This window comes from Toxotes jaculatrix, chromosome 21 (genome assembly GCF_017976425.1).
Source record: "Toxotes jaculatrix isolate fToxJac2 chromosome 21, fToxJac2.pri, whole genome shotgun sequence".
Lineage (NCBI taxonomy): Eukaryota > Metazoa > Chordata > Actinopteri > Toxotidae > Toxotes > Toxotes jaculatrix.
The window spans coordinates 15166266-15271134 of NC_054414.1; the positions used below are offsets into that span (position 1 = coordinate 15166266).

General features: G+C 42.0%; 9 protein-coding genes and 1 non-coding gene across 16 annotated transcripts; 6 read left to right on the forward strand and 4 right to left on the reverse strand.

Annotated features, from left to right (window-relative positions):
* Nucleotides 1–352: 352 nt before the first annotated feature.
* On the forward strand, nt 353–11663 carry fbxo11b (F-box protein 11b). Of its 5 annotated transcripts, none has more exons than XM_041066961.1 (22): nt 353–668; nt 1881–2044; nt 2335–2416; nt 2636–2780; nt 2886–3015; nt 4532–4615; nt 4775–4907; nt 5060–5166; nt 5839–5950; nt 6815–6921; nt 7036–7173; nt 7268–7485; nt 7717–7897; nt 7987–8109; nt 8303–8388; nt 8503–8579; nt 8671–8814; nt 8993–9103; nt 9197–9304; nt 9413–9521; nt 9834–9932; nt 10170–11663. In XM_041066961.1, the coding sequence occupies exons 1-22, from the start codon at nt 581–583 to the stop codon at nt 10297–10299; spliced, it is 2676 nt and encodes an 891-aa protein (XP_040922895.1). In that variant the 5' UTR covers nt 353–580; the 3' UTR covers nt 10300–11663. The 5 variants fall into 5 exon arrangements, with proteins under 5 accessions (XP_040922895.1, XP_040922896.1, XP_040922897.1 ...); XM_041066962.1 differs by having other exon boundaries at nt 2639–2780; XM_041066963.1 differs by having other exon boundaries at nt 2335–2395.
* On the reverse strand, nt 11650–19895 carry msh2 (mutS homolog 2 (E. coli)). Its single transcript, XM_041066959.1, has 16 exons — nt 19679–19895; nt 19239–19387; nt 18634–18918; nt 18399–18545; nt 18108–18257; nt 17640–17773; nt 17111–17310; nt 16751–16860; nt 16510–16633; nt 15252–15402; nt 15048–15145; nt 14456–14701; nt 14158–14362; nt 13824–14071; nt 13521–13699; nt 11650–12863 (listed from the first exon to the last, which is right to left on the reverse strand). Exons 1-16 carry the CDS (start codon nt 19884–19886, stop codon nt 12687–12689), a joined length of 2811 nt encoding a protein of 936 aa, XP_040922893.1. The 5' UTR covers nt 19887–19895; the 3' UTR covers nt 11650–12686.
* On the forward strand, nt 17240–26643 carry LOC121201226 (GTP cyclohydrolase 1-like). 2 transcript variants are annotated; one of them, XM_041066967.1, is made up of 7 exons: nt 17240–17316; nt 23547–23857; nt 24417–24526; nt 24800–24855; nt 25415–25446; nt 25601–25685; nt 25919–26643. In XM_041066967.1, exons 2-7 carry the CDS (start codon nt 23566–23568, stop codon nt 26046–26048), a joined length of 705 nt encoding a protein of 234 aa, XP_040922901.1. In that variant the 5' UTR covers nt 17240–17316; nt 23547–23565; the 3' UTR covers nt 26049–26643. The 2 variants fall into 2 exon arrangements, with proteins under 2 accessions (XP_040922901.1, XP_040922900.1); XM_041066966.1 differs by lacking the exon at nt 17240–17316 and having other exon boundaries at nt 23466–23857.
* Nucleotides 26644–27757: 1114 nt separating this feature from the next.
* On the reverse strand, nt 27758–30232 carry cript (cysteine-rich PDZ-binding protein). Its single transcript, XM_041067379.1, has 5 exons — nt 30081–30232; nt 29829–29894; nt 29415–29469; nt 29196–29299; nt 27758–28230 (listed from the first exon to the last, which is right to left on the reverse strand). The coding sequence occupies exons 1-5, from the start codon at nt 30094–30096 to the stop codon at nt 28166–28168; spliced, it is 306 nt and encodes a 101-aa protein (XP_040923313.1). The 5' UTR covers nt 30097–30232; the 3' UTR covers nt 27758–28165.
* Nucleotides 30233–30500: 268 nt separating this feature from the next.
* On the forward strand, nt 30501–33155 carry pigf (phosphatidylinositol glycan anchor biosynthesis, class F). The gene is made up of 5 exons (XM_041067405.1): nt 30501–31007; nt 31424–31515; nt 31703–31819; nt 31918–32026; nt 32810–33155. The coding sequence occupies exons 1-5, from the start codon at nt 30780–30782 to the stop codon at nt 32921–32923; spliced, it is 660 nt and encodes a 219-aa protein (XP_040923339.1). The 5' UTR covers nt 30501–30779; the 3' UTR covers nt 32924–33155.
* Nucleotides 33156–39255: 6100 nt separating this feature from the next.
* LOC121201162 (cytochrome c oxidase subunit 7A-related protein, mitochondrial) lies at nt 39256–42969 on the reverse strand. The gene is made up of 3 exons (XM_041066843.1): nt 42820–42969; nt 40286–40420; nt 39256–39629 (listed from the first exon to the last, which is right to left on the reverse strand). Exons 1-3 carry the CDS (start codon nt 42889–42891, stop codon nt 39489–39491), a joined length of 348 nt encoding a protein of 115 aa, XP_040922777.1. The 5' UTR covers nt 42892–42969; the 3' UTR covers nt 39256–39488.
* Nucleotides 42970–44306: 1337 nt separating this feature from the next.
* kcng3 (potassium voltage-gated channel, subfamily G, member 3) lies at nt 44307–49033 on the reverse strand. The gene is made up of 2 exons (XM_041066842.1): nt 48192–49033; nt 44307–46549 (listed from the first exon to the last, which is right to left on the reverse strand). Exons 1-2 carry the CDS (start codon nt 48815–48817, stop codon nt 45904–45906), a joined length of 1272 nt encoding a protein of 423 aa, XP_040922776.1. The 5' UTR covers nt 48818–49033; the 3' UTR covers nt 44307–45903.
* Nucleotides 49034–49546: 513 nt separating this feature from the next.
* On the forward strand, nt 49547–70388 carry mta3 (metastasis associated 1 family, member 3). Its single transcript, XM_041066844.1, is given in 21 exon segments — nt 49547–49801; nt 51786–51853; nt 53006–53099; nt 53931–54013; nt 54015–54092; nt 56208–56332; nt 56509–56572; nt 56887–57004; nt 57452–57554; nt 58051–58150; nt 58250–58438; nt 59561–59635; nt 60044–60102; nt 60285–60403; nt 61043–61200; nt 62268–62490; nt 64366–64458; nt 64624–64785; nt 65468–65499; nt 65589–65707; nt 70217–70388. Coding segments are annotated over 21 exon segments (2262 nt in total). The 5' UTR covers nt 49547–49773.
* Nucleotides 70389–73909: 3521 nt separating this feature from the next.
* Nucleotides 73910–74004, forward strand: trnai-uau. Its single transcript has 2 exons — nt 73910–73947; nt 73969–74004. It is a non-coding gene; the product is annotated as a tRNA-Ile (tRNA).
* Nucleotides 74005–78531: 4527 nt separating this feature from the next.
* On the forward strand, nt 78532–96562 carry ppm1bb (protein phosphatase, Mg2+/Mn2+ dependent, 1Bb). 2 transcript variants are annotated; one of them, XM_041067122.1, is made up of 6 exons: nt 78532–78907; nt 85433–86275; nt 88477–88594; nt 89180–89291; nt 89724–89781; nt 95188–96562. In XM_041067122.1, the coding sequence occupies exons 2-6, from the start codon at nt 85445–85447 to the stop codon at nt 95215–95217; spliced, it is 1149 nt and encodes a 382-aa protein (XP_040923056.1). In that variant the 5' UTR covers nt 78532–78907; nt 85433–85444; the 3' UTR covers nt 95218–96562. The 2 variants fall into 2 exon arrangements, with proteins under 2 accessions (XP_040923056.1, XP_040923055.1); XM_041067121.1 differs by lacking the exon at nt 95188–96562 and adding an exon at nt 91058–95172.
* Nucleotides 96563–104869: the final 8307 nt, after the last annotated feature.

The window sequence follows — 104869 nt, forward strand, 5'->3', positions numbered from 1 at the left end:
GCTGGAAATGCTTTAACATTTAACTTCAAAGTCTATTCCTAGTCAGTGTGGCGCACTGTCACAAATAACAGCAACATGAAGCCGTAGTCCTTATCCATTCATGCACCTGACACTGACCCCTGTAGCTGCAAAATGCACATTATTTTGATGAGTCCATTGGTCCGTCCGCGCATTGATCAAATCGCCGCTTGACCGATTCCGAACCCCAACAGAAAGGTTTGTGAAGTCGTCTGATACGAAGCTCCTGATTGGTTGTTACGGGTAGAGCTTATAGAACGGCAGATGTGATTGGTCGAACGGACATTCTGCTCTTTTTTTTCTCGCGATTGTTTCCCGTGTGGGTTAATGGCTCCTCCTGCTACAGACTGAGACGGAGCTGGCACCGAGCGGCGATACGGGGGGAGCTGTAACACCACGGAGAAAAAAAGCGATTACACCCCAAATACCAGCGGGTTTTTGATCGCAGTTGTTTGGGTGGATCTGGGAAAAAGGCCGTCCGGGTGGTAGTTTGGGTCGAGGGCTAAATTTGGAAGCGGGCGGTCGAGGATAGCAGTCTATTTTTCAACAACCAACTCCCCAGATGAACTCCGTCAGAGCCACCAACAGGAGACCCAGGCGAGTGTCGAGGCCGCGCCCGGTGCAGCCCGAACGGAACAACGGGGATAGAGGTAAGCTAGGCCACGGTCAGCTAATGATTTAAGACGAAGCCGTGTCAGGGGGTAACGGTCCTCGCGTAACCATCGCGTATACCGTGCTGGGTTGTTCTCTGCGCTCAAAGGCGGCGGGTTCAGCAGGAAAAACCGAGGCTTCTTACTCTGTGGCTTAGGCCAGGCCGCGCTTTGTTTGGCTTGAGTGATTGGGGCTAGCTAACGCCGCTAGCTAGCTTACCAGGTTAGGTGGAGGTTGGGGGTTGTCTTTGCCTAACGTAATGCGTATGTAGCTATACGGTTAACATTAATAGTTCAAATTCAGGTAACCTCATCTGTAGGCAAAGGGATTGACTTCACACGCTCTAACCACGGTCTCTAGGGTCTGTTCGGCCCTTGCATTCCCAGCTGTCACCAACGATTCTGAGGGTGTAAATCTGCGGTGTCTTTGGACTGCCATTTTTGGGGTGTAACGTTAACAAAAACATTAGCAGCGAATGGGGGCAATACTAGCTAGCTGCCCCAGCTTCAAGAGGCCACACGGATCAGCTGTGATAGATGATACCGTGTGATTTTGGATGATTCCTCTGTGTGCTTGGGGTTGTAGTTTAAAGCTAGCGCAACCAGCCGATTGAACCCATATCCCCTTCCTTGTTCTCGGTGCCTGCTAGCCGTAGCTCGATTTGTTTACACCGCGGATTTGCCAGCTACGCAGTTCAGTTTTTAGCCATTAGCCGCACGTCTGATCGACTTCATCTGCGGCCCCTAATTTGACAGCACCACAAAAGATGGGTCTGATTCTGCCCCTATAGGACCCAAAGACAAATGCACACTGCCCAATATCAGTGGTATGACTACACATGAAACACTAGTAATGTGGCTGCAGGGGGTGCATCTGCCATTATCAGTCAGTAACCTTTGTCTGCCTTACCAACTATTACCCTGTCTGTTAGCCTGCGCAGTGTGCCTATAGCATGTGAGCTGAATGCACTCCATTGTATCAATAATGGTAAGGAGAATATAAGTGTCAGTGGTTTAGTTGTTAAAATAAATTATTGGACAATGTGTAAAGGTTTAATTGAGTAAAAGAAATGTGATTGGCCTTTTTAGAGAAATACCCTAGATTTTTATCTTTTAATTGCATGGCCTTGCTCCATATTGCAGCTCTGTGCATTGAAGTGCTGCTTTCGAAAGTGGTGGATGTATGGGAAATGTGTTTGCCTTTCTGTTCAGATGAGGAGGCTCCTGCAGCCGCTGCAGCAGAGATGGCTATTGAGGAATCTGGTCCAGGAGCTCAGAACAGTCCCTATCAGCTTCGACGCAAGACCCTGCTTCCCAAGAGAACCGCTGCTGCCTCTGCCACCGCCTCTGCCTGCCCCAGCAAGAGCCCTATGGAGGTAAGACTGAAACATTTAGTGTATTTTTTTTTTTCATTTAGTTCACTGCAGTTTTTCCCTAATTTCGTTGCACATGGCTGTGTACTGACAATAAAGTCTATTCTAGTCTATTCTGTTTTATTTGCATGTCTACAGAGTTCTGTGTTGTGTGTATGAGAGTGAATTGCTGATTGATTGTGTCCTTGTCTGAAGGAACAATGATTTTGTGACAGGGCAGTAAATTTCCCAGTTGATTACTCAGTGCTTGAATCTTGGCATAAAGTAATTGTCCTACTTGCCCTCTTTTACAGGGAGCTTCCACTTCATCGACAGAGGCCTTTGGCCATCGAGCCAAGCGGGCACGAGTGTCCGGTAAGAGCCACGACCTGCCAGGTGTGTGTTAAATCTCTGCAGCTGGGCAAGGAGAGTGTTAGCTTTTTCCCCTTTTACATAAGCCTTTATTGACTTTTTTTCTGTGTTCTGGTAAATCTTGTTATTTTGAAGTCCATTAAATAACATGACTCCATAGTTAAATGTGCTTGGAGCAAAAGATATTTCCTAAAGCTTACGGTGGGAGTGTGTGTGTTTGTGTGTGTATTTGTGTGTTTTTAGCAGCCCCAGCAGAGCAATACCTGCAGCAGAAGCTTCCAGATGAGGTCGTTTTGAAGATCTTCTCCTACTTACTGGAACAGGACCTTTGTCAGGCAGCTTGTGTCTGTAAGAGGTTCAGCCAGCTAGCCAACGACCCCATCCTATGGTCAGTGCTGCTGAAGAGATGGAAATTGCTCTGTTCCTGTTGTGAATCGCAGTCATTAAGAGACAGACAACTGAAAATCTATGTATGTGGTATTTAACATTGTAGGAAGCGTCTATACATGGAGGTGTTTGAGTACACACGTCCCATGATGCACCCTGAGCCAGGCAGGTTCTACCAAGTCAGCCCTGAGGAGCATGAACACCCAAACCCATGGAAGGAGAGCTTCCAACAGCTGGTGAGTTGTTCTCCATAGTTTTTGATGTGTTTGCTTTTTATGAAGAAAGTGCTTTCAGAGGCTCTTATATATCTTTGCATAGACCCAGTTTATTTTATTCCCTGCTTATGTTATTTCTCTATATATTAAAAATAAACCATGTGCAGTTCGGCAAAGTCACATATGGCCTTTCAATAAAATCTATGCCACTCACGAGAGTAATGATGTCTGACCTGGGGAAAGGAGTGCCTGTGAAGTTAAAACACTTTGCAAACGCACATCAGAAACATTAGAAAACAGATGAATGTGTGTGTGTGTTTATTTGTGAAATATCTCTATATGTACAACAAAAAATGGCCATCAGAGGACTTGATATCAAGGATGAGCGCTTAGGAAAATGTGCTTGATTAAACAGTAGTAAGCAGTGAAATGTAAAGAAAGTGTAACAGTTTACTCATACAAGCTTTTATATATATATATATATATAATTTTTTTCCCCCAAGTTCATAAAATCCATTTTGAAAAATACTTTTTACTTTTCAACTCAAATAGAATTGATTCAAAGGTGCTTTTACTTGCATGCCTGTGTTTAATCCTTTGTCATTGTTTTCTCAGAACACCAACATGCCACTCAGAATTTCTCAAAAGCAGATCTGTAGCCATTCTCTTTTGTCTGGGGAAAATTTTAGTCAAACATTTATGACAAGTAGCTGTCAAAACTCTTCATCTTCGGCTTCTATTTTTTGATACGTACACAGTATTCGTCAGACATTCAGTCTCGCAGTGAATGCTTTTAGTTCATCCACAGATTGATCAGTTTATTATCTGTTTGTGTGCTCACATTGTTGTTCTAAGGCTATGTCAGCAGTAGTATGTGTAAAATTCATTACACTGAAGTTCATCTCATTATCTAATTATATCAATTTAGGGCTTTTGTGAGACTAAACATCCTCCCCAGGCTAATGGCAGACAACCATGTTAAGTGTGAGAATAAAATATTGATGGCTGTCACACAAATTGTATTTTTTTTCTTTATAATCATTTGAGTCTGAAGTATCTTTAGTTGTCCTGTTCTTTCTTTGCTGCTACTAGTGAAAATTAAAGAATGCAGTGTGTTGTTATGTGTTACAAGTCACGCAGTTATCTTTGTGAAGTCTGTGCATACGTTGTTGGTTGGGTTGTGGGCAGCCTCACAAGAAGTTGAAAGATAAACCTGAGGGGGTCAAGAGATGGTTAACGGTACAGGAACCAGAAAAAAATTCTGCGACACACAATTATTTTCTTTTTTTTCCAGACACTTTCCTGTGAATTATTTGACAATTTAACCTCTTTAGGCAAGCAAAAATGAAATACAGGGGGAAAAAATCCCTCTGTTCACAATCTTTAATGACACTTTCATGAGAAGCACATTCACTTTGTTCGGTGTTTTCGATTCAAAAACATCACTTGTGCACCTAAAGATATTATATTTTTGAATCAAATTTACTTGCTATCGTAGATGCTGTGTATATTGAACTTAGTGTTTTCTGTGTTGCAGTACAAAGGTGCCCATGTAAAACCAGGCTTTGCTGAGCATTTCTACAGTAACCCTGGCAGATACAAAGGCAGAGAGAACATGCTGGTAAGTCAGGAACTCGTAGTTAAAGAGAGATCCCTCGGTACTGATATTTTTGCTAAGCACAGCTAATGTTAACATCTGCATATGTTTCTAAACCATCTTCAGATAAATTGTAGGTGTGTGTATATTCTGCCTGAAAGAGTTTGTGCCCTTCACCTACAGTACTATGACACCATTGAGGATGCACTCGGTGGGGTCCAAGAAGCCCACTTTGATGGTCTAATCTTTGTTCACTCTGGCATCTACACGGACGAGTGGATTTATATAGAGTCCCCCATCACCATGATTGGTGCAGGTAAGCATGTTGCCTTCACTGAAAGCTACATAAGGTATTACTTTGATGCTCGTGCCTTGTGTAATCAGTCTCTCATATGCAGCTCATACATATAAACAGCTGTGTTTATGTCCAAATGTATGTGGGTGTTAATGTTAATGCTTTCCTCTCAGCTCCTGGTAAAGTAGCCGACAAGGTGGTGATAGAGAATACTAGAGACTCTACGTTCGTCTTCATGGAGGGCTCCGAGGATGCCTATGTGGGATACATGACCATCAAGGTAAACGCATACCTCACCTTTCCCTCGTTTTTAACCGGACCAGACTTCTGTCACAGGGCTTCACTGTTTACTGTGTAGTTACCGCAGTGAAAGTCCAGCATAGTCTCTTATTTATTATTTACATATAGTTTGGGATAAAATTATTATTTACAAAATGGAAGCTCCTGGGTTTTTGTTTTGGCTTGAACAGAACAGTAAGCAAGAATCAGAAATGAGTTGACCAACAAACACAGGCCTTGTAACAATGCTCATGGGCCCCTGATAACAAAACCGAATTGTGTGGTCGGCAAGAAAATGTTTTTGGGGCTTGGAAAAGGGGCACTTTTATCAACATATAAGAGTGCTGGTTTTGCTCAATTGCATTTGATTGAAAGCTTTTTCATTTGTTGGTTATATATCAGCTGTTATTCACCTGATTTTTAGAATGCAAACTAATAGGGTATAACTTAACTGTGTGTGGTGTTTGAGAGCTCGTTTTTTTTTTCTAATTTAATTTTTAACCCAGCTGCTATCACAGTTTTCCGATTATATCCTGGAATCAGCTTTGCGTATCAGTGGCACAAATGTCTCCAGTAGGAAGAGTCCAGTGTGGATGTGGTGGGTGGACAGAAGCTTGACGTGTTGTCAGTAAACTCAGCCTCTTCCTGACCTCTGCTGCTCCTCTCTCCTCAGTTTAATCCTGATGATAAGTCGGCGCAGCACCATAACGCCCACCACTGTCTGGAGATCACAGTCAACTGCAGCCCAAACATCGACCACTGCATCATCCGCTCCACATGCACAGGTAACACCCACCATACACACACTGATCATTTGTGACTGGGGGACGCGACAATAACATGAACAGTGGTCCAGCCTAAAAAATGACTATGAATATGATTTAGCCCGTTCATGGCAAATTCATCATTAACTTAAAAAGCAGCTTCACATTATATTGTACAGGTGTTTAATCATTGTCAAAGGGTGTAGAGCCATTGTTTTCTTTTAGTTAAAAAGCACGCAGTGTCCCCAAATTTGGTGTATTACTGAATGATCAGTGTGTTCCTTATGAGCCTGCGTCCTAGGATGAAAGACTAAAAAGACTAAATTAGTCATTTGGGTCTTGACTGGAAACCAAGAAGCCCCGGAGCACCATTTTCTTTTTGGCAACTACTGTTATTATGAATGTTTGTTCTCTCTGAAGAAAAATTTTGGAAATGTCAAAAACCAGTGCCAGTATTGCACAGTGTAACTCTCCCTCTCATGGACTGATGATTTGTTTTTAATCACCATGTCACTTAATCAAGTGCTCTGTCTCGATTAAACCGTTAAAGTGTCACATCACACTTGGAAATAATAATTTGTATGTCATGCGAGCACTGTTTAGTGTATGAAGTCTTCCTCTACCTAAAAGAAAATATCATAACCATTTGAAATTTGTGTATAAGGTATTTGCACTGTGTTGGAAGTCATGTCTACAGCAGAGAATTAATCATGATCATCTTTGCGAATGTAAGATTTTGCTTGCTTCTGTCTGTTCATGTCATTGTGAGGTGAATACCTTTTGGATTTTCTTTTTCCACTATTGATCATTTGACAGATTATTTGATCCTGGAAGTTACCCGTGGCCCTACTGTAGTGTGACCTTTCTGTTTTACCTTGTGTGTAGTGGGTTCAGCTGTGTGTGTGAGTGGCCAGGGAGCGTGTCCGACCATCAAACACTGCAACATCAGTGACTGTGAGAACGTAGGCCTGTACATTACAGACCATGCACAGGTAAACCCCCCACCCCCCCACCCCAACAGTAACAGCCATGGTTTGCCGTGAATGAACACACAGAAATGTTGGTACAGGCTCTGCTTCTGACTCAAAGATTTGTTTTTGTTCCAGGGGATTTATGAAGACAATGAAATCAGCAACAATGCGCTAGCAGGAATTTGGGTGAAAAACCACGGTAATCCCATCATTAGACGTAACCACATCCACCATGGACGAGATGTCGGAGTGTTCACTTTTGATCACGGCATGGTAAATGCTCGTCAGCTATATCATATCATATACATTTTACTTGAAGAAACATCACAGACCATCCCTCTCATTTGCCTTCTTTTCTGTGTCTCAGGGCTACTTCGAGAACTGTAACATCCATAGGAACCGTATCGCAGGCTTTGAGGTGAAAGCCTACGCTAACCCCACAGTGGTGCGTTGCGAGATCCATCATGGCCAAACGGGAGGCATCTACGTCCACGAGAAGGGCCGGGGACAGTTTATAGAGAACAAAATCTATGCTAATAACTTTGCCGGTGTGTGGATCACATCCAACAGCGACCCGACGATACGGTGAGAACACACACTTCACACGGGGATGGCATTTCTGGCATTGGTTGGATGCAAAAGCAGAATATGTAAAGGTCAACAAGGCTGATATTGAGAACATGTAAAACAGACCTGAACAACAAAAACTATGAAATCTGATTGCTCCATTGTTAGCATCTTTTCACAAACTTGATTCTGTCTCCATCTGCGTGTTTACTCCCAAGATTGTGACTGTTTATTTCCTTTCATATCCAGGGGAAATGCTATATTCAACGGTAACCAAGGAGGGGTGTACATATTTGGAGATGGACGGGGTTTGATAGAGAGTAACGATATCTATGGTAACGCCCTGGCGGGAATCCAGATCCGAACCAACAGCTGCCCCATTGTACGGCACAACAAGATCCACGACGGACAGCACGGGGGCATCTATGTGGTAAATACACTCACCAGTGAGAAATGTCTGTATGCTATTTGATTTTAAAAAATGGCTGAGAATTAAAAAAGGCACCTTATTTATTTCAGCATGAGAAAGGCCAAGGGGTGATCGAGGAGAATGAGGTTTACAGCAACACGCTTGCCGGAGTCTGGGTGACCACAGGCAGCACTCCTGTCCTCCGCAAGAACCGCATCCACAGTGGCAAACAGGTAAAACATACTCAGACACTGAACACTTCAGACTTATTGAAAACACAGTCACTAATGCGAGCTACAGTAGTTTGGAAGCTCATTGTCTCAGAGTCCCTGTGAGCAGCTGGAGTATAATTAGCACTTGAGCTACACCATTTATGTAAATGTAAACACGACCACACATTTTTCTTTCAATGTTTTTTTTTTTTAGGTTGGTGTATATTTCTATGACAACGGGCACGGTGTGTTGGAAGACAATGACATCTACAATCACATGTACTCCGGTGTACAAATAAGGTAACGGTTGCATCCTTTCAGCAGTGTATCCACTGAAAATGCAACGGGATGGGACACCACGGAAAAGCTTTAGCACATTACTGATTGAAACCATTTTTTGCTGAATCTTGGCAGGACGGGGAGCAACCCAAAGATCAGGCGCAACAAGATTTGGGGAGGCCAGAACGGAGGAATTTTAGTCTACAACTCAGGTCTGAGTTTTACTCTCCCACATCCTCGCTCTCATATGTCGTGTGTGTGTGTGTGCACTTGTGTGTCTAATCCTGCTGTTTAATGTAACAGGTCTGGGCTTTATCGAGGACAATGAGATCTTTGACAACGCCATGGCCGGGGTTTGGATCAAGACGGACAGCAACCCCACGCTGAGAAGAAATAAGATTCATGACGGCAGAGATGGAGGCATCTGCATTTTCAACGGAGGCAGAGGTACTGCAGTTTGATCGATATATGTTTGAAACCTAAAAGTACATCAGCATACCATTTAACTTTAGCATTCAGATTGATAAACCGGAATTGTGGCGTCTTAGCTTATCTTGGTGTTTGTTCCTTGTGATATTGCTTCTGTATATTCATGGTTTTATTCCTGAAATCTTTTCCTCTGCAGGTCTGCTGGAAGAGAACGACATCTTCAGGAACGCTCAGGCCGGTGTGCTGATCAGCACCAACAGCCATCCAATTCTCCGCAAGAACCGCATTTTCGACGGCTTTGCTGCTGGTTAGCTTTTTTTTTTAAACATGAACGTCGTATTAAACAACAACTTATGTCTCCTTTTTATGCTAATGACAGACTTTGCTTTTTCTTCCCCAGGTATAGAAATCACTAACCACGCCACAGCCACGCTGGAGGGAAACCAGATCTTCAACAATCGCTTTGGAGGTCTGTTTCTGGCCTCTGGAGTCAACGTCACCATGAAAGGTAAGTGGCTGCTTTTTGCGTTTAAAGTTCAGCCCAGTCTGATCATAAGATGTGCCGTCTGCTCTCTAACCGTCCTCATCGGCTCATTTTCTTATCCTCTTCTGTCAGATAATAAGATTCAGAATAACCAAGATGCCATTGAGAAGGCGGTGAGCCGAGGACAGTGTCTCTACAAGATCTCCAGCTACACCAGTTACCCGATGCATGACTTCTACAGGTGACCTGCGTCAGATAAAGGGTCCAGAATAAAAGTGGTTAAGGGCAGCAACTAATCTGCAACTAGTTTTAGAGATTTTCGTTATTTTTAAGTAAAAATGCCAAACCTAGTTTTTTTTCCTTATGTTTTGTCGACCAATGTATTAATCAAGAAAATAATCAGATTAATCAATAATGAAAGTAATTGTTGCATCCCTGCATTTAAGCAACTGTTAAGAAATATTTAAATGTCTGCTAGATTAGGAATAGTCTTCCATTTAACCATTTCTTTTTTTTTCCTCATTGTGTTATTGAACCTATTTTGTTTCTGCAGATGTCACACCTGTAATACAACAGATAGGAACGCCATCTGTGTTAACTGCATCAAAAAATGCCACCAAGGCCACGATGTAGAGTTTATACGGCACGATCGGTGAGAATCTTTTTGTTCCTTCCTTCCTTCCTGACATTTTTATTTTTCTGACAACTAGTTATTTTGCCGTTTCTGTTGGGGAACAAAAACAAAACAGTGAAAATTCTGTTTTTCTGGTCTGAAAAAGAAACCACTCTGTAGTTTCACTATTTTATATATTTTAAAGGTAGCTTGACATTTTCTTTCACTTCTTTGAAGGGACTCTCGTTCTTAATCATTGGTATCTGTTCCCCTCAGGTTTTTTTGTGACTGCGGAGCAGGAACGTTGTCCAACCCGTGCACGCTGGCCGGAGAGCCCACACACGACACAGACACTCTGTATGACTCAGCGCCGCCCATCGAGTCCAACACGCTGCAACATAACTGAAGGCATCCGGTCGAGTTACACTCTCTCACATAAGCATACAAACACATTACACTGCACACAACCATACACACGCACACGCATACACACACTTAAACACACACAGTCACATACACACATCCACTTGCAGCCATAAGGACCCAGAGAGACTCTATGATTGCGGCGCTCTCAGATGGGATCGAGGTGAAAGAGGCTGCAGAGGAAGCAGCTTCCTGCCCGCTGCAGTCAGACTCGCTGCAGCGGAGGCAGACTCCACTAGAGGGAGCAGTGGAGTTGATGGTAGACTGACAGAATGGCCACAAGAGATTCCTCACTTGAGTATTTCTTATTGCAGTCAGTAGACAGAGAGAAGACGGGAGGAGAAGGGCTATGCAGAAGGGCTGTCGATGGCGGCCTGCGCCACTTTGGCAGCACATGAAGATCCCCCTCCCCTGGTGTTAAATCCATGGCTCCCAGCCCACTTCTTCTTCTTCTTCTTCACAAGAACTGCTGTCAAAGAGACTTCCTGCTTCCTCGCAGCTGTCATCCCCATTGGCTGCTCAGACAGTTGTAACTAGGCAACGGATGGGAGGATGTTAAACTGTTGTGTGTGGATAAAGAGCAAGATTGTGTGTGTGATGGAGCACTTGGGCTTTTTTTTTTTTTTTTTTTTTTTTAAATATGTTTTGATCAATGGATTTTATTTCAATGCTTTCTCATGTAGTTTTGTATTTTCAAGCAAAAAGCTGACTGTATTTGAATGTCTTTTATTTTATTATATATTATTATAATTATTATTATTTTTCTTTGGTTAGCGTCCCTCCTCCCACCCCGGCAAACTGCAGAAACTCAAAAGTTCCAGTGGTGAAGTTCTTTCTGTGAAAGAGAATCTCGTTTAAACACTAAAAACCCTCTCCAGTATATTAGCTTAAATGGCAGGTGGAGGGGCTCCACAGTTGTATAAAGGTGTGTATGCGTGTGTAAATGTGTGTTGTGTACAGTGAAAGTTAGGTGTGTGTGTGTGTGTGTGTGTCTATGTTTATAAGTTGATGCAGTCAGTGTTTTGTGGAGAGGGTTTCAAGAGGAGGCACCAGAGCCCCTTTGAACTGGAACCGATGAGTCAATCTGCAGCCCCCCCCCCCCCCCCCGCCCCACCCCATGTCCCTGCCCCCTCGCCCTCCCCCCCCCCTTCCTCTCCCCCGTGTATCGTGGTGACTGTGGCTCCTCATGCAGCCTGAATCGTATGCATGTACCATAACATCTAGACTTAATATATTGTGAAGTATTCAATAACCATTATGTAGATGCTAGTTGGAATTCAAAAAGGGGTATACTTTCTTAGAAAGACAAAAAAAGAAAACAGGAAACTGGCCATTTCTAAGAAAATAAAACTTTATTAGATCAGAGGTGTCCGTCTTGTAAATTAACTCGAGTATGATGAAATCCACATCCTGCCCAATTACCAATAAACACCCAGTCTTACTGAAGAAAATGATGTTTAAGTATCCTAAGAGATAACGTTTACCACGTTAACAACTGCCCCAAAAGAGTGTCTGTCAGTACAGTCTGTCAGGTGTTACAGGTCCTCATGAGTTAGAAATGTGCTAAGAATCATTAAAATGTACAGACTTAAATATCAGAATCATCTTTCATTGGGAAAACTGCAAAAAAAAAAAAAGACCTCAGCATTATGCATCTGTAATTGTTGTTATAATTGACCTTTGTCAGCCTGGTGAGATGTTACTAAATTGTCTGACTTCAATGTTTGGAGGTGAACCTGTTGAGCATGACTGATAATGTCCAACCTGTGCTGTCATACACTGACAGAGGCAACCTATTGTCCATCTTAACAGAAGGACTCCATCACCAGAAGCCAGTTTGAAGTCTTCAAAAACTGTTAAAGGATTAACCGAAGTATTAGTTAACTTCTACTCACCAGTAGCTGACGGCACATTCAGAGTCCTGCTGTTTTCAGTGGGCCTCTAACAATTGTTATGGATTGACTGCTGGGTCTTTAAAATGCAATTGATATTTTTACTGTTTTGGGGGTTTTCAAACACAGAAAATGTAAAGCTGAATTTTGGGAACTTGTGCCTAAAATGCTGCGGTTGACATCTGCAACATCTTCGACCCGAATTCATACTGCAGCTATGGTAAAAAAAAAACAAAAAAAATATGGTCTTGGATTTTGCACACAGCGTTTCCAAAGAAATCTGAGGTTCTTAAAACAGCCAGGACGCAGCTATTGATGCGCAACATGGTGTCAAGCAGGTAAATAACTGGGCCTGAGAAACATCTAGGAATAATTCTTTATTGAAAAACTATACAATGTAAGCGCTCTAGTGTGTCTGTCTACATGTATGTGTATATGAAATGAATCTCTGTTGAGAACATATACGTGCATCTAAAAATCAAGCGGTTTTTACAGGAACACAGCGGCCAAGGATCTCCTTTACATACGAGTTATTCTTGGCGACCAGCTCCTGCTTCATCCTCCTGAGCTCTGCCTTCACCTCCTCCTCACTCATGGTGGCAGCAGGAAGTGTCTTCACCTTCTCCAGGAAGTCCTGGATCAGGTTTTCCCCCACCTGAAGAGAGAGAGAGAGAAAGAGGCGGGACATCAGCGCCCAGCGGCTGCAGTTGTTGAGTAAAACCTTGTGTCACAGTGAGTATTTTTCACACCTGAATCCATTTTAATGTTTTTAATGATTATATGTTTACTTACAACCCCTGATTTAAGATTTCAAATCCACGCTGATGCTCAGTTGGCTGTGGGTCACACCTTAAACCCTGTTCTTTTAGCCTATATTTACATTTCAGCAAAACAGCACTAAAAGTATGCGGAATTAGCAATTAGCAGCTCCTGTCTGCAGATGTACAGACAACTATCACTGGATTACTTTGATAGTGGAGAAAACTTAAAAGGAACAGATTTATGGACTTTTATTCACAATGGGCACTGGAGACAATAATGTCCTTCAGAAGTGAAAGCCACACTGAATCTAAAAATATATTTGTGAATGTACAGATTCGACAGAGCACTCAGGAACAGTAATAATTTTGATGAAAACTGTGGCGATCGGGTGCTGATGGATTTTAAGTGCACTTTAGTGTCATTGCCTCACGTCTCTCCCTCCATGACCCCGTGGGGAGCCATGCCTCAGGTTTAAAAACTTCTGTTTACAAATATACTAATACACTCATATCTGCTTACAACAGGATATTGTGTAAGAGGAGAGTCCTACTTGTTTGTCTGTCCGTCGTCTCTTGGCCTCAGGCTCTTCCTCCTCCTGCTCCGACTTTTCCCCTGCAGGTTCCTGGAACTCCTCCAGCTCCTCCGCCTTCTCCTTCGCCATGGCCACCACCGATGGCGGGAAACAAGCCAGCTCAGCGACGTGGATACCAAAACTCTGGTCACATACACCTGAGCACACAGTTAGGGCCACGTCAGTTTGGTGGGGACTTTCTGGAAATAATAACTACTAATGCACTGCTTCTATATACAACATGATGTAATAACACTGGCATGTTGATGTGTGCTGTCTGACCTGGTTTGACTCTGTACAGCATGGTGAGCGTGTTGTGGGAGGTCAGGGCCGTCACGTGCAGGTTGTGGACAGAGGGCTGATGTGCTGCGAGCGCCGTCAGCTCGTGGAAGTGCGTGGCGAACAGACAGAAGCAGCCGATTTTGGAGGCGATGTGTTCACTGATGGCCCAGGCCAAACCGAAGCCATCGTATGTGGACGTGCCTCTGCCGAGCTCGTCGATGATGATGAGCGAGTTCTCCGTGGCCGAGCTGGAGCGAAAGCACAGACGATGAGACCAGGCTCATACCACTTGTGTTTACTGAAGCTGTATAAACTTGTGCGTGCGTGCACCTACCGCAAAATGGCAGCAGTCTCCAACATCTCGGACATAAAGGTGGACACGCCTTTCACCTGGCTGTCCCCTGCTCCCACCCTGGCCAGGACACTGTCAATCATGCTAAGCTCTGCCTTCTCGCATGGCACAAAGCAGCCGATCTGAGCCATCAGGGCGATCACACCCACTTGTCGGATAAATGTCGACTTGCCTCCCATATTTGGTCCTGGAAACAAGAAGAGAGGAGAATCAGTGATGATGTCAGAGTCAAGTATCGCTGATATGATGTGGATGTTTCACTCAGCAGACCTGTTCTCACCTGTTATAATATAGAAGCTCTTCTCTCCCTGGACGAAGGTGATGTCGTTGGGTATGAAGGCGGTGTCTGCGTCTGTCTCCATGCAGGGGTGTCTGGCCTGCACCAGCTCCATACGCCTGCAGCCGTCAGCCAAGAGGCGGGGCCGAACGTACGGCACAGGAGCCGAGACGGATGCCACGGCGAAACTCGCCACCGCGTCCAGCTGCGCTATCACATCGCTCAGCGTCTGGAGCGGGTCCACGTAACCTGGTGGTTCGAAGGGGTTGACACTTCAAACGAATGCTCAGAGAGAGAGGAGACAGCGGTGTGTGCAGCCTTCAAAGCAACTGATGTTTGATTTAAAAAAAAAAAAAAAAAAAAAAAGGCATCTGACCACAATCTCACCAGCACTTCAACTCTTGCTTAAAAGTTCAAAGCAGAAGAATTTGTTGAAACTGTGAATGAAATCAATTACTAAAAGGTCACATAAGAAAAATTCCATGTAATTAAGAGATTATAATTTCCATGTAGGTCTGATAGTCATATCTTCTGTCTGTCAAATCAATGCCACGCTGACGAGAAAGAGTGAGCAGCATGTGATGAGATTCCTCACCTGAGGCAATGTTGATGATCTCTTTGACGATGGCGTTCTGGGCCTCCTCATACTCCTCCCTGCTCTTGGTGTACTCCTCATTCAGAGAGCTCAGCTTACTGTAGACATGTGAAAGTGCACATGCAAGAGTGCGGACCATCAGCTGACAGAAAGAGCGGGGTTATCCAGGCTGACATTAGGTATGTGTGACGCAGTGAGACGGACCTGTTTGTGAAACGCACTCCGTTCTTCTGAACGTCCAGCGTGGTGAATTTCTTGTTGTTTCTCAGACTCTTCTCGTCCTTGCAGGTGACTCTCAGGTAAAAACCCAACATGGCGTTTGACTCCAGCTTCACCGTCTTACCAGCATCCAGACCTGAAACACAAAATTACTACAATGAGCTCAAAGTGAACTCCAAACGGCATCCAAGTAGGAAAAACAATTATTTGTCAACTCCAAATATCCATCCATTTTCTGCCCGTTATCTGCTTTCACATCACTGCCGGTCACATAAGATAACCTAGATGTTTCTTTCCCCAACCACATCCTCCAGCCCTTTTTGCAGCACCCCAAGGCGATCCCAGAGCAGAGGGGATAAATATTCCCTGCAGTGAATCGTCACCTGCTTCTAAAAATGAACTATCCCTGTTTTCCTTTAAATCAAATATTAAATATTAGTATGAAAAGAGGAAGAATTTCTGGTTTTGTTGCAGCGATGAAGCATACACACACACAGCTGCCGTACAGTAGCTTAAATGCACCTTCTAAAAAACTGTACCTGCATGTCACGGCTAAGCTGACCATGTGGAAACCACAAACTGTAACTCACCAGTTTCAATTCCTCGTGTTTTCTCAGTTTTTCTTGTCAAGATCGTTGCTCTCTCGCAAAGCAACCAACGACATGTAAACACAATTACTTCAGCTATGAACAATTGAAGGTATATTTAGTCTCTTATTTAGAGACACCAAACTTTCTTTCATTTTTATCTAAAATGAATAAAAGAAAGAAAACACAAAGAATTAGAAAAGAAATGTTTTTAAATTGTTTTGTTTTTGAATCTACACTGATTTTAAATTTAGGTTAAAAAACAACTATGAAGGTCAAAAGACAAAACTGTAAAAGGCTTTTACATTGAGGTGTGTTAACAATAATATAAAATACAGAAAGATGGAAAGTTAGACTAAAAGTTTTGAACATTAATGTATCAGCTGATACATTAATGTTCAGGGTTTTAAAGGATAGGATGACTCTGCTTGGAGAAACATCTTGGGATCTTTATCACATGGTGACTGCATGGTGTAATCAACTTGCTTTGCCGTTTTTGTCCTTTGATGAGGTTTTTTTTTTTTAAGAAAAACCCTCATCAGAGGATATGTGCGTGCAGTCACTCCATTAAAATCCAGAATGGAGCTGATATATATCTGTTAGATTAACAGATACATCTTGGTGTCTTACTGTCTGTTGTATATGTGTCTAATCACCCAGTTCTCTGGCTGAACTGTTCAGCACTGCCTGCATGCTCTTTTCCAGCGCGTCCATCTTCTCTCTCAGCTCACTCAACACCGGATCAAACGATGCCTTCACCAGGAATTCGTGGTGATCAATCTGAAAAACAAAAAAAAAATGCGTTAACAATACACAGAATTGATAATGTGCAAACACATAGCAAAGAACAACACTGTTACATCTTCCACATGTACATATAAATGTTAAAGTTGAGACCTGGTTCATGTCCAGAGTGGTTTCAATCATCTCCTGATACTTGACAAAGTCAGTCTGCAGGTCTCTGAGAGGGGAGAGGAACACTGCCTCCAACAGAACCTGGTAACTACCTGCAATACACACACACACACACACACACACACACACAAGTAGAGTAAACCAAGTAATCTATGTAAACAGTCAGAAAGATGTGACTCCAGAGTGTGTGTGCAGTGTAAATCAGGAATAACAGCATCTGTAGCATAAGTGTTCAATTGAGTGTCGAGACAGGCAAAGTGCTTCTCGTCTTTATGCTAAGCTAAGGTGAGCAGGTGATGCACACGCTGATTCAATTGCTGCATGTTTGTGTGTGTGTACTACCAGAGTATCTCTCCAACGCCGTGATGAGGGCGGGGACCTGGCTCACGGCCTGGTAGACGCGGTAGCAGTCCTGCAGGGTCGCACTGTGACGGTGGAACTTCTTGGCCAGGCGGTGAAGATCAGGAAACCGCCGCAGCAAATCCTCCTGACAGGTCTGCCTGAGCTCAGAGTCGCACACGAAGCTCTCCACCAGGTCCAGCCTGCATGTGAGTACACACAACACACACACGCATAAATATGTCAAGAGTATCCTCAACATTTGTCCTCATGTCCACAGGAGCAGCAATTTATCCAATAAACATTGAGGTAGTCTGGACCAAAGCGTTTTCACCTGTTTCTATGATTCAATCAAACAAAACCATAAGTTACAGCTGAAACAATTAGTCAATTAATCATTTAGTCAGTTGACAGAAACAAATAATTATCAATTCATTGTTGGAGTCATTCTGAAATGTAAGTTTAAATAGGTGATATAAATGAAAAAAATCTACTTTATTTTAGCTACTAAACTATCTCATCATTTCATTACCTCTCCTCTATTTTGGTTTTGTCCATGAGTGGCTGTTTGATCCACTGGTTGACCAGTCGCTGACCCTGCGGCGTACGGCACTTGTTCAACAGACCAGCCAACGAATGAGCTCCGGTGGTGTCGTCAGGTGAACCCTGGAGCATATGATTCAAATAGCGAATCACATTTTCGATCATTAGACATCCAGTGACGCCCAAACCTGTGTCAAATGTTTTGCTATTGTATTACAGTCAGCAGCAGCAAAAGCTTTGGCTGTAACGTTGCAGAAGTTAGCCTGTTTCAGGCTAACCAAAACTCTTCCATACTTCAAATGTCTCTTTTTTTTAATATTTTGACCACAACACACTGAATTCTTTCACCTCCTTCGTCTTCGGGCAAAAATCTAAAGGCCCGAACCAACTACCTGCATAGCTAGACACCACTACGAGTCAGAAAGAGAATGGTTTCGACCTGGTCACTGTCACTGACCTGGAAGAGGTTCAGAGCCCTCACAGCAGCGTTGTCCAGCCTCATGTACTGACCCAGGTCCAGAGTGGTCAGACTGAAGGAGTTGAAGTTGGACTCGTCAGAGAGCAGTTCTAGGAAACGCACCACTGCTGCCAAGCATGACATAGCCACCTGTGAATGAAACCACACAGAGCTGTGAGTTTGTTTGATCTCAGACTTTTTCAAAATGATAAAGGTTTTACTTATTTTGTTACACTGACGGTCAGTTTATAAGATAAGATCCCTTCACTATTGTTGCTGTGTTCTGTTGACCTGTTTGTCCAGCTCAGGCAGCGTGTTGCTGGCCACAGTCTCTCCTCTCTTGGCTCTCAGCAGCCTGTTGAGATCCTGGACCATGTCCTTGCTACTGAACTCTGCTCTCTTCCTGTCAGAGACCAGCATGCCGCCACGCTCCACCACCTGCACAGACACACAATTTCAATAACTGTAGTATTTGTGCAGCACTTTTCTTAACACTGTTACAAACAATGAACTGAATTTAGAATACCTCTCGAAGTTTATTGCTGTCAGTGTTGCCTTCACCCTGAGCTAAGAGACACTCTTTGGGGCTGAGTTGGACAAGCAGGGACTCCAGGTTGGAGAAGATCTCGTTGTCTGGAAACTCGCACACTCCCATCGTCCTCTGGGCGGCGTCCACATAGCCAACCCCGACCACGCGCTGTCCGTCAGCACCTGTAGCAAAGCGCACGGCTACGACTCCTGCACAGCCCTCAGCTCCGGTTCCACCGCCGAACAGGATCTCCTCAAACTGAGTCAAGTTTCCTGGAGAGGCCTGAGTGTGGAGGGAATGGCCAAGATGAATGAAAAGGAAAATTACTTTATTGATTTATTACCTCTTTACCTTGAAGATCCCGTTTAAATTTTTTTGTGCTCAATTTCATGTTACATCTTGTACGTCTGGCTTTAGGACTATGTTGGACTTGGAATAGGTTCTCCCTTAAATTAGTATGTTTTTATATATAACAATATGATGACTTGTGCATACATCTGACATTCTGTACATACTTGAACCATATGACCCAGCCCTACGTAATATTAGGATAGACAGTATGGACTAGGGTCTTTCAGCAAACAGAAATAACAGTACAACACCTTGTACTCGATCTTCCAGTCATGCTCCTTGCTGCTCTTGCTGTGGTTCCTGTACACCTCTACTCTGTACTGCCTCACCAGCAGCAAGTCTTTCACAAAGGCCTCAAAGTTCAGCTTGCTCAGGACCACACTCTCCAGCTTGCGACTCCCTGTTGACCAACACACACATAAATATTAGTTAACAACTTCAGGGCTCCACGTTTATATTTATTTTTAGGGGCTCTGGTGCACAGGCGAAAATTAAGGGTCGTGGTTGTTTCTTTAAAGGGATGTCATCCATGCATCTCTCTTTTTTTCCTCTTCAGAACGTAACGCTGTACTTGCAGTCAGCTTAGCATAGGTAAATGCATCAACCACACGCAGCTTAGTAACCGCAAACGCCACCGGGTTGCAAGCTTCAGCTAGCTACGTGATTAGCCAGGCTACAAATGCTCGCATACCTGAGCCCAAATATTTTATGACCCCATTCGTCTTGAAAACTTCCTTCGCCGCGAATACGGCGTCTTTCCCGTGAACGGTGTAGTAGTCGTTACGGTCGAATATTCTGAAAGTGGTGTCCGGCTTCTCCGGCATGGAGAAGATGAAGTTTAGAAAGCCGTGCTCGGCTGCGCTATCCATGGACAAGTTCTGCTTCGGCTGCACCGCCATGCTGGAATCTCCCGCCACCGCCGTGGACAAACAGGAAATTACGTCGTGTCGTCGTAACGTGTTGCCTTAGAAACGGGACCGAACCCGGAGATAAATATGTGCCAGTTCTTTCTGTTTCAGTTTCTGTGTTTTTTTTCCTCCTCGCTTTTAAACAATATTTTTCTTAAGCTTTAGATCACATAATATATAAGCAAACGCTCACAGTGTGTTTACAGCCACAGCAATGCAACAAATAAACATCTGGAGAGAAAGAAGGGAAAATAAATAATGATTGTTATTTATTTATTTATTTTTTACTGGAGCGTGAAGTACCCTACTGGTCTGGAGTGTAAATTAATAGCCTATAATAAACTATTATCAAGTAGGCTAATTTATAACTTTCACTCAGAATCAGAGTCTGTTTTGATTAGCCAAGTATACAAGCATACCTTGAATTTGTATTAGTGTTTGCCCCATAAATGAAAAATGGAAGGATAAGAATAAAAATCGAAGTAAAAACAGGTAACAGACAGAGAGGCTTAGGTAAAGTCTTGGTGTGAAGTAGCTCTGACAAAATTAAATGTCGAGCTAAAGTCAACAAACAGGAGCCTGACGCTGGAGGATGAAGAGCAGGGCTAGGTTGACTGCACCATCCACAGACCTGTTAGTCTGGTATGCAAACTGCTTTCTGCAGACAAGGACCAAAGGTGTGAAGAGGAGTGGATTTGGACTTGGGGGGAAGAGCAGTCTTAGTCTGTCAAACCTGCAGAAGAACTTGTTCAGGTCGTCTATCTATGTCAGACGGTGTCTTTTTGTAGTTGATGAATTCTTGCAGATTTTTCCAAACTGAAGATGGTGTGCTCTGTTGATTTAAGGGTAAAGGTGATGGACGGCACGGTGGTGCAGTGGTTAGCACTGTCGCTCACAGCAAGAGGGTTCGAACCCTGGTCTGGGCTCTTCTGTGCGGTGTTTGCATGTTTTCCCTGTGTCTGCGTGGCTACTATAAAATTGCCCCTAAGTGAGTGTGTGTGAGTGGTTGTCTGTCTTTGTGTGTCAGCCCTGCGATTGGTGACCAGTCCAGAGTGTACCCCGCCTCTTGCCCATAGTCAGCTAGGATAGGCTCCCCGTGACCCTGACGGATCAGTATAGAAGATGAAAGAATGAATGAATGAATGATGGGTAATTACATGCCTGCATGTGAGAATATGTGACAAATCTGCTCCCTTTGTTCCAGGATTTGTGCAGTCATGAATGATTCCAAGAAAGCTGTAAGACTAATGTCGTCAGCTCCAGCACATTAAAATTGTATCTGTTGTACTAGAAACAGAGATCACACTTTCTTTGTCCATTATCTAAGAAAGTGTGTATGAGAGAGAGGGAGAGGGAGAGCATGTGACAGGGCTTAATTGTTAGTGAGAAATGGGTTATATCAGAGGATGTGTTGGTAAAATTATATCACCAGAATTTTGGCATATTAAATATTGGGTGTTTTTTCTGAGCCATCTCAGGTGATCTTAAGAAAGGAAGAGTTTGTGCTACTTGGGCTCAACACGACTGGCTGTACTTTCTATTGTACTTCCCTGTTTTAATCTGCAAAAACCTGTTAAATATTTCCTCAACCAAACCTGAGATATGTCACAGTATTCTGGCAGACCTCAAGCATGGCAAGAATTGCAGAATGATAAAAGTGATCTCACTGACTCAGTTCTAAGGTGAACAAATTTTCCCAAACAGGAATGGAGTCTGGTTTACTTCTATTAAACTGCATATTACTTTTAAAAAAAAAATTTGGTTCACCAAACCTGACAACTGAAACACAGTCCAAAGGAACAGTTATCAGAGAATATACTGCTCAGTATGACATTGTATCTGTAAGCCTTAAAGCTGAATAACTTACTGTCTTCACATTAATTTGTGAACTGTAAATTACCACAGTGGTCACACACCACATACAGGAGGACAGGATCTCTGAGAGGTTAAGGAGCTTAGGGGGTCATGAGCTGAGCAGCACAATTGTTTTTGTGCGCTCACAGACATCATGAGTTGGGAAACTAATTTAACTTAATTCTCCCAACATTTGCCCTTTTGAGTTTTACAGCAAGGACTTTAAATCTCAGCTATCTGGAAATATAGATTAAGTCTATTCAGTTGCCAAAATCACAGACAATCATGGTCCCCAGAGGATGAAGCTCGATGACTTTGATGAGCCACTGACTTTTCATCTGCTGCCACCAGCAAGATGACTCCTGTAGCTCACAGTAAAATATTCTGACAAGCAAATTTCTGATTTTAATTTGTGGATTCACCTTTGGAGGGGACAAATCCCAGATAGAACGACACGGAGAAACCGTTGCTGAGCAGCTGAGGGGATCTGCAGCATAATCTGTCTGCTTACAACACGACATCACTGCCTCTGCATTTCTCTAAAGCTATCAGCTAGTTGCAGCGCGCCATCCTGGCATTCATCCCCAGGTGGTTTCATACTAATTTACACCATGATTCACGTTATTTGAGACACTCTCACTCACTCACTTTAACTGAGGTTTCAAAAGCTGGAGACTCCCCCACCTGTAAACCTCAGTCCAGTGGATAATTGACTTTGAAAGCAGATTTGAAATACTGAAACCCAAAGGATTGTCCAAGCAGTTACGAGTTAAAGAGCCTCTAATATCTTTAAACAGTTGTCAGGTGCCCATATGGTGTGAACACTGAATCTTGGTGTAATCACTCCTCCTGTTCACACTGACCATTAGGAGATATCTTCTTTATGCACTTTCAATGTAGAAGGAGAAGTGGTACAAAATCAACAGTCTTTCTTCTGCGTCAAAATGTATTCAAACCTTTATCTAAAGCTAATATTAGGATTTAGCAGTTTCAGTTAGACAAATCAAATGGGTAACTTCAAAAGTTAGTCTTTTTATCATGAAATTCCCCTTTTGTGCTTCCCCTCATAGTGTTTCTGTGTGACAAATTGTCCAATTGATTAGTTTAATTTGGAGGACTGCAGCCTCCTAATATTTCCAATGAACTTTGGAAAACATTTGACTGGGGTTTTGTAAGAGACATCTGATGACCAGTATGAACAAGAGGAATGATTACAGCAGGCAAAACCTGTTCATATGGACACCTGAGTACTGTTTAGAAAAAATGTGCACATACTATTGAATGTTTTTTTTTTTCTGTTTTAACTTTAGTACTATTTTCATGAGGATATATATACGACTACGACTGGATTTACATGGAATTTCAATTTAAAAGAGACATAACAGGCCTGACCGAATAAAGAACACGTCTGAGCCCCACGTGAAGTCATGAGCCTGCTGAGCTGTCAGAGAGCTTAGTTTCTAGTAAAGTAACATAATCAGAACTAATGAATGGGGCACGGATGATAATACGGTGTGCCTAAGTGTCAAGTGATGAGAGATGCAGAACAAATTGGTTGCATGCCCTGCTTGGTTTGGGAGGGGGCTGCTCTGTGATGACATTTAACTCTGCTGACGATACTCGCTGTTTTGACGTAGGTGGCACTCTGACAAATGGGAAACGGATGCGCACTCGGCAGCAGGTTTAGGCTTTATAAACCCAGTGAGCACCGGGGAGTGGAGTAGCCGCAGAGAACTGCAGGGTGACAGAACGCTCAGGACATCTCTCACTTTTATCTCCTTCCTTCTCTTCTTCCAGAATCGAAAAGCGCTCCGACATGAACGGCCACTGCAACGGAAAGGTCAACGACACCGTGGAGGAGTTCCACTGCAACAACGGCTTCAGCGACCTCATCATAGACACCAAGACGTCCGCCGTGCACCGCAAGCACGAGACGTCCCGCAAAGATTCCGAGGACAAGTCCCACTTACCTGCGCTCGAGGCCGCCTACACCAGCATCCTGCGGGAGCTCGGGGAGGACACGGACCGACAGGGGCTGCTGCGCACGCCGCTGCGCGCCGCCAAAGCCATGCAGTTCCTCACCAAGGGCTACCACGAGACCATCGACGGTGAGTCAACAGGTTCCTGACTGTAAGGTTCACACTGGAAGATGCTCTTGTGTAATTATAATGTGATATGGTCCCATTCTGTGTGGATTAAAGGGCGGGAAACACACTGTTGAGTGACAAGAAAAAGGCTGTTGTTTGGCTTGGTGATGTTGCATTGAATTGAATTTAACTGTAAGGTGTGTGTCCTTGTGCTCCTCCACACGGGTAGTGCTGTATAAATAATAAGTCAACATCCAAACAACTCAAGAAGTAGGCTGATTTCCACAACAACTGAAACAACTGCTGGATAAATTCACGAGTTGGCAGATATCAATGTTTGGTGTTTTTCTTTGGTTTTTTTTGTTTTTACTGTTTTCACTGTTTACTGTATTTCAAGACGTCTCCTTGGACTTCATGAAGATGCTGTAGCCAGCATTACAGTTAAATGTCACAAGATTTTAGGACACTATTCACATATCACGGGGAAAATTCTCATTGATTTAACAAACTTTACATTTGCAGACTTTTCTTCGTTTATTAATTCTTCGTTGAAAATTCTGATGTGTGTTTGTGCCCCCAGACATCCTAAATAATGCCATATTTGATGAAGACCATGATGAGATGGTGATTGTGAAAGACATAGACATGTTTTCACTGTGTGAGCATCACCTGGTGCCCTTTTTTGGCAAGGTAAGTCTGTGTGTGTGTGTGTGGAGTGTTTCTGGTTTAAAAGCAAACGTTAAATTGACCTTAAAAACAAATTACTGACCTGATGATGATGATGGTGGTGGTGATGATGACTTGCGATGTGTGTGTGTGTGTGTGTGTGTGTGTGTGTGTGTGTGTGTGTGTGTGTGTGTGTGTGTATGTGTAAGCCTTGTAAGTTCACCATTGAACTCCTAAAATTTACTCTCTTTTACTTATGTGACTTCTGCTCTCGTTGGCATGGTCATTTCTTTCCAGGTTCACATCGGGTATATCCCCAACAAAAAAGTGGTGGGACTGAGCAAGCTGGCAAGGTAACACAGCAGACACACACACAGCACACACACACACACATACCCTCCTGCTGTCACTGTGGCTGTATGTTTCTGGTGTTAGTGCTGGGTGGCTGCGTTCTTCTGTTATCTCAGTGCATTGACCTGGAGGCTTAGAGTCTAAGCCCACTGGCCATATTTAGTCCCCTCATCAAGCACACTCACAGACACAAGTCTAAACTTTCTCTGCTCTCGAGCCATGAGAAAATCCCTTCGGACCTGTGGGAATCACCAGTTATTATCACAGCCTGTCTGTCCCCTTCTCTCCCTTCCCTAAAATATCGCACCGCCTCTGAATATACAAACCCAGAACAACAGTAACAGAGTCACTGGGTTTTATTGCTGTGGTCGAATCTTGCTTGACAGATTCAGAGAATCCAGTAGGGTGAATCATTCACAGATGAAGGGTCTATACAGTTTGATGGCCAGATTAGAGGCCAGGGGTCAGGGACTGATGCCAGTCTGTGTTTATCAAAGGCTTAATAATTATTACGCCTTGTAATCAGTCCTCTCCGCTTTGCTTGTGCTTTGGTTTCTGCAGGATTGTGGAGATCTTCAGCCGGAGGCTTCAGGGTAAACAACCAAAGATACTGTGCAGGATTGATAGTCTTTGCACATGATAACAGAACTTTTCTCCCATTTTAATAATTCAATTCCCATTCAAATAATTTGAATGTAATCTGATATTATCTAGTTTACAAATGGGCACTTGTTTTGTTTTGTTCAGTTCAAGAGCGCCTGACCAAGCAGATTGCCATGGGAATATCTGAGGCTCTACAGCCAAAAGGTGTAGCTGTGGTCATTGAAGCAGCGTAAGTACACAAACACACACACACACAGAAGAAGAATTAACACAGTCAATTAACAATTAACACAATCTTCCTTTTACAAATCAAACAATAAGACCTGTAGACCTGTAAAAGGATGTAGTGTTCCCCTTTAAACAAATGTTCAAAGACTTTCCTCGAAGCATGTTAAGGCTACACACAGTGCATGTCAGATGCTACAGCTGCACATCCATGTGTGCATGCTTGTGTCTTTGCAGGCACATGTGTATGGTTATGCGTGGCGTCCAGAAGATGAACAGCCGCACAGTGACGAGCACCATGTTGGGAGTTTACCTAGAGGACCCCAAAACCCGAGAGGAGTTCCTGACCCTTTCACAGCACATTTAACAAATTCCGTACACCCTTCACTCCCGAGCCTTTGTATTACAGTAGCACATGGAAAGCTCTGGAGTAACAGTGGATCTGCATCTGACTTTACTTTAAGAAAATGACAAACCAAAAGCAGGAAACGTAAAGCTGCTTTTTGATGCAGGATCCAGAGCCAACTCTGGAGCTCACCTCAATACACTGAAGCCTGAAAGATTTCTGTCCTGCTGCTGAAGTCCATCAGTTAAAATCACTGTGAACAAAATAGGAAATAGAAGACTCACATTCTTGGTGCCTTTGGTAGATATTTTACAGTCTTAAATTGCAATATTGTTTTTATAATGTATGAAATCTGAGTGCAATGTTGTAATGTGATAATACTTAAGATTTACTTTTTTCTTCCCTGATGGGAATTTCATTGGTGCTTTTGCAAAGAGATACCCTTATAATAATTTAACAAACTATGTGTCAATTCTGAATACATTTATAGTCTTTGTAACAAATGACATTTTTAAGCTATAAATCAAATTATTATATCATCTGTAGTCCAAAGAGTAGAATAAATGATGTACTAAGTAGATATTAGCTTTTGTCAGTGATCACTGTATTAGGTAAATAAAATATAAACATTATAAAAGTTGTCAACATTCACGTATTTCATTCTACAGATTCATTCTGTAGTATTCTGTCTTTGAGCTAAATGTTAACATGCTGATGTTTAGCAGGTTTAATATTTGCCAAAGTCACCGCCTTAGGTTGGTGACCTTGGCAAAGAACAGCAGAGGCTTGATGGAAATGTCTTTAGATTTGCTGGTTTTTAGTCATAAACCAAAGTATTGGGCTACGTTTGATGGCAAAGTGATTATCAGAGTTATTATAATTAATCCTGAACAGACCATGATTTGTGCAAAATGGTTAAATACCCAGATTTCTTAGATTTCTCTGATTTCAGATGCCACATGGCAACAAAAGGCTATACTATGACTATTATTATATACTGTAATAAATACAGTATTCTATTACTGTAGTGTGGAATTGGGATGTATCTATTAAGTTGATCCTCAACATTATTTTGTATCAGTCTCAGGCATCATTTATATGATTTGCACATTATTGGCTCTGGGTTCACTGTGTAAAAGGTAAAACCTGAGCCATTTTACTGACATCCTTGAACGCACAACACAGAATAACACAAAAGGGCAGTGATATAACAAGCAAACAAGAGGTTCCAGAATTATATAACCAGTTATAGCTGTAGTCAGTTGTAACCAAAGGTTTTTTTTATTTTTAAATCACTGCAGGTTACTCTGCTAAACTGGCTTAAACATCAGACTTGTTTACATTTACCACATGCAAACATTACCTGCATAAGATGAAGCCTGACGTTGTTTTGTGCTGTGCAACAACAGCATAAATCAATGATGAGACATAAAAACAAGTGTGTGCACATGTGGTTTGAAGGCCTGAGGGCGATCTAGGCCTTTAAATATCAAAGGAGGAGTCTGTCGTCAGACAGACTACGAACTATAACCTCTATCTCTGACAGCAGTAGGGGGGTAGGGAGGGGGTCATACCTGACAGTGCTGCATGCACTAAATATGATTATGTCAGAGTAAACCAATTATTACAGGCATACAGAACAAATATGGGTACATTGTGCGTAAGAGTCTAAACATATAACCATTATGGCATCAGGCACAGGTACAAAATAACCCAGTCAAAAGACGTCCACATGTTGGATGCTTTAATTCACTCAAAAAAAAAAAATCAGCACTTGATATATTACATACACACATCAATAAAAAAAAAAAAAAAGTATTGAAGTCTAAGTATTGAATTTAAAATGTACAAAAAAAAAAAAAAAAAAATCAAGAAGCCTGTACTTGGAGACAACAGTGCTGCCCTGTATACGGCCACTGTTTTAGTTCCAGTAGCATTATATAATATTTTATAATAAGAGGACAAAGTGATCTACAAACATTTCTCTTTCACTGAGGTGGGAACAGTAGCAGTAAAGAGTTATAGCTGTCTGTGACAGGGAATTGTGGATAAATACTGAAAACATGACAAACGTACACCTCAGTCTCATCCTCACGTCTGTTATTCACTTGCAGAACTGTTTTCTGATCAGCACACTATCACACAGATGTCTGTTTGTAGTTCTTGGTGTCCAAAACTTTCTTTCCACACATTGCACATATTCCTGTAGAGACAAAAAGGAAGGAATTAGAGAGTAAAGCAGTGAAAAAAATATTACTAGAGAGAAAAGAGCAAAAAGAGCAAATCAGTCTTTTTCCCTTAAATCAAAACGATGGGTTAAGACACTATAAATCTCCATAAAGCTGAGAGAAACTGTGGAATTGGTAATAATTACCTTCGTCACTACAAGTGACCTCTTCCACATACAAGTAGTTATGTGATCAGTTGTTAGTATATACATATTGATTACAGCGGCTTTAAATAAATAAATGTTATATTCGGCTCAACAGAAAGAAACTTGACTTGCACAACAGAAGGTTTCTGTAGTGTGCTGATAGAGTTTCAATCACTATGGAAATGAATGGAAACAAAAGGATTCCCGAAACACTGAACAAAACAACATGGTTAGATGGGATGTAATTCCTCCCTTTGCACCGTATGACCTGGACATGGTCCTTGAACGTCTGTTCTGAATTATATCACTTTGTCTTTAATGTGACTTTTCTGTTCAGTTCCCCTTCAGTGAAGTCCACATCCTAATCCAAAACACTATGTTAGGTTGTGATTTGAAGTCATTCTCATGTTTGTTGAACTCTAATGTGGCTATCATGCACTGCATTTGGACCTGCTCTTCACTTGTCCATACTGTTTGTGTGCCGACTACAGGTTTATGAGCTTTGGCCTGATTTTTTGCAGCTTAGACCATGCGCTTCAAGGTTCATCAAGATATATCTTTTGAGATGTGCTGTTATTTGGATTTCATCATCCAATCTAAATAGTATAGAGCGCTGGCACCAGCAAACAGTACAGTCAAACAATGTCATGAGGTTCAGCTAATATACAAGTAACTGAACCTCTTAGTTCTGTCCATAGCATTATAACTGCATGACTGCTGTTCACTGTTGTTCACTGATGTTAAAGAGTTCACCCAAATATAAAAAGCATATTTTAGTACGAGTGAGTTTATACCTTTCTTGTATGCACAGCCCTGGCAGTAGTGTGATCCAGACTGATGAACTGAGCTCTTGCAGATCCTGCAGATAGCAAAGCCTGTCTTGCTGTAAGGATCAAACCTGAGAGAGGGATGCATTACATTATAAAAACTGGGACTACAGTGGTGATATTTGTCATCAGACACAAAATGATTAGTCACAATACAATAACAAGTAAGTCTTCATCGAGCCTCACCTGGCTTTCTTAGATGTCAGGATCTTGTTTTCATTTAGCTTGCGCCCACCACTCTCTGAGTGAAGGAAGCACAAAGAAACCCACTGAACATTTTCCCTATCAATAGGCCAATTAATTGAAAAAAATAATCAACAGATTAATCCATAAATAAAATAAGAATTAGTTGCAGTCGTATACAAAATACTCAGAAATTAGCTCCATTTCAACCATGTACAACAGTAAAAAGGGACTTACACGTTAATGTATGAGTAATATTGACTTAACGGCCTACTATACCGTAATACAACAGTCAGAGGGGCCATTTTTCTGCAACAAGTACACTGCCCTGATTACTCTTACAAACTTTTACTTAAGTAACGATTTTTTTCCTGTATGGTAATAGTACTTTAACCTAGGTAAAGAACCTAAATTCACCTGTTGTATTCCGCGCTCCATCCTTCCAGGTGTCAGGGGTGATGACCTTACCAAGCTTCTTCTCGCCTAAGACAAAGAGTAACACAAAATATACAGAGAAAAATAAACATTAAAAAAAATCAAATCTGTGTTTATAAACCAATGTAAAGACAGTTAGCAGTCACGTCATGTTAGCTTTAGAAGAATCCCCAGCCCTCGCTAACGGCTAAAAGTCAGTCAAGTCAGAAAGCATCTGAATGGTGTGATACGTACACTTTTCACAAACCATCTTCACTTTTATTTCGTTATAACCGAGGCTTTTCGACGATTGGCTAAAACAAAACAAAAACAGTCAGCTAATCGTTAGCTTCCTCGACGGATGTTTGTAAACTTCCGGTCATTTATTCCTCAAGCTCGGATCCGCAGCAGATTGATTGGTCAAAACCACGACAATCTCAGATTTCATTGGCTTACTGTTCTGTCCGTCATAGAAGGCACCAAGAAAGTTGCCTACAAAATAATACTTCCTGTTTTCTGCAGACAAGTTTTTTTTTTCTGTTTCAAAATAGAAGTGCCCTCGAAGGTGGTAGGCGCTCTTGCAAGGGTCTCAAGGGCAAAATATGTAAATCGTGGTGTAAAGCTAACTAAAACGAACTTAAAAGAATTTGTTTATTGGTTAATCGAGAAAATAATCAGCAGATTAATTGATCATGGGAAATATTTGAGACAATTAAAAATACTCGAGTATTTCAGCTTAACTTGTCAGTTTATTTTGCCTTTGGTGAGGTATAAACGTTGGACTTTTGTTGTGAAGTCAAAGCGGAAGTCACTGTCGCTCCATGTTTACGGAAGATAAGACGAATCATCCATGCTCTCAAGCTGTTCCACATATCCCCCGCTAAACTAACATTTTAATAGGTTTTTATTTAGAATTTCGTTCTAGTTTAATTGTAGACAGGTAAAGTAACCGTCATGTGGGACCATGAAATCAGAGCCATGGCGTCCACTCACGCCATTATCGCCGCTTCGGTGTTCATGGCGACCGTCCTACCTGCGGTGTTCGTGCAGGGCTTCTCGGTGTACGGCACTCACCTGCTGTGGCTCTACTCGGTGTCCGGTACGGTGACCGCGGTCAGCGTCGCCGTCTTCTGGCTCCTCGGTATCACACCGCCCACCAAGAAGCACACTCTGGGATACAAGGTGACTGCTGGATCCTTTAACCTATAGCCAGATACACAGGGCTGCAGCTAACATTATTTTCATTGTCGACTATTTTCCCCATTAATCATTTGATCTATTAAACATTAGATAACTGTGAAAGATCTTGGAGTTTAGGGTTTTGCCCTAAACTCCAAGTGAAATGTTAAGTAAATACTTAACATTTCACATTTAAAATAAACAATTTAGCCACTGAGCTTGAATGAACCTGCACAGATACCCAGCAACATTCATCCAAACAATACAGTTTCTCCAGGAGGTAAACTTTTTGAACCCAAGAAACATTCATAACTCTTTAACTTTTGTTTTGTGAACTTTCCTCACTCCTCTCTCTCTCTCTCTCTCTCTCTCTCTCTCTCTCTCTCTCTCTCTCTCTCTCTCTCTCTCTCTCTCTGCAGCTGTCTAGGTTGTTTCGTTCCTGTCTGTACTTCTTCCTGTCGTGCCTGTTCTTTCACACTGTGGTGGTTCTTTATGGAGCTCCACTGATTGAGTGAGTATATCATGATGCTCTTATTCTATAGCCTACGTGTATGTGTGCAGTGGTGAGAGACAGAGAGAGGTACATCAGAGAAAAATTGTTGCTGTTTTGTATTTGTCTCTGTATTGGCACAGGTTTTGCCTCCACAAATGTCCTTCTATGTTTAAAACATTGAGCCTCTTATTTCTGTGTTTTCCAGATCTGCGTTAGAGACATTCTCCCTGGCTGTGCTGCTGACCTCTCTAACCACCCTGAGGTGTCTCTGTGTCCTTGGGCCCAACATCCAGGCCTGGATACGAGTGTTCAGTCGGCATGGGTACCCTTCAGATTTGATTTTCTTTTCTCCCTGCTCCCTGTCCTTCTGTATCTAAATTGAATCTAACCAACCTCGCTTTGCTCTGTTTCCATCTCCAGAGCTATGTCTGTGTGGGACACCTGTCTACAGATTACAGTCACCTGTACAGTGGTAGGAGCCTGGGTGGGAGCCTTCCCTATACCTCTGGACTGGGACAGGCCATGGCAGGTCAGCACGCACTGGAAATTCCCTCATACACAAACTGTACACTGTGGGATCTTTGCCTTCATATTGGGCATCATGCAAAAACTGTGTTCTTATCCTAAACCTCTTTTTTTCTGTGAGACTCGCTTGTTTCAGTGTCATGAGTAAAACCTGTTCACGGGGAGGTGCATGACATAAACTTCAAACCACTTATTTATAAATAACATTATCTTTATAAAGCGACTAAAGCGTGTCGCTAATATTGAGTTTCAGTAACTTGTGGACATCCTTTCACAGTAATAGGAGTATTTTTCTGTCAATTTTTTTTTACAAGTCATCTTGTTTGCCTGCCTCAGGCATACAGCACAGTTCTTCCACAGTTTTCTCTGTTAACAAGAAACAAGTTGTTTCCATTCATCACTGAACAGTATTAAGTACGACCTCTGTAAGGATGAAATCATAATTCAACACAGTAACCATTAAATCCTTCTCTTTATTTAATTAATCCAATATCTTTAAATGACAAAAAGGAAAAGATTAAAATTATAATTGCAAAGGGAGTTCTCTGCAAAATGACTGGACGAAAATGCAAATTAGAGGTAGGTTTTGATAATTGGAGCATAACTCTAAATGACAGTGAAGCTGTATTTTTCTTAGTCGTTCCTCTTTAAATTCAGTGAACATTACACAAGTGGAGACGTGTGCTTATGGGAAAGATAGTGCAGCTCCCCTTGATCTATGAGCTCAATGTTGCAGTGTTTGATTGCTACTGAACGATCAGACTCTCTTGTCTTCTTCTTCTTGTAGGTTTGGCCTGTTTCCTGCAGCCTGGGCGCCATGATTGGCTTCCTGACTGGGCTTGTTGCTGCTCCTGCGTGGATCCACTATCATCGCAAACAGCTCACGTATAAGTGCAAATGATAAACGAGACACATGTTTGTATGCCTGTGTGTGCTTGAATGTGACCATGAGGGTATTTCTTGTGTTCCTGCGGAATTCATTTAACTTTTAACTTATTATTTATTGGGAACATTCACTCTGTTTGCAGCTGGAAGGAAAGGTGATTTTGTAAGAACGCAAGACTTATGATTATTTTGTACGCAAGAAGGCTGAATTTGTTCCTGAAGATTTTTCACATGAATAAATACTACTTCTGCAACTGTGTGCACTTTTTAAAAAAATTGTGGAAAGGGCTAGGAGTTTATAGCTGAGATATCCTCGGTTATCCGTGATTTGTTTTTGATTGATTAAATCTAGAAATGCTTAAACCTGTAGGTGGTGCTGTTGGATCACCACTTATATATTTGTGTGTGTGTGTGTGTGTATTTTAAATGTGAAGGCAACAGAGTTTAGATGAAGAGGAGAAACTGAGCCTTGCACTCATTTGAAAAGTAATACAAAGTAATCAGTATTATGGTTGGTTGGCCATTTACTGAAGTAATCATGAGGGAAAGTTAGAAAGTGTAAACTTACTGCAAAGTGTAGTTCCACTCTGGCACACACACACACACACACACACACACACACACACACACAGACGGCGTTCTGCACCTGAAGCTGACTATTGATGAATACTGTTCCTTTTTAAACAACCATTAATCTTGCTCCAACTCTATTTCAACACCCTCCTCCCTCTCCCGCTCACATTCTCATTCCACCTTTTCACGTCCTCAGGCAACCATATTGATTCACTTTCATTTTAGGGACATTAATTTTCCTCCTTTCATGCCGCCCACATCTCTTGTTCTCCCTTGCAGCCCAGTAACCACAATGAGACTTACATTTTCTGCATCGCAGTGTCAAGTTGCAAAGTAAATGAGGGATGTTGTTTGCAGACAGTCTGGGCACTTGTAAGACAACACAGCTACATACGACACTACGTGAAATTTGCTGTTTAATATTATCGGGACTGGTGAATAGGTTCAGCTCACAGCCAGGGGCTGAGCTATCCTTTTGCCCTGTGATTGAACTCTTACATAAGGTTGTTGCCAGGGAAAGTCAGAGAAAGAATAGCCTGAAGGAAAAAGAGAAAAGAGGGAAAAACGCATTATCAAAAAAACGATACAGGAAGAGAGAATTTCAAAGCCTATTAAGTAGCCTACATACACTTACAACACCAATCAGCACACCCTTTTCATGTCTCAATCTCTCCCTTCATCTCTCTGATGAAATTCAATCTGACCTCACGCTGTTACCTCCATTACCTTTACTCTCCTCGCCTTTTTTCTATTTTCCACCTTGGCTCTGATATGTCATTAAATGTGGAGAGCAGAGGAAGTGGTGAGCAAGGCTCCTTCGAGAGCAAAGGGTGTGATCGAGCTGATTTCGACCTGAGCTGAATTTCACCCTGATTTTACCTCCGGCCTCTGTGTGGTGTGAGTGTATATTTTTAGGATGGCTATGATGATTCATGCATGTCACACCTGGTGCTTTTCAGGTGTCTCTTTAGATCCCTTGAGTTTTTTATTATTTTCTGTGTAATCGTTGTACTTTGTGCACAGAAATTTAGAAAGAGCTGCTTTGTTCGTGTGCTCAGTCGCGCTTATGGTCGTTTCATCTGCGAGACGCACACACACAAAAGCAACTGCTTCTCGAAATGCTCTGCTCATTCAATCTCAGAGAACTTTATTTATTCATTATTTGTTCTCAGGCTGTGCTGTTGTGGCAGGGCATTGTGAGCAGAGGTAATTTGTCACTCCCTGCCCCTCGTCTCCCCCCAGCTTTTCCTGCAAGGAGGTTGTTGCAGCATTGTGTTAGCCACTTACAGAACCGTTATGTTTCTGCATTGTTCCTATGAGGAGGGACAAACAGGCAGAGTAGTACGCTCTGAATTAAGAGGCACTGCTCTCTGTGGTCGATAGTGTCACCCATTATCTGTGCAGTGTGAAAAGATTGTTCATGCTGTGGAGAAAAGAGAATTAACACCCAAACTCTGCAACTCTATACAGCCTCTCTCAGGTCGTCTTGGTTTTACAGCCTGCAAATTTAATATAAGGTTCAGTCTCACGGCTCTTATTAACTCTGTTTCCAGCTGCAGCAGGCAGTTGAACACTACCAGCTCAGCACACGTAGCAGATTGAGAAAGCTAGATAGTGAAAAAATCAAACACAGCTAGCTGAAGATCCAGGTGCTTTTCTCAGGAGCTGGTGGAAACCAAACCACAGTGAAAAGCAGTGTGAATTATGGAGTTAGATTTATCTAGTAGCCAGAAACCTACACCAGACGAATACTAATCTTGCTCTGTGTCTGCTTGATGTGAAAATAGTTTGCAAATATGTTAGTCTGGAAAATTTTCAAAGCCAGGGTAATGGTGGTGGCCGACATCCATGGTCCCCAGAGAGTGGATCGTAATGATTGGACTGGACTTTTCATCCAAAGTTTTCACTTGATTGGACTAAATTTTGTGCAGACATTCATTGCTCTGAGATTACCTATCCAAATGTGCCCTAATTTCCGTAGAGGAAATTTCCATTCCTTTTTAAATTTTTAGTTTCATCAACCAACCCTAATGTTTAAAGCCATTATGTGTATAACCATATTTTTTCTGTCTTTTCCAGCTTATGGACGTTACATGGATGAGAGACCAGCCCTCTTCTCAAACTCTCATCTTCTTCCATGTGGCCATAAATCAGTTAGTGCAGCATTAAAAGTAAAGGAGAAAGTAAATATTTGCATCTTATTGTACAACTAGTGAAAGTTGTAAGCCTGGGGTAAAAGGGATTTGTCTTTTTTTATTTTAAATGTTTAGTTTGGCTCAGAAAATCTGACCTTTAATGCAGTAATAATTAGAAATATGCCATAATAATCACATCAAATTATTTTTTTACAATGATCGATTTTAAGGGGGGGATTATAGTGGAAACATAGTAAGTGCCTCATGATACAAGATGAAAAGGAAGGGAATCCTTCCTCTAAAAACGGGGATTCAGTTTTCAATTTTCTTCCTCATAAGTCACACCCATCCTCCATATATAATCACCTTCTTCTCACACCCTCATCCCCCCCCCCCTCACACCCCACTTGCATCCTGTGTTTTGTCTCTCCTTTTGCCCCACTTTCCTGTTTTCACGCTCCCCCAGGTGTTTGCTTCATTAACAGTTGGAGTGGTGTGTTACTGAGCGGTAAACATGTTATTGCGGAGTTCTCATGTCTCTCCTGTCGCATAGAAGAGCGACAACAAAAGGATCCATTGTTACTGAGGGATGCTCAAGTGGGCTGTCATGACGCAAGAGGGACGGGGGAGACAGAGGAGCGGAATTAAGGGGATGCTGAAGGATTTGTCGATGAGAAACAGGTACAGGATTTATCGTCAAAACAAGATATTCAGTGCCTCTCTTGACAGTTTAATGTGTGCACATAATGATTATGTTTTTCTAAGAAAAACCTCAGTGGGAGGCCAGTGACTGAATAAGTGAGAAAAGAAGTTTAAAAGAGACAGACTGAGCAGGGGATCCCTTGCTGAAACAAATTAACAGTTCAAAGACAGGTTTTTAAACTCCCATTTTGGATTTAAATTCTAGGAAATCACTGTAGCTTTGCAGAGGATGGTTTCTTAGATATGAGAAACCATCAAGAGATTCTTAATCAGTGTGCATAACATTCACACATTTCTTGTCCATGTGCAGTCCAAAGTTTTTGACTTCCAAAGGACTGACAACACCAGTCAAAGCTCCCCTTGAAGGCCCTGAAAAGCTTTTGCCTCAACCAGCTTCTTGCTACATAAACACACAATTATGTGGTTATTTCACATGAGATGCAATGCTCCGATGCTCAGATTTTCCATAAAGTTTTTCATTTGTTCAAATTTGGCTTAATTTGGAAATTTAACTTCAGATAACTTCTCAAACTTGTTTCAATTTGATTAAATTAGAAAGAGTACGTTTGGAGCCCATCAGGTACAGATGAATCAATTTTTTGGTCTGTACTGAGGCAGTCTGGACTCCAAACATTGTACTTTTTCCTGTGTAATGAGAAAGTAAAAAAAAAAAAAAAAAAAAAAAAAAAAAAAAAATATATATATATATATATATATATATATATATATATATATTTATATTTATATTTATATTTATATTTATGTGTGTGTGTGTGTGTGTATTTTCAGACAAAATAAGGAGAGAAAGATGCAACAAAGGCTCCCAGCCAGACTCTAACATCGCTCTTTTGTTCAAGACTCTGCCATTCATAGACATGCGTGACCTGTGACACGAGGACCACAGGTAAACACCCCAGTAGCTGAGCCGTGTTTCCATGGTAATCAGCGACACTGGCTGACAACACATTAAAGAGGAAAAATGTTCAATTTGTGGTTTGTGAATGTCTGACAAATGTAAACGGAGCCTCACAGCTTGAAGGTACAGTACAGCTTTATTGACCAAGTCTTTATAGTTTAAAGAGTATTCATTCACCCACATTACTGCTATGCCACACAGTCAGGAACTCAACACCTTTGTGTGACCAGTAAACATAAACATCTATCTACTATTTATTGGTCACAATCAGTAATTGTATGTTATAAAAAGACCACCTTAGAGCTTTTTCCAGCAGAAACGGTAATCACCAACAACCACAAGCTCACAGCTGGAACACACCTGCATGTAATTACTGTATTTGTACCTTTAGGCTGTCCTGCACCATTGCTTTGCAGAATGGGATGTTTCCTCATATTATGCACCGTGTCTTCATTTATTAACAGTGCTCATTATTTCCCACGTAAGGTCAAATTATTCATTTTTAAATCAGTGCTATCATCAATTATCCATCACAAGGTTTCCCTCAGGGTGTGAAGTACTGATGCCGTGACAAAGGGGAATCCAGAGCTGAGTCATTCTGACAAATGAAGGTGCCATATTTTAATATATAAAACTCTTTTATGGCTATCCATTCATTAAAAAAAAACTTTAAGTGTTCTATTTTCAAGGGTTGTTGAAGGACTTTACAAAGGCTTTACAGCCTTTAGAAAGAAAGAAAATGTATGAGGTATAAAATGCATAAAACTAAAGCCTTCTTACATCTTCAATCCGCAGCGCAGTTAGAAAATATATGGACGGTGGCTTATTTTTACTCTGTTGGCTTTGTGCAAACTGGATTCAAAATGAAACAATTGATTATGAGGTTAATGTTCTGACTCAGCTTTAATTTGAGGGTGTGAGGATGTAGCTCAACGCAATGCTGTATCTAAGCAAAGCCTCACAGAGGCTAACAACCGTAGTCCTCAACTTGTAGTCCTCAACCCCAACTGATGCTAATTTATCAAGATTTTGCACAGCTACCTCTGAAGCCATTGAAGTTGTAAATTGCCTGCAGTCAAATGACCAGATGCTTCGTAGCTTCTCTGGTGATATACTGCCATATCTGTACTGCAGCCATCTTCACTTCTCACATCCATGTGTGATGGAGTGAACGGCTGATGAAATGATGAAAAACACACCTCTGTCCTGACAAGTTGGTACATGTGTGGACCAACAGATATAGAACAGAACAGGCATGGTTCCTAACAACCTTAGGAGCTATAGCCATAAGTCTGAACCTTGTTCTGTGCCACCAGCTGTTGCGGTGACATGAGGATTCTAAAAATGCTTTGCTCAGATAGAACCAGGAGACTTTAAGCTTTCAGCCAAAGTACAATTTGTCATGGCTGTGTGAAGGTGGAGTCTGGTACAGACCAAAACACAACTAAAGAAGCACTACCAAGGCCAAAGCTTCCCAGGGATGGGATGCTGTGAAAGGTTAAGAAAAAGATCTGAGTGCTTTTTCCACTACTCTGCGTACCAAACGCACCAAAGCAGTCTGAGATGATTGTCAGTGTGTCAGCAGCTTGATGTGGCAGTGCCAACATTTCTGTCTGAAACAACCGCCCTCCCTACGAGCTCGGCGAAGAGCATCTGACATCACACCAGGGCCCACACATATAAATACTGTATGAGACAGTACTTAAGCCAAGTGAGCAGCAGCTATGTTCCAGACGGGGTGTCTCCATCATGCTCGTACTTTAACGCACACACATGCTTATCGCTGCACTACTGCAAGCCTGTTCAAAGCCAACTATCTTTACATGTCTGCTTCTGTTTTGGCATCTGTAAGAGCTGAGGGAGATGATGCAGCCCCTTACCCTACAGAGAGTTTCATACATGATGCCTGTGCATCTGTTGGTTGACTGGCAATAATGACACCTCTACTACAGTGAGTGCTACTTCAGACAGTATAAAGACAAACATGAAAGGGAAAAGACTGGACTCAGAGCATCTTTTATGTTTGTTTCCCCTTAAAATTTATTAACTTAGACAGCTTTTTTTTTTTACAAAGAAGACAGATATTGATATTGTTATCGTTATCATTGGTGTGTTCTAAAAGTGATAAATTCTCATCTAAGAGTCCCAAGAGGTGGCATGACAAGGGCAGATGGAGACCGTGAATGCTGGGTCGATGGATTACAGTAGAGACATGTCGGAGGTGTCACAGAAAGATCCTGGGTTTGTGTTGATCACTAATTTTTCCTGGGCTGGGCTGCCATGTAAAGAGCCACCAAACAGTAGAGAGCGCCTCCTAAGGTGAGAGCCATGGTGGTGCGGTACAGCAGCCTATCAGGAACTCCACGCTTCAAATGAACGGGGACACTGTCTGGCATCTGGGGGAAGACAAAGGAAAGCAGGGGACGGTTGAGGAAGGGAAAAAAAAAAAAGATATATAATTAAGTTATTAATAGCACAGTATTTTCAGATGGGCTTTTCCTGCAATTCTTTAACCATGTCTGTTTTTTCTCAATATTGTAATAAGAAATCCAATGTTTTTTCAACACTGACATTTTCAGAATGAAAATTGTCCCTGAAAAGTTTGATTTGAAAAAAAAAAAAAAATTAAATCTTAAATGAAAGTTTAATTTAAAAAAAAAGGAATAAGTTTTCTCTAATGTGCAATTCTGGAAGGTCAGAATTTCTACACTCATAAAACTTAAAATATTCTGGCACTTATAAATTTGAAGCAGTCAATACAGTGATTTCCATGTTTGAGTGATTGCTCTGCCCAACTTCTGAGTCTCTTATTATTTCCCTCGCTGCCTGTTGTGTGATGAATATTGAGGGAGGGCGAAATGGAGTGAAAATGAATACCAGTCATTGCCCAGCTCTGATGAATCTTCTCTGCTTTGATTGATAAAGCTGAACCCTGAACCCTCACTCTGAAGACTTTTTGAAATTTACAAAAGCTGACTCACTGTGAGAATTGAATAAGTATCAGGCGAGGGAAAAAATACCGACACATTTTTCAGCCTGTGTTCTTAATTACCTGGAATATCCTCTGTAACTCATGAACCCTGTTTGTTCCCATGTACTCCACCGTGGCCCCGGCCTCTGACACCACCTTGGTGGGTGTGGCAAAGACCATGGTTGGGGCCTCTGCTGGCACACCTGGCCTCAGCCCCTGGACAAAAATAACCAACTGGTCACAATAATGCACAATTCTCTTCAAAGTTACTTATTTATTAAAACATACTTAATAAATAAGTAACTAAATAGACAAATGGATCAAATAAAATGTTGAACAAGAATGTTTTGACAATAACAATCAAAACAAAAGATTCTGCAATATCAGCATAGTTATTCGTAATTATCTGCTGTACATTAAGTACAACAAAAGCCCATTTACTTTTTATAGGAAGTCTACTGAGAACAAGGCTGCTGTATATTTACAAGTGGTTATATGAGCACTTGGTTCATCTCTTGCAAATTATGCCTCCACTTGTGAGACTGTGTAAGTGCCTGTTTAGATTATTAAAGAGCAGCTCAAGTAGCAGTTCAACTCTGCAAACTGCAGTGTATTAACATCTAGGCCTATTTTTGTCTTACGTTGTTACATGTTATAAGTTTTTTAGTTATCTACCTGCAAGAATCTAGGGAAATTATCAGCAAATTTCATAATTCTGTTCTACTATTTAGACAGTAAATCCTGTAAGTGAATAAACCAGCGGTGCACCGTGGTGTTAATGAAGCACAAGTGTGCCTCCTTAATATCTTCACACTTGGAGGAAGCTTCTCACCCACCTTCTTTTGAAAATTACTGGGAGACCCATTACCTTGTTAGAGTGTGTGGAGGCAGACAGTGTGGGAGCGGGGAGAATCTGACATGAAAACGCAGAGGCACTAAAAGCAGATTATTTTTACTTGCCATTTAAAAGAAGGCTTAACTAAAAGTGTTCACAGCAGGAACTCATCTTTGTGCAATATACCAGAAAAACAGAAAAGATTGCTCCCTGTGTTTTTTGTAGTTTCTCCTGTATGACTTGTTATTACAGAGTGATGCGCTGCATTGTACAAGATGCTGAGGAATAATATGCAAATTGCAAAGTGGAAGGAACAAAAATGCTGCCTTCAGGTGTCTGGTGGGGATCCCCTAACCTTTACCCAAACACATTAAATCAGATTAGACAAACAGAAAACTCTACATTGCCTGAAGGTGTCAGTGTTGTTGTCTGATTGTATTTTTTGTTTTAATCTTTCAACAGACTAACAGCCGTTCTCCATTGATCTTCCAAGTTGTGCTGGTAGAGGTGACCATGTAAGGACAGATGGAGCTGGGGTCACATGACCAGCTTTCAAGGCAATAATTTACAGGTATGGTGGAAACACAGGCCTATGTGTTCAATATGTTTTGTTTCTTGACATTTTTAGAATGAATCTAAGAATACGCATCCAAATATGAACTGGTGAAGTCTAATTTCTCTGATGGACTTTAATGTTCTCCTCTGTAATTGTGAAATTGTGTGATGACTAGGTGTGATCCTAAACAGCCCTGAGCGGAAAGTAAACAAAGTACCATAATGTACCAACAGCAATGTAAACAACATAGACTAACAGACACACTGTGAAGCGGCTAACTGATGAATCCAAATGGAAAATACTGCTGTGTTTTTGCCAATACCCGAGAGCTGTAAAAGGACTGAAGTATATCACAGCATCTCTGCCACCTGCTGCTGTTTCATTATCAGCTGACAGAGATTAAACATTATACCTGACAACCCATATGTCACCTGCACTACATTTAGCTGGGTTTCCCCACCTTTACCAGTAACAAGCATCATGCTAATGGAGAAAAACCTTAATCTGAAAAGAAGCTAGTAACTGAAGCTGTTAAATAAATGTAGTGGAGTAAAAAAAAAATACAGTTTTCCTCTTTGGCCCATAGTGGACAAAAGCAACTTAAGAGTTGAATAAGTGACTGTCAACCTGAGACACAGAGGAGCTTGAAAGCAGTCTCACCCACTATCATATAATAACAAGGAGGCTGCGATATAAAGGACAGAGGAGCCATAATAAAGGTCACATCTGGCAGAAGCTCTGAGAGGCCAGTGAATTACAAAATTGGCTGTAAAGTCACATGAAGACCAGATCCACAGATTGGAAATAACCTTTCAGGATAAAGGTTAAATAAAGGTTCTGTGATAAGGCTGTGACGGGAAAAGAGAATTAAATTTTACATAGAAAGAAAGAGAGAGCGAAAGGCTCTCTTCATGATTTTTCAGAAAGTATTCCAACGTTACAACTCTAAATGGATTAAATAGATGAATTCATTAAAATGAAGTTAGATGAAAACAGCTCAAAGTATCGTGTTAAATAACCGTTATTTTTCAACATATGTGTGAATTAAGACACTAAATGTCTTAAATGACACTGCTTTTTAAAAGACCTTTAAATATCTTTAAGTGAATCTTAAAGCTCCGGTAGGTACAGGAAAGAAAACTGTGGCTCGTTATCCAACTCGGTGATATGAAGGTCATTCTTTTGCGGTTACCGGCTCGGTTTCTCTCGGGTCTCCGGTCTCACCTGAGGGCTGTAGGCGGCCGCAGGAGGGGATCCCGTCAGTTTTTGGGTAAAACCGCTGAACTTGTAGTACATTTTACGGCTGAAGGACGTGGAACGATGTGATCCACAGCAAAACCACCCGGTGAAGGGTCTTCCTGCTGCGACCGTCGACGGACAGTGACGTAGTAGTCAGCTGACCCGCCCCTGCCAGTTTAAAATTCCATCGGCGGGCAGAAGGAGGCGTGTGCGGAAATGTTCAGTGGTGGAGGAAAAATTCAAACCAAACGATTTAACTTCACTGTGAGTAAAAGTCCTGCATTTAAAGTCCTACTTGAGTAAAAGCACAGAAGTATCAGCCAAATGTACTTGACGTATCAAAAGTATCTTCATTCTTGAACATTAGCCCCTGTAACTGACATTATCCTATAGCACATTGTTTTTTAGATGCATCAGTGTGTAAGTAGTGTTATAGTGCTGCCAGTTTTACAATCTGTAAGGTGACAAAACTGGGCGGTTGTAAATGACATTTTGTGCTTGGCGTAATTTTTTTTTTATAGCTTTTTTTTCTTTATTTTACTTTCTAGCAAAGCTCCCTGATGTAAAGACAAGATTAAGAAAAGAAAATCTGTTCTGTTTCCTCTAAGTAACAATCCCATTTCATCCAGTATTTTTTATCCTTGTCTTTCTGCAGACAGAGGGTGTAAATCATCTTTTCCATGGAGCGTAGATAGTTGACAGTGCCTATAAAAAGGTCCATAGTGGGAGGGTTTCTCTGAAGCCAGCATTTAGTAACAGCTTCTATAAAAAATCTTCAGGCGGTAGATATCACATTTAAACAAACCTTCAAGAATAACTCAAAGATACAAAGAGAAAGGTGAAAGCCAAGGATCCACTTTATGTTTATGTTTTTCTTCACCCTTTCTTTGCCACCCATGTCTGTATTTTCATACATCTTCAGATGTATATTGTACTGAAAGAGCTAACTTGATCCATTATTTAGAAACACAGCCTATCAGGGCTCAGACAGATGTGTGACATACTTTAAAACTTTGAACCCTGTGTGGCAGCAGTTTGTGATTCTGAGTCGATGTGCCCTTGTAGCAGTGCTTTGTGAACTAGACTGTGGCATAATGCTCGCCCCAGTGTGAATCCGATGAGTGCACTGAGTGCCCTTGCCATCGGGCTCAGGTGGTCCTCGTGCTGAATGTTACGTTCCATTGCCTACAGGAATCCTAGAGGTGTGAATTGTATGACATCACATCAAGACTTGTGAATGATCATCTGCCCAAAATGCCTTGTGCGTTTATCACATCTACTGTGCAGTTAATTAGTTTGGTTAATGAAGAGGGTTAGTTTAGGTCAGGATTGAATGATGTGAAAGCCCAATCAATATTACAGCACCGTGAAAACAGCTGATGGAGTCTGGTACTACTTCTACCATTTTAATTTTACAGTTTTATCTGTAATAAGCGATTACACATTCACAGACATTTTACACAGTCGTTTTATTATAAAACTTCGTACATTAATCACATTAATTACAAGTCCATAGTCTACGGATGAAGAAGTTTTGATTGATGGTTTCAATCAGGCCTGGCCAAAATTCACTGGGCTATAAGCTACAGCACATGAGTTGAAAATTATGTCTTGCGTCTTGCAAACCTGATAATAAAATATTGATCATATTTCATTTTTGTGACTGTAATACTACTTAAAAGCACATTCATAACACAACAAGGATATTGAGAGATGTACAATACATTCTAAAGTCAAACAAGGTTGCAAAGTTTTTGATTAAATAACAAATGCAGACTGTAAATTTAAGAACAGACAGATAATGAATAGACCCGGACTCATTAATTGTTTAATTTCCTCTGCAACAGAAGAGTAGGATTTCGTGGGTGTGTGTGTGTGTGTGTGCATGTGTAAAAAGAGGATGGTTGATGGCAACAGGAGGAAGAGGAGAGGAGATGCAGAGAAAGACTGTTGTGTGGGAGAGGTGTTGACTTGTTTGTTTGGATCATGTGTCTCTTCAACAAATCATATCATCTTGGCAAACCATGGACAGTGCAAACATGTCTGAATCACGAATGTCAGAATCATCATCTGTGACAGCCTCTACTGTTCATTTTTTTCACTCTTGCTTTTTCTTTTTTCTTTCTTTTTGATGTGCTATTCCCAATAATCGCAGGACTAAAATGCTGCACGCCAGCCAAGAGGGGTGCATGGATGTGGGCTATTTGTGTGCACACAAATCAACCACCATTATGATTGACATGCTGGAGGATGAGGTTGCCTTGGAGACACAGAAATACAAAATGCCTTACATTCACTCACAATGGAGAAGCGCTACACACTCCAGCTATTCATGCTTTGTGCTCAGGCTTGCTCCACATTCTGTCATTTCTGTCATTTTTGTCTCATAATCTTTTATCCTCCATTTCACATCCATCTGCCCTGTCATATCTGTCACCCCTGTATTTGTCTGCCACCTTGTACTCCTTGCTGACCTGTCTCCATATTTCATTATCCCTGGCTCAGGCCACTATACACACTAAGCCCTCTGCAGACCCCTTCTCCAACCCCACTTTGCACTCTCTTGTTCACTCCTTTGCGATATTTCCCAGGTTCAACAGAATGCATCTAGGTCACACATCAATCTTGTGTAACTTGTACCATCTGGGTGCAAAGCTTAGACAAAGTGAAAGGCTGATGGCCAGACAAACAAACACATACACAGCACTCTAAAGCAGCCTTCTCTGCCAATGACGTAACCATGGGAATACAGTGTAAACAGCAGCCACTGTCAGAACTGGATTGACTGTGCCTGTGTGTGTTTAATAAATAATTATTTGTGTATTTCCTATTCTTCTGTTCAAATGGTGTTGTTAAGGAGACAGGTGCAGAGCATGCTGGTTGTAGACGATGAGTAGAGATCATCAACCCAACAAGCAGGAACTAGCCAAATAAAATCAGGTGTGGCTCAGGCAGGAAACAGGGCAGGGCACAGAGTTGATGATTATTTCACAAGGGGATCAGCAGGTTCACTGGTTTGTTGAGTTTCTTTCTGATGTAGGCAGGGCCATAGATTATTGGTATAAATGTTTATTGCAGTATCTCTGCTGACAAGCTGCGTGCATATCTGGCAGAGCGGAGTTTGAGTTCGTGGTAGCACTGTACAAAACTGTGGTAGATGAATGTGATGGGCAGTGCCAGGAGCACAATGCCACTCACTACACACATTCCCCCAAGCACCCGTCCTCCAACTGTCACAGGGTACACATCCCCGTACCCCACTGTCGTCATGGAGATGATGACCCACCAGGCGGCGGCTGGGATGCTGGCGTAATCGTGGTTCTGCGTGCCCAAGTCCAAGCCATGCTCCAGTAGCTGGGCCAGAGCGCTGTATATTGCCATAGCGACACAGACAAACACCAACAGCATGACCATCTCTCGGTAGCAGCGCCTGAGCGTCAGCCCCAGTGTCTGCAGGCCCAGGAAGTGTCTGGCCAGCTTCATGAGCCAGAACACTCGCATCATCCTCAGCACCCGCAGTATCACTCCAGCAACCCCGAGCCCGGCACCCGGCATCCCTGCCCGGGCCATCGCCATGGTGACATAGTAGGGGGTGATGGCAATCACATCGATGATGTTCAGCGGCCGGCGAAGGAAGTCCCACTTGTCTCTGGCTACCAGAAAGCGCACTATGCACTCTGCTGTAAACCAGCCAATACACACTGCCTCCACTATCCTACAGAGGAGAGAGCAGAGGAGGAAAATGACTGGGACAGACAGTAAACAGGAAATGGCAGCTACAGAGAGATATAGATGACATGAGATACTCTTTGACAATCAGTAAATATGAGCAAGAAGGAAGCAAAACAGGGGTGGTACAAATCATAGGAAATAGGGAAATAATGTGATGCACTTCTGGGATGACGACGTAAACAAAGACAAGAGGACAAATACACAGTAAGGACGGAGGACAAGAAAATTGCCGGGAAACTGTACAGAGGGAGGGATTGAATACCTTCAAAGACAGAGTGTGATACAAGCAAGCACATGATTACCCCATTGATTAGCACAGCAAAGGCAATCAAAGTGAATTAGAGTGAGGTGGTGCTCGTATTTGACATAGAAGCAGTCAGGCCAAGCAAACACCACAGAGCCCAAGGATAACTACATCAGCACAATTACACCAAACCAAATTATAGAGCAACTGAGAGACCTGCATCATCTACTGGCATGAAACGAAATTGGAATCCTTTTGACCCCGAGTATAAACTACACTTTTAGTTGATTACCTAACCACTGTAACCGATCCAAAACTCAAAACTATGTCCAGCCAGAGTGAACATAACCTAGCCTTATATAGAGAGAGGCTGCCTCAGGCTCCCCAGAGACCACATGCTGTGGCAAAAATAATGTGGAAACAGAAGTGCACTTTTTCACCTCGAGCCCAGGAAATGGAAGTGAAAATAAAGGAAAAAGAACTGTCCAAAATCTGAATTAGATAGAATGTGATTCCTGTAAGTGGCTTAATTCATTTTTGTTTGCTTATCCTAATATATAATCCCTCAGTACACCCTCGAATTTCAATTCATTACCCACTGGAATATTATGAGTCTGGCATCTGTCTGATAATGTTTGTCCTTCCTGTGTACTGTGCAATGTAAACTAACCAAGCCAATAAAAATATTCAAAGTAATTGTGAAAGGGAGGGGGAAAGGAAAGGGGTGGATGGGGGGACTCTGGAGGTAGACAGAGGAAAGAAGGGCTTTCTGGCTTCCTGTGTAATAATTAACGCTACACTTTCTGTAGATAATATGGATTGGTTATTGATTGGCTTCCTTGGGAACTTGTCTGACATGTGATGATCCCAATGTTTAATGTGCTGCCTGAAACTTGTCATTATGCTGTATTGACTTAAGGGGCGTCAATTCACTAAACACAAGGGCCAAGGACGAATTTCCCGCATTAACCTAATTTTCAATAACGATTTAAATATACAGCTTCAAATTAACTGCTCTTTTTTTTTGACGAACTTATTGTTTTTTTTTTTTTTTTTTTTAAAGTGGCTGGGATGTGAAAAAGGGTATAAATGAATGGTGCGCAATGAGTTTGGCCGCTGCCTTAATGCATGCAGGCGCTGGCATGAGATTCTCAAGGGGTTATCAGTGTGTTTATTTATTTATAGAGTGTTTATCGTGGCAGGAACGCATCTTTGACATGATTTATCCTGCTGAGCTCATGTGAGCTCACTTTTACGCACCTTACTTTAGAGCACAGTCTCACTTATATTCGCACACATTGCGCCTGATCATCAAGCAGCATCCTCATGAAAGGGCCACTTCTATGCCTCTAAACTTAACTGACCCTTGACTATCGCCTACCTGTGCTCCTCCACAGTATTTCTCTTGGCTGTATCCCAGTCCGGCAGGGTGCTAGCACACAGCATTATCATAGAAACGATCACAAAGATCACGGACACTGAAGCCAAAAGCTGCGCCGCAAGCGAAGAGTTGGGCTCTTCGAATGTCTTGCGCATCTTCTCAAGCCATCTAGCGCGGCCAGTGAGAGCAACCCGTTGCACCGACTCGCCCGGGCTCTGGGAGTCATCCCCCGAAACTCTGATGTCCCCCTCGGACAGAGTGTCCAGTCCGATCTCGGACATCCTGTCATCCAGGCGTTTCTGGCAGCAGGAGTCCAAGTGCGCGCTCTCCAGCCCCCAGTAGAGCATCTCTGTGTAGAAGGAGAGCTCACACACCCCGGGTACAAAGCGGAGTTTACCGGAGCGCACGTACAGCATGATGAACACGAAAGCCTGAGCGTGGCGGTCGAAGAAAAACTCATTCCGGTCCCGGTCGTAGTCGTCACACAGTTCAAGGACCTCTTTCTCGGTTGCGCAGGCATGCAGACGACTGACGCGCCGGAGAGGGAAATCCCTGATCACCTCACGGGTGAAGGCGTACCGGGTTCCCCCTACGTTGAGCACGCAGATACTCTTCCCAAACTTCATCTCGTCAGTCTGTAACCTAACTAAAACTCCTCTTGACGGCCCATTCCCCCTTCCATAACAGGAGTTTGGACTCTTGGGGAGGGGCAGGGGGGGTCTCACAGTCTCCCCTGTCCCCCGGGGCGTGGTTCGTTCTGGAGTGGAGGTGGCCCTGTGCTGAGCTCCGTGGCTGATGGAAACTATTCCCTCTGTCCCCTCACACTCTCCTCTCCTTCTCCCTCTGCAGCCTGTGGAGGAGACTCTCCACCCCAGTCAGGGCGAGCCAATCCCATCAGTGATGTCACATGCGCGCGTACGCACGCACGGACGCACGCACGGCAAGAGAAAGACTCGTGCGAGGAAACTGTGGAGCGTACCTTTCTCTACGAAGGGTGCCGTTTCCTTTTATAGAAAATAATACTCCTGTGTGTAGTTCTTATTATATTCATATGATAATAAAATAATTTTATGATTATGAGAAGTTGTAATGAGCAGTGAATGTCTTCTTCCAGTGTTTTTTTTTTTTTTTACTATTCCTAAATTAATAAGTTGCCTGGTTATATGCAGGAATTGTATTTAAAAGTGTAATCTGATGTTAGAATGGTCACTTGCAAAATGTGTAATACACTTATGGTTGCATTTGGATAACAAATTGGTTTGCGCGCGTGTGTGTGTCTGCGCGTGCGCGCCCCCCCGTCCCAACGTCAGCAGTCAGTGGTTTTTCTGGGTGATCCGACTTCTTTTAGCTGCCGTGAGTTCACTGTATTGTAAAAGGTACTGTGAATCGTATCAGGACAGGGGAGGGGGGGTTGAATTGCCAAAATTCTCCCAACCGGGTGCACATCCGGAGTCTCGACGATCATAATTTATCGCACCTTTTACCTTTTAAGAAACAGAGTTTTATTTTTAATTTTTTTTATTATTAATTTATTCTATTTCTCTTAGTTTATGGTTTACGTTAACACTCCGGGAGGGTAGAAATGGCGGCCAACATGTACCGGGTCGGAGGTATGTATGTCAATGTGGATCTTTTTATCAAACAGAAACCCTTCCAGATTTGAATCCCCCCGTGGCTTATGTGGCGTTATTTCAGCTCGTTTGCATTTAATAGTGAGGTACGGCTGTGTTACAGTAACAGAGAAGCGTTAAATTGGAGCCGGAAGGTGAGAATTTCTAAATATTTGGGATCCAAAATGGGTCAGGCCTCGCGTCTGTCGTGGCCACAGCAGCTAGCCGCCAGCTTGCTAAATGGCTAGCTCACAATGTAAACATTTTTTCAGTGGTCGGCAGCTTTGTTGCGATCTGGTTTTCTGTTATTTAGACCGGGAATAGTGGAAACGGACACGCGGTGGGACTTCTCGACCAGGCATGTGTTTAAAAGGTTGTTAAAATGCTACCCCGGACACTCTGAGGCTGCCTTTGTATTTGCCTCTTCTGGCATGCAGCCATTAGTACGAGTCCTTATTTAGCTAACGTTAGCATCAGCAATGGCTTCACTGATTACCATTATTGCGGCTCAAGCGCTCGTCTTACACTTTTTTAGAAATGCATCTAACAGTCTTGGGAACAACAGACGCCCGATATTGCTGTACTGTCCGTCTGCATTTAGCACAAGTGCAGTTAATTAGCAAATTGGCTTCAGTGGCTAGCTAGCTCGTTAGCAGTCTACTGGAATTCAGCATCAAATTATTGTCTCGATTCATGGCGTCGTTTCATCGGGAGGTTTAAACCTTACACCTAGTATTCACACATACTGGAGCTTTAGATTTGCGTTAATACTGTGAATAAACTTAAATGGCATTGATACTTGACATGGCACACAAACAATAAGCATCTTTGCCCAGGTGATATTATTGGCAACACTTTTATCACTGGCCCATCAGTTTTGTTTCAGTACATCTGTTTTGCTATCCATATGCTCACCTCTAGTGCAGTGCTCCTGCTGCCTTCAAGTGCTCTCTGTAAACTCCAGCTCCTTAAACTTCTTGGTGGATTGAAGATTGTTTTTTCTCAGAAATAATAACAAATCTATGATGAAACATAATTAAAAAAAAAAGTTGCCTCTTAAGACATATTGCTAGTCATATATAGGGCTGCAACTCATGGTTTCTTTGAGCGTTTAGTCAGATCGTTAAACCACAACTCCTCAGAGCCAAAAGTGATATGTTTAAATGTTTTGGTTTGACCAAATGTTGAAATACCCCAAAATATTTAGTTTACGATGAAATATGCTAAGAAATCAGGAAATCCTTTCATTTGAAAGGCTGGAATCAGTGACATGTTTGTTGTTTTGCTATGTCTGCTTTAAAAATGACTGAAATAATTTATTGATTATTAATTGAGTCACTCAATTAAATGAAGATTTGTTTCAACTCAAGTTCTTCTTACCTTCTACGCTGGCATGTGCAAGGCAAATGAAAGAGAAGAATATACCTGTCAGGGCTGTAATTAGTCACGCTTTGACAGCTCTGATATATTTACCGCGTCACTGGATTGTTTATGTGTCTGGAACACAGTCATTACAACATTTCAGGCAACATTTGAAGGCAGCAGTAGCCATGGACTGAAGTTTTCCAGAGTTACCCTGTATTCTGCCCTGGTCCTCACACTAGGTGAAGTCATGTTTACACAGATTTTGTTGAAGAGCAGTGGAAAATCAACTGTTATGACTTTGCTGTGTCTCTGTCCTTAATTTATTTAACTTGTAAAAAACATGGCATTACGGCAACTGTCTCACAGGCTGTGGAAACGCTGCAGCACATATTTTTGCCTCTGCTTTGACCTGTTTAACTTGGAATATGGTCTTTTTTTCAGATGTAACAACAGCTGATAGGCATGATATCCTACACATTTACACAGATATAGATGTTTCTGCTTTGGCGTTTACATATATTATTTTCACGTGGGCCTACAGAATTATTCAGCATTACAGTTATCTGATACAGTGAAGTAATCATTGTGTTTCTTTTTTTTCTTCTTTTTGTTCTTGCAGATTATGTATTCTTTGAGAACTCCTCCAGTAACCCTTACCTGATCCGCCGGATAGAAGAACTCAACAAGGTGCAGAAATGTTTGTGTGTCATTTTTTGTGTGTTTATGCTTCTTTATGCCTGAGGGTGAATAACAAGGATTCCTCTCTGTTCCTGTGTCCACCCCCTCTCCTTGCAGTGGTGCTTGTGTTTGTGTGTGTGTGTGTGCATTTTGGGACCGAAAGTGTTTGTAATATGATTAAAAGAGACAGGAGTTTCCCAGTCTCCTAAATGCTGTTTGTATTGCAGGACACACCTGTAGGAGTGTGTTGTGTGTAGGCGAGGGAGATTATTGTTATGAGCTCAGATAGCCTTTGACTAATGATGCAAAATGTTTTATTGCCAGACTGAGTATCTGCTGATACTGGCTTTGAAAAGCAACTTGGTCAGATAAATTCCTCTGCCGATGTTTGTTGCCTGTTTTTAACTTTTTTTTAAATAGAAGTTAAACTTGTTGGTAAAGAACAAACCAAAACTGACATACATTGTTTAAATATCACACAGCCATCTTCAAAGGGCGTGTCCTGAGATGCATTTGCATTTGTTACTCAGAAAAATGCATTCCATAAGCAGGTTGTGTGGGTGGGGAAAATGTCAGCTCAAGTCAGCATTGGCCTGAAAAAAAACATATTGAAGTTGTGTGTTATAATGTAAAGATGGGAGACATTGTAATTATCAAAAGGTATAAAGGTGGTGGATGAAAGAACAGGAACTTCCTGCTGCATCAGTGCAACAGATACTGCCTGTGTGAAGCTGATAATGTTCACTTGTATGTATTGCATTGTAATTGTTTACATTGTTCCTGCCCCCCCCCCGCCCCCACCCACATATTCTCAAGATGAACACCGTCATAAAATCTATCTGCTCTTGATACGGGCTTCCTAAAGCAGAAGAAGTTGGAAGCAGTGTTCTCAAACGTCGTACCCCCACATCCATTCGCTCTCCATCAGTCACAGCATTTAATACCGACTGAGTATTTAAGCCTGTCGGCCTAATTATACTGCGAGACAACCAATCAATCATCTGATCATAAGTGCTTTTGCTGCCCTGGTCAGCCTGTCATAGCAGCAGTGCTTGATGGGCACACAAAGGAGCCAGATCTCTTGGGAAATTAGAGGTTTGTGCAGGGAGGTGTTGCCACCTCTTTCAGTCAGCCTGGATCTCTCTTCTCTCTCTGTTTCAGACGGCCAGTGGGAATGTGGAGGCCAAGGTGGTTTGTTTCTACAGAAGGAGAGACATCTCCCACAGCCTCATCCAGCTCGCAGACAAACATGCAAGTGAGTCATCACACATTCAGACTCTGTTTAGGTTCTACATGTGAAAGTTACAGCCCCATTCAGGCAGTCCAGTGTAAACTCCAACTTAAAGCCTAAATGATAAAGTGAGAGTTACTTATAAGTCAAATAACAGAAAATGAATTTTCAACTATTTCCTTTGTAGTCATTTTTCAAGAAAAAATTAACTGTAGGTTTGATATTTGATATTGTTCCACTCTTAATTGGCAATTGTAGTTTTATTCTTGAAGTGTTGTTTGGACAAAACAAACTATCCCATATCACCATCTTTGGTGTTTTAATAAAAAAAAGAAATTGTAATGGACCACACAATGAATTGAGTACTTGAACTGAGACAAAATAATCTGCAGATGAATCGATTATGAAACAAAATGAAATGCAATATTTACAATTGTATGAAAAAAACGCATATTTGTATATTTGAGAAGGGAGACTCAGTAGATTAACTGATTAATGGACATTTCAGCACACTCTCAAACTGAATGCTCTTCAGCCCTGGTTGTATTTTTCAGTCATCCATAAAGAGAGCAAATGCCATTATGGGCGGTCTGCTTCATATCAGTGAGGCAGACATTTCCAGCAGTGTTTCCATTTAGCATATTCTTTGCACAATGTAAGATTTACTATCAATAGGATTTTTTTTTTTTTAACCCCTTCGTGCCGACCACAGCTCCAGAGTGCAACCCATTTAGTCACAGCATTTTTGGAGATGGTGCAATGATTCATACATAGGCGCTCTGGTGTGACTTGAAAATATGCTGCTGTTCATATTTATATATCACAGTAATTTTTGAATTTATCACTGGGAGGGAGGGGAATTGGAGTGCGAGTGTGGCTGTATGAAGATGGAAGGAGAGGAAGGGGCTCTTATTACAACACCACCTGTTCTGTGTGGAAAGCCTTCTACCTGTTTCCAGTGATGCTTCACTTGGCCGTTTGGTGACAATAAAACAAATTATTGGTGACTTTCTGAAAGTAAAGAGAAAAAAAAAACTCCCCTGTACCAAACCAATCTCACAATCTTCATGAGTAGAACGTTTGAGGTGAGGAGTCAGCAACAGGAGACACAGTGAAGAATGGTTCTTGTGACTAAGACTCAGCACTGACAGGAAAGACAGGAATAAATTGTGCGGTATAAATATGGTTCTGTGTAAAACCTGTTTTGCTGATTTGACTAGACTCTGTAAACATAAAGCGACCTTGGGCACAAAAATGTAAACCATACAGTATGCAGGGACATATGCATTGATCGCTGTGCGGTGCCAATTCAACAAACTATTTGGAATCAGTCGTCTACCAGCTGGTCAGCAGAAGAGACAGAAACAACAATAAAATTTAACACCACAATTTATGGCTCAGATTAGTTCAGGGGAAAAACACGAGGACAGCCAGTGATTTTTGATTTACAGAAACAAAACAATGTGCAGAGTTTATAGGAGTCAAGACTGAAATGTCTGCACGCTTTAACAAACTACAGACCTTGGTTGAGATGAGAAAATATAAGAGTGTTGCTGTGAATATTTATTTCTAAATTAGGGCAAAAAATTCAGGAGCGAGTGCCGCTCCTCTTGGTGGAGTTACTCTGGAGCTATGTCAGCAAAATTTGCATGTGTTTTGTCTCATGCTGATTAATTATTGCAGCCCAAGATTAAAAAAAAAAAACAAAAAAACAGCTGTGGGCCAAAAATTAGCTCCACAGGAGAGTGAACAGGTTAGTTCACCCAAATCTCAAAAAACACATTTAGCCAAATAACCTCAACAGTATCAAACCATGCAGATAGTTTTTTTTTCTGCAACAGAGATCACTGCTGCCTACCTAACACATTAGAGGTGAATAGAAATATATTTGTGTAACTCAAAGAATCCAAAAAGTAGATTTGAAAAATTTGGGCAGAGCCTGTGACTTCTTCCTCGTTTACCTTTCCCACGACAGCGATATGTGAATGGATACAGCCTGAAATATGTCAGTATCTTGCTGCAGATACTCATGAATTAGTCACCATTCGCTAACCTCAGTGGCAAATAAGAGATAGACTTCCTGTAGTTGGCTTCTAGTGGTTTGCCAGTGGAAAGCTTTCAATATGAAGTAGCAGCAGCAAGAAAAAAAAAAAAAGCAAAGCAGTTTGCATTAGTTTTGTCTTTGCACAGCAATTACAGCTCTGATGTATCAAGGGAGAGCAGACCACACTGGTACCTGTTGGATTAAAGGAAAAACAGCAATAGAAGTGGGACCCCCTTCACTCAATGTTGGAATTAGGAGCTTTGTGTCTGAAAACTCCCACTTCATGCTACAATAGGCCGTGGGTGCAGAAGTTAGAGCGTACTGTAAGCAAGGTTTGAAGTTCTCTCTCAGTCTCTCTTTTTACTTCCGTTTCTTCTGTGTGCACAAACGCGACTGTCCAAGCGCCTGCAAAGTTGTCCCTATCTGCACAACTCATCGTGTCTTGCCTTTCTCTTTGACGGCGCATTTGGAACGGCCATAAAAACTTTTGTCTTCATACGTCTTTAGGATTTTTGTGACTGGAATACGAAGCTGTGCCAGTGCCAGTATCTACCCAATGAAAACAACTGCAATACAAATAGACAAATTGGCAATAGCAGGCAATCATTATTTATCTAGGTATATGGCTGCACTGTGTAACAGTGATTTAAAATGTTTATCTTCTGCCTGCATAATGTGCTGACTCCGCTGCAGTAAACCATCTAATCCAGTGTTTATGTATGAGCACTATGTTCTGAAAATTACATTTCTAGTAATAGTCCTGAGCATAATAGGTTGGCTGTCTTTTAATAGATGGCAGCGGTATCTTGTGATTGCCATGTCCTCGGGAGACTTTTTAAAAGCCTATTGTTTTATATAGGAAGGAAGCACAGTTAGGAAGTATCAGTGAAGGACCTTGTATGAAATCTGAGAAATAAATGGATGAATTTCTTCTGTTGGTCAGTAATTAATCTGTCACGAGTAAGCCCTCATCACTTCTCTGTCATTTTTCTTCACGGTGCCCTCTGTGACACGACTATTTAATAACAGCAGTTTCTCTTTTAATATGTTATTTGAAGTGATTTTCTTCTGCGTGTGCGTTTGCAGAGGAGTTGGAAGAGGAGAAGGAGAACCCGACAGAGACAGAGCTCACAGAAAAACAGAAACACCAGCTTCGCCACAGAGAGCTCTTCCTCTCCCGGCAGTATGAGAGTCTACCTGCGACACACATCAGGTACTGCGCACAGAATCACTCAACGCACATACACACTGGATCGTACAGCTCATCATCTAGAGGCAGTGCTCATGGGCAGTCACTCATCCAGCCACGAACACGTCTTATCAAACAGTGCTCACTTCCTGTGTCTGTGCTTGACATGATGCATGTCCCCCACTCTCTTTCGCTTTTAGGGGGAAGTGCAGTGTCGCATTATTGAATGAGACTGAAGCCGTTCTTTCATACCTTGACAAAGAGGTGAGCCAGAGAAAAGAGAACTTGAAATGTCATTTCCTGCTGATGTTTGTTTGTTTACTGCAGACTGCATGGCAGGTGGCAGGCCTAGTCAAACTTTGTACGCTTTTTTTTCAAATGTCAGATGTCTAAAACTGAGGCAACGGTCCGGTGCTGCAACTAACTGTTACTTTCAGTGTTGGTTGATCACACAATTATTTTCTTGATTTATCGGTTGATGAGTTGGGGGAAAAAAAGCAAGTGTAAAAACACTGCACCTTTAAATGTAGGTGCTAATTCTTTTCTCTTTTTGGTAATGGACGCGTTGTTTCCTCCAGGATACCTTCTTCTACTCGCTGGTGTATGACCCGACACAGAAGACCCTGCTGGCCGACAAAGGAGAGATCAGAGTGGGACCGCGCTTTCAGGCAGACGTACCTGAAATGCTACAAGAGGGTCAGTCTTAGTCAGAACTGCACATGAGCTGACTCGCTCAGTATTAGGTTTTGTTATATGCATCTGTGTCAAAGCTTGTTTTTCATCTTTAGCCTCATTATCCACATCTTTAGTGCGTGTTTCATCTCAAAGGGTAATGGCAGGGAGAGGTAGCTGGTGTTTTGGGTTTAAGAATGTGTATGCTTTGTTCTGATCATGGATTAAATACCATTTTGTGACAGATTAAGCTTGGATCTGGTAAAAGAACATCCTCATCAGCTACTTCATATTCAAAACAACATATTCGGTCTGGTACAATCATGAAATGTGTGATTTTTTTCAGCAGTGAGTGGGCAAATTCCAGGCATTTTCATGGGGTTTATACTCATGAACTGAACTTGTAGCAAATAACCAGGGATTATAAACCGATTTTCACTGATTTCACTGTCTGTGGCCTCTGTCCTGCAGGTGAGGCAGACGACAGGGACCAGTCGAAGCTAGAAGAGAAGCTGTGGGATCCAGAGTGTCCACTCACTAACAAACAGATAGACCAATTCCTAGTGGTGGCACGGTAAATCACCATTCACCTCTGACGACCAGAAACAGAAAGTGTCAGACAGTAGCACGTTAGATTTCCTCCAGTGTGCAGCTGCAACTACTTAAATTCTCACCGCTGAGATGGAACAATTCTCGATATTGACACTTTATGACTTTTCCTGCTGTGAAGGATATTGCATTCAACTCCATTATTTTGCTCTGTTTGTGTATGATAATGCAAAGTATGGCTGCAAAAATAATTGCACACTCTTGTTGTTTGAGGAATGGCTCATACTGTAAGTTGGGCTCAATAGTTTCACTTTTATTTATCAGACAGTATGTACATGCATCAGTGTTTATTTCACTTAAAATAGACGAAAATAGCAATAGAAATTAATAATACAGAGATTGTGTTTAAATGTTGTAGTTAAAAGAAAACAATGAGCCCCAGTGACTCAGGTGTATAATTATAGAGTAATGTTCTGGTACACAAAAATTACTGAGATTTTTTCGTATGCATCATTGTTCAGGGCGGTGGGTACTTTTGCTCGGGCGTTGGACTGCAGCAGCTCAGTCAGACAGCCAAGCTTACACATGAGTGCGGCCGCAGCCTCTCGAGATATCACACTGGTGAGCTGGACACACACACAAAGGCACTCTCAACCTGCAGCACCCTATCGGGTCTTAAATGACAGATTATAACTCCCTTCCCGTGTCCCTCGGTTGCAGTTCCATGCGATGGACACACTGCATCGTCATAATTACGACCTGTCCAGTGCGCTGAGTGTACTGGTCCCAGCGGGTGGCCCAGTGCTCTGCAGGGATGAGATGGAGGAGTGGAGCGCCTCAGAAGCCGCCATGTTCGAAGAGGCACTAGAGAAATACGGAAAAGACTTCAACGACATCCGACAAGACTTTGTAAGTGTGTTTTTATAACTGTGCTCACATTCTGTCTTTTCTGAAGTTTTTTCAGCTGGAATTTGTGGGGGTGTCAGTCTTCTGCCACAGCAAACAGCCTCTGAGATGCCAAGGTCTTCTTACAAATTATCAGGATGCAAAGCAAGCTAAATGTGGCTCAGACAGCCCCTGGACTCCAAAAGTTACTGTTGGAATAAGAATATTCTTTGTTTGTCTTCATGAAAAGATGAGAGAAGAAGAACGGGGGAAGAAAATTAATAATTTATTTCATAGATGCTAAACATAGACAAAAATGAATGTTTAGGAAGTTGGCAAAAAATGAGCCAAAATCAATCTGGACTCTAGAGGCTCTGTTGGTAGTTTTGAAAAAGTGAACAGATTTCATGTTCTGTGCACTCCTCCAGCATAATCCACTTCACCACTGTCCATTCATATGCTCATGTATGCCAGTGGGAAAAACCTCTTATGTGGTGTGCTGTTCGTCCTGAATTTGAGCCAATCGACCAAAGTACCGTGAAAGCAGCAAACAGTTGCCGTGTGTTCGGATGTGTCTTGGTGAAATACGTGACTTTTTGCAGCGTACTTAGCATGCTGTTTGGCAGTGGAGGTGTTTGATTATGCTGCGGGAGTGGTTTGAGAAGTCTCTGCAGACTTTTGGTTCTTCCTTCCCCCCCACAGTGGAAACTTGTCACAATGGAAAATCCTTTGTAATTGGCCTGAATTCAAGCTGACCGCATTCGCTCATCTGTAAAGGACGAAATTACCAATTTTAGAAACCACCTTTCAAGGCTATTTGATTCTCTTGAACTTTCCCGTCTCACCATCTACCTATACTGTACAATAAAGGCAGGATATGGGTGTATGCGGTGGCACCAGGTGCTCATGAATACTTATTAAATGTGTGAATCACTGTGTGTGTGTGTGTTTTCGTCTGAGGCTCAGAACCAAGCAAAGCTGGTAGCTTTCAGCCTCTGTGGTCACGATGCCTCTCACTCATGAATATACATGGAGGCTTTCGCACCCAGATGGCAAGAACATGAGATATTAATATCATTAATTTACTCTCTGTCTGTCCCCCTCCACCCCCAACCTCACACTTCTTCATTCTTTCCTCTTGTGAAGCTGCCATGGAAGTCTCTGACCAGTATCATAGAGTACTACTACATGTGGAAGACCACAGACAGATATGTGCAACAGGTGAGACTAATCCAGTGTTTTCAAAGCAGTGAAATTAAGTATTTCCTTCATTAACTGTCTTTCTCCTCTGACGTGGACAGTCTGACAGTTTTTGAAAAGTCTTAAAAATCTCTTACAGCAAAAGTCCTTGTAAGGCATTAAAAAATCTTGAATTTAGCATTAGCTCGTTGGCTCGTTGCCTCATAAAGGACAAGTGTCGATTTAAGAAGAAGCTTAAATGAACTCAGTATTTTTTTAATTGGGTAAATGTTCCATCAGTTTTCTGCCATGTATCTGAGTCCAGGTGACGTCAGTTGATTAATAATGTACTAGGAGTTATTGTTATATACAGCTAGGTGGTAGTGACAGAAATGTTTTTGTTATTAATGAATCACTCTGTTGGTTGTTTTTCTGTTTTTCTCTGAGCAGAAGAGACTGAAAGCAGCAGAGGCAGAGAGCAAACTGAAGCAGGTTTATATCCCCACATAGTAAGTAACTTCATTTCACTTTTTAATATTCAGAGGTAGACGCTGGCGTCATGGCTGTACCCGTGCCTGCAATATGATATGTATATGTAATAATTAATTTGTTTAAATTCAGAGCACTGCAGGGGGGGAGAAGTTGCAGCTGAGTTGGTGTGTTTCTTAAATCTTTTCTTCTTCTCTGACAGTAACAAACCCAACCCCAACCAGATCTCAATGACCAATGGCAAGATGGCGACAGTGAATGGAGCGGGCCCCGGGGCCTACCATGCAGCAGGCGGAGGCAGAGCCTGCGAGAGCTGCTATAGTGAGTTTTGTTTGTGCGTGTGAAATTAAATCGCAAGGCCAGCGAGCGTGGGTAGTTTAGAAATAAAAGAGAAACAGATGCAGCTCAGAGTCCATGGTAGCATAGTCTGTGGCTTCAGGAAAATAACGCTGCTTCACAATAAAAGCCTTACAATGAAAAAAATCTTTCATTTTAAAGCAGCAACAGAAACTGTTATGTTTGTATTTGTAGAAGCTGAATCAGTCATTCAGTCTTGGAGCAGAGTGGATGTGAATCATGAAATATCTCAGGATTTATGACAAAGGACTCTCGATGACAGTCGGTCACTGATTTTTGCCTTCAGCACATTGTGGTTTAGTTTCTTGGTCAAATAAAATGCAAATAACTGGAATCGGGAATAAATTCAAACAATAACTTTTATTCTACCCACTCAATTATCTGTGCAGGCAGTTTCTTCACTTTGTTAAGTCAGTGTAGGTACTAACCTCATCAGTCAATAAAAAGCATCCGCTCTGACGGCTCCTTGTGCATGGATATTGATAAAATAATTTAGGGGGAGTCTAGAGACAGTGAAAAATGGATTGTTGTGCTGAGTGTCTTGAGACCAGTGTTCTCCTGCGAAGCACTTAACAAGCATTAATGCGTTTCGTGCATTAACAGCCATGCAGTCGGCCCAGTGGTACTCATGGGGACCTCCAAACATGCAGTGCCGTCTGTGCGTGTCCTGCTGGATGTACTGGAAGAAGTACGGCGGCCTGAAGATGCCGAGCAGAGCAGAAGGCCCCGAGGAGAGGACCTCCCCGAGCCCGGCGAGCAATGTAAGCTCAGTCAGTGACGTGGAGGGCAAATGTGTGTCAGAATCAGGGTGTCTGCATGCTCATATGTTTTTTTTTCCTATACATCCACAGTTGAATTAAAAATGAATTTATGTCTTTATAAACGACATTCAAGAAGCCACACAGGACAGTACGGGCACCCTGTGACTGTAGAAATTTGAATGTAATTATAAAAGAATAGAAGACGAGCTCAGATTTTCTTTGTTAGAGATTGATTTGCAGGTGACACAATACAGAGACCCAGGCTCCCGCCCTGTTTCTGGGCTGAACAGCCATTTTCACAGCACACATTTTGACAGGAAAGGCACAGTTGTGACTAATAACATAAATGATTGCTTTGTTTAATTCAAGTGCCACTTTTAAAACCATCCCAGTGAGCCCTAATGCACAATACCGGAGTCCTGGAGTGGGCTAATACAAATGGAGAGCAGCGCTTTACTAATGTTATTAATTACACCAGTGCGTTTCCTGCCATTCTCCAATATACACACATACATGGCAGTTTATCTTATTTAATAGCCCTGTGATAAATCCCACCTTCAGAAAGATTATAAGCTTCTGTTTTTGCTGTAGCTGTTTAAGAGACATGTTGATTCGACTTTATGACCAGTTTTGGAAGCTGCAGTTACCCTCATTGACATAAACGGAGCCACGTAATACAGTTAAATAGCACTACAACCTCCAAAATGACCATAAAGTTGAATCAAGGCCTAAAGCTAAATTTCTTTCAACCTTCAATTAAGCTTTGTGGAGGTGAGATTTATTTCTGGGCTGCTTTTATTTGACAGTATATAAAATATAAACATATATATAAAAACTTTGTCTATATTTTTATTTGTCTGTGTTTTTATGGACAAATAGAGTTTATACACACACACACATACATATACTGTATAGTTATAGTAAGAAGCTGATTAGGAATATATGTTTTCAGGGCCTTTTTAAAAGCATTTCAGTTTTCAAAGCGTCTGAAATGCTTTTGAATCAGCTGCCCTCTGTAGATCTGTATTCAGTGGCCTTCTCTCTGCGTCTCCCTCCTTCCTCGTCAGGAGTCTCGTTCACGAGGTCACGCCCCTCGCCAGTCCAACCACATGGTGCCGATGCGAAACAGCGGCAGCCCCAAGTCCTCCATGAAGACCAAGCAGGCTTTCCTGCTGCAGGCCACCCGCCTCACCAAGCTGGCCCGGCACATGTGCCGTGACATCATCAGGCTGCGCCGTGCCGCACGCCGGCCCTTTGTCCCCATTAACTGTGGGGCCATAAAGGCAGAGTGTAAGAGCTCTTTAAATTCCTCCTAACTTCTGCCACATGGACACATACACACACACACCTGCAGACAGAGCATAACATATGCAGACATGCAAAAACACCAACACACACACGCACACACACACCCTCACCACCTCTTCTCACCCCGACTGCCCCACCATCAAACCCCATCTTTTCCCTCCCCCTGCCCCCCCTTGTCTGTTTCTCTTTCTGTTTTTATTATTATTGTTATTATTATTATTTTGGTTTTTGTATTCTCCCACCCCCTGTTTCCAATAAAGACTGCCTGTCCTCATGATTATGAGTTTTGATCATCTTTTCATTCGTGTTTTTTATTTTTATTTTATTTTGTTTTTATTCTTTTATCTGTCATGGTTCTTAGTCACTGTGAACTGAAAGCCAATGTTGGAATTACACACAAAGATTTATCGGTTAAACAGGGCTATTCTGCAAGAACACCCGCTCTGAAAACACACGCGCAATGACTGATTTTACTCCTGTCGTTAACAAAGTAGACTGTAATAGGATCCAATAGAAGTCATATTCTAGTCTGAGCCGTTTATTTGCTGACGTTAGATGTAGAGAGAATGTATTTTACTAAGAGAGGCTCTATTTTGCACGGCGCCCCTGGCAAAGGCGTGCCTACTCTGTGCTGTCATGGCTGAACGAGTTGTCTCAGCCACAAATGTTTATTGTAAATACTGAACCTCAGCTTCACTGTGTTTGCCATCACCATTTTTTTAAGGAACATTTTTATTCCTTTTTTTTTTTTTTTTTTTTTGCTCATGCTCGTGCTTAATCGTGTGTTTTTGTGAGTGTATTAGACAAAATGAATGGATTGATAATGAGCTTTGGACTGATGAAACTTGAAAGAAGGGAGGTTAAAGACTTGTTTGTCTGGTACAAAGAATAACTAGCTGCTCTTGACTTTCTGCCGCTGGCTGCATCCTCCCCGCTGTAGATCAGGCCCAGCCCATAAGAGGTCATCCCCTGGACCATGGTTTCTTGCCATACCATCCACTCAGCTATTCTCCTGTGTTCAAATCATGCAATATTCATAAGAGTCCATCCTGTTGCCTCATCTGTCTTGTAAATCCTGCGGCCAGGATTTGCCATTCAGAGCCATCCTCCTCCCTCCACTTTGCCACCCTGTCCTTCGTTTCCTAACAACTGTTGCAATATTCTCATCTCATCTTCTACCTCTTTTTGCTCTTTTCTTTCATCACTGTGTGAATGTGAGAGTAGACCTCCAATAAAGTCACACCTGAAAGCATCTCTTCCGAGTCCTTGTGCTTCATGTGTCCATGTTATCTGTCCATCAACTCCACCACACTCAGAGGAACCACAGCGGCACGCCTCCCCTCCCCAGCATGGACTCAGTGACCTTCAGTGCCTGCTCTCATAACGCCTTCATATTTTGATGTATGTGTGTTTACAGTATGTTTTTTATTTTTTGTTTGTGTGTGCATGTAAGCATGTATTAATAACTACATGTGCATGTGCGTGAGACAATTGTTCAGTGGTCGTGCCGTCTCTAGAAGCAAGTCACCATATTAATACCTCTGAGTGATTTGCTCATGTGTATTGGCTCCTGCCTCCTGTGATGTTGCTCCTCATTCATTTTAAACATGAGAAGAGGTCATTCTCATCTATGTAAGACATCCTTGTTCCAACCATAAACTGCTTGTCCTTCTATCAACTGATTTTATGCACAGAATTAAATTAACACGCTGACTTGGTTTTTATTGTATGATTCTGCTTAAATGTTAAACAGTATTTAGTATTCTTGGTCAGTACAGAGTAGAAGGTGTTAATGCAATCTGAGAAACACTGCGCTGGTTTGTAAAATGTGTATGTGTGTGTGTGTGTTTGGTTTAGACATGTTAAGGGTGTCAGAAGGTCAGGGGACTCGCCTACCCAAAACCAGAGCCGCCCAGAGGAGCACTCTGACCAGTGTCCTGCAGTTTCTAGGTAAATCAATGCGCATGATCAGCTTAAACAGCGAATTTGACCATAACCAGTCTGATTTTACTCCTTTGTACTGAATAACTGTCAAATCAATAAAATATGAGTAGAAAATATTCAGGTGATTCACAGGAGCCAGTTGATGCAGCTGCTGTGTGGTGTCTCTTCCAGAGTCTCGTCCGGCAGCCCACGCCCCTCGCTCCCACCGCACCCCGGGCCTGCAGACGCCTCCCCCTCGACGCCTCCTCTCTTCTCTCCCACATGGCCCCCATGGCATGCTGGGGAAACGTAGCTACCATCACCACAGCAGGGCCGAGCCGGACAGGCGCTCAGGTAGACACACACAGACACACATTTTGTTTAACAAAAATGACAACAACAAAAAAAAAAAAAAAAAAACAGCTGAACTAATTCCACAAAAGTAATTATAACTTGTTTTTCAATAAGACTGTTATTGCTTAACTTAATCCTGCCCAGAAGCAAAAGTCATTACTTGTTCTGTTAAACCTCCACCACACCACCCACCCCGCCCTCAAAATAAACAAGCAAACCGCCAAAAAAAAAAAAAAAAGGAATTGGAAAATGCATCCCCTCTTGATTTTAACTAAGTTACTCATGATGTGAATGAACCTTGGGGACCAAACAGTGTTGATATCTAATGTTCTTGTCATCATTTTGCTTGATAAAATCAAATTAGTGGAGATTCACCCGGAGTTGATAACCTTTTCTGCCATTTCTTATCTAAACTAGCTCGTTGGAGAGAATGACAACTAATTCTAATGAAAACGAATCAGCAGATGGGGGTCATTTGGATAATTTGGATGATTCAACTTCAGTCTGACACTTTGTTTTTTATTGGTAACTTCACTATTTTTACTGAAATTGAAACACAGTCATTTGTTGCACCACTTGTAACTAGGAAAAGTAATAAACTAATCAATACTATTCACAACTGACAGATTCCCTCATGCATACTTTGCATCTTTCTCTCACTGCTGTGGCTTTGTTTTTGCAGAGAACCCAGGTACAACAGGTGGACCCCTCCTGGTACGTGTCTTTTACTCTTTTTTAATGAATCCTGTATCACTGTATCACTGATTATTGTAATTAAATAACACTTAATTGTCTTTTTGCAGCACAACGGCCGCAACAACAGCAGTGGAAGCACCCGAGGTGGAGTAATGATCCGCAAGAGACGCCCGAACTGGATCGATGCCCCCGATGACAGCTTCTTCCTCGTCACCCGGGAGACCAGGTAAGCAAAGGTGACCCCTTTCTGACCTCTGATTGGCTGACTGTGTGTATGTGTATGTGTATGTGTATGTGTATGTGTATGTGTATGTGTGTGTGCGTGAAGGGAAAGCAAGTGATGCTGAGAGCCGAGCGACAGCAGATAACAGGAACTGATCTGTGACTAAAAGGGACACTGGGTTATTTTTGTCCTTTGGTGACTTCACACAGCTGTGTAGTGCGCACACACAAACAGACACAACACAACACAACACAACACAACACAACACAACACAACACAACACAACACAACACAACACAACACACGTGTGCTTAAATTCACACAGACCCACTGAGCTGAAACAGAGTGGCAGCTTGGGGAGCCTGCAGAGTCTTGTTCTCATTTTGCACCATCTAAGGGTGTGAAAAACATCAGTGCATCATTTTAAAAATATCAAATCAATTCAAATTGATTTGAATTAGTGTTTATTTTCATCACAACATGACCTGCCAGCTGTTCATACAGCTGAGAAACGCTGTAAAGGCATCACTGTTGACAGATATTTATGATTAGAGGGAAAATTTTATCCGAGAAGTAACTGAGCTGAGCTGCCACTGAGAACAGTGAGGTCATGTTTGCTGTTTGTTTGGAATTAAGAATGTTTTACCTCCTACAGTTAAAAAATCATAATTTTTTTTTAGGATGATGTTCAATATTTTTTAGACTCAAATGTGACAGCTTCTCAGCCCAAAAAAATGTGGTGGGTTCAGTATCTTTCCAGCAGAATTTAAATGCCTTGGCTTTGAAACAGTATTTCATGCAGACCTTTTTGAAATAAAACGGAAACACTCCAACCTTTTTTTTTTTTCCTGGAGGATATCTGCAAAGAACACCGGGAGGGAAGATTTGTTTTCACAGCCTTTGCACGTTCCACAACCTGTATACATATACATTCACACACAGATTGGTCTGGACCTGTATTGCTGTGGCAGATGTCTGCCAAAGCGATATCTTCTCCATTTTAAAGTTCTGTATCTGTGACAAAATGGAAATAAGCAAATAGTTTGCTTTTTTTTAAGGCCTTTCAAAAGTCTACTTCTCCTAATCTCTCAAGAACCCCAAACAGCAGATCACTCATATTCACTGCAAACACTGACCATCAGTACATGTTTTGTTGCAAACACTGATTGAATTTAGTGTTGAAAAAAAAAAACACTTTTATGTTATAGACACAGAAAATCAGCTGCTCTTTATTTTCACACACACACACAGTCACACACGCTGTCATGCACATAATGAGTCAAACTTTGCATGTCTGAATGTGAGAGAGAAAGATGTTCTTCCATTAAGCCTGTGTCTAAATGAGCCATGGCACCCGGACCTCACAGCCGCCCTCGGACCGCCGGGGCTAAAATTAGAGCAGATAACTGGTGCAGATGGGCCAGCGAGGAGCCAGGCACCGCTGGGCCCTGAGTGGAAATATCATTACCACATTAACCATGGCTGCACTCATATGGATCACTCACTTACCACCAAGACAACATGGCTGTGTGTTTGTTTGTGTGTGAGAGAGATAATATCATTCTGAGTACTGTACCCTTTCTGTTATATTATACTGCCATTCAATCTCCCGGTAGAGACAATTGCTTGCTTTTCTAAATAAAAGACATTAATAGATGTGCTCTGAAAGGCTGCTGGTAACCAGAGGTGATCGGAAATTTTGTTTTCTCCCTCTTCTCCATTTCATAATGCTCCTCTTTCTTTCTGAAGGAGTGGGAGACCTCACCCACTTATTAATGAAGGCAAGAGAAAAATAGAGACAGAAACAGAGAGATGGCAAATTAACACTTTTCTCATCATAGGTTACATGGTGCATGAAAGCAATTTAAACCATTAAATAAGATAATAAGAACATGACAATTCATTCTCTGGGAAACAAATGTTTATGGCGATCCATCCAAAGTGAGATTCAACCTCCGGGGATCATTAATATCTGTCACATTTTGTTGCCATTAATACAGTAGCTGTTGATATATTTCGGTCTGGACCAAAGTGATGTACATTTATACTACATTAGTATTTTACTTGAGTTTTTCCATTATATGGTCCATTCTGTGGTTTTACTTTTCAGTTTTTCACTTTGTAAAACAGCCTGAGATTAACATTTTAAATGTGTGAATCGTCAGTTAAATACTTTTAATAGCTCTTTGAAGTTCAAAAGAGTGAAATTATCCTAAATTTCTCAAAAACCAAAGACTGGTCTGAAAATTAATACAGATTTGAAAGTCAGAACTTACTGTTTTTTCAAATTTCCTGCCACACAAGTTATCTCACGACACCACACAGACTAAACTACCCAACTAGATGTAAAATAGTTACAACCATAAATTAATGTGTATGCATTAATGCATCTGTATTATCTAATAATCTAAAGTTTTCTGCAGAACTACTTATATTTTTAATACTTAAAGTATAATTCTATGATCCTTTTAAGTAGGATTTTTAATGCAGGACTTTAACTTGTAATGGAATAATTTTACATTGTAGTATTGGCACTTTTACTTTTTAAGTGAGGGATCTGAATAATTCTTCCATGACTGTGCCAAATCTGAGACACAGAGAAGTTGTGTTTGGACAGAGAAATAACAGGACAAAGCATCAGAAATGGAAAACAGAATGAGAGAAAGCAAAAACAGAAAAATAAATGAGACAGCTTGATGTGTTTGAGAGTGGATTTACATGTTTACTTTCCTCCTCCCAAAGGCCAGCTGAACAGACAAACAGCAGAGCTTTAGATAATGTGCCACCAGAGCTAAATCTGTTCTGTTCCTCTCTAGTATATGTACCGCTCTGACTCCAAGTGACGTGTGTCATGCGTGTGGATAAGTACAAGTACAGTACGGAGGACTTGGTATTGTATCCAAAAGGAGTGTGTGTAGAAGCATGGTGGTTGCACGCACTTTCAGGTGCTTTCATTATGTCTGGAAGTGCACATAATGTCTCCACGAGCGCTCTAGCCCTCATTTTATCAACAGCAGGGATCTGAAGGAAACTGATGTTTTCCTGTTTCCAGTACGAGAAAAAGCATCCTGGGTGCAGCTGAGAGAGCAGGGAAAGAGGAAGAAAATGAGAGCACATGTAGAGGGCTATGCTGTGCATTAAATCTGAAAGTGTTTTTCTTGATTGCCCAAAGCGAACAATGAATAATCACACATACACTGTGGTTATGTATCTTGCATTTGTCTCCACGTTCTTGGGTTTAGGGCTGTGGCTGCTAAAAGGGTCTTCCTCACAGATCAACAAAGCCCCACTGCAGTCTGGAAATTACCGCTGAGCTCCTTCATAAGCCTGAAAATCCTGCAGAGATGCTCCTCTCTCATACTTCATAACAGAGATGTGTCTTAGTAATTTTATTCCTGGTGCTCAATACATGCTGCACTCTGCTTTAGTGAATCCTCCTGAAATGAAAAAGTGGTTTCTAATTACTTTCTCAGAGACCTGGAACCTCAGTTTGGTGTCCTTAAACTGAACTTTTCTACTTGCATCGAATCATTTGAAGTACACAGTCTTCTCTCTTTATTAGTTTCTCCATCTTGTGTCTCAAATGCGTCAGTTACTGGTGGTGAGGCTTTCCACTTTACACCTCACGTAAAGCCGTGGCTTGTTACAGTAGCTGTGCTGAACTAAGAAAACAAACACTGTTCTCAGGAGATATGGCTTAAAACAGAATCAAATGTTGTGCAGTGACACAGTTTTTACAGCCACGAAATGAAGTGGTGAACTGCCAGTAGTTCAGCAGCATTCATTTTTGTCAAACCGCTGGTAGGCCTATAATGTAGATGATAGATAAGCTGTCCCCTAAAGCCCACAGCCCAAGGCGAGTTTCATCGTTGTTTCTATGTGTTGCCATGTTTCTTTCTTTTTTTTTTTTACTGCAGCCTGCTGCAGCCAAATTGCCGGTAATGAGAAGTAGCTACTAGAAGCATCAAGCCTGTGGTCAGCCATGTATAAATAATGCATTCAGACGACCATTATCCGCAGGCTTAACCACTGCAATGCAATCATGAATTTTTGGCCTCTGCCATATTTTGAGCTGTATGATTTAAATATCAGGCACTCAAAAGCCACATTCAAAACATGATTTATGAACAATGTGATGTGTTTTAAATCATCAAACCTCTCTTGTGTGTGTTGTATAAGAACGTATCCCTTAGAGGTCCTGGTAGGCCAGTTTTATTACCTTTGGACAGAGGCAGGCCAGCTGTTTCATCTTTTTTCTAGTATTTATGCTAAGCTAAGTTAACTGGCTGCAGGTGGTACCTTCATGTGTGAGAGTGGCATCAATCTTCCTATGTAACTATCATCAAGAAACTGAGTTTATCAACTCATGGATCTTCATTTGTTACCATAACCAATATTATAACTATAAAAAATATTATTATTTTATTTCCCTAAAACTGTACTTCAATACACTACGTTTTTCTGAAATTTTTCTTCTCCACTTATGTCCTATCTCGTCTCCATGCCCCCTAGGAGGGCCAGGCGGATGCTGTCCCGCTCCCAGCTGAGGCACGCCTGCCGGCAGCCCTGCGAGCAGATCACTCTACGCAGGGTCTCCCAGGGCCCTCCGCAAGGGCTTGTCCTGGCCCCTCCCCACCCTCACCCCAGCTTGAGGATGAGAGGCCCCATCGTCATCCACGACTGACCGGGCGCAGACCTTCTGACCTCCACACCCCACCTGCATACACACTAACAAAATCTCACCTCCTTTTCTCTCATTAAATCCTCAAACCCTTCTTTGCTTTTAGTCCTGAAATTATCTTTATAATCCTTGACAACACTTAAACAAGCTGTCTAACTGTTTGGCAACAGAGGGATGTGATGAGCCGGGATGCAATAGAGACATACACCTGACCTGACTGCAAGTGCTGCCTGTCTTTAATCCCCTTGGAATGTGTCTGGGTGCATGTGAGTGTGTGTCCGACAGTGTGTGTGTGTGTGTTGTGTGTGTGTGTGTGAACAACACGTGAGAGAATGAGGGGGATGCTGACGTGTGCTGTTCTTAGTTTAAATGGATGGACATAAAGACGGAGCTTTGTGTGATTTTTGTGTTGATGGTGAATTGTTGTGAAGTTTTATCAGTTTATATAATGTCATTTAGGGTGGGGGGGGGGGGGGGGGGGGGGGGGCTGGGGGCATGGGGATTTGGATGGGATGGGACAGGGGAGGGAAGGGGAGGGAGGGGGTGGGTTTTCATTTGTGGGCACTGAGGGTCTTTTAACAATGGAGGCAAATGTCCAGCGTTGACATTAAAAAAGAAAATGCACTATACTGTGACTGAACCAGCAGCCGCTTAAGAAACAGCTGCTTTAAATTGTGTTCTACCTGCAGTTTTTCACGCTCAACCTTGAAGTCTAAATCAAAAAGCTGGAGTCGGTGTTGAGGAGTGACGACCTGCAGACATTATTTAACAAACCGTCTATAGCTCAACCCAAAAATCTGTCACTTATTCATGACAAATCCACAGGTTTGGAACTAAAACAAGGCAAAGAAATAGAGCATAGAGCTAAGCCTCCCTCATGAACCAGTGTATAATATATTGTATATCTCATTACAGCACTGTAAATCTACTCATCCTATTTCTATGGGCGACTGTACCTACCTAGCCCTAACTTGGGTACTGAAGCACTTCCTTTGCAGCAGAAAAGGGCATGGATCTGTCATATTTTACTCAAGGCTGTGATGTACCAGCAATATTTTGAGGCATAAATAAGAGCAACTTTTCCAGCAGCTGTTTGCGGTTTGCATTCATTTTCTTCATTGCATTTGTTCTTAACAGTGACCAATCAACTTTTTCCTCTTTTCAGACTTCTCTCTCTCTCTCTCTCTCTCTCTCTCTCTCTCTCTCTCTCTCTCTCTCTCTCTCTCTCTCTCTCTCTCTCTCCCTGCCGCATGACAATATTGCCAGAAGGCCTCAAAAAGTTGCCAGTTAACCCATCCAGCCTTCAGGTGTGTTTAATTATGAGTTTTAAAACTGGCATCGCCGCCGCATGTCTTTGAGGTGAGAGCCTCCACTGACCAGTGGGTCACGTGATTTCTTCTCTTTCATTCAGAATGTTTATGTTAGTGTTTCCTGTATGTCTTGTGTTGAATTATGAATATGCTGAGAATAATAATGATGATAATAAAAAAAAACAACAACAACAACAACAACACAATGCCAGATTATGGTGTCCAGTCTCAGTGAGTCATTTCATGGTGTTATATGCTGACAGCCTGCCCTGTCTCCCAGCCGCCTACTCCGTCTTTCCGTCTCTGTCTCTCTTTGTGTTGCTCTTGAGGGGGAGTGTGATCGATGGGCCCTGATACACACCGTGGCCTATGCGAGGATGCCGTAAAATACCCCAACAAAATACACACGGTGATGAGGAATGAGGTTCCCGGAATATAAATCATGATGTTCCTGGAAGCTCACAGCCCACCTCCAGGTACCTCACTGTGTGTGTTTATGTGTTGACACAGCCCCCGTTGTCTCCGTTAAGGGAGGTTTTTCATTTGCCACTTACCCTCTTGTTGCAGCAAATGCGACCACGGTCAACTGCTGCAGCTGCTGTGTTTTTTTCCCTTTTTCTTTTTCCACAATATTTTCTATACAGTCTGCAGCTTCCACTGAAAATGCTCAGATTGAACCTGACATGTTGTAATTGGATTTGTCTTTCAGCTATAGGCATATGGGACTTCAGGGGATATTGTGTACACATATGTACACAATAGAGGTCAAAAGTATGTGGACACCTGTGCCACAAGTGTTTGCTGAATGAATTGTATAGCAGCCTCCAGTCTTCTAGGTTTTCCCCATGATTTTTGGAACCTGGCTGCAGGGATTGGTTTCCATTCAGCCTCAAAAGCATCAGTGTGTCAGGATACTGATGTTAGATGATTAGGCCTGGTCCATAGCCTACATTACAGTTCAGCCCAAAGGTACTGAGTAGGGTGGAAGTCAGGGATTTGTACAGACCAGTTCTTCCACTCCAAACTCAGAAAGCCGTTTCTGGTAGCACTTATCGTTAAACCCCCACACTTTTGTTTACACGTCGTACACAAACAGTTGATAGCACAGGATAACGTTGTTATAAGCAGCTACAAGGACATGTTAAGTGTTTATAAATGTGCTTTAGTTGTCAAAAATCAGAATTTTTTCCTATGAAGACATATCTTATGTTAATACTCCTGTGTTTTCTATCCCTTTATCTATTTATATGACAGACTCCACTTAAGGAATACATTAATAAACACTTGCTTCTGAACACAATTTTATTATTGTCTGTTATGAACAACTTGTTACATGTTTATATACTGATTTGGAACTATAAGCTCTACTGCACACCATGACAGGAGTGTCCATTCATGGTGTACACTGAGTTTACCAGTAGCACAGCAGCACCTGTAGAAGCCTGCTGCCTTCACTTGCCGTCAGATATATTAAAATTAAAGAAGGAGTATGTTAAAAAAAAAAAAAAAAAGTAAGTAAGTGTTAAGTAAGACTCAAAGAGTTTTTATTATTTAGGTTGAGCAAAAGATCTGAGTGTCTCTCCCACTGCTGCATCTGTTTGGTATGAATGACAGCGTTTAGCAGTAACAGAAAAAAGTCAAATTTCAGCATTTTTTAGCTCACATTTTCCCAAATTAAATTCTGGTTTCCAAAACGGTCACCTGGGGTAAATTTTCTCTGTGTACGGAAAACAGAGAATTATATATAAAAAAAAAAAACTTACATGAACTGAGTTCTTCCTCATTTTTTTTTATCCCTTATGTTTTCAGGCATTCTGTGGCTTATTTATTATTATTATTTATCTTACCTACATTTCATGGTGTTGAGGAATTTCAAATGGCAGAATTTTCAGTAGTTATCGGTTATTGTTGTTTCTTACAATGTTGTGAGATGCCTCAATAACTCAGTTTTGCAAAAACAACTCAGTAATCTTATGACCACAGCGGTTGTAATTGGAAATCGGAGCTGTGTGAGAGGTACTTGAACGCAGCATGTGAGTCGGCTGTGTGTAAAATGTTGTCTGTCGGACTCTGTGCGACCACCAGTTCTCATCCAGTCGCCATTATTTCTATCGCTACACTGACTGAAAACAGAAATCAATCGAAATAAGACGTTTGTTTTACACACGGCCCTGTGTCTGTCTTAAACCGATTTCCCGGCCCAGCGTTACCGGAGCTCCAGTGGCGCAATCGGTTAGCGCGCGGTACTTATATGACAGTATTCAGCAAAAGCGATGCCGAGGTTGTGAGTTCGAGCCTCACCTGGAGCAGAGTTTTTAGGTTAACCCTCACCTGGTGGCGGACAGGTAAATCCTGAAGAGCCGAATGAAAGGGCAGTGCGTGCACTGCGCAGCAGCGACGTCACGCACTAATCCCCCTCACAGCACTTGTGGTATATTCAGGTACACCTCTAAAAATACACACAAATACATGGACTGCTTACTTCATGTCACCAGCTGTGTGTGTTAGTTTTGTCGTTGATACACCGAAGCTGTGCGCATCACTCCATGAAAGGCGTAACTGGCAAATTACATAATTAAATCGCTATTTAATAATATGATGCTAGAAACGGGTTTTAGGTCTCTACATCAAATATATACAGTGGGTGCGAATAGAAGCACATTCATGTGACTTTTCTGGAGCATAGAAAGGCGTCTTTCATTGCGAACGCACACCAAAATATGCTGAACTGATGTGGAATATTTCACAAGGAGGAACACTGGCCTTTGGTTTTTACAGATACTGAGAAAACACTTCCTCTTTTTAAAAAAACGTCCTCTGTGTTTATCTTTCTTTTCCCCCCTTAACATAAGGCAAGGTAAGCAACATACAAGAGGACACAATTACGCATGGTCGTATTTTGTAATTGCTGTCATACATTTTATCATCTATGTTACTATTCACCTGCCTCCTTCCTTTATTGTTTAGCAGCGCCCCCTACATAGGTGGAATCGGTACATTGGTGGAACTGCCACTTTGTTGTGAGAGCAGATTTTCACCACTAGAGGGCGATGTGACCGCACCAAACATGCAATTAGCTTTCTCCACAAATTTTTGACAGTTGATGGCTGCTGACCAGTTTATTACCAGTCCACCTCTGGTCAGTAATAACAATAACAATAACAATAATTTATATTCCAAAATCTTTCTTTTTTTAAAGTGATGTTTTAAATCCATCTATCAAGGAAAACTTTAATTTGGGACACACGTTTAAACAGCATGCACATCCTGTTTTTCACCTTGACATCTCTGCTACTGAAGACTCTAACCATCATTTTATTCTTTTCCACACCAGATTTATTTCATTGGTCACAACTGTTACATGCTGTATATATCTGTGTTCCTTATATATGTATGTGCTTTGTGTGTTTGTGTGCAGGTCTGTCACTCTAAGCCCTGCAAAGCTGGGAATGAACAAGCAGAAGATTTCAGTAATGATGTGACCCAGATGTCCCTGGTGCAGATCTCCAGGCTGAAAATGAGAGTGCAGATCAGGGCCTTGTACCTCCCGTCACCCCCCTCCCTCCCTCCCTCCCTCCATCCGGCCTGGGACACAATCACAAAGTATTTAGCAGCAGGGAATTTGTGTGTATGTATGGAGAGTGTGTGCGTGTGTCATTTGAGAAGGTATGTTGTAGTGTGTGTGTTTTGTCGTGTGTGTGTGTTTAAGCTCATCCAGATCCATGTAAAACACGAGGGATCAGATTTTGGAGTGTGTACCACTTGTTCCTGGTGCTCCGGATTAGACGTAACAGTTTTTTAATTTACTCTCCTCAGCTGCTTCCATAAGACGCTAAAGCCTAGCATCGCCATACCAGCCCCCCCCCCCCCCCCCCCCCCCCAATTCCCCCACCAGTCGCCCCATCCCCCACCTACCCCCCTCCTCACCCGTCCCCTGAGGTGACCAGGTGGCTGAACAATCACACACACCACCCTGACGGTAGGCTCAGCGGGCCACTTTCCTCAATGAGAAGCTCGGCAGTTGGAGTGCCGCAAGCATCTGTATGTGTGGAAACATTTGTGTGTCTATGTGTGTGTGTGTGTGAGGGATTGAGGGAAGAGGGGACAAAAGACAGAGAGTTTAATATTTGGGATAAGCTGTGATTGAACATCCTGAGATCAGAGCAGAATGATCAAATTCTGCCAGTGATAATCCCTCATCTTGGAAAATTAAATACCACTCTGCTGGCTCTCTTCTGCTCACTCACACTCTCTATCCTTCTGTAACATGCTCACACACACACACAGTATTTAAATGGGGTCTTAATCTGACCTGTGTCTCATAACGCTGGTTGGTTCCTTAGGGAGCTGTTCTGATATCTGATGAGTTTTTCATTAATAAGACATAAGTCTAATCCTGAGGGAGAAACACAAAATGACAGTGGATAAACCCTGCTTTCCCCATCCCACCATCACACACACTGATTCACTGATACACTATCTAACTAAACATCTTTATACATGCACTTATACTGTAGTTTGTCCTTTAATCTCCCCATCGCAGCTCTATCCACTCCCGCCTACATTTTATTTTTTTTGCATGTCTTTGTTATACAAATGTCCATTCATGAACTGGTTGTGCAAGAATTGCTTGGAGTCCTAATATTCTGTTTCATATGTATAATCTTTTTCCACCACATTTTTGTTTGAATAAGCCCTTTTACTGCGAAGTAAAGGGACCGGTATGTGTCATCAGAACTGCCTCAGAAACCCTCTCTTTCCACACCTTCCTGAATGTCACAATTGGAGGGGCTGTGTCCAACATTCGAAGTTTCTCTCCGAAACCGACAATCTAACATTAACACCCACTTCACACAGTGATGGCCCAGCTGTGCGCAAGTGAGAAAGAGTCTGAGCTTCTCACTCAAGAGTCTTCCCGGGGATTGGGTTGTGTTGTATTAATCTGTACAATACCGTTATGTGAAGAATGAACAATGAGAGCTTAGGATAAAGGGTCAAACCCTGCCTTACTTCCACATCTCCGAACACCAGTGGCTGGTTTCACAAAGAGAGACTTTGACTGTGTCCTGGATCGAACAAATCATCAGACTTCAAATAGATGTCTAAACTCATCTGTTACACAAAGCAATCTAGTTCTTGACTGTCTTAAGTAGGATTAATTTGTCTTGAGTTCTGGGCAAATTAAGACATTTTTTATGATCTACAAAACATGGCTGACTGAGCAACGGGGTCAAACAGCTCGGGTGGACAGTAACTTTTTTTTTATGTTGCTGTGGCCAGTGAGAGTCTTATCTCTCACTGTGAGACCAGGCAGAGCTCATGTAAAACATGTTACTCATTACTCATGTCACTCATTACTCATGTCAGACCTACTGCAGATCTTTGACCCATTTTGGGGTCTGACATCTTTAATGTTCATGAAAAACTTCCACACTGTTTCCTGTTTTTCCTCAAAAACCAGACCGTCAGTCCCAAAAAACAGTCTGTTGTATCAGGCCAAGGAAGCAAACGAATGAAAACACCTTGTATTGCATTTTTGAAGGACTAGTCTTACTGCAACATGAAGTTTGCACGGTTTCTTGCAGGTATAGATTAACCTGCTCGATAGCCCGAATGAGCTGTTGGCTTCCTATTAAACCCCATTTCCTCCCACTCCCACTGTTCAATATGTGCAGTTTTTCCATGCTGAAATACTACCTGTTGGCACCTCTGTGGCCCTGAAGGAAGTTCCTCACTGATGCCCAGTTAATAATTGGTCACAGTATTAGTTGTGTTTATTGCCGGTATGTGTGGTAAGCTTGATTAAGCTTAAAATTTTCATTTCCTCTATTGGCTTTCCACCTGACTATAGATTCTGAACTGAAATTGAAGTTCCTTCTATAAACAAGATCCAGCAGTGGAGCACTTGAATCCCTTATGTGTTCTGTGTGTTATGTGTAGATGAGGGTGGGAGTAATAACTGCCATGCCCTATGAGATTCCTATAGGTACGATCAGTGGAGATAACAGTGTAATTTCTTTTGACGTATGCAAAAGATCATGTGTTGTACAATAACGCAGTGGTCAAAGTTCAAGTGTCACTTTGTCCCAGAAAAGGTTGCTGCATGTTGAAGACCAGAAAAGGAGTCAAACCTAATAGTTATGGGTAAATTCTCGAAATACCATAATATCTAGTCAATTCAAGCAACATTTTTCAAATTTATTTTTTGCCGCCTACTTACTTGTACATAATAGTCACATGTTTATGTTCATATATCTTTGCTCAGTTTTGCCTGTTTTTGTTGTATGTCCATGTGCACGTCCCAGGGACACTGTTACTGTTACTGATATTGTGTGCTGTGTCTAAAAAAACGGCCCCGTAACTTTGACTTTGCTGGAGACTCCCACAGAACCCTTCAAGCATTCCTGCTGTACTTGAATTAGGTTGCGCTTGTTATTGAGTCCGGGGCACGCGGCCGTGTGTGGTAACGTCAAAACATATTGAGGATAATAAAATATTTATATATCAACTGTGCCAACTTTGGCTTTATATATATAGAGAGAATCTTGGCCGTCATGATAGTCTCAAAGGACTCCCACCACGGCAGTGAAAGTTGTTTATTTGAGGACTGACCCCGCCTACCAAAAGGTGCTTCGGTGTACGCTAGTATTAGATACAAGTGTATCCTACAGATCCAGTGCATCACAGAACTTCGGTAGTAGACCAATGAAAATTTAGTTTTGGATAGGGGCAGAGCTAATTGACATAAGAAGTAGCCAATTAACCGACGCTTTGCCTAGACGTTGTAACCAATCACCGAGCATATGCCAAAAATAACACCTCCTCTTGTTCAGCACCCAAAGTCGAAGGATAGCTCTGGCCTTTCAATGGAAGAAAGTGCTAGATTTGTCAGTGTTGTATAATATAACCAATTCCCAGTGTCCATATTTGTTTTGGAACGATCGGAATTGTCTTCAGTTAATGTGAGAGACAGAACTGGCGTCAAACATGCGTAAAAATCAACGCTGTCCAAGCAGGGAACCACCGAGAAAGGAATTATCGCCGCTCATCTGAGGCCAATCTCGATTATTTTTGTCAAATAAGGAAACATAACATAGCTAGTCAGCTAACGTTAGCTCCGTAGATAGCTAGGTTAACGACATATCTTCACACAAAAGCAGAATCCAGCAGATAATCAAGATTGGATCTACATTCGCACAGCAGCAGGAAAACGTAAGTAGCATGCTAGTATGTACGCTAACGTCATTAGCTGGAGTTTGACAACCTGGGGAATTGCGCTGGCTCCAACGACAGCTAACTGTTAAGTTAACATTAGCACGCTAGCTAACGTTAGCTCGTATCAACACACCAGGCAAAGTAGGCCTTTCCGCGGAGGGACCAGTGTTAAGAGGAGTGGAGTTCAGCATGTGGTCAGTGGATTGGTATTTAACACAGAAACGCATTTCCAAAAAAGAGTCAGTCGATTCATGCAACATAAACTATGTTGTGTAATAACGTTAGCGTTCAAACAGACCATTGCAAGAATAAGACCTGACTCTTCATCTGAAGTTTCAAAGTAACTCTGCTACCGCGAGCGTTACCGAGCCAGTTATGAATGAGGCAAATTTAAAGTAGCACTAATGTTAACAGACAGACGGCACGTTGGTCTCCAGTGCTTAGTCTGGCCCCAAGCGAGCTAATCTAGCATGGTATAGGCTACACTAGCTATAACCAGCTAATGACAGCTTAGCAGACTTTGTCATATGGGTGTCATTGGTTAGCTGGGCAGTACAATTATATTTCTAACGTTATAACTTTATATTTAAACAAGCACAGAGCCACACACTGTTATAGGTCACATTAATTTCAGTAAGTAGTCATATAGCGATATTTATGTCCGGAGTTAATCGTCAACATGAGTCAAACAAACTGCACGCAGTGCCAGTTGGATAGCTACTCTATGTCCTGTTGAGTATGCAGGGCCCTAGAGGGTAATTATAACCACAAGGGCCCATTTTTTATGTCTAGTTAAATGTAGTTTAAGCAGATAACACTTAATGTTAGTCATAAGCTGCTAAGGTGTTGGTGAGAAGTCATCACTGCGGCAACGGCAGTGCTCCTCCCAACACTACACCGATTCTCATATTCTCATATATTTTTTTTTACACCAAATAATTAATATTGATAGATATATATATATACATATATATACCAATATATAGCCTACCGTTTTATGGTGAGGTTCAGTAGGTATTGTGGAGCTGGAAAATGTCAAAAATAATCATATATGAAATTAACTGTGATATCAAAGTAACTCAAACTTAACATATATAAACAATTAATTAGTCACAGTTGTAAGTTTTACTAATCGCTTTGCTTGTTAGCTTCTCAAGCACTGTAGCAGTTGTACAGTTTTAAGCTTGTGCTTTATGCCTCAGTTGGTTGATGGTACGGCAGAGTCAGATACAATGAATCAAAAAAATGACCATTATATTTAGGTTTTATGAGCTATTGTTGGTGCGCTTCAATCACCAGTTACATGCCAGTTGCTCCAACCAATTTTTTGAGCTTTTCTCACTGTTCTCTTCTTTCATACAAAGTATATTAGACAGTTACATGTGATCAGTTATAATAAGTATCATATGTCACCCCATGCACTGTCAAACCTATTAATCACCCCTATTCATTTTTTTCCCCGGTATTGTGATAGGAATGTCTTGCGGTTTTCATGCAATTCCTAGCTTAACTCTGCCCAAACAGGAGTCTCTCCTAGGCTGTCAAAATGACTCTGACTCTGACTTTCTTTATTGTTGAGCAGACACCCCACCAGCAATGAAAAGAGCGCTCTTCTGATGAGATTTTACATTTAAAACAAAGCTCTTGAATTCTCATGTGAAGAAGGCCAAGTGTGTGGGCAGACGACTTTGCTGTCTCTTTTTATTGCCCTTAAATTTCTGGAATGATATTAGGTGATTTAGCCATTTTAAATTACCCTACTATATTGCAGAAATTTGTCATGTAAGCTAAGGCTTGTGGTTAATTCATGTTTCATCATCAATTTTGTATTGTGCAGTGTTGAAATTTAGTCTGACAGCCACCCTGCTCACCTTCTCCAGTGTATCAGATAGCGATAAGGTGCACAGGTGACCAGCATATGACATCACCTGGTGTTGGGCTGGTGCCCTGCAAGCCAGGTATGGGAGGAGTTCACTAGCTGATAATCTTATCTGAGTCAGCAGTCACTGTGTAAAGACTGAGGAGCAGATGAAACACAGTGACAGAGTGAGATTAAGACAGCGATCAAGCATATTTTAGAGTTCGACAGATCCGAACACGGCCTTGGCTGTGCAGTGATGGATCTGTGGGTGTCGCAAGGTGCTTTTAAAAAATGTAAATCTCCACAGGAGCCCACACTGGCTCTCCATAAGTGAAGAATTTGCACTGGTTTGAAAGTTTTCACTGTAACAAGCTTAACTGTTTCAGTTTTCAGTGAAGTAGATCAGATTGGCTCCAGCTCTCTCATTTGCTTTGCTAGATTATTCACTTATACAAGAAGTACATATCATCAGCATGATAAGGCAAGTTTTGTGAAGTGTTGGTTTTTGGTCTCTACATTGTGCGCTTTGATGCCTTTGTCACTAAGGATTGCGGAGATGTATCAGTATCACCATCAGTTTAGCTTTGCAAACTATCTTGGTCTGTCAAGTGTCACTTTTTATGCATGAAGTTTATGTTTCAGAGTGCATGCTGTCATCTCGCAGTCATAAAATGAAAATTGCATTGTCTGTCAAAAGAAAAAAAAAATGCATGAGAGCAAGTGGTACCGGGGTGATTTCCATTGACGGGTATGATTCAGGAGTTGTATGGCCGAGATTGGAAGCACTCTGCTGCAGATTAGTGCACGAAGGGGAGCTGAAGAAATGGAGGCTCAATAAAGTGTATTGCATGTTGGATCTGTGCACCTTTGTTCTGTGTGTAATAAAAGAAATGTAAAAAGGGAGGCAAGGTCAGAGTTGGTATATAGTAAAGGTTAAAAAATTGTTTAGGTCTTTGTTAAGAGTGTTGGATAAGATAAAAAGATAAATTTAAATATGTTACAACAGATATAATAGGAAGGTGTGGTTTTAGAAGTCATTGCTGTTTCTAAGGGGACCAATTACACAACAAGCTGTGTCCCAATTCAGGATTGCCTGCTTCAAAGTCCGTATTTCAAGATTGAATACGTCATAACAGTTCGACAGGGCTGTTCCATTCCAGAGACTTCTCCTAATGCGGCTGTGAAATGTGACCCGGTGTATCCTCTGCAGTACTCACTCACTATCCCACAATTCACTCCGGGTTGGTTAGTTTAATGGTTTATTCAAGGGTTCCTTGTTAATATGGGGAAATATCACATGACCCTGTCGTATTTATCAGGTGTAAAAGCTGTGAGACAGACCTCTGAGTACTCTTATAAGCTGCTGGGATAATTTGATAGTCACGGGATGTTGAAGAAAAATATGGATGCTTATATTAACTTGGTACAGTGTTTGCCTTTCATATGTTTCAGCTCATACTGTAAACTCAAGAATGTAAGTCATCACCAGGACATTTTTTGCTGATATCTACCTCTTTTGTTGGTTGTTTTCAGAGCAACAACTGGGTGATAAATTTGAACGATTCTGACTTGGTCTTGGTGAGTTAAGACTATCTACTCTTGAGCTGAGATGCAACTTCAGCTAGGTCTTCAGGTCTACAAGAATCATCAAGAAGTCTGTGATTACAGTTTTTGTTAGCCTGCTGTTCAGAGAGAATGACCATTTGATCACCACTCAATTATTCAGTTCATATTGCCTTCATGTTTGCCTTTTTTTGTGGAAGAGGGACTCACGTTTGTCCTAACCAATCACTAGTGACTGACGGCCACTTTGACCTTACAGGTGAATCTAGTGGCCGGCGTTCTGGTTAATGTGTACTCATCTGTCATGTAATGCCCCTGACAAAGGATTTTATTGGCTCAGTTATTTATCCAGGTGGGGAAGAATTATTTTTGAAATTCTTTTCAGAATTTGAGATGTTGGTGACAACTCAGAAGGCCTCAGAGTTTCTGGAAAAAAACCTGAAATGCCTTCGATAGCATCGCCTAAAATGTAAGGTTATAAACAATCTTTGAGAAGTTTAAAAACAATTCCTCAGATTCTCCGACTGTGGGACTGTAGTCAAATAAAAATCAAACACAGAACCTATAATCCCAATGATTTGCAGCCTATTGATGTGTATTCTTGGATTGTGCTGGAAACTGTGTGTTAAACTTCCTTCTAGGATAGCATTAACTGTTTTGTGCGAGTATGCCTGGTTTCAGAGCAGCTCTCAGGCTCTCTGCAGCATTATGTAATCCCCGACCTTCCTCTTCCCTCTTCGTAGCCAGTGGTTTTTTTGGCAGACACGGGTCTTCGCGTGGGGGCTGTTGGTTTTGACCTGCGATCACAGCACGGTGACGGCAGTTTTGAGGGGGTTAAGTGGTTGAGAGTTCCTGGTTTCAGTGTGGATATCTCAATGGAGATATTTTCTGGTTTTTTTTCCCGTGTGCACACACACTCGCGTGTGTGTTATTGCCAGAAGTCTAGTGTACCGTCGTCAGCCAGTGAAATCTCATAGTGTCTGCATGTGTTCTTGTAGTCTGCATGTCTCCTTTCAGGGTCTCGCTGCTGCGACTGCTTTAATGGATGGATGATGCAACTCCCCTTTCCTCTCTCTAGCAGGCGGCTGGGAGAGAGAGAGAGAGAGTGTGTGTGTGTGTGTGTGTGTCTTTTAGAGCAAGTGAGAGGGAGACATAGAGAGGGGGATGTCGTTGAATGAAGCTTAGCCTGGATGTTTGCACTGCAGGGTGGGTGGTTGCTAGGCAATGGCCGTGTGTTTGTTTTATTTTTAGAGAGAATCACTGCTGGTGAACATAACAGATTTCTCTTTCTCTCACACACACATATGTGAAAGCTCTTTCTTACCATACATGACCATATAGGCTACTTTTGAGTCTCGGTAGCTGGTGGTGGAAGATCTTGACAGAGGGAATTCTGGTGATATAATCATTTAGCAGGAAAGCAATAGAAATGTGAATGGCGTGGCCCACTGCCCCACCCTGGACATGAAATCTAAACCGGCCTGGCGTATTTATAGAACGCCTTTTTCTCGCACATAGACTATGACACTGCACACATGCGCAGAGCAGACACAAACACACACACATACACGTTCCTCTGAAACCAGCTGTAGTCACTCCTTGCATGTACCAGCCTTTTTTGGGCACATGCCTGTCATGCCGTGTGTGCGCTCATGTGGGAGGTAATGCAGAGCAAGAAATCAATATGTTGAAAAAAAAAAAAAAGAGGCGCTCATGAGTGCTATAGCCCCAGCCAGGCAATGCATACCGTGAGTCGCTCCATACTGCAGCAGTTGCTGACATTTACATCAGAATTGATTGGTGTGATGGGAAAATAGAGTGCAGGTCAAAAATGCCAGAGATACAGCAGTGAGCATTTGAATACTGTGGCTAGTGTAAGGTAAGGACCGGGGGGGGGGGGGGGGCTGCTGGTGTGCTCAGGTACAGTTACTAGTAGATAACAAACAAAAATGTCAGAAATGGTGACCTGCGAGGACCAAGTAGAATAGTCTGATGTCTCTTTTTCATTTTCCTTTTCAACTCTAGCTGTGATCAGGCTTTTCAGGGTTGATACTGATCACCGATTTGATACAGATGACTTATATAGCACAAGACAGCATTCATTCATGTGGGCGAGACTGCTCCTTTGACACATTGGGGTTGCTGTCCCACAGGTTCGTCCAGCTCATAGTTGCTGCCGTGATGACTTTCAAGTTCAGTAAAATCTCTCATAATAATAAAAACCACTCTGCAGAGTTTTGATGTCTGTCAAGTATTCAGATTCATGGATTTTTACATAAACTAGACTTATTGGACTGAACCTACACATTCCATCAACGCAGATGAATTGTTTAGGGGAGAAAAAAAAAAACGCTGCCTGTTTTCACCCTTGTTGCTGCCTGACTGCATCAGCACCAATAATTAACCCCTCAATTGTGATCTGCTCATGATCAAAAAGAGTGTATGGTGACAAAAAAAAAGACAAAGACAAAAAAAAATGAATCCTCCCAAGTCAGATTTCATTCCCTGATTCAGTAATGTTACTCTTTTCCCTGCCAGTAAGTTAACTAATGGTATTACTTACCGTGTGTTGAGTGTGAAAGAGGCCGTGTGTGCTCAAAGAAGCTTTACAGCTGCAGTGTAATCCTCAGCTCTGTGGTTCCTCCTCTGCTATCTTTGTCTTGTTGTCAGGATCTCTGGCTCTCACCATTCATTAAGTAATTAAAAGTACCCCGTAATAACAGTATGAAGCAGCCTACTGAACTACTGACACAAAAAACAGTGATTTACAGAGGAATTTATAGGACCAAGCATATTATCATAGACTATAGAATATTATGTAATCTTTTGATAAACTGTAGGTCTGACAGAAGGAGTCAGTTTTGCTTTAAAAACTGAACTGAAAAATTGCCTGTGTGAGGCAACGCTTCCTTCCTTCTGAGTTCTCATTTGTCCTATCACAATAACTAACCACATTTTTTAAAAGAGCCCATACAAACTGATGGTAGTATCAGTTGGTGACTTGGTGAGGGATTGATTATCTTCTTTGCCCTTGCTGGAGATGGTGTGATGATTCAATTTCTCTGTCTCCTGCTTCTCTTTCCTTGATTAATCTCCAGCTATAGGCAGCAATGGGTGCATTCCTGGACAAGCCGAAGACGGAGAAGCATAGTGCCCATGGTGAGGGCAATGGGCTGCGTTATGGCCTGAGCTCCATGCAGGGCTGGCGGGTGGAGATGGAGGATGCCCACACAGCTGTGGTGGGTCTCCCCTATGGACTCACCGACTGGTCCTTCTTTGCTGTCTACGATGGCCATGCAGGCTCCCGGGTGGCCAACTACTGCTCCGGCCACCTGCTGGAGCACATCTTATCCGGAGGGGCGGGCTTCGGTTCAGGACCCCGCTCTGTGGAGGGTGTGAAGGACGGCATCCGCTTGGGCTTCCTGAACATTGACGAGTACATGCGCGGCTTCACTGACCTGCGACAGGGCCTGGATCGCAGCGGATCAACGGCCGTGTGCGTGTTGCTCAGCCCGACCCACCTCTACTTCATTAACTGCGGTGATTCGCGGGCCGTGCTGAGTCGAGACAGCAAGGTGGGCTTCTCCACCCAGGACCACAAGCCCTGCAACCCCCGTGAAAAGGAGCGCATCCAGAACGCTGGTGGCTCAGTCATGATCCAGAGGGTAAACGGCTCCCTGGCTGTGTCCCGGGCCCTGGGGGACTACGACTACAAATGTGTGGATGGTAAGGGCCCCACGGAGCAGCTGGTGAGCCCTGAGCCCGAGGTGTGTGTGTTGGAGCGAGTGGCTGAAGGAGACGAGTTCGTGGTGCTGGCATGTGATGGAATCTGGGATGTCATGTCCAATGAGGAGCTGTGTGAGTTTGTCCGCTCACGACTCCTGGTGTGTGATGACCTGGAGAAGGTCTGTAACTCAGTGGTGGACACCTGTCTGCATAAGGTAAGCTTTTGTGTTTTTTTTTCCCACATATATTCTCACACTTAAACTGTTTTCATAGTTCTCAGCTGTGACTCCTGTTTTAATTTGATTTTTGATAACTAGGATGAGAGTTTTAAATGAAAAGTTAAACATAAAAATGAAATAATGCTCAAAATCTAATGGGGATGGAGCATTGGACGGAGCTGTGTTGCAAGTAGGAGAAGAAAGCTTAATGGGTCACTGTGAAAGGGATCACACTGTTTTTTTTGCCTGGTGATACTGATTTGTGAATTTTTGTGAACTGAATGTGTAAAGTAAATCTTCACTTATCAGTTCAGACACTTGATTTACTCATGCATGTTTTTGAGGACTAAGACTCCTGGTTGTCCTGGTTACTGTGACACAAACAAATAGTTAAAGCTGTCGTCTTTGCTTTGACTAAATTTGTCGCTGCTAAAGAGGGTTTAGTTTTGTTTGTTTGCATCAGTCCAGATCTTGTCTTTGATTCTTAAATGTGAGAAAAATATAAACATTTAAACAAAAAAGCTACAGCTATTTTTCTTATTAAAAATATATGATGTAGTAAATGATGGATTACTACATAACTATGTAAGAAAAATGATCTAAAGTTTAATTGAACTTAACATCTGAGAGATCAGATAAATCAGATGATGAATAATGCATTATTGCTTTTAAATCACTCCCTGTCCATTGGCCTTTTCAGCTATCGATCCGAGATAAAGCAAGAATCCCTCTTTGCTTGAGCTGAACTCATCTGGGAGTCCACATCTTATAGACTTTTTCCCTTCCATGTATCACTTATTTTCTGTACCTAGAGTACTCCAAGAACCAACAAGTGCACATTAGTCTGGTTATTTTTACCTTACTGGATGGGTTATCTAACAGCCACACGCTGTCATAAATCTCCTCTGCTGCCACCGCCTTTTGTGATGTATGTGACACTGTACACTTACAGAAAGTTACTCTGACCACATTGACTTTTACATGGTAATAACAAGGTGACTGTCCATTGGTTTAAAGCCAGAGCTCTGTCTGCTGGCTGCAGCTGACTGCGCGCCCTGTAAACGCCAACTAATATGCTGTCTAATGTTTAGACAGTGGCTTCCAGCCCGGGGTTGAGCTGTTCTGTTTCCATAATACACATACTGCAAGAGGATAAATTCCTTAAAAGTGTTAAGAGGTTCATAATGAAAGATCTTAGAGCTGAATTAGTGGATCAACAGAGAAGTAGTTGGCAAGTGTTTTGATAATGGTTTAATTAGCTTTTAATATGCTCTTTTAACTGCATTAAACTGATTCTAGCTTCTCCACTGCAAGGATTTACTTTTTTGTGTGTTGATTGTAAATATTTTGAACAGCTTGTCTTAAAAAAACAAGACATTTGAAATAGTCACATTTGGCTCGAGGAAAATGTGATGGACAGTTTTTCACTTTTTTTGTGGGGTGTAAAAAGCCAAACAGTTAAGCCACAAATCCAGAAAATAATCATCCAGTTAATAAACGAGTATTACTCACCAAAATGACGGAGTGACACTTGCCTTGTTTCAGTAGAATAACGTGAAGCTGTTGGCAGAGCTGCAGCTGCAAACTGCAACTCTTCATCTGACGTGTTTATTGTGGAAAAAAAAAAGTCTATCTGCAGAATATTGACGTTCAAGTACCTTCTGACAAACTTACAACCTCTGTCGCAGCATCACTAGGCTCACTATCTACAACATCTGCTGTCCTCCTCACTGGAAAGCTTTGACTATGAAAAGCCGCTGCAGGAAGTGTTGAAATATAAATAACAACATAATGCTGCCTGTTTTTAAATCTTTTTTTCAGCAGCCAGTTTACCCTTTCATACTCGTCATCAGTGTTGTTTTTCTCTCTTATTTTTGAAAATGGTGGAAAAAAAACACTCAGACTCTTGTTTGCTTTATATTTATATTAACCGTTAATTTATTTTGAAGAAGCATAAGGAGCGTTATGACTGCATAGGTTCCCAGTGATTTATTTATTTATTTATTTTTAGGGTTGTGATAGTCAAGGTCAGTTGTCAGTTAACTAAAATATTGCCATTGTTGCTTTGATCTTTCAAACCATAATTGTGTCAAAATTGGATAAAAATGATTCCCCTACACAATAAACAGTCACTAAATATGCCATAGATTTCATTTACCCTATATTTTTTTCTGTCTCTGCCTGTCTTCATCCTGCAGGGGAGCAGGGACAATATGAGTGTGGTGTTGGTGTGTTTACCCGGAGCTCCCAAGATCTCTGAGGAGGCTGTGAAGAAAGAAGAGGAATTGGATAAATACCTGGAGACCCGTGTTCAGGGTCAGCACGCTCGACACATGTGCACACCCACGCAATCACACATGACAGACTGGCGGTGTGCATTTATCGTGGCATACGATGCAGTTACATTAATCTAAGACGTAATAAAGTGCTATAGTTTGATAGTTGACCACTATTATTTTTTGCAAGCACACCGATCATTTTAACTACTCTGACGTGCTGTATTTGAAACTTGGGCTGGATTATTTTAAACATTTAACTGTTCAGCGGTAGTTAAATGCCTGGACTGTTCTTTCAACGGCAGCAGCCTTTCGATGCTTTTCTCAAAAATGTTTTTCAGAAAGGTTAAGTGAAACAAGGGACCACATACTGTGCTCAGTCTCTGTGTACATAACCAGGTCAAAATAAACATTCTTTAGGGTAGTCCAAATATTTGAAATCAGTCTGCTACACAGCCCGTGGTGCTGCAAATGGCAAGTAGTGGTGTATCTGATTTTTCCACTACTGTGGTTGATTTCTTAGCCTCTGCAGAGAAAGGTGGGGGTTTATAACAGACTATAACCTTCTCTCAGTATACAACACAACCTCTCATAGACCCCGTGTCATCTTTGTGTTTGTGTGTAGAGCTACTGGGAAACTGTGGGGAGGGGGGAGCCCCTGACCTGGTGTCTGTCCTGAGGAGCATTGCCACAGAGAACATCCCCAACCTTCCACCTGGCGGCGGCCTGGCCAGCAAGTAAATACACAACCAGGACATTTAACTGCATGTCATGCACTTGAAACATACTGTTAAATATAATCAGACGTGAATAGCTAATACATTATTATTTTTTATTTTTTTAGAAACTTGTAAAGTTACAACCTAATGAACTCATAAATCATAATTGCATGTGTAGAACTGTAAGTTTGATCCCTTCACAAAGCAGCAACAGGTACACTTACAAACACAGATAACGCTCATGAAAACACTTTAATATACATATGAATAAAAAGATGCTGTGGTCTCTTTATACATGAATAGCGGATATGCAAGTATCGACTCGGTTGCTATTTTGATTCCATTATAATCTCAATCAATATACATTTACAAAGAACGAGCAGAGACTGTGTTATTATGTCGGGAGTTGTCCTCTGATCAGCGAGCCGTGTGCTGTTTATGTGTTTGCAGACGCAGTGTGATCGAGGCGGTGTACAACAAGCTGAACCCTCACAGAGAAGAGGAAGGGGTGAGTTGATCTCTCTCTAAACCCCTCACCTCTTCCACCTTTCACCCCGCCCTTTTAACATGACCTCATAAACACACACCAGCCCAGACAAGGACACTCTTTTGTGTGTATGTGTTAGAGTGAGAGAAAATGAATGTGTGAAAGAGGGCGGAGGATAGGCCACACAGAATAGCCTCGGCAAGCTCAGTGAAACTCAGTTCACTGCATTCCATGTTGAAAAGCACTGAAGGCCTGTGCTGTCAGTTTCAATCTTGTATTTACTATTGTAGCAGGATATATAGCAAGACCTTGATAAACCTATTGAACTCCTCAGCAGTGAGCCCTTTAAACCAGCAGTCTCATGGTACTGAATGCTTCACAAACCTGAATTAAAAGCATCTGAAGTTTATGATTGGAAGTCTGTCACATGTAACTCGATTACCAACCATTATAGTCCAACATTTGCGTTCAATTAATACCATTTTTTTTAAAGATACGGTTAAATATATAGTTCTTGATGTTGATCAGTGAATGGCAGTCATTTTCAGAGTCACAGGCAAAGCACCGGCATGAAGCACTTGCAGCTGCTGTTATTACTGATGTGTTTGGGAAGTTTTGTTTTGTTTTTGTTTTTTTTTTAAAGATTAAAAAAAGTAGTCCCTCAAACTAGGCAGAAAAAAAGCAGATCACTCTTCAAGCATCAAGATAGTGTCACGATCATTTAGGGAAACTCTCTAGAAACATTGTGGAAGATTGCCTGAATTACAGCAAGAAATGTGCTGTTTCCTAAACCAGTAACTAGTTGACATTCACCCTTGTAACCACGTCACCTTGGTGAATACTGTAATATGTTCACATACAGATGGATACAAGTTTTACAAATGACATTTTTCCGACGAAGAAAGGTCACTGTCAGGTTTTAAAGAGCCGGGCTGTGATGTTGGAGGTGTGTGTGTATGCACGAGGACACGTGAATGTATTTGTCATATTAATGTCAGTGGAGTCTTGACTTGCAGGCTCATTTCTCTGGGCTGTGTGGGTGCTGACCAACTCCCTCCTCTCTGTTACACCATACAGCGAATATCACAAAGGGTTGTTGGTCACAGGGTCAGAGGTAGCGCTTGCATGGGCCTGTCCGACTGGCGCAGGAATGTCTCTGACATTGTCACACTAGTGTGTGGTAGATATTTCTGTGACAATGATGTGAGTATTGTGCCGCTGCTTGTTAGATGTATGTATGTGTGTGTGTGACCATGGAGCGTGCCTGCAGAGTCTGACCCCTGGCGTGTCACCTCAGGCCTGTGCGGGGGGAGAGGAGGAGAATGAGGAGGGAGGTGGCAGTACGGCGGCTCATCTGCTGGAGGCTCTGCGGCAGTTCCGCCTCCACCACCGGGGGCAGTACCGCGCGGTGCTGGAGGAGTCCATGGCCGCCTACCACCTGCGGGGGGAGAGCGCTGCCGAGGGAGCAGGGGAGAGCAGCAGGACCTCAGACGACAATGACAACGACGGCGAGGAGCAGTCCGCCTCCCCTCCCTCTCCCCCCTCGCCCCCGCCCTCACCTGCCACTGCAGAGCCAGAGGCCGGCCAAGAAGCACCCACCCCTGAGTCCGACCCCTCCTCTGACTGAAAACCCTGTCCGCGTATCCACCCACCTACCCACCTATTTACCCGTCTGACCCCAGAGCTCTAGTCAGATGTGCTATGACCTCTCCTCTTCACAGAACTTGAATGGACACATGGGCCATATCCGGCTCTGTCATCGCCTGCAGCCTCAGCTGCCATTGCTATTCATGAATGTTTTAATGATTTGTTGGAAAGAAAAAAAATGGCCCCTTTGTCAATTCAAGTTCTGTCTGAGCCACACACGTACCATCTACCTAATGAGGACTCTTTCTGATTTGTTTCCCTTGTCCTCTGACCACCTTGGCTTGGATTACCCAAACTTTCCAGCCACTTTTACTACTTGACCACACAGATCTATGTTTACAATGGCAAAGCATCAAAACATATTATTGTTAAGTGCAAAAGTGGCTGGTGAAGCAAAAAAAAAAAAATTTATGTTGCACTCTGACCTACATTTACCGGCGTTGGCTTCTGGCTGATCCCCTCCCCTCCCAGCTTCACCCCCACCCCTGCTTACAGTGGACAAACTGACAAAGAAACGGGGTGGAGGCACTCTGAACTGCATCTGTGTCTCCAGGCCTACTCCATCTACAGACTCAGAACACCCTCTTTTGTGTATATGTATGTATGTGTGTGTATGTGTGTCTGCATGAGTTTGAGAGACCAAGCAAAGACGCCAACGATCACTGCAGAAATTTGTGATTTTGGTAGAGGACGATACTTGAGTGTTAGTCCATTTATCAGCATGATCAGCGATGTTGGGTTGTTCAAATCACTGGGCAGTTTAACCACAGAGGGATGCTTGTGTGGGTTGGTGTATATTTTTAGTTTGAGCGACAGTTCATTTAAACCATTCTCTCACCACATATCCCCGATTCCACATCACCACAGATGAGTACACTGCCTCACAATCACACACACACAAAGAGGTTAGAATCTGTTCCTTTTTGCTGTTATTCAGGTGGATGTAAATGTGTCATTTACAGTCAAGAGGCCAAAAACATATTGTGGTACCAAGCAACCAAAGTGCTCGTAATATTCCTGTTTCTTTTGGCGTGGGAGACGGTCCTGAATGGGAGCCTAGGGAAGCTCAGGGAAGCGGCTGTGCGGCTCTTTTGTGGAGAATAAAGTTTGAAAATACTTCCAAAAAATCATCAATCTAACCTTTGTGTTGCTCGTTGAAGTTTGTTGTTGATTGTGGAATGAGCTCAGCGTTGCCCCCTTTGGCTGTTGAGGTGCAAAAAAACACAACTCCCCCAACTTAAAAGACCCTATAGGTCCTTTGTCCCCATCATGGTTATAATAATAAAAATACAACCTGTCCAAGCGTACTGGTGGCAGCTGTACCGTTTCTTTGTTGTCATGGTGACAGTGACAGACACAAGGTTGTGAAGTGATCACAGTTTGGTTAAGTTTAGGCACAAAGGCTATTTGATTGTGTTTAGTGAAAGGTTGTGGTCTGGGTAAAGATTTGTCCTTGAGATTAGTTAGTATGGCTGCTGGAGGTCGGCTAACAATAAAGCATAACTATGGGTCATAGTAAGCTGTTTGCACAGATGATCTATGGGCTCATTTTTTACAGGGCAGTTTTAAAAAACACCTGCTACAACTGCGCTTCTCACAGTAATGAGAAAGTAATGAGTCCGTTACAGCTTGACGCCACGTTGAGGCGACTGATGCGACAAATGTGAGATGCTTTATCGGAAGGTTTTGGGGTTAGGGGGTTTTTCTGTACTGTATTTTTCAAACGTATGGACACAGACGTTTCCCTGAGCAGATGACAGAGCTGCTGTTGTCATATTAACATGCTAATGTTTGCATGGTAAAAAATCTACATGTTTAACAACTACTGGATTTGCTATTGTTAGTCTGTAAGCAGTTAGCTGGTTACCTGACGACACCCTCAGACTAGCACATTGTCAAACATACATGCAGTTGACATGTTAGCATATGCTAAACTGTTACATTTTAACATGCTGACATTTAGTATTTAACTTGTTAGCATGGTAACATTCAGTATGTAATGTTTGCCCTGTTGTTTTGCTAATATGGTAACATTTATCATGTTAACATGCTGGCATGTTATCATTCATGTGTAAGACAAGTGGAATATTTGACCTGATGATGGCACTAGTTGGGGGATTGGGACCACAAATACTTTTTCCAAATATCCAACCATCCAACAACTGCTGAACACACTGCGCCTCTCACCTCGGCCAACCAGTTACCATCTCTAAAGTCACACTGCTATAATGACATGGCTGACTGTATCCAGTACACTTAAACGCCTGATCTAGCACCTGTACAATCAGTTACACCGGGACAACAGTGAATGTGTTTTATATGAGATGGTTGTGTATCTGTAATCAGTTCAAACTATAGCTGATGTATTAATGTACCTGTTTTTTTTGTTGGTTTTTGTTCTTCCTTTTTTTTTTTTTACTAATTTCACACAGCTCATGCTGCCGGACGCTGGTATTATCTGCGGTTTTATGACTTTCACAGATTCATAAAACTCCCATATGCCGCATATTTGATTCCTCACAGGTTATGACGTATTTGAAAATGACACAATCTCAAACTCTTACCTCGTTATGGAGGTTGATTCAGACAGACTGCTGAAGCTACAGTGTTTATTCTTCCTCTTTGAAAACAGGTAGAGGGAGTCCGTATAATGCCCTGTACCCAATCACTCTGGTAATGCATGCACTGCACTTATCTTTTACAATATCTAAGGCACTTAACTATCAGAGGGGAGGTTACGCTAAACACTGAGTGTGTGTGTGTGTGCGTGCGTGCGTGCGTGCTTGTGTGTGTGTTTGTGTATGTGTATGTATGAGTTGTATTTGTATGGGGTTGCGTGGGCCAAATCAGTCCCACAGTTAAAAATGACAAGTGAACAAATAAAAATGATTTGAGGTTTAATGCTACGGTTTTGTGTCAAATGTATGAGTGTCTCTGAGTGTAAAGTGGCTGTACAGCTGTGTTTCTTCTCTGTCTTCTGTCTTTTGTACCAAATGAGTCACCGTGCAAATGTGTAAATCAGGGATGCGATTAGGAATTCGAAATGCAGAAAAAAGCCACATTTCTCCACTCGAAATGAATCGCATGTCACGAAAAATCCCCAGAATCCCTTTCAGAGCTGAAGATAGTATGGTGGCATTTGATACAAGACCAACCCCTCAAACTTTTAGAGGCATCTTTCAGTGTCCTTACAATATTTGATGTGTTGTATATGTTTCTGTGTAGGCTTTGAAGGTTTTGGGAACAGCTCAAGCAGAAAATAAATCCTCACCTTCCTCGCCCTCCTCTGTCGGCTTTTAGCTCCAGCCTAGACTCGTAATTTCATGTCAACTGTTTAAAGAAATTTTGATCTGTCGTCTTCTTTAAAACAATAACAACTCTCAGGTTTGAAACGTGTCAAACAAAATAAGCGCCTGCCGTTGCATTGCTTGAGCTGGCGTTGACGAGAGAGAGGGAAGCTGCGTAGACTTATAGGGACTCCATTCTCTCCATTTCTCCCCTGTTTTTCAGCCTGACAGTTGGCCTCGTGATTCTCTGCAAGGTGAGTCATCAGAGGTCTGGGTTCTGGTTGTGTTAACGCACAGGCTGGGCAGGGGAATCTTACTGTCTTTCACCATTATCCATTCATTTTGAGTAGATAAAAGAGGGCAGTGAGGTTCCAAATTTGCCATTATTCAAGGCACCAGGAGCTGTATGTTAACTGCTGTATTCATTGGAGGATTCAGCAACACAAAAAGCTAACGCACATCTCTCCATCTCTTTTCCTTTTTACTCACCCAGAATGCCGGTGAACTTGAGGACCCCTGGTAGCCGTGGCAACGACCCCCGTCTCCTCCTGGTGATCGGTGCGTCCGCCCAGAGGAGGAGTGTTTCTCCATTGCGCCATGTCTTTCTCCACTAAAAAAGAGGACATGTGGTGTGTGTTGGAGTGCGTGAGTGTGCGTATGTTGGTTGTGCATGTGTGTGTGTGTGCAGCAGTGGGACAAAGACGACGAGCGACAACAACTACACACACACACGCATACTGCTTTAAACCTGGAGGAAAAACAAAATCACTTTTCAGACATCAAGATTTTATGAACTGAAGCATTGTGATGGTAGAGATGATTTTTACCATTGAGGTGTTTTTTTTTTTTTTTTTCTTTTCTTGAATGTTGACCTTGAACACCTGACTTCACAATGACATGAGGACCTATAATGTGTGTGTGTGTGTGTTTGTATGTGCGAGACTGGAGTTTGTGAGTGTTTTGAGGAGGGCCAAGAGAAGACAGTTGGTGGATAAAGACTTTGTATGTAATTCTTCTTCTCCTGGACATTTTTTTTTTTCCATTTTTTTGTGTGCTCCTGGGTCTGATAATTGCCTAACACCCTTGCTTCTCCCCTCTTAAAAGACACACACACACACTCTCTCTAACACACACAGACACACCAAAACATAAACCCCACCCCACCCATCCCCACTTCCACCTGTGCACGTATGTGATGTGCCATCTTCGCAGGGCACTGCATGAGGACTTTGGTTCTACATGTACAGCTACGTGGTTTTCTAGTCGACCCGGATGGACAGCCATTGGTTGAGACTGACTGAACCGAAGGGACCTCTGGGCTCTGATTGGCTCCTGCCGTGTGAGAAGTGGAAATGATTTTGATTTTTTCTTTTCTCTTTTTTTTTTTTCTTTGCTGATATTATTAGGATGATGACGATGATAATCACGATGGGGAAATGGGAGGTTATTTAGTTTACTGAAGAGCCGAGTGCAAGTTGGACTCATGGAGGCAGGGTGGTGGGTCGGGTAGGGAGGCTGTTGTATCACTGGTTGGACTTCCTGTAGGAGGAGAGGTTATGGTAGGAGGGTGGGAATCAAACAGGCTTCCCCACCTCTCTCCTCACCATCACGGTTGGAGGTACACATGACGGCGGACTGTCCTGACAGAGGAACGTTTTTTTTCTTCTTTTTTTTTTTTTTTTTTTAATGTTGTCCATGAGGTTACTAGCTGCTCGCTGTGTAGAGTGAGTGAACTCCCAGTTTTAACCCTGTTCCTGGTTCTCAGACTGCATTGGTAATGTTTGTATTGCTGTTGTTTGATTGCACTCACATTTGATTACAGAAAGCGTCTATATATGAAATAAAATACCTGCCAAGGACCCAGTGGTGGCTGAGTATTTTAATAAGAGAAGTCTTTGCTTGATGTTTGTGTACGCTGGTGTGGATTCATGGAGACTGTCAACATCTGTGTGATCTGCTGATGTTTCTGTCACTATCGGAACAGATTTTCTAACGAACGTAACTCAGTTATCAGTCATACAGAAAGCAGCAGCCTACGTGATTTCTGTTTTCAATAGTCTTAACTTGCTTTGTCTCATGTTTGTTATTCCTTCCTTTTTATAGGATGAATTGTGTTACAGTGAGGGTAGTGCATCTGTCAGCACCCTGCTGAGATACCAACGTCCCACCAGCTGCAGGGACAGTGTTGTAATCGACCATGACGTTTGGCCTCTGTCTGTATGAAGGAGAGAATGTGCAGGTGGGAAAGTATTTTACTAATCCCCTGGGAGAAGCTGCAGCAGCATAAAAAGTAACAAAAAAAAAAAAAAGGCCAAAATTTTCAAACTTTAAAAGGAAAAATTCTGAATATATAACAAGAATATATAACTACTTATGATGTTATAAAACAAGTATGTAACAAGTTCACAAATGCGTGGTTAAGGTGCATAGCACAATGTCATTGCAGTGTCCCCAGTTCAAATTCGGCCGGTGACCTTGGTTGCATATCATTTCCCCTCTCTCACCCTTTGTTACCCGTTTCGTCTAAAGTCCACTAACCACTGTCAAACAAAGGCAACGATGCCCAAAGAAGAATTAAACGAGCATTGTGGATAAAACAGTATTCAAAACTGTATGTAATGAAAAATACTCAGGAGGGATAAGGTGTGTATATATACACATTCACAGAAAAACAAAAACAGAACAAATGAACACTGGATTATTGCACATGATCCTGGGACATAATACACACAAACCTTCAGATATGAACGACTCTATAGAAGCTTAAACTTGGACAGCGATTAGTAGAAGACAAAAATAAATTAAAATGTTATAGTCATATATGAATAAAAAATAGATCAAATTAAATTTTGTTTTTCTTAGCACCACGGTTTAGAAAACCAACAAATTGTAAAAGCATCTGAAGTTTATGGCTGCTACCAAAGTCTGTATGATAAACAGATATAAATCGCTGTTGCAGTTCAGCCTTGATGATGGAAACAGCAGCTGACAAATTAATCTCACTGCACAGTCCAAGACAAAAATACACACTAACGTGTACGCAGTGAGAGAGGGAGTTTATGTGCCTTTCAGCAGGAAATCTCAAAGGTTTATTAGTTGGACTTGCGCTGTGCTGAGGAATAATTCATTAGATTTTGGTAGAGATCTAGTCCTGCAATTTCTATTATTAGAGGAAAAAATTATGCACTATTTTGTATTTTCTAATATTTTGGCTCCTCTTCACTGTGCAATAGAAATATCAAATAAAACCAAAATACTGTACAGAGAAAGACATAATATTCATAAATGATTGTATGTGCTGCACTGACACCACCTTATCTCCCCTCCACACACACACACACAACCCCTGTCTAATCTGTCACTCTGTTATTATTTGATCATAATCCCTAATCATAATCACATCGTATCTTAAAGGTGTTCTCAATCTGGAGTGGGATTATGGGATTGCAGAGCATGTGTGTTAGAGTGTGAATGAGCGATCCAAATATATTGCGGCGGTGGTGTGTATGATGTTTGTGTGTGTGTGTTTGGGGGGTGAATTTAATTTGATGATGGTGGGGTACGGAGTGCGCCCTCTCACCGATCCACCCGCCGAATCCACTTTAAGCCTGATACTACCAAACAATAGACACTGACCTGTTAAAACTGTTTGTGGTCCCTTGCTCGCTTCATCTTTAATCTCTTTCACTTTAATTTGTTTTTACAGAACTACATGACATAAAACAACAGATCTACTGCCTCTTTGTTTTCTGTTGAACATACATATTTCTTTCCAAATTTGGCATCGTGGCTGTAAGGCAGTGTTGGTTGGTCAAGACTGAAATATCTCACCAGTTGTTTAATGTAATACCATTAAGTTTTGTGCTGACATTCATGATTCCCAGAGGATGAATCCTTAAGTACAAGCAAAGCACACTAATCTAGTCATGTCTTGACTTTCCCCTTAACACCGGCATGAGGTTGACATTGGTGGTTTTTGAGTCAAATGTCTTGACAGCTAAGCTGATGAACATGTAAATCATGATACCTGCTAAACATCATTTCACCGAGAGCATCCAGATGTTAGCGTTTCTGTTCCTACGCACAGCCTCGCAGAGGTGCTAGCATGGCTGTAGACTCTTGTTTACAACTTTTCCCTCCTGCCTCTTTTATTTCCCTCTTTCTTTTCTTATTTTAATTGATAGCAGCTTCTGTGAAAACCTCAGAGCATCTCAGTCCACAACCTATAACCCGGAGCTGTTAAAAAAAAAGCTGCAGCTGTTTCAGAAACTCCATTTACTGGGGCCATATGTTTGGCACACAGATCATGCTCCGTGTTACAATATTTATATATTTCTGTTTTATTGTGTTTATTCATTCCTCCTCTGAAAGGGTAGCGAAGGTGTGCAGTGCCAGTGTCGTGCTCCCAGCAGTCCCGGCTAACCCTGACACGCTAAAGAACTCGGTCAGAAAGAAAAACCAACAGCTGAATTGCTTTATTAGCAGGAAGGAAGATGCTAGTGATGCTTCTCTTTCTCCTCGCTGTTGGTCTCCTTCTCTTCTTTTTTTTTCACCTGTTCCCGTGCTTTCACTTGAGTTCTTCTTCTTCCGCCTACTCTTGTCTTTTCAGAGCGAAGGATTTTCTGCCCGTGGCTGTAACCTTGGGGCGAGGGAGGTGGCGGCCGGGTGATTCTGCACAGACGTCAGGTTTCAAACCAGACACTTCTTTGCTGAGTTTTATTTTAACGATCCAAATGAGAGCTCAAAGGAGCGCAGTATTCATACATGGTGAAATATAAATACGGATGGCTCCTTGAAATCTGTGTGTGTGTGTGTGTGCGCGCGCATCTGAGCCTGAGGGATGTGTGTGTACTTGTGTGTGTGTGTGTGTGTGTGCCTGTATATTTGTGTGTCAGCATATGATTTTGAGTGGAGTAATTTAGCAGATGAGCGGGTGGCCATTGTTAGAGGGATAATCTGGCTCTTGCTGCTCAGATAGGTTAACATGCAGCAGATTAGACCAGATTACCCCCAACCACACCAGACAGGACAGGGGCAAGCCTTTCTCCCCCCCTGCCTCCCTCCCTCTGAGCAAACGGTCCCTTTTTTTTGCAATCCACCTCTTTTCACTTATTCTTCATTTCATTTCATCCTCTCTTGGCTTCTTTATTCCTATATCCTTGTCCTACTTTTTATCTCTCATCAGGCTCTCCCTTCATCTACCTCTTCATTATTTATTCCTACCATCCAACTAATCTTTTCATTCATTCTCTCTCTTTTTTAATTTCAGTAGTGGACACATGCACATCTATTTTGTCCATTTGGGTGTCTGTTATTTAAGAAATATTTATATTACACTTGCACAAATGACTTGCATGTGAAATATTTGAAAACATCAACTGGTTTTATTCTGTCTTAAAACAACCTTTACCAAACACACTTAGAAACAAACACAAACACACACAGATTCAGCCCAGGAAATAATACGGACATGTGTTTTAAAACATACGACAGAGAGTCCAAATATAAAGAAAGCCAATTTAAATCATTTCCTTAATGAGAGTTTAAGACCCTCATAGTCTTTAACAAATTTAGCAGCATGTATTTTATAATACAGGAGATTTACATTTCTAATTATTTAATCTTATGGTGTCCGTTTATTGTCATCTGCATGTACAGTTATTAAAAAAATTGAAGTTGATCAGTTATTTGGATTTCGATATTTGGATGAAAATGTTTTTCTTTTTTTTCATTGTTTCACTCACAAAGCAGGGGATCAACATCAAAAGAGTCGCTTGTAGTTATTATTTACGGACATTGATCCTGTTGTTTTTGAAAGCTGTGACAGTGAGGTGACAAAACTGTGCATGTATTGTTTTGAAGTACATGTAAAAAAAAAAAATTGCTGCTTGAATGGCGTGCTGAATAATCTTAAAGTGCTATTGCTCCCTTTATTCTGCAAAAAGTTTCTTTTCTTTCTCTTCTCTGAGACTCAGTGTTTGTGTGAATATGGGTAATTGGAAGATGTTAATGTATTAGCTGTGCAACTGAGTGCAGTACGTGTGTGTGTGTGTGTGTGTGTGTGTGTGTGTGTGTGTGTGTGTGTGTGTGTGTGTGTGTGCGTGCACATGTGTCTGCCATGGAAAACCTAACAGCCAGACGTTTGTTGAGGCTCCAGCTGTTTGTATTTTTGGCCGCTGGTGTTTGTTTGTCTCATTCGAGCTATTAATTAAAAACACCCCGAGTGGTGAGATGACACTAACAACACACAGGATAATGGTGTAATTACTGCCTTTACATCTGGCCCAGCTGGTCTGATCTATAGGTTTAAAGGAGCCTGGAAAGCAGCGTGGCAGAGGAATTATTAGTCAAATTATCAGATTATTTTGTTTATTCATTTATCTGTAAGGTGTTTGTGCTTTAATGTTTGTGTCACCCATCTGTCATGCGTAGGTGCTTATTTGTGTGTCTGTGTGTGTTTGTGTGGTGCAGACCTGGTTGTATGTTTATACATGTATGGATGTTTTTTTGTGTTTTGTTTTTTTTTTGTTTTTTGTTTTTTTTTTTTTTTTGCAAAAACTTCTCCCCTCTCCAGCTGTTTCAGTGCTCACACAGCTGCACCAATTATAAACAGCAGGATTAACTTGGATGTATTGGGTTACAAACCAATCAGGGTGCAGGATTAGCTGCTCAGGTACAGTTACTGGAGTACCTGTCCTCCACGGCTTTTTGTGACAGAGGTCAAGATGTGGTCAAATGGTGACCACACACACACACACACACACACACAGGTTTGTGCAACTGTCCTTGTTTAGGCATTGCACTGACTTCCATTCGTTGCGAACAGCCTAACCCAAACTCTAACCTTAACCATAACCAATTCATGCCCTACCCTAACCTGAACCAGCACTTCAGCAATGGCGCTTGGCTTCATTAGGAGCCAAGCCCTGGTCCCCTTACACAGCGAAACACAATGCTACATGCATCTCTCCACATGTGCAGCCAGCTTTCCTTCCTTCAAACCAGTGTTTGTATGACGATGAGGAAGACCAACAATATGTCAAGATAAAACGTGTTAGCTAGCTTTTAGGAGACGAGGATCACAATTGCCATAGATTTTTCAGGTGACTGGCTGATTGATTGACTATCTGACGCTCTGATGATCTGGGATCAGGTTAGAAAAAGCACTGTCCTCCCACTCTCTCCACGTCTTAATTTTCATCCCTCTCAGCCTGCTACACTTTACCCCCCACCTCCCTTGTTTTTTTGGGGTACCATTGTGCACCGGACTCTACTGGAGCCCTGCAAGAGCACAAAAGCACAACAAAGACTCAGGAAGTGATTAGTGGCTTAACGAGGAGGAGGCTTTGGGAGCAGTTAGGGGGGCTGTACGGCCTCTTCCATGAGACAGGGTGAGGGGGTTAAAGTTTCAGGGCTTAAGAGGTCAGTGTTAAGATGTGGAGAGGTTAATTAGGAGCAGGGCTTTTGTTTGCAGAGGGATAAGGAGCCACAGAGGTGATTCACTTCCTCACTGTGTTCCTCCTCCAGCCACCCTGGTGGTGTCATCCACCTTCTTTTAGCCGGCTCTGCTTTCTCTCCTCCTACCTGCTAATTGTCCTGTAGCTGAAAGGAGATGTAGCTGAATCAACTTAATTGTCACCATTAAGACACACTTGCCCCCACATCACCACACCACACACACACACACACCTAAAGTGTATTTCCTCGAGGGTGCTTGGTGTGTCCTTCCTGCTTCGATGAGAAGAATGTCTTTTCAACTTGGAGGAGCCCTGGCCATGACTGTCGCTCAGAGACTGCTGTGTGTGTGTTTGTCCATTGTTCTGCTGTTACAACACACAGAGCAACATGCTGCGATCGTCTGTGGACTCAGGCATCTCAAGTAGAACGGGATGAGCTTCTCAGTGCGAATGTTGTGTGTGTGTGACTGAGACAAACTGACACTGAAACAACTTCCTTGGCTGCAAATTGCATCTGCAAATCCTTTTAAATCACCTTTATTCAGCTTTGTTTGTGAAAATTACTTGGTTTGAGCCATGAGTTTTAACAGTGTGGACCCACTTAAGATTGCCCCTGTTCAAGTTGTGTCGCAGTGCATGGTTGTAATTTGCTTCGGGTGATAGGGCAACTTTTTCATCTCAGTAAAAACATTTATTTGCCATATTTCAAGATTTTTTTCAAAATTCTGGCATTTGTTTTTGTTTTTGTTTTTTTGTTTTTTTACAAAAACTGTGGGAGACAGCGCAGGTTGCTTATTTACACAGTGTTTGCTAACGAGCAAGCTACTCACCATCTTGTGAGCATTGACACGCCCACAGAGACGAGCCAGAAGTGGTGGAGGCAGTGTTGCCTAATGTGCTCATTTCCAGTGGGTTTTCATTTAAAGAAGTGTCCAGACGCAAAGTGAAGTGAATCTGCGACTCAGGAATTTGGCCGCTGGAACATTTATGTTTATTCACCCAGTGTTACGGCCAGTGTACCTGCAGAACAGACGTTAGCTGTAGGCTAGCTAGCATCAGACGCACCGATCGAGTGCGTAGGAGTTTGTCTGTGTTTGCGCTCAGATCACCTTTGTCTGAACTCACCAGAAACTCCAGTTCTTTCTGTTATTTCCCTCAAGTCTTGCTCATTTGTCCTCGTCTCTGTACATTTAAGTAGCAGATCAATAAAACCCAACGATAGGTGCAGATTTTCCACTAAGGCTGAAGCATTTTCAGCTCACACAGACGCGTGGTTAACAAATGGTATCTCTGAATTACTCCCTCCCTCACGACCTGTTGACTGTTCCCACAGTTGAGTTTAAAACTAAAGAAAGCTTTTGTCAGGGCACCTCAACAGTGCAATGACCTGCCTGATGGACTCAGACTTAAGTATCGAAGCCCACTCTTGATAATAATAATAATAATTGTTATTATTTTCCTTGTTTTTATTATCATAAACTTAATTTCACTTGATTTTATAAAGATAGCAGAGATTTCATTGGCAAGCACGAACCATATGCATCACCCAGGGTGAAAAACTGGCACACAGCTCCTCACACACCACCCTGTAGGGACATCTGTCCCTTGGGGTAATTGGCATTAACCCTTTTAAGCTGGGTGACCCCCTTTTTTCATGCCCAACACATCTGCACCGGGGCGTTTGGACTGTTTGTGTATAAAATAGTGTTTTCGTTTTTATTTTTGTTTTTACTTCTCGCTGTTTTGGGGGAAGTTATTTTGTTTTGGTGAACCAAAACTGTCTACTTTTATATTCAGATTCCACACATGTGCTGCTTTACACATACACACACCCTGGAGCTGCACAAAGGGTGCCACACTCCAAAGCATATGGCCCTGGGCTACCAAAATGTGCTAATGTTGATTGAATATGCTGTTCTATTAGACTAATGTTAGCAGACTGTATAGGCCTGATGTTAATCCAAGGTAACAGAATGGAGCTGGAGCGCGGCTTAGTATCTCTGAACTTATGGATATTAGAGAACAGAAAAGTGATTAGAGTGGCGGGAGACCACTTAGAGAAACATACGCTTTCAGGTCTGCTTGAGATTTCCAATCACACCGGGCACCATCATCATTACTGCTATTAATGATGCAAGCAGCTTACCGGCAGGACCAGAGAGGTTATGAGATTTAGTTGATAGCAAGACAGTGATGTCAGTTTAGTTCAGTCCAGTTTGGTCAGGCGCTCATTTCCAAATACTCTCTTTTTCCCATCATCATCATTTATCCTGCTTAAGAGGCCCATGGTTTTTAATCTATTCTGTCCTCTTTAACAGCTCTGTAGTGTTAAATCCAAGTTCACGATTACATCATTTTTTTTTGTCTTTGCACCAGGTAGTAGTTTTAATTAAATCAAATACTATTAATTAGCTGAGGATGCAGAGATGTTTCCCCTTCATGATTCTTCAGGAGCTCTGTTTAGTGTGTCTCTCTCTGTCTGGAGGCTTTTGGATCACACAAAGCCTGCTGAACTGAAAACTGAGCTAAAATAAAATGTGCAACTGTGGTGCCAGTCCTGACGGTTTTATGTGTTAATGCTGCGGTTTTTGACCCGCTTGCACTGCTTTATTTGAATTTACTGTCTGTATTTACATCTTCATCAGTCATTTTCAGGGAGCCTTTCATGTGTTTTCGAGCTCCGGAAAAAGCGGGTAAGTAGCCCTTATTTATTTATTT

Bases quoted from the DNA above. Each gene is read 5' to 3' on its own strand.
- cript (XM_041067379.1), bottom strand. The intron at 29,470-29,828 runs GTGAATTTAGGT...TCCTTCACTCAG, and splicing joins TGGAGCGCGGAATACAACAG to AGAGTGGTGGGCGCAAGCTA. The intron at 28,231-29,195 runs GTATAAACTCAC...TTGTCTCTACAG, and splicing joins GGGCTGTGCATACAAGAAAG to GAATATGTGCAATGTGTGGA.
- LOC121201226 (XM_041066967.1), top strand. From the start codon at position 23,566: ATGAACGGCCACTGCAACGGAAAGGTCAACGACACCGTGGAGGAGTTC. The intron at 23,858-24,416 runs GTGAGTCAACAG...TTGTGCCCCCAG, and splicing joins CTACCACGAGACCATCGACG to ACATCCTAAATAATGCCATA. The intron at 24,527-24,799 runs GTAAGTCTGTGT...ATTTCTTTCCAG, and splicing joins TGGTGCCCTTTTTTGGCAAG to GTTCACATCGGGTATATCCC.
- fbxo11b (XM_041066960.1), top strand. From the start codon at position 581: ATGAACTCCGTCAGAGCCACCAACAGGAGACCCAGGCGAGTGTCGAGG. The intron at 669-1,880 runs GTAAGCTAGGCC...CTTTCTGTTCAG, and splicing joins ACGGAACAACGGGGATAGAG to ATGAGGAGGCTCCTGCAGCC. The intron at 8,389-8,502 runs GTAACGGTTGCA...GAATCTTGGCAG, and splicing joins TACTCCGGTGTACAAATAAG to GACGGGGAGCAACCCAAAGA.
- LOC121201162 (XM_041066843.1), bottom strand. From the start codon at position 42,891: ATGTACTACAAGTTCAGCGGTTTTACCCAAAAACTGACGGGATCCCCT. The intron at 40,421-42,819 runs GTGAGACCGGAG...ATTTTTGTCCAG, and splicing joins CGGCCGCCTACAGCCCTCAG to GGGCTGAGGCCAGGTGTGCC. The intron at 39,630-40,285 runs GTAATTAAGAAC...GTCTTCCCCCAG, and splicing joins AGTTACAGAGGATATTCCAG to ATGCCAGACAGTGTCCCCGT.
- kcng3 (XM_041066842.1), bottom strand. From the start codon at position 48,817: ATGAAGTTTGGGAAGAGTATCTGCGTGCTCAACGTAGGGGGAACCCGG. The intron at 46,550-48,191 runs GTAGGCGATAGT...TCTCCTCTGTAG, and splicing joins AATACTGTGGAGGAGCACAG to GATAGTGGAGGCAGTGTGTA.
- msh2 (XM_041066959.1), bottom strand. From the start codon at position 19,886: ATGGCGGTGCAGCCGAAGCAGAACTTGTCCATGGATAGCGCAGCCGAG. The intron at 19,388-19,678 runs GTATGCGAGCAT...GTTGGTCAACAG, and splicing joins CATAAAATATTTGGGCTCAG to GGAGTCGCAAGCTGGAGAGT. The intron at 17,311-17,639 runs GTAATGAAATGA...ACTCACATGCAG, and splicing joins AAAACCAAAATAGAGGAGAG to GCTGGACCTGGTGGAGAGCT.
- pigf (XM_041067405.1), top strand. From the start codon at position 30,780: ATGTGGGACCATGAAATCAGAGCCATGGCGTCCACTCACGCCATTATC. The intron at 31,516-31,702 runs GTGAGTATATCA...TGTGTTTTCCAG, and splicing joins TATGGAGCTCCACTGATTGA to ATCTGCGTTAGAGACATTCT. The intron at 31,820-31,917 runs GTACCCTTCAGA...TTCCATCTCCAG, and splicing joins CGAGTGTTCAGTCGGCATGG to AGCTATGTCTGTGTGGGACA.
- ppm1bb (XM_041067121.1), top strand. From the start codon at position 85,445: ATGGGTGCATTCCTGGACAAGCCGAAGACGGAGAAGCATAGTGCCCAT. The intron at 86,276-88,476 runs GTAAGCTTTTGT...TTCATCCTGCAG, and splicing joins TGGACACCTGTCTGCATAAG to GGGAGCAGGGACAATATGAG. The intron at 89,782-91,057 runs GTGAGTTGATCT...GTGTCACCTCAG, and splicing joins CTCACAGAGAAGAGGAAGGG to GCCTGTGCGGGGGGAGAGGA.